The 144,179-nt window shown below is 36.7% G+C and overlaps 1 protein-coding gene across 1 annotated transcript; it reads left to right on the forward strand.

Moving 5' to 3' along the window:
- Positions 1-44,459: 44,459 nt before the first annotated feature.
- On the forward strand, positions 44,460-97,930 carry LOC149837374 (leucine aminopeptidase 1-like). The gene is made up of 10 exons (XM_090005999.1): positions 44,460-44,756; positions 45,318-45,738; positions 46,211-46,405; positions 46,542-46,767; positions 82,157-82,283; positions 82,395-82,490; positions 89,780-89,857; positions 92,718-92,778; positions 97,372-97,559; positions 97,672-97,930. The coding sequence occupies exons 1-10, from the start codon at positions 44,556-44,558 to the stop codon at positions 97,798-97,800; spliced, it is 1,722 nt and encodes a 573-aa protein (XP_089862125.1). The 5' UTR covers positions 44,460-44,555; the 3' UTR covers positions 97,801-97,930.
- The last annotated feature ends 46,249 nt before the right edge of the window (positions 97,931-144,179 follow it).

Genomic DNA, 144,179 nt, shown 5'->3' on the forward strand with positions numbered 1-144,179 from the left:
CAAATAGGGTTAAAACCGGATCTAGATTGAATTTTTAGATTTTTTTTTGCAAAAATATTGAATTTGGGTTTGAAATTCAAAGATAATTTTGAAATTAGGATAAAAATTTGGATTTTGATTTTGAATTTTAGATTCCCAAATTGATTTTGAATAAAAATTGGATTTTGTTTTTGAATTTGAAATCCCCAATTTGATTTTGAATTTTAGATTCCCAAATTGATTTTAAATAAAAATTGAATTTTGAATTTGAAATCTCCAAATTGATTTTGAATAAAAATTAGATTTTGATTTTAAATTTGAAATCCCCAAATTGATTTTGAATAAAAATTAGATTTTGAAATTGGATTTGAGATCTCCAAATTGATTTTGAATAAAAATTGGATTTGACATCTCTAAATTGATTTTGAATAAAAAATGGATTTTGAAATTGGATCTGGATCTATTTTGATATTATCAAAATCCAAATTAAATTGTGAACTGAATCCAGGGTATTTTTAATAGATTTTTGCAAAATGATGGATTTGAATTTGAAATTCTAGAATTGATTTTGAAATTAGAATAAAAATTGAATTTTAAAAAAAGATCTGGATCAGAGGTTTTGAAAAAGATTGGATTTGGATCTCGATTTAAAGAAAATTTGGTTTGAAATGGGAATCGAAGCCTGAATATTGATTTCAGAAGAATTTGAAAATGAAAACCCCCAAGTTCACAATGAAATTTGGGATTTTGGATTTGGATTTTGGATCCATCTTAGAGAATGAAATTGCGTCTTGGATCAGAATCAGAATCAGAATCCAAGAAGTGAAATTGGATCTTAGGTGTTAGATGAATTTGAGTTCAGAAATTGATTCAATCAACCTTCTAAATGGATTAGAAGGTGGAGATCCAAAATGGTTAATTGGATCCTGGGTATCTGATAAGATATTCTAGGTTCAAAGAATAAATTGGACTCTGGATATGGATGTCTGAATGAATCAGATGAAAAATCCAGGTTCAAGATGAAATTTAGACATCAGATCCAACATTGGATCTGATATCCAAATTGAAATAGATTGGATCTCGGATATTGATAAGATATTGGATGAAGGAATTGATCCGAGTCCAAATTTGAGACTTGTCCCAGTTCAAAATTTGTTAGAAACGATGTTCTGAAGAAAATTATATTTTTTAGTTTTTGCCCTGCAGGGGCAGAAACACGGTACTAGATTGGTTTGAACTAATTTGAACTTGACTGAGTTAGAATGAACTGGATTTGAAGTCACTTATACTCAAATGAACTAAATCCAGAGTTAGAACACTAGCTCAATCAGCTGGGATTAGATCAATCTGGACTGAATTTGAGCTTGAATAAGCTGAAATGAATTAAAACAAAGGTCCGAGCATGTAAAAAGTGACTTTAAACTGGAATTGGACCATTCAAACTCTTGATACACTCATGTTAGACTCCTGGGGATAGGATCTACCATATTTGGCTTACTCAGGGACAGTCTGGCTAAAATTCGAGCTAAAATGAACTCATTTCTCCTAAGATAAGTTAAATTTAGCCAGGATGGGCTGACACTGTTCATCGTGAGTTAGAGAAGCTAGAAATGGCTGGCATTCTAACTCTTTTGAACTTAGCATGAGCTTAGTTAAGTCTGACAGATGAAGGGTTAAGGGTGACTCAGGGGAAAATGCTAATTTTATTGATAAAATAGGATAAACTGACCTTTAGACTGGGGTAAACTTAGGGGTGAGACTCGACACTGCCCTGCAGGGGTTTGGCATCTGCAAAAAGAAATGTCTGAAATGGACTTGAAAATTTTAGGGTGTTTACAGATGCCCCTTTTTGCTGCTAGGTCAGTTGAAAGACGAGCTTAGTGGCAAAGAAAAACACACCAAATTTTTAAAAATAAAAATGCCCCAGTTTAGAAAAAAACTGACTAGGTATGAAAGAATTGATTGTGAAAATGATCCTCACAAAGTGAGCTTGTAGAAGGTGAGAAAATGAAATTCCCTAAAGCTTAGAAAAGGAAGATTGATAGAAGAAAGGTCTCTCGATTTAGACAAAATAAGCTTTTGAAATGGCTTTTTGTAGAAAATTCAGGTTTAGCACTTAACCTGGATGAGACAAAAATACCTCACGGAATGAGGCTCAGGTTTAACCCTTACCTGAACGGAGACAAAAAATACCTTATGAATTGCGTCTCAGGTTTGGCCCTTGCCTGAATGGGGAGAAAAATATCTCATGAGGTGAGGCTTAGGTATGATCCTTAACCTTAATGGATATGAAAAATACCTCACGAGGTGAGGTTCAGGTACAATCTTTAACCTGAACGGATATGAAAAATACCTCATGAGGTGAGGCTCAGGTACAATCCTTAACCTGAATGGATATGAAAAATACCTCGTGAGACGAGGCTCAGGGACAATCCTTAACTTGAATGGATATGAAAAATACCGTGTGAGACGAGGTGCAGGGATAATCCTTAACTTAAATGGATATGAAAAATAACATGTGAGATGAGGTGCAAAGATAATCCTTAACTTGAAAGGATGTGAAAAATACAGAATCTTTGAATGAAGAAACCATGATGAGACTTCTGGACTTCGCACAAAAAATCTAAAAGGGGTTGCAAAAAGGCAAGAAAATGAGGGTTCCTAAAGCTTTGAAAAGGAGTTGATTGAGGCATCTCATGACTGAGACTGAATAGCTTTTAAAAATAACTTTTTTGGGAGAAAAAATAGGCTCAACCTTTGACCTGAAAAAATGAACTGTCTATGGCGGGACAGTGGAGACAATAGGGAAAATGTGCAAATTCGAGAGCCCAGGCGCTCAGATCAAACAGAATGGAAGGACCTTGAAAACTCTCGTTATCAAGTCCTAACGAGGGATAAAACAATGTCAGAATATACCAAAATAGTCATCAAGTTCTTGCTTTATGTCGAGATGACCAGAAAATATTGCCAATAAGATAGAAATTGCAGTTGATTCAAAATGATTGGAATGTGCACATCTTGTGCGAAAACATATTCTCTCTTCTACCTAGAGTATTACCTCCAACTGGGATAACTTCGTAGGATCAAAAATCAAATTCAAATTTGTTGTTGTTGGGTTTCTTCAAGGAAAAGCTATCCATTTCCTTGATATGAAAAGAAAGGAAACTTGTTCTTAGTGTCATAAAAGTAATTCATGAAAGGATATTGATAAAAGAATTTCACATAAATAAAGAAAATTCTTGACAGTTTTGACAGTTTGATATTTGGGGTTTACCCATGATGACCTGTTTGCATTCTTTTAAGACATAAGGATTGAGCTTTTATGGGGTTTGGCTAGAATTTTATCACATCAGTCTTCAACTTGGCTATATTCTGATTTTTCCTGGAAGGACATGTCTTATACTTCTTCAACTTGGAGATGATTTGAGTCTTCTTTGATCCTAGAAATTATATTGATAATATTGTCTCTTTGGTTGGAATATCTTGATAATAATGGTGATCAAATATATTTTAGGGATTGAGGGTAGGTTCATCGCATCAGCCTTCAACTTGACAATGATTTGAACTTTTTCTTGAAGGATACGTCACATGCTCCTTCAACTTGGAGATGATCCGAGTCTCCTTTGTCCCCGGGGGTCTAACTCGTCCATCAGTCTTCAACTTGACGATAGTTGAGAGATCCCTCTTATAGATAGTTAATGACAACTTGAATGATTGAAGAGATATTGAGATTGAGTGGATTCTTTTTATCACCCAGGATATTTTTGTACCTTATTACCAAAAGAATGGTCTTTAAAAATGTGTCATAGTTGTGACCAATATCAGTTCACTTATGACTTTTCAACATCATTGAATTTTCCTTTGCCAGTCATTCCGAGGATTCTTCTTCATCCTTTTGGTTGACCAACAGAAAAAGCTTGAATTTTGAATCTTTCTTTGCAAAAGTCTTTGTCCTTTTGGAAAGAATACTGAAGGTAATTCGAGGTAAATTTTTTATGCAATAGGAGTTTGAGATCAACAACTATTTTTTTATGACAAATTGGCAAAATATTTTTGAAATCCTTGGTGAAAGGAATTGCTTGACATCGAATTGACACATCCATGACTAAATCCTTCTCTCTTTTTCCCCAAAAGAGCAGCTTCAGGCTTGACCCTTGACCTGAATGGGTAAATACTCCTCTCTTCCCTAAAGAGGATGTGTTTGCAAAATGGAACTTTTGAAGAGAAATTAAGTTTTCGTTAAAACTCCCTAATTTTATGCTTCTCTTATGGAAAGGTGGACGGTGGAACAAGCCCATCACACTCTCCCAATAAAAAGGTTCCTCTGTGACGGGAAGGCCAAAATGAGAAATTAGGGGCCACAAAAGAAAACTAGCTTCCATCGAAACTCTCCCTGGAAAAAGGGTTCCTTGTGTAAAAATTGATTTTGTTTTGCAAACAGCCCACAAAGAAACGAGTCCCTTCAAACTCTCCCTAGAAAAAGGGTCCTTGCGAACAAAAATGAATACATGCAAAAGGAACGAGCTCCCTCAAACTCTCCTTAAAAAAAGGGTTGTTCGCAATAGAAAATTGATTTAGTTTTTGAAATGTTTGGCCAATTAAAAACAAGTTTGATATGATGGTTGAACCTCGAAACACTTGATTGGAGAAAATTGCAACCTGAAGATTGGAAAATGATTGAGATTGATTAAATTGCAATCTGAATGTTGAAAATGATTGAAATTAAAAAAATTGCCACCCGAAGGTTGGAAAATGATTGAAATTGATAAAATTGCAACTTGAAGGTTGAAAAATGATTGAGATTGATAACATTGCAACCCAAAGGTTAAAAAAATTATTAAAGTTGATAAAATTGCAACACGAAGGTTGAAAAAATGATTAAAACTGATAAAATTGCAACTTGAAGGTTGGAAAATGATTGAAATTGATAAAATTGCAACTCGAAGGTTGGAAAATGATTTGAAATTGATAAAATTGCAACTCGAAGGTTAGAAAATGATTGAGATTGATAAAATTGCAAACCAAAGGTTAAAACAATGATTAAAAATGATAAAATTGCAACCCAAAGGTTGAAAAATGATTGAAATTGATAAAATTGCAACCCGAAGGTTGGAAAATGATTGAAATTAATAAAATTAAAATCGCTTAAAGGATGGATTCTGAAGAAATCTCAACTCAGAAGTTGAATTTTTGAAAGGAGGTCCAAGTCAGAACTCGATTTTGAGAGAAAATTTGAGTCAGAACTCATTTTTGAAAGAAAGTCTGAGTTAGAACTCATTTTTTAAAGAAGTTCGAGTCAGAACTCAGTTTTCGAAAGAAAGTTCGAGTCGAAACTCATTTTGGGAAGACAGTTTCAGTCAAAACTCGGTTTTGAAAGAAAGTTCGAGTCAGAACTCATTTTTTAAAAAAAGTCTGAGTCAGAACTCAGTTTTGAAAGAAAATCTGAGTTAGAACTCGTTTTTGGAAGAAAGTTCGAGTTAGGACTTGGTTTTGAAAGAAAGTTTGAGTCGAAACTCAGTTTTGAAAGAAAGTCTGAGTTGGAACTCAGTTTTGAAAGAAAGTCTGAGTCGGAACTCATCTTTGAAGGAAAATTGGATCAACTTGAAAGAAGGTCTGAGTCGAAACTCGGATCTTCCAAGGAAAATTAGATTAACTTGAAAGAAAGTCTGAGTCGGAGCTCGGATCTTCAAAGGAGAATTTGATTGACTTGAAAGAAGGTCTGAGTCGGAACTCAGATCTTCAAAGGAGAATTTGATTAACTTGAAAGAAGGTCCGAGTCGGAACTCAAATCTTCAAAGGAGAATTAGATTAACTTGAAAGAAGGTGATGATGCATAAATTACACATAATATTAATATATTTTCACTGCATAAATGCATCATTTACATGTTTAGGGTCCACACTTAGATGCATATTGATGTTTTGAAGCTATGGTTCGAATTTCATCAAAATCGAACTTAAAATGAAGAAGTTATGGCATTTACAGTGCAGTGGATCATATTTGAGATCCAAATCACTCATCTGGACCTTGGATCTGGACCAAAATGAAGCAAAATTCACACCAGCCTAGTCATTCGTTTTTCTAAAAGGTTTTCTAAAAATCCCCTATCAAAAGAGGCGCCCAAAGAATTATTTTATTTTAATACCTTTTCTAGAAATAACCAAAAACAAGGGCCAGCGTTTAAATAGGAGAAGATGACCAGCCATATGGGGTCTTTGCTTAGGTTTTCATGCCCTAGGGGCACGACTCTTGCTCCAACCACCTTCTTCCCAGCCGTCCCTCACATCCATCCTCTTCCTCATCCATGAAGTTGCAGAAAATTGCCACCTTCAATGGAGATGTCACCCCTTTTTCTGTCATTCTATCATTTCCATACCATGTCTTTCTTCTCACCATGCTGAAACTAATCATCGAGGTTGCATTTTTTGTAGGTTGCAGCTCCAGGTGGAGTGACCAGTCGTGGTAGGCGTGTCGTCTGCCTCTCCATAGCAAGCCATCCCTACCCCCGATGGCTCTCTTCTCCATTAAAGCACGCCACCTTCGGGCATATCCATCCAGTCGTATTCCTGCAAAAGGGCATCAAAGAGATGTTAGACAGCATCACCGAGGTCCTTCATGGCGTGAAACCATGACAAAGTCCACTCTTTTCACCCCTCCACTCGTCGGATCACCCTTGAGGTTGATAAGTTAGACACAGATTTACAAGTGTATTTCAAATATGAAGTGCAACTGCACATGTGGTGAAAAGTTAGATTTACCCCTAGCGATCTGAAGAAGACTTAGATACCTGTTCTAGTTTATTTTCATGTTTTTAGATTATTATTTAAATAAGAATTGTAATATTGACATAGTTGTAAAACTTTGTGATATTAATAAATTGTTATTTTAGATTTAATTCAGAATGTATCCCGTTCCCTGTGGATTCGACCCGTACTCGCCACTTCTGTGGAAAGTCGGTTTTTATTATCTTTGGTTGATGATTTTTTTATTGTTTTTATTGAAAAATATCTTTTAAAATTACCACTCCAAAAGTCAAACCAGAAGGTTCGAGTCGGAACTCAGATCTTCAAAGGAGAATTTGATTAACTTTAAAGGAAGGTCTTAGTCGGAACTCAGATCTTTAAAGGAGAATTAGATTAACTTTGAAAGAAGGTCTGAGTCGGAACTCAGAACTTCAAAGGAGAATTAGATTAACTTCAAAAAAGATCCAAGTCAAAACTCGGATCTTCAAAGGAGAATTAGATTAACTTTGAAAGAAGGTTTGAGTCAAAACTCGAATCTTCAAAGGAGAATTAGATTAACTTTGAAAGAAGGTCTCAGTCAAAACTCGGATCTTCAAAAGAGAATTAGATTAACTTGAAAGAAGGTATGGGTCGAAACTCAGATCTTCAACGGAGAATTTAATTAACTTGAAAGAAGGTCTGAGTCAGAACTTGGATCTTCAAAGGAGAATTAGATTAACTTGAAAGAAGGTCCAAGTTGAAACTCAGATCTTCAAAGGAGAATTTGATTAACTTGAAAGAAAGTCTGAGTCAGAACTCATATCTTCAAAGGTGAATTAGATTAACTTGAAAGAAGGTCCGAGTCGGAACTCGGATCTTCAAAGAAGAATTAGATTAACTTGAAAAAAGGTCTGAGTCGAAACTCGGATCTTCAAAGGAGAATTATTCCAACTCGAAAGCTGGATAACTTGGAAAAAAAATGACCAGCGCGAGGACTGGGTTTAGAAAATGATTCGATTAAAAATTTTGAACATGACCAGTATGAGCACCATATTTTGAAAAAAGATTCAATCTGAGCTCGAATCTTGAGAAAGATCGATAAAAATTGCAAACTGAATATGAAGATTGCCAATTTTCTGAAGGTTATATGATTATTAAGATAGAAATTCTTGACCCAAGATAAATTTGAATAGAGTTGCATTGTTCAGGATTATCCCTTATCTTGAATGAGAAATTGATGAAAATTGATGGAGATTAATAAAAATTGATAAAGATTAATGAAAATTTGATAAAGATTGATGAAGATAGAACTTGTTTGATCTTACCTGCATATAGAATTTTTGAAGTAAAATGAAAATGTTTGGTTTGAAAAAACCAAAGATTGATTTTGAAAGAGACCGGTAAAATATAAATTTTTTGACAGAAAGGATCAACCCAAGGGCTGGTTTTGAGAAGATGATCAACACGAGGGTCAATTTTGAAAGTGATCACGAGAGTTGATTTGAAAAAAAATGATCAACACGAGAGTTGATTTTTAAAAATGATCAATAAAAGGGTTGATTTTAAAAAATGATCAACACGAAAGGTTGATTTTGAAAAATGATCAACACGAGGGTTGATTTTGAAAAATGATCAACACGACGGTTTATTTTAAAAAATGATCAGCACGAGGGTTGATTTGAAATGACCGATTTGAAACTGGTTTTTATAAAAGAAGATCAACATGAGGGTTGATTTGAAATGACCGGTTCGAAACCAGTTTTTGTAAAAGAAGATCAACACGAGCTAGAAGAAGATCAACACGAGGGTTGATTTGAAATGACCAGTTCGAAACCAGTTTTTGTAAAAGAAGATCAACACCAGGGTTGATTTGAAATGACTGGTTTGAAACCAATTTTTGTAAAAGAAGATCAACACGAGGATTGATTCGAAATGACTAGTTTGAAACCAGTTTTGAAAAAAGGAAGATCAACACGAGGGTTGATTTTAAATGACTGGTTCGAAACCAGTTCTGGAAAAAGAGACTCAACTTGTGGATTGATCTTGAAATAGTTTGGTAAAAGAATATTTTTTGACAAAAATACTCAACTCATGATTTTGAAAAAGATTGTTACTTTGAAAAGCTCTCGGCGATCATGATAGAGATTTTGCAAAAAAAATCAAAAATTCACGATTTTGGATAAACCCCTATAGGTAATCCTATCGCTCTCACGAATGATATCAGGATTGTTCCTTATCCTGAAGTGGAAAATAATAGAAAATTGATAAAAAAAATAATAGAAATTAATAAAAATTGATGATGAAAAGATTTTGTTTGGTCCCGTCTGTATGCAAGACGTTTGAAGTAAAAATAGAATTTTGAAATAAAAGATGCCCCAGCATAGCAAGGGAAAGAAATATTGGATATCAAAGATGTAAAGAAACTTAATGCTTTATTACTAAAATATTAACAAGTAACTGAGGACTGAAATGACATCCTAAAGAGAGAGAAAAAAGGAACTGGGACTACATTGTCCCTTCAAAATGCCAAAAACAAAATGAAAGAAATGAGAGAGCATTGGCATCATCATCCTCTTGAGTGGCCAGGGAAGGTATCAGCAAGATAGCTGGTTAACTCTCCTTCTCATCTTTTATAAGAAGTTTTCTGTTGATGCAGTCCTACACGAAATTCTTAAAGACAAAACAACGTTCAGTATCGTGCCCCATTGCTCGATGGAACTTGCAAAATTGATCTTTTCATTTTCCCATAGTGACAGAAGGATATGCGGCCTTTGAAAGTCTGACCATGTCCTTTGCCAGCATGTACTCGAGGACACACTCGAGTGTTTGATCCAGTGGAGTAAGTTTGTGATCATGACTCCAACCATTGTGCTCTATCTTTTGTTGAGTGCTTGGTTTCTATTGAGGCTTGGTCAGGACAGTTGATTGGTCTTCTTTTTTATCTTCAATAAGGAGATTCTTATCGATGTAGTCTTGAACGATATTTTTGAAGATGAAGCAGTGTTTGGTGTCATGTCGTGTTGCTCGATGGAATTTGCAAAATTGCTCTTTGAATCTTCTCATGATCATAGAAGGATTGATGATTTTTGGGAGCTTAACCATCCCTTTGATCAGCATATATTCGAGAATTTCCTCGCACGGCTGGTCTAGGGGAGTGAACTCGTGGTTATGACCCCAATTGTCATGCTTTATCTTTTCCTTTTGTTGAGATTTCTGGCGAGGTTTTGACTGTGATGGCTTGTAATCCTGTTCGAAGGTATTTCCCCTTTTGCCTTCATTGTTGTTTCTATCGAGCTTGGAACTTCTCGTGCCGCGGTGTTTGTTGTCGCTAGTGGCGTTCCTATAGAAGGTGACAAGTGTCTTTTCCATGGAAGGCATCTTGAATTTTGCGCATTTTGTGAAACCATTGTAGAAATCCTCACTTGTGTGCACCTTCTTTCCCTTATCTTGAGCTTGGAGGTCTTTGACTAAGCAACCTATTTCCCTTAACTATAATTGGATGTGATTGACATCTAGCTGATCCTTGGGCTTATTGACAGATCCAGGTGCTAGGATCTGCTTCTTGAATACTTGGTGAGTTGGCAAGAATGCTTCTTGTTCTTTATCAGAGATTTCATTTATAGAATATGTCTCTTCCAAAATATCTTCATATTGAGCCTTTTCCTTGGCAATTCTGTCACGCTTCTTTGTAGGTTTGCCCTTGGATTTCTCCTTGGAAGGCCTTTTTCTGAACTTGCTTCGGCTTGCTTTGATTGTATCTTGATCATCATTATTTTGAACAACTGATATATGGAAGGATCAATGTCATCCGTGTTTGTTTGATCCTGTCCTTTGGCAGATCACGGAGAATCCATCTTTTGCTTGCTACTGCTGCTCTAACTGACACGCTAAGATGATGCAATTTTCTAGCCAGATCTTGTCTAAACTACGTGACAATGCCAAAGCTCTCTCTGTAGAATAAAGGAATGGTTTAGATTTTGAAAATTTTCTAAAAGAAAGAGAGTTAATGAAAAAGATAATGAAAGAGACATTTGGGAATCAAGTTGACAATCTCCTACTGCAATGATCAGAAGATTTACTGGAAAATGTGAGGAAAATAAGGTGAATAGATAGCATGCTTGAAAATATAGGGATCAAAATCCAAGAAAAAAAGGAAAGAGGAAAATACACGATTTTTTGAGAAAAACAATAGGCATGATCAAAATAAGGTTGGAAAATCGAGATCCAAAAGAAGGAAAGAAAAGAAAATCAGTTGGAGTTTTGGAAAATGAAGGAGATTTTAGAAAGGATTTGCAGGGTTTTTGAGAAAACTTATATGAAGAAGTGAAGACATTGGAAACATACAACCGGGTTTTGAAAATAGGGGAGAAATTTTGAAAGAAATACCCAGGGTTTTGAGAAAAAAATTTATTCTAAAAAGGATAAGGAAATATAATAAGTATGCAAGCATCACAAAATCAAAGTTGTACAAACAAGGATGCACAAACAGCTCTCCCTAAAAGCTAACTCTAAATGCATAAATTTTGAAATGACTCTAGGACCTTGGTCCTAACTCTAAGGTTTAGATCATCTGAATCCAATCAAGATATGTCGATATACCCGAACTGAAGCTCGAAGTATGTGGCATAAGAATATCTCTGGTTCTAAGGTAATGATTTTCCAACATCTTTGAGTGCCTATCGATATACTTTGGACTAGATCCCTTAGTACGTGGCAGTGGGTTATTAACCCAAATAAGTGGTCCAGTGTAAACACCCCAAATTTTCACTCTCATTCACAAACACCTACCTCTCGCCACTAGGACCCGCTCTCTAAATCCTTCAGGAAACCAGTTGGTCGACATCTGAGCCAGGACTATTTAGAACCCAAATTTTGCTTCAAATTCGAATATTTTGAATTTCAATCTCCTTTTTTACTCAATTTCAATCATCAAGTTTTACCTTCAGACGAGAATTCTCAATTTTTTGTCTCTGCCAGGGGTCCGGGACTTCAAATCCCTCATCCAGGGTTTGCATTTTGCAGATCATCGCATGTCATTTCTCATCATTTTATGGCATTTCATGGCATTAGATCTCATTTTTGAGATTCAACACATCTGTTTTTCAAAATATTTAATCTAGATTCAATTTTAAAACTTTTCTTTCAAAAAATCAATTCCAAATACCTAGGTTTTTAAATCGATATTTTGCCATTTGTTAACCCCAAGGATCTTGTTTTATTCAGAAAAACAATCTGGATTTGTTTTAAAATCAATTTTTAACTGATTTCAATCCTCAAATGATACCCAGCTAGGCGGTGTCCCTTCTGGATTCCTTCATTTATCACATTTATCATATTTCTCAAAATTTTAGAATCCTAGTTGGATCAGGACTTTGTCTTTTCATCTCTTTAAACCTTTTTAAAACTCTATTTTAATTTTAAACCAGATGTAGTCATATCCCTTGCCCATTCTTTTTATTTTGTCCAAAATTTTAGAGTCTCAGTCGAATTAGGACTCTTTCTCAGAGTCCTAATCGAATAAGGACTCCATCCCGATTTCATCCTTTATTCATGTTTTCACTTGTTTTCAAAAACATTCTCATCTGGCTTTCAAAAAGACAAATTTTAGAGTCTCAGTTGGATTAGGACTCTTTTTCAGAGTTTTAGTCAGAGTAGGACTTTATTCTATACCTTTATTTTTACATGTTTTAACAAAAATCTTTTAAAATCTTTCAAAGGAAGTCTAAATCTCAGAGTTCCAGTCAAATTAGGATTCTTCCACAGAGTCCTAGTCGGATCAGGACTCTGAATCCGACTCCAATTTCTATCTTATTTTCACCTATTTTCTAAAACCCTTTCATTTGTTTTCTAAGAAAACCCTAAATTTTAAGAGTTCTAGTTGAATTAGGACTTTGTCCCAGAGTCCTAGTTGGATCAGGACTCTAATTCTTATTTCAGTTTTCATCTTGTTTTCACCCATTTTCGTGAAAAGCTCTCAAAATCTTCTTATCTGTTTTCGGAAAAATCAAACTTTCTAGAGTTTCAGTCGAATTAGGATTCTATCTTAACTCTCATTTTCACTTGTTTTTAAAACCTTTTCACCTATTTTTTGAAAAAAAACCAATTTTGTAGAATTTTAGTCAATTTAGGACTATTTCAAGAGTTTTAGTTGAACTAGGACTCTGACTCCAACTTAATTTTCAGCTCATTTTATCAAATTCTGAGAAAACCTTTTAAAATTTCTTTATTTATCTTTCAAAAATGCCAGATTTTTAGAATTTCACTCGAATCAGGACTCTATTCAAAGAGTTCTAGTTGGATCAGGACTCTAAACCTAACTTCAATTTTGAAAAAAAAATTCAAAAACTTCTTCATTTATCTTTTTAGAAACCAAATTTTATAGTTCCGGAATTTTATCCCAGAGTCCCAGTTGATTTAGGATTCTATGCTAGAGTTCAAGTTGGATTAGGACTCTCACTTTGGTCTCGTATTTTGTTCATTTTTGCCAATTTCTGAAAAGATCTTTCAAAACCTCTTTATTTTCTTTCAAAAACCCCAAAAATGAAGAGTTTCAAATTTTTAGGAATCTGTCTCAGAGTTCTAATCGGGTCAGGACTCTATTTTAAAACCTTTGATTCTCATCTAGTGATCAACTCTGTTTCAAAACTCTTTTTAGTCTTTATTTTTACTTTTTCAAAACCCTGATGTGGGGCCCACACAGTTGGTGCCACTTTTGGAAGAGTCCCAATCCATTTAAGACTCTATTTGGTTTAGAACCTCAATTTTATTTTCAAACTTTCCTTCAAAAACTTCCCTTTTTAAAATCCTTCATTTCAAAAAAACTGATTTCCAAATCAGTCCTCAACTTTCTTCAAGCGGGACCCACTCTGTAGGGATGCAAAACCCTAATTTTCAATCTCATATCATTTCATATCATTCATATCTCAAAAATATAAAAAAAAAATACTTAACTTAGATATTCTTTTGAAGTTTCTGAGAAAAATTTGTTTTTAACCCTTTATTTTCAAATTTTTCAAAATTGTTTTCTGAAAAATCAAGTGGGGCCCACACTGGGTGACGTCACATTTGAAAGTTTTGGTTAGTTTAGGATTAGTCAGTATCCTAGCTAGGTTATAAGAGTCAAAAGTGACGCTTAGGTAACGCCACATTTGGAATTTCTTTTTATTAATTAAGTTAATCAAGTCAAATAGGGTTAGATAGAGTCCTACCTAGGCTAGAATTCTCTAAAAAATTGTCCCTCTTGTTGGTTAGTTCTAGATAGGGTTAAAAAGTTAAAGTTAGGTATTAATTAGGCCCTAATTCTAGGGTTATGAAAAACCTATAAAAGGGGGCACAAAAGGAGGTGGTTTTTCATCTTTATTTCTCCCTCTCCAAATTTGTGGCTCCCTCTCTCCTTAGGCTCCTCCTCTCCTTCCACCATTGTTGCAGCCCCAAGGTAAGGTTTTATTTAAATTATTTTAGTATTTTTCATTTTTATTACTTTATTTCATTAAAATAACCATTGTCGCCTCTTTTAGCATGCTTTTCTTTTTCTTTTATTTCAAAAAAAAACATGTGAGGACCTCAAGATGATGTTAAGCTGATGTTTTATGTCACCTTACATGTTTTGATCCATTAACAATGTTTATTTTTTTATTTATTATGCTAAATGCCCAAAAAAGACCGAGATTCGCTCGTTCAATGAGTCGAATCCATCTTTTAATGGCTAAATCAAGTGTTCTACCATGTGCCTCTCTGAATTTTTATTATTTTATCATGTTAATGCTTATTTCATGTTTTCAAATGTCAAATCATGATTTGTTGTGTTATTTGCATATTTTCTTCATTATTTTTTATATTTAGATTAGGGTTTTTAGTGTTTTATCGATAATCCATGTATTTCAGTCTCGGGTACACAAAAATCATGTTATTTCATGATTAAGTTTTTATCAAAAAAAATATAATTTTTTTATAGTTGGTTCATGGGTTTTTCATTGACTTCCTATAAAAAAATCAGATTATTTTGGGTTCTGTAACTTTGTCAAAAAATAGAAAATTGAACCATGATTTTTAAACCATGAAATCGCTATTGGGATTCAGGAACAACTTGCAGAGGCGATATCTCCCTCGTCATAAATCTGATTGATAATCCATAAGTTGGAATGGTTTCATCTTGATGTCTAGTATTTACTGTAAATGTTTCGTATTTTTCTGCATCTTTTTACTATTTTTCTGATGTCAGAAAATAGAATCAATTTTTCAGAGCTTGATATATCTTGTTTAAACCCTAGATTGACTTGTGTCGATCGTATCTCCCTAACTGTAGATCCGATAGATAATCCATAAAAAGGAAAATCTTTCTGTGTGTATCTTCTATTCACTACTAAAATTTTATAATTTTTTAATATGATTTGTTATATTTTTCTGTACCCAAAACCGGATGTACTTATTTTAACTCGTTATATATTCAGCAGAATTGAGCCTATATTGTCGAAACAATATCTCCCTAACCGAAGATGATTTTTCTGATCTGTAAAAAGAAAACCTCTATTTTTATGCATAGTATCTCTTTGTAAATTTTTATAAATTTCTATGGTGATTTGTCTCTGATTAAGGTCTGACACTGTGATAGGTACGTGCTCGCGGGCAAAATCGCATATTTTTAGGGTTTTATGCAATTTTCATATTAAAATAATGTCAAAAACATATTTTTTCAATTGCAGTTTAATTTTGGGGCTATCAGAACTATTCATGTCAATTTTTGCTAATTTTTTAATTCATTTGATATGTTATTTGATTAAATAATAAAAACAGGGTGCTCGCGGAGTCCCGATTCTAGTAAAACACTGTTAAAAGTTACTCTTTTTAGAATATTTCGAATTTTATGCATGATTTTCATATTTTTAATGTTTTATCATGTTTATAGTCATGTTAGGGTACTTCATACCCGATTTGGCTTTTATTTGAATCCATTTAATCCCTAAATCTAAAGTTTTACCAAAATATTTTTTGAAAACCCTGATTTTAAGGCCATAGTCTTGTTTTCAGGGATATTTTTGTCATTTTTCTTCAAATTCTAAATTTTAAAGTTATTTATTTTTATTATTTTTTCAACTTTACATCATATTTTATTATGTTTATCTCAGAAAAACATGAAAAAAGGCTTATATTCGAATAAATCCAGTAATTTTCAGATATTATTGGATAAATCCAGAAAAGTCGTCATATCTTCACTAATAAGTTTTCTAGTTTTGCAGAGATATTCAAGATTTTATTTTCTTTTATTTTCCTTTATTTAAATTCAATTAGTGATGTAAATTAATTATAATTTTGGAATAAAAATTTACTTTTCCTACTTAGATTAGGGTTTGCATGTACATATAGTTTAATTTTTTTAATAAATGTTAATTGTGTGATGGATGTTGATTCATGCATATTCAAATTCACCATGGTTTACACGAATGACATGTGCACTAGCTTTTAGGGAGTTGATAAACTCGATTGAGTTCGTATTTATGGCCATAGTCAGAATATGAACAAAATCCAGATTTATCATCTTCTTTTAAGCCACAATCAACCTACACTCTTAGGCTATCTTTAAAATCATTGCATATTTCAAACTTTTTCTAAATATTTTCTCCTTTTAGAATCAAATGATATATATTTAATACGTATTCGTGGCCATAGTCAGGAATATGTAAAGAATTTATTTCATCTAAGTTCTATAAGGCACAAAAATCTTTCTTTTTCAAAGATTTTTCTCAAATTCTTTAGAAAATATTTTTGAAAATTACATTCATTCATCTAGGTTAGATTACATCATGAACAACTTTCATAGGGCCACACGCCCATCCTTTTGATGTATTTTCCAATTTCATCTCATAAAATCAATTTCCTCAAAAATCATTTGAATTTTCTCCAAAATTTGATTTTCTCAAAAAGCTCTCCTTTTCTTCATAAATCAATTTTTCTTTCTTCAAATCACTTTTCAAATCTTGATTCACGATTTTCAAAGCTTCTACTTTTCCAAATATTTTAAAGTATTTCATGCATACATCATGCTTTTCAATCAAAATTTCTCTAAGTCATAGCACATGCCTGATTCTTTGTGCATTTAGGACTAGAACATTGATTTAGACAAGTTGAGCAAAGCAAAGCATATGATTGATCCTTGGTTTAATTACCCCTGGTAAAGGTGCCAGGAACAGTTGAACCCCGTACCGACAAGCGAGTCCCATTCTTCAAAATTATCCTGCATTTTAAAACGGAGGTGAGTTATTTTCAAAACTTCTTCAAATGTTAGTTTGACTTGCAAAAGTAAAATTTTACAATGATAACACCCACTTGTGAGGCTTTTTCCCGAACTACGGTTTGTGAAAAAAGCCCAACAACATGAAGTGTAAAATCCCAAAATTTTGGGTATTTTCAACAAAATAAATACGAGAGAAAGAATGATTTCAAATATGAAATAACAGAATATTGTAAGGGTTGTAGGTTGGATATTGCAAAAAAATCAAAGTAGCTTTCAAAAAGATGTTCACTAAGATGCTATATACGCTTAAAAGAGATAAACGGCAAACAAAGAGCAACAAGTAATGGAATAGCAATGTGGTGGAGCGCAATGCCAAATGAGGAGACAACCCAAGTTCGAAACTCCATAGCACAAGAAGAAGACATGTGGAAAAATGTCAATTTTTTTTTAAAATTTCGCCCAACTGTTAATAAAGGTTAAATACAATAACATTGCAAGAATATGTAACAAAATAAAAGATATGCACTGGTGGGGTTTGTTGCCTCTTAGGGAGGAGGACTCATGTTTAAATTCCCCTGTGCGCCGGATTCTTTTTGCCAAGAAAAAAAATTTAATTCATTTTGGTTCAAAAAAATTTTGTAACTCCTCATTTAAAGATGGCTTGAATAGGAAAGCACGATTTCGAGACAAAGGAGACTGGGCGATTTTCCCAAAGGGGAAACCCAACCAAGGCCATTGAAGGAGGGGAAACGTTTTTTTTTTTGGGAAGGCCTCCATTCGTATGAAATTCAAAATGAACGGGGGGTGGGGGGGGTTACAAGGAGCCTTGAATGGGGATGACGGTTTCAAGAAAAGAAAAAAATGGAAAGGTGAGGGAGGTTTACAAAAATCGTTTTTTTTTTATCCACCTTCCTCCCTCTTTCACGTTTTCTCTATTCCAGTCATTGCCACCATTGTTTCTCTCTCTGCTTCTGGTTGACTTCTGGGAAGAACTAGTAGGGGGTGGTACAGAGCAGAGGGAAGCACTCTCCAGTTTGGGTTTCGTATATTCAACGAGGTAGGGGTGTTGTTTCTTTATACATGTGCATAATGTCATGTATGTATTAGATTGTCGCAGTAGGTATCAAAAGATTGTTATGCAACAGACATTTCCTGTTTCCACCATATCACATGTAATAGTATGCTCTCCTTCCTGTTAAACCAAAAATTATATAGGCATACTTTATAGAACCGACAATATGGCCTTCGTTACCGTATGTGCGTACAAGCATGGAAACATTATAGGGTTTCCATCTCGTTCGCTCATATATATATGATGGCCGATCGATCAGTCAAGTAGATCACTCGATACATGGATATACAAAACGTCATAAACAAAATGTATGTGTAGTAGGCATACACTTCCTGGTGGATACATCCGAAGCATACAGTTTGTATACTTGTTAAACGCATAACTATAGAACAACCGGTTATTCAGACCCTATTAGACTGTTTTCTCTACTTGTGAAGGTAGTAAGAATTTTATAAGCATTGGAGACGGTAATCCGATCATGAATCGAGATCATTTTTGTTATACATTCGGTAACTATGTGGGTATCTTTTTTGTAAATTGTTCATGTCGGTAAAAGTCAGAGGTTTAAGCAGGAGAAGGTTGATCTACCACGATGTAGTCTCCTGCATAGCTGCACACAACAGCCTGCACCCACTATGATGACACATTCTGTATAACCGCACCTAATATCCTGAAAACCCCTTAAAACCAGTGGAGTGATTAAACCCAGAATATTATTAAGTGATAAGACCCTAAACGGGTCGACTAGGCATACTCATTCTAACGGTAAAGGGGATGCTCACAACAACAAAAACAAAAAAATTATAGGGGTATCGTTGAACCAGTAACACCTAAGGACTAGATGAGTAAGCAAGATAGAACTGAAAACCCAAGTATACAGAATATTATGAGTCCCACTAAGTTATCAAACCAACGTATAATTGGTTGCGCAACTATGTTTCCCAAACTTGCGGCCAGATCAAGTAACCTTCAGCCTGCAGTGGCTATTCTGATGAATCATCTGGTTGGGGTGACAGTCGATGTGCACTTGTTCCTTGGCCGCTGATGTGTTTCAGCAGTGGGCCAATGGACTCACACGTGCATCAGAGCTCTTGCGCCCTGTTCAGCCAAAACCGGTTATGGGTCATAGGACTGGCAGCCAAGGTACGTCATACCTGGCAACGAACTACTGTTGCATCTGATCCACCGACCTTGGGACAGAGTCTAGCGAGGGTGGTCTGATGCGCATATTAGTGAATGGCGCAGTTGTCTTGTTGTAGCATGTCCTGCCAGCGGTGGCACAAAGCTGACCCTGCAAACCCTTGATAAATGGGGGATGTGTGTCTTAGGTCGGTATAAGTTAAGGGACCTGTTCTCGTCGCGAAATTTTCCCCCCGTCTTCCCTTCCTTGCGGAAGAGAAAACGAGAGAAACGCTTTCGCGCTTCAAACTTGACCGGATTTTGGAAATTGTTTTGAAATACTCTCCTCCGTTTTGAAAATTGCGGGAAAATTCATGGGATGGGGCTCGACCTGTCGGTACGAGGTTCAACCGTTCCTGCCGCCTTTAACAGGGGTAATCGAACCAAGGACCAAAATTGTGCTTGACTTAGTTAAATCATCAAAATCATGTTCTATCCTAAATGCACAGAGAATTTAGGCATGTGCTATGAGATTTGGAAAATGCAACTTGGGAAAACATGATGTATGCTTGGAAAATATTTGAAGTTGAAAAGATTTCTCAGGAAAAGAGTAAATTTCTCAGGAAACTCAGATGAAAAGATTTGAAATCTTGAGAAAGTTTATAAAGACTTGGAAAAATTATGAATGGTTGAAAATCCTGGGAAAATGGAAGTGATTCTTGAGAAAAGATGAACCTTTTGAAAAGGGAAACACTTCTTAGGAAAACTTGGACTTTGAGAGTTTTCTTAGGAAAATGATGGAAGATTTATAGGAAAGCTCATTGGAGAAGGAAATTCAAAACTTGTGGAATCGAAATCCTGGGAATTTTACCTTTTTAAATACTTGGAAATCGATTTTGGATCTTGAAGAAAGATTGGAAAACTCTTTTGAATATCTTAAGAAAATATCCTTTTCTTGGGAAAACTGTGGAAAACTTGTCTTGGAAAAACCGATTTTGAAAAATCCTTAGAATTTCTTGAGAAATCGATTTCTTGAGAATGAAGTTTTCTTGAGAAAATCTTGAGAAAATCAATGATTTCATGATGCAAATGACATGAGTGAATGAATGCACTTTGAGAAGATTTTCTGAGGAATTGGTTGGAAAATGTGCATTAAGTCAAGATAAATCCTTCACATATTCTGACTGTGGCCATGAATATGTTCAGAACTTAGTTGATTTGATGCACATGATTTTGAAAACTTTGGAAATATGATGTGCATTTTAAGATAGCCTAAGAGTGTAGGCTCAATGTGACTAGTAGAAAGATGATGGATCTGGGTCTCGTCCATATTCCGACTAGGGCCGTAAATATGGATCCCACCGAGTCCATCAACTCCCTAAGAGTTGGTGCACGTGCCATTCGTTAACATCCATAGTGCTTTTGAAATAAAATGCATGAATCATAGAAACAGGATATTGCATAAAATCAAACTATATGATATGCATCCTAGTCTAAGCAGGAAATTAAATCTCTTATTCCAAAATTTACATTATTACATCATTAAATAAAGGAAATAAAAGAAATTTGCAGACTTCAGCTCCTTCTTTTGAATGTCCCTGCCAAACTTGAAATAAGGTTAGCTCAAATATGTGGGTTTTTCCAAAATTTTCCAATAATATTATGAAATTATTGGATTTAATTGGATATAAACCCTATGATCATGCTTCCTTGATATTTTGAAATGATGAAAATGTAGGAAATTCAGTAGAAAACAGTTTGAAATTCGGAATTGGGGTCAAAATGACCAAAATACCCCTAAAATTAAAGTTACACCTTTTAAAATCAGGGTTTTTTTTTGAAAGAAAACTTGGTAAAATTGGGATTTTGAAATTCAAATTGAATCAAATGATGATGAAATTCAGTAAGAGACATGATGACATGCTGCTAAACACATTATGACTGTAAAATCAGAATTTGGTGTATTGCAATTTATCCAAAATAACGAATTTCGCTTGTTTTTCGCTTGGATCTGGGTCCTGCGGAACCCTGTTTTGGTATTATGGATGATCCGAACCTCAAATGGATTCCAAATTGCACCAAATTCGGTATGAAGCATCTAAACACTTTGATAAACATCCTAGAATGCTAAAAATCATGAAATGATATGATTTAAATGCCAAAATTCAAAGAAAGTCCTAAAATGGTGGATTTTGCCTATGGATCCGAACCAAATGCAATGCCTAATATGATAATGCAAGATTTACACCATGGAAACTTCTGATATTTTGCAGACTGCTAAAAGACCCGAAATGGAACATTTTTGGTTTTTACAGCCTCGGGATTTGAGCCATGGTGAGTTCAGAAATAGGGATTTAATTCTGATGGAGGTAAAAATCACCCTAATCTGATAAAAAAATGCTAAAAAAATATAAAATGACCATGGAAATTTATGAAATTAATCAGAGTTATGAACGACACCAACATGAACAACTTTCATGTTTATGACTTCGGCATTTGATCAACGGAGACACAGATAGAAATATAACTATTTCTGCCTAAACTAACAGAACAGACAAATGTAGCAAAACAGGGGGCTGACAAGAAAAATCCGAAGCAGGGGTCAACACTGTTCTAAAAATTACAGGCTTTCAGATTCAAACAGAGGACATCTCGGACACCACTTTCAATTTTTACAATTTCGGATTTGGAACTACACACAAAGAGAAACCATAGCCCTAAGTCGATCCAAGATCTCAGAGGCCCAAATTAGGCTCTGACACGTGTCCCTGACTCTCGGATTTTTGTCAGTCATAAAAAAAATCAAAAAAATCTGAAAAAATCATATTAAAAACTAGACATTCTCCTGAGTTCAGGGCATTTTTCGGATCGAAAATCGGATCTCCCAGGAGGGAGAACTCGATTTTACAAGTCGGCAAATGGTTTTCAAAACGCATCTCGGGTTACAAAACCCGACTTACCATTTTGGATGTTTACCGCAGTAAACAAATTCAAATGGCTCCGAATTTTTGGCAAAATTTCAGAGACACCTAAGGGCGCATTCCGTGATTTTTTTGGGATTTTTAATAAAAAATAAATGCATGAAATGACGTGTGGACTGACTGACAAAAACAGAGACTTACTGAAAATGAGCAGAATTGAAAAAAAGGCTAAATTAATCCTAATTAATTCATGAAATATGCTAAATGAGTGAAATAAAATGCAAATTAAACCTAGCTAACTACATGCATGTTAAAATCATCAAGGAAGCATAACAAGACATTTTTATATATGTCGTTTTATGAGAATAGCTCAATCCATCCCTCGGATGAGCTCTTTCTTCAAACGACTCCCTATTCGGATTATAGCATCACATCACGGGGAAAAGAAGTGCACCTTGTTTCGTTACGCAGCGTAGGTGCTCTTGAAAGGGGCAGCTACCACGAGCTTCCTTTGTTCTTCACTCCGGGCTTCGGATGGTCCACCAAAATCGAGCTCCGTTGGAATTAGACTGGCCACAGCACGAGCTCTACTCCACCTTCTTCAATGCGCCAAAGGGGGCACGATTTCCAAGGTTCAAAATCAGATGTTAGGAAGGCTAGGTCGGATTTTCCAAGTTCACAAGAGCTAAAAAAAATGATCTCCCCTTTAGGCTGGGCGTGAACCCTTGTTTTTATAACTTTTCTGAAAATTTTTGAAATTCAAACAGGTTCAATCTGAGCCCTCCATGTGGCGCCATCTCAGGGGGTGCCATCTGGGGGTTTTGAAATTCGAATTTGCCTTTTGCAGGGAGCCCTCAGATGGCGCCACCTCAAAAGGCTATTTTGATTTTTTTGAGAAAATAAAAATGGAAATTTTTGTGGGTGAGACACCTCAGCAGGGGGAATTTGGAATTTTTCAAAAGTTTGCTTGATTCTCTCTGCAGGGAACTCCCAGAAGACGCCACCTCAGAGGGTGCTCTCTTGGAGTTTAAATTTCAAATTCACTTTTTGTAGGGAGTCTTCAGGTGGCGCCACCTCATGGTGGGCTACCTTTATTAAAAATAAAATAAAAAATAAAAATGGAGCCAAGTGGAGTCCTGGAATGGTGCCACCTCAAAAGGTGTTTGACACATGTCAGAAGGTCAGAGCAGTGGGCTCAGAAGGCGCCACCTCAGAGGAATTTGAATTTTGCTTTTTCTGGTGAAAGGAGATCTGGACATGTGGAGGACAGGTGTCAGCTGTCTGGAGAGGCTTTCTCAAATGGCGCCACCTCAGAGGAGAATTTGAAATTCAAATGGAGGTTGGCCCTGGAGGAATGGAGGATGGACATGTGGCGCCACCTCAGGGTGGCTCCTACAATGCCATGTGGCAAGAGGGAGGAAAAGGAGGGAAAGGACATGTGGCGCCCTCACAGGCCATCTGGAAAAATCAGAGCTCCGGATTTTCGCCACCTAATGCCTTGTTTGAATTTTAAATGGTTTGCTTTTTTTCTGAAGAAGGCCAGGAGTGACATGTGTCTCCTACTTTTCTGAAAGAGGTAGGGAGAAGACATGTGTCCTCTACTTTTTCTGAAAGAAGCAGAGAATGACACGTGGCACTTGCTTTTTCTGAGGAAATGAGAGCTTGCCATGTGTCCTCTGTAGGAGACACTCCAGATGGCGCCACCTCAGAGGAGACAAGCCTACCTTTTTTGTAGGAATTTAGGAGTGACACATGTTTCCTACTTTTCTGAAAAAAATAGGGGGAGGACATGTGTCAGGCTACTTTTCTAGAAGGAAGGAGGGGTTGACACGTGTCCCCTGCAGGAGACACACTTCAAGTGGCGCCACCTCAGAGGAGACAACTCCACTTTTTCTAGACAGGACAACCTATGACACTTGGCATCTTCTGGTAGTCTTTGAAATGACACATGGCGCAGGATGGATAGGGTGACACATGGCAGATAAAGGGGATGACATGTGGCGGCTTCTGAAGGTAGCCCCACACTGACACTTGGCATGGAAATGAGAGGAGAGAGAAATGACAAGTGGCACCAATCCAGGAGACAAGGCTCCTATATTTTTGGGTTTTTCAAAATTCAAATTTTCAAAAGGAAAGCTTGTGTGACACCACCTCAGTGTGGGTCCCACATTGCTTCTTTATTGAAATAAGGATAAAACCACAACTTCTTTTTGGAATTTTCATAAAATCTTGACTGATGGGCAAAACAGGAATTTTGGAAAGAGTTTGGCCCTTGTAGGGCGATTTTGTAAAAGAAAGATATTTGAAATTGTCAAAAAGGGCAAAATCTGAGGTGAAGTGACTGAAATCCATATTGAAAACTATCCAGATGGTTTTCCTGAGGAAATATTTTGAAATTCAGAGTCCTGGGGGTAAAATGGGAAAAATTGATAATTTTGAAGACCCAGGGTTTTGAAATCAATTTTGAAAAGAGTTGAAATTCTAATCTGGATTGAAAATTTTGAAATCAAGAGTTCTCGACCTCGAAATGACATGCCGTGCAGTGCAGTGATTTGAAATGCTCATGCAATGATATGCAATGTCATGTCTTATGAAATGCAATCTTGAACCAAGACTTGAGGATTCCTGTCTTCTGTCAGGAGTAAGATTTTGACTATCTGAGACAAAATAGAGAAATTTTGAGAGTTGCAAATGAAATTTAGACTTTTGCAAGGTTCGGGCTCAGAAAATGACCATTTTGCCCTCCAGCGATTTCAGAGGCTGGATGATGATGCTCGGTGGACTGTCGGGGAGGTGAGTGAAAATTTGGGGTGTTTACAGGACCTAAGGTAACCGTGTAACAATTGTGTGGTCTTTGAATCCGATTGGTGAAGAAATGCCATATCCTTACCGATATGTCAGTGGACTGGTACATCCTTCGAATGACCATTTTAAGGTACCCACGATGCGTGTGATATGTGTTATCATCGAGAACAAGGGTTCTAGGATCAATATCATGAAACTAATGAAAATAAAACTTTAACTTAAACAGATTTGGGTATACCGGATATTGGTATATGTTACCATTTCTGTTGGGATTCTGGGTATACCTGGAAAGATATATGTTACTGGAAGTTTCCAGGGTTCTGGTTACACCCCTAAGTCGGTGTATGTTACCGGACCCAGTTTCTACCTTGGAGAGGGTAGATGGTACAATCTCCATGGGACGTTTTAGTTTTATGAGAGTGAGGCATCTCATTGGGTCCCCAGTCCATGGAGTAGAGGTCAGGACTATCAATGTGTCCTAGGTGGTAGGTCCATGTCTTCTGCAGAAGTATTAGGGTGCATCCAAATTCTTAGTTGCCAATGTGGGGTTCTCTCTCGATCGTGAACCGCCCCCTTTGGGAATCCGTATGGCTAGTCACACAGGTAATAAATTGAAAGGCAATAATACACCCCCATGTGGTCTCAGACTGCTACGATGTTGAATGTCTGTGTGTACCCATAGGGTAAGTAACAAGTGAAATCTAAAGAAAAATTTGACCTGGTTTGTTGAAAACAATTATTTACTTAATTACAAGGTCACATGCCCGATTGCTCCCCTCTGTCATCATCTATTGTGTAATTTCTTGTTTAATCAAATCATACCATCACACCTACACATGTACACATGATATTAAACACTTGTATATGGAAATTGTACTCTACTCAGGCAAGGTTTTTGTCTGATTCCTATATGATTTATCTTTTTTAGGTGAGAACTACATGGAAGCGTCAGAGTGAAGGCAATGTTTTAGTCGATGGAGTCATAATACTACTTTCTGTTTACATCCTGAGAACTAATTGGGTTATAGTCCCAATATGAGAGGATTATGTATTAAACTCTGTCATTTGGAATAATATTCAAGTTTCTATACCCTGCCACTTGTTTAACTAGAAATAGGATTATGCTTGTTAAAAAAATATTTTGTACAATTGCAAGTTAAATAATTGGGGGTATTACAATTTTGGTATCAGAGCAGAACAAAAAATGTAGTATTCATGACTGCCTCGATGACCTGTCATTACTCTGTAAGTATAAAAACGCGTGCGTCAAGTGTAAATGTAGATAGATTAATCTTACTTATTATGGTTAGTATATTTTTTATGATCGAAAATTACATAGTATGATTATAATTTTTTATAATTTTGTCTATGCTCTATTAGATGGAGTGGGATAACATGTGTAATGATATTCTTGAATCGTTGAACAATTTGGCGAGAGTGGTCGGCCAACAGGCCACGACCATGCAGTAGATGGGCACCAACTTACAACAGGTGGCCCAAGACAAGATGAACAATGGCAGAGGCATGTCCTATAAAAAGTTTATGGACATGGATCCACCTTTCTTCATGGGGAACACCGACCCTGAAGCAGCAAAGAATTGACTATAAGAAATAGAATGCATTTTTTGAGTGCTCGAGGTTTCTGCCGAACGCCAGGTTGATTTTGGCACATATTGCCTTAAGGAACATGCGAAGAAGTGGTGGGAAACCACCCATATAGTGAAATTCCAGAATGGGCTAGTGACGTGGGCACAGTTTATGGAAGTATTCAACAACACCTACTTCCCTAAACATGAGAGGACAAAGAAAATACAAGAATTCCTCAACTTGCAACAAGGGGAGAAATCGTTGGCAGAATACATTACAAAATTCCACAACCTAGAGCAGTATTGTCCTAATGTGTACACCAGTGATGAAGATAGAGCAATAAAGTTTGCCCGAGGATTGAAGGTGGCACTCAGGAACCGTTTGTACACATGAGGGCAAAAAACCCTTGATGAGGCCATCCAGGTTGCCACTCTGCTGGAAGATGATTGGAAAGAGGGGCATAAATTCCAAAAGAATCGCTCTGGAGTGCAAAAGCCATAATTCAAGAAAAGATTTGAAGGGAAGAGGTTCAACCCGCAAGCAAAAAAGCAGAGGCATATGGGAGACAACAAGCCAGGCCAAACTTCAAACCAACGATGCCAAAAGTGTAATCGCTTCCACCCTGGACAACCATGTCCCTGGGAGACCGACGTCTGCCTTTATTGCGTCAAACTGGGGTACTATATAAGGGAATGTTGCAAGAAGCAAGCAAACAATGCAAAACATGCCAATGGGGGTCAACAACAACAACAGCAGCAAACACCGCCACAACAACAGCCAAATCAAAAGAAGATAGTCAGGGGAGTATATGCGATCTCAGTGGAGCAACTTCAGAAGGTTGATCGGAGATCCGATTGACGATATATAAAAAATGAAATCTTTATATGTATGTCGGATATTCACTGCTAAAATTTCAGAATTGTTTAATGTAATTTACTATTTTTTCCTGTACCCAAAACCGAAAGTACCTATTTTTACATATTTTATATTCGTTAAATTCAAGCGTATATTGCCGGAATGATATCTCCCTAATCGGAGATGATTTTTCTGATCTGTAAAAAGGGAAATCCATGTTTTTTGTCTAGTATCTCTTTGTAAAATTTTATAAATTTCTGTGGTGATTTGATTCCTGATTCGAGTCTGACACTGTGACAGGTATGTGCTTGCAAGTAAAAAATGCATATTTTAGAGTTATTGTGCAATTTTTATATTAAAATCATGTCAAAAAATAATTTCTTTTTATTTTATCTCAATTTTAGGGTTATGATAACTATCCATGCCAATTTTGATTAATTTTGAATTCATTTGATAGGCTATTTGATGAAAATATGAAAACAGGATGCCCGCGGAATCCCGTTTCGAGCAAAACATTGGCAAAATCATAATTTTTGTGAATTTCTGATTTTTTTTATAAAATTTTATGTTTTTTACGGTTTTTTATGTTTATAATCATGTTAGAACACTTCATATTCAATTTGGTTTCGATTTGAGTCTTTTTTTAGCCCTAAATCCAAAAATTTTACCAAAATATTTTCTGAAAATCCTAATTTCAAGGCCATAGTCTTGTTTTCAGGGGTATTTTTTTTATTTTCCTCCAAAAACCAAATTTCAAAGTTATTTATTTTTATTATTTCTTTAATTTTACATCATATTTTATTATGTTTATCTCAGAAAATCATAGAAAAAGGCTTATATCTGGATAAATCTAGTAATTTTGAGATATTACTGGATAAATTCAGAAAAGCCAACATATCTTCACTAACAAGTTTTCTAGTTTTGCAGAAACATTCAAGTTTGCATTTCTTTTATTTTTCGTTCTTTTAAATTCAATTAGGGATGTGAATTAATTATAAATTTGGAATAAAAATTTACTTTTCCTGCTTAGAATAGGATTGCATATGCATATAGTATAATTTTTTTAATAAATGTTAATTGTGTGTTGGATGATGATTCATGCATATTCAAACATACATTGGTCTACATGAATGGCACGTGCACTAGCTTCTAGGGAGTTTATAAACTCGATTGAGTTCGTATATATGGCCATAGTCAGAATACGAACAAAGTCCAGATTTATCATCTTCTTTTAAGTCACAATCAGCCTACACTCTTAGGCTATCTTCAAAAACCATTGCATATTTTAATCTTTTATAAATGTTTTTCTCTTTTTAGAATCAAATGAGATATATTCAATCCATATTTGTGGCTATAGTCAGGGATATGAGGCGAATTTACTTCATTAAAGTTCTATAAGGCACATAAACTTTATTTTTCAAACAATTTTCTCAAAAGTTCTTCAAAAAATGTTTTTTTCAAGATTGCATTCATTCATCTAGGTTTATATTGCATCATGAAAGTATTTCACAGGGCCACACGCCCCTTCTTTTGATGTATTTCTCAATTTCATCTCAGAAAAATTGATTTCCCTTAAATTTCCCCTGATTTTCCTCAAAATTGATTTTCTCAAAAACCCTTGGTTTTTCAAGGGATTTTTAAATGTTTTTCAAAGTTCAAAATCGAATTTTCAAGTTATATTCCCAATTCTAAAGTTCAAGTTCATAGAAAACAAACTTTTTCTCAGAATTATTCAAGTTTTCCTCAGAAATCGATTTTTACAAAGCATCAAAGATATCTTCATAAATCGGTTTTTCTTTTCTTCGAAAATACTTTTCCAACTATGATTCACAATTTTCAAAGGGTCATCTTTTCCAAGAATTTTCCAAGTATTTCAAATTTCTGAAGCATTTCAATCAAAAATTTCTCTAAGTCATAGCATATGCCTGATTCTTTGTGCATTTAGGAATAGAACATCGATTTAGACAAGTTGAGCAGAGCAAAGCACTAGATTGGTCCTTGGTTTAATTACCCCCGTAAAGGTACCAAGAACGGTTGAACCTCGTACCGACAAGCGAGTCCCATTCTTCGAAATTATTTTGCATTTTAAAACAAAGGCGAGTTATTTTCAAAATCTTTTTCAAAGGTCAGTTTGACTTGCAAAAGTAAAATTTTGCAATGATAACAACCACCTTGTCGAACTCCCTCAACTCAATGGGGTTGATGTGCTTTGAGTACCATTTGTCAATTATACCTCCAAACTGCACGAAAAACATCGAAAGAGAGTGGGATTATCTCTTCAAAACTTGGTGCATTCGACAAAGAACATTGCAAGATGGGCTTTGGGATTGCCAGTCTCATTAAACTTGATAAATTTATGGGAAAGGTCTTTGAGACTATCATCCCCTTCCAAACCAACGTAAAAGTCCTCACTCATGAAGGCCTTCTTGCCCTTATCATGAACCTGCAGATCTTTGACAATCTTGTCCATTTTATTCAGTTGTGCCTGAACTGGGTCATCAACAGACTGGTCTTTTAGCTTGTTGGCCAACCCTTGCCCCTGAGTCAACTTCTGAAATGCCTATTGAGCCTCACACTCTTCATCGATGCCATTCACTGATTCAGATTCATCAGAGGTGTCCTCATACTGAACATGTTTCTTCAAGATTTTCAAATGCTTTTTCACAGTACGGACCTTGACCTTCTTCTTAGCAGGAACCTTACCTGAACTGACCTTTGCCTACTCAGTCATCATCTTATTCATCATCTTTTGGAACAACAAGTACATATGAGGATCAATGTCATTATTGGCTTGTTGACTCTAGTCCCTGACAGATCATGGAGAGGCCATTTCTTGTTCGGACAAGGAAGAGTAGCTGATATGCTAGACGGGTGCGATTTTTTTGCCGAACTTTGTCTGAACCATATGGAATCACAAATGCTTTTTGTAGGATAAAATGGGTGATTATATTCTGAAGAACGATTTTAGATAAAACAAATAGAGGAAAATATTTGATGAGGATCAGGTTGACAATTTGAAGGATATCCCATTACTAGGGATTGGGTCATCGTGGGAATTGTGACAATTGCGTTGCTATTTTTGTAAATGAAATAAATAACTAAAATATGCCTTGTTACCTAGGCGAGGTTGTCAAATCATGATAAATTGAGAATTATTGAAAGAAAATGATTTTATTAATAATAAACTTGACAAAAAGGGGGGCGGACAAATGATCTGCCACCACTCACGATAATCAGAAGATACTCGAGGACCAGGAAAAATAGTAAGGACAACAAAAGAATCCTAACTATATTTAGCAGAATAGTATGTTTTGGGCCATTGAGCAGACTTTAGATCATACTCTGGCACAATGCCTGACAATAATCGAGCCTCAATACTTTTTTGCCTCTGTGAGAACTGACTGACACATCGCTATGGCTGGTAATAGACAAAGAAGAAGGGTCCAAGCAACTTGAATCTATTGCCATATGCATATGCATATCGAGGAGGTGACTCCTGACGGTCGAAGTAGTCTCACATGATTTTTATGGAGGTTATCGATCAAGAATATATACTGAGAAGTATGTAGTGGCTTCTTGTTGTTATATTTGAATGAGCTGACTTGAGTTGGCACATGTCGGAAAAACCAAAACTATAATGTGTAGATACACCCTTCTACTAAGATCGAATCTTTGAGCGTTAAGTGGGTCAATCCACGGTACAAGAAAGCAAGTGCAACCATGGCAATCGAGAGATAGTTGGTCTGGCGACTTCCCCATCTTCGCAAAAGTTATACTATTTTGATGTCAACGTAGTTTTGTCCATCCTGGAAGAAGGCTAGTCCTACTGTGCATAGAATCATGACATGCTGGATCCTTTCTCGCGTTGCTTGGGATAAGGAGTCAACTTCTTCAAAAGTTTCATACTGTCGATATAGCTCAAACAAGTCAACACACTGAGTTTCATATACTTCTACCAGTGGCCAGGATCTGCGTTCAGTCATCCAGGCTAAAGCATCTCAAGGGTCAAGTCCCTTGATGTTGATCAAAAATTGCTTCTCTAATGGATCTTCTAGCTGACCAGCTGACTCTGGTAGACCCATAATCTCTGAAAATTCATCCAGTAGTAGAGTCATTTCTCTCCATGGGAACCAGAATGTGCAAGTGTGTGGATTCCATCATTCTGCTAATGCTTGAATCAAATTTCCGTTGTTGATTTGCTCTCCCACTGATGATGTCGGCTCTAATCCGTAATCGCTTTGTGTTGGTTCATTTTCAAAATCTAGTGCTTGTACTGGTTCGTTTTCTAAAACACGGTGCTTGTGCTGGTTCATTTTCAAAAACTAGTTCTTATTTGGTTCATTTTCTAAAACCCAGTGCTCGTGCTAGTTCACTTTCAAAATTCGGTGCTCGTACTGGTTCATTTTCTAAAACCCAGTGCTCGTGCTGGTTTATTTTTAAAACCTAGTGCTCGTACCAGTTCATTTTCTAAAACCCAGTACTCGTATTGGTTCATTTTCTAAAACCCGGTGCTTGTTCTGGTTCATTTTCAAAAACCAGTTCTTACAATGGTTCATTTTCAAAATTCAGTGCTCGTACTGGTTCATTTTCAAAATTCAGTTTTTACACTGGTTCATTTTCAAAATCCTGTGCTCGTACTAGTTCATTTTCAAAATCCAGTGCTCGTACTGGTTCATTTTTAAAATCCAATTTTCACACTGGTTCATTTCCAAAAAAAAAACAATGCTTATACTGATACATTTCCAAAATCCAGTGCTCATACTGGTATATTTTCAAAATCCAGTGCTTGTACTGGTTCATTTTCAAAATTCAGTGCTCGTACTGGTTCATTTTCAAAATCCAGTTTTTACACTGGTTCATTTTCAAAATTCAGTACTCGTACTGGTATATTTTCAAAAATCTAGTCCTCGTACTGATACATTTTTAAAAATCCAGTGCTCGTACTGGTATATTTTTAAAAAAATCTAGTGCTCGTACTGGTATATTTTCAAAGAAATCCAGTGCTCGTGCTGAAACATTTTTAAAATCCAATGTTTATATGGATATATTTCCAAAAATCCAGTGCTCGTACTGGTACATTTTTAAAAATCCAGTGCTCATACAGATACATTTCTAAAATCCAGTGATCGTGCTGGTATATTTTCAAAAATTCAATGTTTATATTATCCATTTTTAGAATCCGGTGTTAGCACTGGTATATTTTCAAAATTCGTTGCTCGTACTGGTACTCTTTCCAAAATCTAACCCTTGTGTTGGGGTCTCGCTTATTGGTTGTGTTAGTTGATCTCTCAGGTTCAGTCTTCGTGCCGACTATTCATCAAAATTCAAGCTCTATATCAATTTTGACCTCTAGGTCATTCAAATTTTCAATTTCGACCTTCGGGTCACCCAATTCTCAATTTCGACCTTCGGGTCACCCAATTTCCAATTTTGACCTTTGGGTCATTCAATCTTTCAATTTCAACCTTTGGGTCATTCAATTTCTGAATTAGACCTTTGAGTCATTCAATTTCCAATTTTGACCTTTAGGTCATTCAATCTCCAATTTCGACCTTCGAGTCACTCAAATTTTTAATATCGACCTTTGGGTCAGCCAATTTTGACCTTTGGGTCAGTCGATTTCGACCTTCAGGTCAACCAATTTCGACCTTCGGGTCATCCAATTTCAACCTTTGGGTTATCATTTTTCCCTTTCAGGTTAATGGATAAACCTGAACTTGCCCATTCGGGATAAGGGGATAATCCTGAAAGCAGGCCACATACAGTTAACTATGATAGTCTATTGAAATTCAAAATTTGCATCAAGAATTTTTACTTTCCAAATTCAGCTTGCAAGTTGAATCATTTGCAAAACACAGTCCTCGCACGAGTCACTACTCAAAATTTTCAATCAAAGATTAAGTTCATTTGCAAAACCCAGTCCTCGCACTGGTTATTTCTAAAAAATCTTAGACCAAGCCTAGTTCTTAAGGTCAGTCCTCGTATTGATCTCTTTTCTTCAAAATTGTTGTTCTTAGGTTGAACCCCATTAAACCAATGTTGTTCCTAGTGAACCGATGTTGTTCTTAGGCTGAATCTCTATTGAACTGATGTTGTTCTTAGTGAACCGATGTTCTTAATTGAACCAATGTTGTTCTTAGGTTGAACCCCTATTGAACCAATGTTGTTCCTAGTGAACCGATGTTGTTCTTAATTGAACCAATGTTGTTCTTAGGCTGAATTCCTATTGAACTGATGTTCTTTCCAGTGAACCGATGTTGTTCTTAGGCTGAATCCCTATTGAACCGATGTTGTTCTCAGTGAACCAATGTTGTTCTTAATTGAACCGATGTTGTTCTTAGGTTGAATCCCTATTGAACCAATGTTGTTCTCAGTGAATCGATGTTGTTCTTAATTGAACAAATGTTGTTCTTAGGTTGAACCCCTATTGAACCAATATTGTTCTCAGTAAATCGATGTTTTTAATTGAACCAATGTTATTCTTAGGTTGAATCCCTATTGAACCGATGTTGTTCCTAGTGAACCGATGATGTTCTTAATTGAACCAATGTTGTTCTTAGGTTGAACCAATGTTGTTCCAAGTAAACCTATGTTGTTCTTAAACAAACCTATGATTGTTCTTAAGTGAACCTATGTTGTTCTTAAGTAAACCAATGATGTTCTTAGTTGAACTGATTCGAGTTCCGACTCGAATTTTCCAATTCTCCTTCGAAGATCCAAGTTTTGACTCAGACTTTCTTTTCAAAACTCAACTTTCGAGTTAATCTTTTATCAAATACTGAGTCTTTTCAGGGCTCAATTTAGCCACAGATATGTCAATTGGACCTCAAGAAATTTTTTTCATCAAGGATTTCAAGAACATTTTGTCAATTTATCATCAAATACTTGTTGATTTCAAAATCTTTATTGCACAAATCTTTACCTCAGATTACCTTCAGCATTTCTTTCAAAAGAGCAAAGCTTTTGCGAAGAGAAATTCAAAATTCAAAAATCTTTCCCTTGGTCAACCTAAAAGGATGAAAAATAAATCCTCGATATGACCAACAAAGAAAATTCAATGTTATCACAAAGCCATAAGTGATTGATATTCATCGTAACTATGACACATTTTTAAAGACCATTCTTATGGTAATAAGGCAGTGGAAATATTCTGGGTGATAAAAAAAAATTCACTCAATTTCAACATCTCTTCAATAAATATCAAGCCGCAATTATATATCTACAAAAGGGATCTCTCAAATATCATCAAGTTGAAGACGATGGATGAGTTACATCCCCCGAAGCAAAGAAGATTCAAAACATCTCCAAGTTGAAGGAGTATGTGACGTGTCCTTCCAGAGAAAATTCAAATCATCATCAAGTTGAAGGTTGATACGATAAACCTCCCGTCAATCTCTAAAAGATATTTGATCAATGCTATCATCAAAAGAGATTTCAATTGAAAGAGACTATTTTATCAATATAATCCTTGGGACCAATGAAGACTCGGATCATCTCCAAGATGAAGGTTTTGTGACAAGTTCTTCTTGAGAAAATCATAGCATCTTCAAGTTGAAGGCAGATGCGATGAAATTCTGACAAAACCCCAAGAGAGCTCAAATTCTGTCTAAAAAAGAGTGCAAAAAGATCATCATGGAAAAAATCTAGGATATCAAACTCCCAAATCTGCCAATAATCTTCTTTAATTTTGTGAAATTCTATTATCAATATTTTTTCACCAATTGCTTTCATAATATTAATCTTTTTTTTTTTGTTCATATCAAGGAAATTGACAACCTCATTGGAAGAAATCCAATTGCAAGCAATTTGAATTCGATTCTTGATTTTATAGAGTTAGCTCAATTGGAGGTAATACTTCAGGTAGAAAAGAGGAAATGTTTTTGCACCACTATGTATCATTTTCAATTACTTTGAATCAACAACAATTTTCAACATTTTGACAATATTTTCTAGCTATCCTGGCGTGAAGTGAGAGTTTTAGGTTTATTTTTGACACATCCTGGCGTCATTTGTCATTCCTCTTTAGGACTTGATAACGGAAGTTTTCAAGATTCTTTCCCTTTTTTTATATAATCTATGCACCTGAGCTCTCACATTCGCACACTTCCCTGTGTTCCCCACTGTCCTGTCATAGACAGTTTAATTTCAGTTTGAGGTTGAGCCACCAATCATTTTCTCGCAAAAGGTCATCAATTTCAAAAGTTATTTAGTCTCAGCAATGAGACGCCTAAGATCAATCCATTTTCAAGCTTTAGAGACCCTCATTTTTATCCTTTTGTAAAATCCCTATCGGATTCATTGTGCGAAATCTGAAGGTCCCATCATGGTCTCTTCTTTCGAAGACTCCATTATCTTCTTCCTTTCAGGATAAGGGTTAAACCTGAATCATTCTTCGCAAAAGGTCATTTTTCAAAAGTTATTCAGTCTCAGTCATGGGATGCTCAAATTACTCCATTTTCAAAAGCTTTTAGGGAAAACCATTTTCATTGCCTTCTTTGCGGCTTCATTTCTACACAAGGTATTTTTTGTCACATCCAGGTTAAGGGCAAAACCTAAACTTCACTTATATAGAGTAAATTTGTCTTCGTCATTCTCCATTTCATATCTACCATTCTCATCAGGGCTAATCTTCTCGTAACCAGTCATATCTTTCTAATTGGGGCATTTTTTTATATAGCCCAAATTTGGTGTACTTTTCTTTGCCACTAAGCTCGACCCTAAATTGTCTTAGTAGCAAAGCGGGGCATCTATAAATACCCCAATTTTTTTTTATCAATTCTCAGACATTCTCTTCTGGCAGATGCCAACCCTGGTAGGTCAGTATAGAAGTTCAACCTCAAGTTTGACTTAATTTAAGTATAATTTTACCCCCCTTTCACTAGGAAAATTACCATCTTACTCCTAGGTTATCCTAGATCCCTGTCAGTCAGAGTCAACTGAGCTCGTTCTTAAGCTCAGAACAGTTAGAATGTCAGTCATTTATAGCTCACCTGAGCTCATGATGAGAAGATCATGTTCATTTCTGATCATTCCTGCCAAAATGGGTTCATTTTCTGAGAAATTAGCTCATTTCTAACTCGAGTCCAAGCCAATTGTCTCTGAGTTAGTCATTCCTAGTCAATCTTATTCCTCTAAGTTTAGCTTGAGCTCACCAAGAGTTCAAGTGCTCCGGTTTCAGATCAAATTCATTTTTCATTGTCTAAGAATTCATTTTAGCCCATTTTAGCTCATTTTAGCTGAAATTGAGCTAAGTCCAGTCAGTTGAGCTAGTGTTTGAGCTTTAATTTTAGTTTATCTTAGTATTACTGATCTTTATTTCAGCTCAAACACAGTTTTTATTCGTAACTCACTTCACTCCAGTAATCATTTCTCACCATTTCTAAGAAAATGACACCATTTCTCGATCATTCAGTCTAGGAGTTTAGTTGAGCCAGTGTCTTGTCAATTCATTTGAGTTCTAAAACCCTAGAACTCAGTTCAAACCAGACAAAACTCCAATTTTCAGTGTCACTCTTGGCCCTGTAAGGACAAAAAACTATTTCTCGAACCATTTTGTTCAATTTTACCAAATTTATCACTTTTTAAACTAGTATAACTGTCAATCAGGGTCCAACACCTAAAATTCTTCATCTAGGGTTTGCATTTCACATGACATTTCATATCATTTCTCAGCATTTTTCATTATTTCATATCATTCCATTACATTTCATCTCATTTTCAAGATCCAAAATTCCAGTTTTGAATTTTCCAATCCAGATTCAAATTTTAAAAGCTTTGTCAAAGTTTAATTTCAAACCCTCGGTTTTCAAAATTTATATTTTTACCCCCAATACTCTAAATTTCAAAATATTTTTTTGAGAAAACAATCTGGATTCCTTTCAAACTTTATTTTTAAATTTTCAAACCGAATCTGCTCTGCGAAGGGGATGAAACTTCAAATCTTGAATTTTAATTCAAAATTACAAAAATCTTTCATTTAATCCAAAATTCTTTTGAAAATTTTATAAAATCATTCTACCCCTTTGGTTTTTAAATAAATTTGGGAAACCGTGTGGATCCATGCCAAGGTGGCGCCACACATGTCTTTTTATTCATTTCAAAATGATGTGTGGCCCACCCCAATGTGGCGCCACCCTTTGAAAATTTCAAAAAAAAAATAGTTTAGGAAATCTTTTCTTTCCCTATTTTTTTCCTTTCTTTTTCCATTTTCTTTTTTTTTTATTTTTTTATTTTTAGTCTAGAGGAGGGAGTGGACCCCACAAGAGGGTCGACCCCCTCTCTCTCCTTCCTTTCCTTTCTTTCCCCTCTTTTTCTTCTTTCCTTTCTTCTCTTTTCCCTTCCTTTTCTCTTTCTCCTTTCTTTCTTTCTTCCCTTTCTTTTTTTCCTCTTTTCTTTCCTTCTTCTTGCCGGAGTTATAATTCTCCGACTGTAGGTCGAATCCTAAATCTGTAAAAGGCAAAAATCATCATCTAACTGTCTACTATCACCTTGTAAAATTTGGTGAATTTTTATGGTAAGTTGGTACCCAAAATTGGGTTGTCATTAGGATAAGAATAGCCATGTAGGCAAAATCATGCATTTTTTAGGGGTTTTTTTATTAATTTCCATATTGAATAATGCCAAAAAATTTGATTTTCATATTTTATTCCATTCTTAGAATCAATGTAGTTGTTCATGACAAATTTGGAGTAAATTTGAGTTTAATTGCCATGTGTGTTAGTCAAATTATCAAAAGAAAGGTTTAATTCACGCAAAATTCAGGCAAAATTCAATATTTTGGTGATATTTTTGCATTTTTAGGGTTTTAGCATACATATAATCATATCATCTTATGTTTAATCTATTTCTCATTTTCATTCATTTGAATTTCAAAATTCTCATTTTTACAAAAATTATTTCTAAAAAACCTGATTTCAAGGCCATAGTCTTGTTATCAAGGGCATTTTGGCCATTTTCATTTCAATTTCGATTTTTTAAAACTTTATTTTCATATTTTCATGCATTGATATCATTTATTTTTCATGTTTATATCAGGAAGGTATGAATTGGGTTTGTATATTGATAAAATCCGATAATTTCTCGGTATTGTCGAATAAATCCAAAAAAAACTACATATTTGTGCTAACTCATTTTCTAGTTTTGTAGAGATATTCAGAAGGAAGATTTTATTTATTTTTCTTTTATTTCATTGATGTTATATCAAATGTAATATTGAAATAAGAGTTTACATTTCTGCACAAAATAGGCTGCATTGCATATAGTTTGCTTTCGTAAATTCTGATATCTGATGAATGACAATTCATGCATTTTCCAAATTCACTATGGTTGACACGAATGACACGTGCACAAGCTTTTAGGTATTTGATAAGCTCAATGAAATTCGTATTTATGGCCATAGTCAGAATACGAACAAGACCTAGATTTGTCATCTTCGTATAAGTCACATTTAGCCTATACTCTTAGGCTAACTTTAGAATCACTGCATTTCTCAATTGATTTTCTCAAATTCCTCAGAAAATATTCTTTGAAGTTACATTCATTCATTCACATTGGCTAATTTGCATCATGAAAGTATTTCAAAGGGCCAAATTCTCTGTTATTGATTTATTTAAATAAGAAATCTATTTTCTCATAAGAATGTTCAAATCATTTTAAAAATCGATTTTCTCAAAGTTTTCAATAAATTTTCCATTCAAAAGGTAATCTTCAATATGATCCATGATTTTCAAAGAATATCATTTTAAAGTATATTTTCCAAGCAATAGAAGCAAACATCATATATTTCCAAATATGCATTTTTCAAAAACTTCATACCACATGTCTGATTCTCTATGCATTTAGGAAATAAAGCATAATTTAGATATTTGAGCCTAGCTAAGCACACATTGATCCTTGGTTCAATTACCCCTGGTAAAGGCACCAACAACGGTTGAACTTCGTACCAACATGCGAGTTCCATTCTATGAAATTTTCCCGCAAATTTAAAAAACAGAGGTGAGTAATCTTCAAAAATAATTTTCAAAACTTTGATCGAGTTTGACTCGTAGAATCATTTTTCTCTCGTACAGAGAGGGGAAAAATTTGCAATGATAACAGTAGAATAAACTTGAATGGACCCGAAGGGTTCTTTTATATGACTTAACATTTTAAAAATTAGGCGCAATTGCACAAATACTCATTTAGAGTAAATACTAGGGTCATATGTACCCAACTCATCCAGTATTGCTCTATAAAAATGAGCACTAGCCTATGAAGCCTGAACTTATTTAAGTTTGTGTGTAGACATGACTCATCTAGTAAATGGGTGTCTTATTGCACCTTTTATGTTTAGAAAACTCGCACAATAAAATCTTTTAAAATCAATATGCTACACCATAATTATTCCTTTTATCAAAATTCAAAAATCGTCCAAGCCTTGACTATTGCTTAGCTACAATACCTTATAAATTTTTGGATAATTTTAGTTCAAACTCATAAAATTCAAAATCTTGTCATTGAAAACAGATATTTATTCATGCAGATGTTAAAATATGCATATGATCATAATTAAAATTTTAAATAATCATGCATGCATTAGAAACATGTCTAATACAAAAATTATAAGATTTTGATAGAATAAATTTTCTTTATTTATGATAGAACAAGATAAAACACTCATGCTTTGATTTATTCTGGTAAAATTTATTATATTAGATTATATTTTTCTATTAAATTTTGGGTAGTATCTGCTCTATAAAATTAAAGGGAGTTCTTTTTAAGGAATTACTAAAAAAATCTACAAATTATTTTAAAATGATCTTAAAAATTTTATGGAAATTTTCACAAAGTTTTCTTTGTAATAACTAAAATATTCGAAAAAGGGTTCGAACTTGAATTTAAGTTGTAAAAATTTAAACATGACTTTGCATCGTAAATATTTTTATAAAGTTTTTTAAAAAAAAATCACTCGAATATCTAAAAAGGATTTTGAAATTTTTTGAAAGAGTCTCCTTTATAAAAAACATTTTTTTCAAAAATATTTATAAAATTTTTGACATAATTCCTACTAAATTAATTTGAAATTTCTAAAATATTAGAAAAGTTTTTGTCAGAATTATTGGCATACTAATGTTATTTTTCAAAAATCTTTTAAAAAGATTTTGCCTGAACTTTTGCTATCATAGTTCTATTTTTCGGAAAAAAGTTAATTTTTTTTTGTCAGAACTACTGCTATGGTAGTTTTGAGTACTTAAAAATATTAAAAAAAAAAAAACGAAACTCCCCTACGTAGAGGCAGGACTGGATTAAATTTTGGCAAAATTGCCAAAATTTAAATCCATAGAGAGAAGTCCTAGGCTTTAAGAGGAGAGTAAGAGGTCCTATAATTATAAATTTTGAATCTAAAAGTAGGATTCGAGTACTAACCTGATTTAGAAATTTTAAGAAGTGCTTCTACGATCTTAATTTGATATTTCTGCTAAATTTAGCAGAACTCTTGCAAACAACACTTTAGAGGTTGATTCTAACTTGTCGGGGCTTCTATGAAGAAACATATCTTGCTTGGGAAGAGAGGGAAGAGGCTAGAAGGGGTTTGCCATTTTTTTTGTTGGTTTAGACGGAGGATTGGGTTTAAATTATAGAGAGCTTAAAGCTAGAGAGAGAAATAAGAGAGAGAGAGAGCTTAGAGAGAGAAAGGCTTGGATTGAAATGGGAAGAGAGAGAGTGGTGAGGGGGTATTTACAAGGAAGATAGGAGGTACCCCCCCCCCCTGTGGGCCCCACTTTGGTGACAAATGTCACTTTTTAGATAAAAAATTAATTTATTCAGACACTTGTAAAAGAAGAGCCAAGCTTGGTGTCACCTCCTCACTATGAGGTGACACGTCTCCCATGGTTTTGAAAAAACATGGTTGTCCATGGTTTTGGGCATGTGGTTTTTCCAAAATCATAGATTTCTAATTAAAATAATAAAAAATATTAATATTATACTATATTTTAATCTCTAATTTTTATATCTAGTCTGTCCCTGACCAGATTCCAACTTTCTGAAATGTCATATGAGAATTTAGAAGTTGCTCTATTACCTTTCTGCAGTTCAAAAAATTGTTCGGCCTGCCATTGGTGGTGGCAGATTATTGTTTTGCCCCTAACAAATTTATTAATTCATTGAAAAAATTTTTAAAATGAAAAATTACCTTTTTACCCTTATATAGTTGGGGATTTTACTGAAGGATGCCACTGGATTGGCAAATTACTATTTTGCCTATGACAACTTAATTAATTATAAAAATATCCCTAGATTTCGAATTTTGAGCAATTCTCTACTTGATTTTATCAAGATTTCAAATATAAGTTTAAGTCTTCATTTCAATCAATAATTACCTCAAAAATCTAGGTTTTTAGATTATAACTTATATCTAGAATAAATCATAATAAAAAGCTTGAATCTTTTCCATAATTTATTAATTATTGATATTTTCATGTATTACATTATGGATCTATCTAAAATCTAAATATGAGTTCAGGTCATTGTTTGGATCCAATAACCATCCAAATCAGGATTTTTAAACTTCAAATAGCATCTAAACTGGTTCATAATTCATAAAAACTTAGTTTTCAAAATTTATTAAAAGTTAAAACTTTTCAGATGTATCAACGTGTATTAAAAATGAAAGTCTATAATTAAAAATTGAAATACAAGAGATTCAACCATGAACATGTATTAAAAATAAAACTCTACCATTAAAATTTGAAATACAAGAGATTGTACCATGAACATGTATTAAAAATAGAACTTTACCATTAAAATTTAAAATACAAAAGATTGAACCATGAACATGTCTTAAAAATAGAATTCTACCATTAACATTCGAAATACAAGAGATTGAATCATTCAAAATTACAAATATTTTACAAAATTATTAAAAGTATGTACATGGGTCTTTTTCATGCATATTAATATTGATACCTATATATATTACCATATAAATATATGTACATGTGTGGATAAAAGTTAAAATATGAACAAAACTCGTTATTAGAAAATCACTTACATTTTTAAAGTTCCAAAACCTTTAAGAGCACAAAGAAAAGAGAAAAACTTCTTTTTCAAAAACATGTAGAGTGAAGTCCCTTGATGGTACCTCACACTACACACTAGAGAAGAGATTGAAGCTTCACAAAAGCATTAAGGCAAAACATTGAAGGGTGAGAAAGTGCAAGGAGAGAGAGAGAGAGAGAGAGAGAGAGAGAGAGAGACTTAAAAAATGAGAAGAGAATGATCCTTCTTCACCTTTTTTGCCCCCATATTTGTACGGTTAGTCTAACGTTTGAGGTAGATGTGTGGCTAAGATTAAAAGTGTGAGATGAAGGGTTGAGATAAAGTTAAACCCTCATCTCAAAATGCCCTTTTCAAGTAAAAAATCACTTTTATAAGTTTCACAAAAATAAAAAAGTATTTTATGTTCTAGGAAAAGGCTTTATCTACTTAGGGAGGAACCTTGGGATCCATACCTAAACTCTTGGAATGTGCTTTCCTAAGGAACACCCCTCCCCATGTGTACATGGTATACGGGAGGGCTCCACATGGGAGGTCGACCCCCACTTGGGTGCTTTCCAAGGTTTCCTTGAAAACCAACTAGACGTGGTTGGTCTAGTTCCAAACCACCCCCACCTTGGGTTTGGTGTTGGATCCAATATGATCCAAGTCCAACCTAATTTCAATTATTTTTAATTATGCATTATTATTTATTTATTGTTATATATATATATATATATAATGGATCTCTATGCCTTTCCTCATCAAATCCTCAATTGAACCTAGATTCAATTGGTCCGAATCCAACCCACTAAGGATTAAAATAATCGATACTTAAATTATCATTGTAGATATATTTTTTATTTGATTAAATTGTATATCTAACTATGTTCTAACATAGTGATTAGCCATCTTAACCAATTTAACTTGACCATACAAATAGTAATTTGATTTATCCAATAATTAAATCAATTATTCATAATTTATTTGTTAAATGACCCATGATTGTCAATTGTAAAGAAAACAAGAAAGGAAAATAGAAGTTAAATCCCTAATCACTCACATAGGTCAATCAAAACAAAAATCAAAATTTTCTCATTAATAAAGAAATTTCAATTACAATTCAAAAAAATTTGTGGGTCTTACAAAGAAGAAGAAACTCAAAAAGAAGAGAATCAGAAAGGAGAAGAGAGAAAGAGGGGGGGAGGGGAGAGAAAAGGGAAGAAAGAGAGAAAGAGAGAGGACAAGAGAAAGAGGGGGGGAGGGGAGAGAAAAGGGAAGAAAGAGAGAAAGAGAGAAAGAGAGAGGACAGAGCGACAAGGGTGGGTCTGCGAGAAGTGGTGGGAGGAGGCAGCTGAGTGAGGCTCAAAAGAGAGAGAGAGAGAGAGAGAGAGAGAGAGAGAGAGAGAGAGAGAGAAGGTCATAGGGGTGGTGCTATGAGAAGGGGCAGGACGGTCGTGCGGGGCTTGAGAAGGGAAGAGAGACAGAGAGAGGGAAAGAGAGTGTGAGTGAGTGAGAAAGAGACAAGACAAGGGTGGAGCTTAAGAAGGGAAGAGAGACAGAGCGAGAAAGGGGCGAGATGGGGTTGGGGCTCAAAAAGGGGCTGGTCTAGGCAGGGCTCGAGAAGAGACAAGTCAGGGAAGGGTAAGTCCAAAATATTCATAAAATTGAGCTTTATCGAGCTCAGTAGGCCGATCAAGCTTAGCTCGCTTGCTCAGTCCAAGCCTCAAAGTTAGTAAAAGCTCGACTCAATTACGGCACGAGCCCCACTTGAAAGAGGCTAGCCTCAACCGGCCTGGTTCATTGTGCATCCCTAGTACCCACTACCTAGACATCTTTTCAGTAATAACCATGAGTACCAAGGAAACTGTGCCACGTTGAAAAAAGTGTCATTTTATTTCTTCCAAAATCTCCCAATCTTTGCCGTAAAGTAAAGTGTTAACTGGGGCGTGCTTGTGTGGCAGGAGCAGTTAGTGCACGTCACCTTGTGCCGGGACGTTGCAAGTTCGATATAGTTGTATAACTAGTAGGTACGCCTAAACCAAGCTTTATTAAAAAAGGTTTTGGCGACATGAGAAGGTAGACTTGACACTGAAGTTCTCTTCGGAGTAACCTTCTCATTGCTAGATGATAGAGCACACGATACCAAGGTAAACTATAAAGATTAAAGGCGCCGCATGAATTTAGAAAGAGGCGGCATTTGAAAAGCAGTTTTTTAATAAAAAGAAAAGATAGGGAGTGAGGCCCAAATGGCTGTCCTCTGGGCCTCCCTGCTTCCTAAATTAGCCTGTTCCCCTATTTATGCGCATTCTTCGTCGTCTCTTGCGCACCTCGTCTCATCTGCACGATTCTCTTTGCCGAGGCGCGCGCATCTTGTTCACATGGCCGCTTCTGCTCTCTCCAAAGCCAACCTCGGCCTCACTGAACCCACCAAACAGCCTCCCCCTGTGGTAGTTTTTCTGCCATCTTTTTTATTTTTTCCTTGTTGGCACCATATTTTCGTACGGATTTTGGTGCAGCTTTTTTTGGTGGAAGGTTTTTGTGGGTGTTCGTTTTTCTTGCCTAGAATTGGTTTTGGAATGTACATTATCTGGATTCTGTAACTGTTTGTGCTGTTGAAACGGAGGAGCGGCTGTTCTTGTGGGTCTCTATGCGCGCATGTCAAGTGTTTGATGAAATTCCTGAGACGATTTTTTATTTGTTTTAGTTCTTATAAGGGGGACTACTGGTTGCTAGCTGGTATTTATGAGTTTTATTGTCGTTGTTTTGCCTTTATTTTTTTGGAATTTTACTTTGTATGATGGGTGGTTATGTGTTTTAGTTGCTGTATATTGAAACTGCTTCTGGATATGAGAATGCTCGTTATTCAAAATGGTTGATCGTTTGATCTTTCTCCTATTCTAGTTTTAATTCTTGGGTTTGTATTCTAGGGCATTTGGATCTTTCTGATATGTTGGGAGAAATGTCTATCTGATATTTTCAAAGTTTGATCCCATCGTTCTCCTATACAGATTGCATTTTCTGCAAAGGAGACTGATTTTGCGGAATGGAAAGGTGACATACTAGCAGTAGGTGTAACCGAGAAGGACATGTCAAAGGATGATAAAGGGATATTCGAGAATGCAACATTAAGAATTATTGATAGTAAACTCGGTGGTCTGTTGGGGGAAGCATCTAAAGAGGAGGACTTCACTGGCAAAGTTGGGCAAACGACAGTTCTTAGGCTTCCTGGCTTACCTTTCCGAAGACTCAGCTTAATTGGGCTCGGCCAAGGCACTTCCTCTTCAGCTGTCTCTGCTTACAGAGGTTTTGGGGAGGCTGTTGCAACAGCTGCAAAGGCTGCTCAGGCAACTGATGTTGCTGTTGTTCTAGCATCTTATGACAATCTTTCTGAAGATGCTAAGCTCAATGCAGTATCTTCCATAGCATCAGGTGCCTTAGCAGCTTTGTCGTTTACTGGTTTTCTGTTTCCTTCTTGTTCCTGATATCACATGGACAGGCAAACATGTACTCATGCTTGCACTCATCCAAAACAGCCCACTGCTAAGGCTACTTTACTGACCGTGATTCCTGCTCAGTTTAGTCTTTCCTGCAGCAGTAAAAACTGCAATGTGTTAGTGATTTTGATGGTTACTGTTGTGTCCTTTTCCAAATCAGTTAAATAACACTCATATGCATGTGCATTAACCTATCTCTTCTTTCTGTTTGTTAGCAATCTCTTTGCAGCTAAAACCTCACCTGTGAGTCCTTATTCATTTTTTCGCTTCAATGCAACCTTTTTCCTGCCAAATATTTGGTTCAAACTTCTTTACTTTTCTTATGTTGTTTGTCTTTTATTCGTTTTGCAAATTTGGGAATCCATTTCATTTTCTAATTTAGTCCTTTATCTGTCTGGCTTATGTAGGAACTGTGCTTGGTGTCTATGAGGACAACAGGTTTAAGTCAGAATCAAAAAAGCCATCACTTAAATCAGTGGATATAATTGGCTTTGGAGCTGGTTCTGCGATACAACACAAGCTCAAGTACACAGTGGATGTTTGTTCTGGTGTAATTTTGGGTAGAGAGCTTGTGAATTCCCCAGCCAATGTGCTCACACCGAGTATGGGATTGATGCCTTTTTTAGATTTGACATGTTCTAGCTTTGCATTATATGTTTTTTGATTGGGAATGCTAAATTTGGGTCTTGAATTGGTCTGGCTATTTTTGTGGAAGTAATGTTGCTATTATCCTAATAGGCGCACTGGCAGATGAGGCTGCAAAGATAGCTTCCACATTTAGTGATGTGTTGACAGCAACAATATTAGATGCTGACCAGTGCAGAGAACTAAAAATGGGTTCTTATTTGGGTGTTGCTGCTGCATCTGCAAATCCCCCTCGTTTTATTCACCTGTGCTACAAACCTCCCAACGACTTTGTGAAGGTGAAGCTAGCAATTGTTGGCAAGGGTTTAACATTTGATAGGTATGAGTAGCTTCTGAAGGTCAGTTATGTTTGTGCCGTAATGATTTACATGTTATTTCTCTACATTTTGATATATCCATTGTGTTCTAGTAAAGTTTTAAATCTTCTAGTCTCCTGCTTGAAGTTGCACCATCTGTCAGCAACTTAAGACTATATGCACATTTATATATTTTGCTGATCTGCTCAGCATCGAATTCATGCTATTGTTGGGCTTCTATTTGAACCTGGTCGATAATAATCTGAGGCAGTTGTGATCCTAGTTTTTGCCACTTCTGCCTCTCCTTGTCTTCTTTGGAGCTGAATTTACAAGCCATCTAAGTCACAGGGATTCGGCCAACCGGGTGCCGCACCCGCGTCGACGCGACGTGGGTGCGCGTGCGGGTGCGGCACCCTGTGCGGTCAACCGGACCCTGGGTGCAGTCAACGCACACAGGGTCATTTTTGTCCATTTTTTGGACAAAAAAAAAGAAATGGCTGCATGATGGAGTATTTGTTTGCTTCTTGTAACTTGTGTTTGGTTGGTAAATTCTAGCCGATACATGTTCCTCGTCATTATGGAAAAAATAAGGACGTTACCACTAATGGTTACTTAAAGGGGTTTTATGAAAAATGAAAGAAGAATTAATTCTACATGATTTTTAGTTACTTTTATCTTGGGAAGAAACTTCTTAGAGGCTAGCAAAGGAACGGACTGCTCAGTTCCCATTAATTTCTTGATTCCACGGGACTCCAATTTCTAGGATAAATTCATGATGAGAAATGCTATGGCTATATACCTTGGAGGTGGCCACCACCAATGAAATTTATGGCCTGTTTGGAATCTCGGTGCTGGGATTGGCGTTTATGCATTTGGGATGAGAAGTGAAGCCCTTTCTCTTTTGTATTTAGGCTAAATCATGAATTTAGCAGCTGCCACTTCTTCAAATACATAAATTTAATAAACGCCCATCCCAGCTACAAATTCTAAACAGGGTCTTATGGTAGTCTGGTAGAATCACTGTAAAGTTCAAAGGTGGTACTCCTCAGATGGGCAAAGGGGACCTCAAGGACCTCAAGGGTTTTACCAACTGGAGGCCAACCAATGTACAGTCGGTGAGGGGAGGAGGGCTTGTACTATCTAACAAAAAAAAGTTCCAAGGTGGTTAATTACTCTCTCTCTCTCTCTAAGTAATCAATAAATGCATTGGAAAAGTTAATTCCTTTGACCGGTAAAATATCATGTCCATTTATGTTTTACGCCGCTGCAGTGTAGGGATGAAAGTGGGATTGGGTAGACCTGACCCAACCCGAATTGACCTAGCTCGACTTGGTCATGCCCAAGATGAACATTCATTAGTGTTAATGTTGTTAACTATTAAAACTTATATATATATATATATATATATATATATATATATATATATATATATATATATATATATATATATATATATATATATATATATATTATATTTGCCGCACCTCCGCACCCAAGTTTTTTGAAAGTGCCGCACCCCCGCACCCGCACCCATGTGACATAGCAAGCCATCACTTTGCTGCTGTGGTCCATATCTAGTTTGGACATTATGGTTTCATGCTTGAGCTCTAGCTATTTAGTTTTGAAAACAGCCAATGCTGCAAGTGTTAGGTTAAAAACACTTGCAGCTGGATTGTGTATGGAAGTTGTAATAAGAGCTTGTAAGTTGTCAATTTTACCTGGAAGCACACTAAAGTACCAATGACTGGAAGCACTATATATTTCCGGATGAGGATCATGATGTACCTGCAACTTTTAGAATATGAATTCAGGAATGTTAGTGTTTGCTACTCTTGAGTCAACTTCTGTCTTAAACATCATATTTCATAGCCATAGAAGCCAATTGTATTCAAGCATTCTTTTCTATCTTCTATTGGGCCTCCACAGTTTTAGACTTTTTCTGTGTATATCTTGATAGAAAACACAATTTCAAGTCTAGCATGAGGGATGAGTAGGTAGCAATAAGTCTCCATTAGTACACCTGCTTGTAAAATTGAGACTTCTTATTGGTTTTAACCTTACTGTTAATATTTCCGGTGTTGCTTCCTTTGACTAGGAGTGAATTACAAAGTCTTCTTCCTTGTCAGTTTCACAATCAAATCAGCAAAAACATTTTCTCATTTTTGTGTGAGGGTGATTTATTGTATTCTTGTCACATTCTTTCCGTCAAAAACTGCCAGTGTTTCCTTTCAGGTTCCAAGTTCCAATCACTAAAGTTTTTTGAAAGTTTTAAGGCTTCTTTTGTGCTAAGACAGGCTTTCCGATTGTAGTGCCAGTTAACTGCTAGATTGTCCACTGTGGTAGTATTATCACTTAGGGCTATGGGGCTGAACTTCCTGCACCTCCACTCTTGCCTTTCTTATGGTAAGAGCGCTGCTTTGCTACCAGAACTGCACTTCTTTCTGCGAGTGAAGGGTTCTTTCCAATGTGGTTGAGCTTTCTAAAGTCCATTTCCTTGTGGTCCTTATCTTTTCCCTTTTGCGGTGAAAGGGATCTTATTTGCTGACAGCTATTCTATACCATATCATAATCAACAAATTTTCATTCTTTTGTTCAGTTCAAGGAAGCTTTCTTGAAATGGCTGCTTCTTGTAAGTGTAGTATCATATTCGTGCCTTGTCCGATCTACAAATTATTGGCTTTGGGACCATTTTATTTTTTCTTGTTTGCATTTTGTATGGCATCACTCTTTGAACTGTCTATGCCAAGCATGGGAAACTTCTTAACTTGTATGGTATAGTAGTTCCAAGGTTGTAAGTATCGTATTGTAACTTGTATTGGTCGGACCCAAAATAAGATACATATCGTATCATAAAAAATCATAAATTTTGAAAACAAATTTCAAAATTTCTAAAAAATCAGGAAAATAGCAAAAATTCTAAAAAATCATAACACACGAAACAATGATGAAGTGCACAAAATGCAACTATAAAATCACATATAAAGCATTTATGTCTCTATGAGTTGCATTAGACATCATCAAACATAAACTATATCACAAAAACAAAGCAAACTATTAAATATCTTGCAATTAAGAACATGCCACAAGACTCATACTTTCATATTACATAAAAAAATATTATGACAATATTTGCAATCAATTTTCAATCAGTTTCCACTCATTACTTGAGTGACCCATTGCCATGCCGGATCATTTGATGCCATCTTTGTTGGAAGAGTGTGGAGCCCAATTTCTACCCTGATATAAATCTTTAATTTTCGTGGATTCAACTTTGCGATAAGTTATGGATCCATGTATATGGGTTTTTATGATTAAAACCAAGAGTAATGGATCTCTAGAAAGATATAAAGCTAGGCTAGTGCCCAAGGGATATTCCTAGAAATACGTAATTTACTATGAGGAAACCTTTGCATCGGTAGCTAGGATGACTAGTGTTAGGACCCTTATAGCCGTGACATCTATCTAAAAATGGTCCATATACCAATTTGATGTTAAAAATGCATCTCTCAAGGTGAATTAAACGAGGAGGTTTATATGGACCCTCCAACATTATTTGGTATTGAAAAAGGTAAAACTCTTAGACTTAAAAATGCCTTGTATAGCCTTAAACAAGCTATTAAAACCCGATACGATAGATTTGATAATGTAATGAGTCATTTGGGTTTTCATTCTTGCTATAGTGTCATTTCTCTTTTTTGTCAAAAGTACATGTTCTAAAGTTGTTATTCTTCTACTTTACGTAGATGACATGATTATAACAGGAAGTGATAAACGGTGAGTTACTGATATTAAAAATGTTTTAAAAGAGAATTTTGATATATCTGATTTAGGTTTCCTAAGATATTTCTTAGGTATTGAAGTTGCTTACTCTCTTAGAGGGTATATTCTTTCTCGTTAGGCATTTCAGATGATAAGAAAGTAGAGACATGATCATTGCAAAATTAAGGCTTGAAGATGTGACTCTTTTCGAAGATCCAACACCTTGTCAGAATCTAATCGGGTCACTCACCTACTTATCTATCACCAGACTCAACCCAACCCATGCTATTTATTTTACCAGTCTATTTGAGCATGCTCCAACCATAATACATATGAGTGTTGTGTTATGATTTGTCAGATATATAAAGAATACCATAACTAAAGGGTTTTTCTTATCCTCATCTTTTTCTTTGAACTTGCTTATACTGATGATGCGTGGAGAGGAAATCCCAATGATAGAATCCAAACTATTGATTTATGTGTTTTTTAGGCGATTCATTAATTGCTTGGAGTTGAAAACAACAACAAAAGGTATTACTATCATCAACAAAAGTTGAATATAGAGCTATAACAACAACTATGGAGCTAGTATGGTTACGAAATCTTCTCAAAGATATGGGAGTTGACATATCCTAACCTTTGAAGATGTCTTGCAACATTAAAAACGCAATTTACATTGCTAGCAACCACACCTTCCATGAGCGTACTTAACATATTGAGATGGACTGTCACTATGTTCATGATGAATTCTTGAGAGAAACTATTGAATTGCCATATGTCACATCAAAATATCAACTTGCATATTTTTTTACCAAAGATCTGGCCACATCTCACTTCTTGTTTCTTCTCAACCATAAGTTTGAGGGGTGGGTGGGTGGGTGTTAAAATAGATTATATATATGATTATATACATATAATCACATATATAGTTGTTACTTATATTCCTCTTAAGGGTATTTTAGTCTTTTCACAATAAAATCATTTTTTACCTTTTCTTTTTTTCTTATTTTTACTTTTTTATTTTCTTTATTTTTCAAGTCATTTATGTAATAAAGCATAGGCTCTATGGTTAAAAGAACATAGTCATTGGGACTCCCCAACGTCTCTATTGGGCCTTCCAAATAGAGTCCATGTCACCCTCTCTCTTGTATAAATAGGGCTGAACCCCTCACATATATTTTAATGCTTTCTTAAGTATATTTACTCGATAAACCTTATATTTTTTAACTTTTGTTGTTGTTCTAAGACTCTTTGAAGTCATTGTATGCATTTTTGTGCTTTCGGGCCTTTGTATTGTCCATTCTTGGACTTGTGTATGTGCTTTTGCACTTTGTTTATATAATTTCACATATCTCATTACAATTACTTTATTTGTTGTCCACTTTGCACAATCCTAGATTGTGCATAGTGCAAAATCCTGTACTGCGAAAACCCCCTAAATGTGTATCCTGCATCGCGTCTTGGAGGCTCGCCTTGGAGAGAGAGAGAGAGAGAGAGAGAGAGAGAGAGACGTCTCAACTATAAGAGTCGGTCTTTGGAATACTCGTACACACCAAGTGTATGATGCGGAAGCGATAAAATCTAAATAGGGAAATAAATTTTGAAACAAATATTTGTGTTATTTTTCGAAAATAAACACAACCAAGACTAACTATGCTAACTCACCTAAGACTATGACACTAGACACAGTTATACGATTACTTATATATATAGTCTTAGTTGGGTTTAGACTAGTTAGTTTTATTTTTGAAAAAAAATATTTGTTTTAGGTCTAGTTGCTTCCGCATCGTACACGTGGCGTGTACGCATATTTGCGAGACTGACCCCGTAGTTCGGTCGTGTTGTCATCAGAGAGAGAGAGAGAGAGAGAGAGCACTTGACTGTTGAAGGCACGACAGATGATGGTTGCCGGTGGTCGTCGGTCATTGCCCTAGGGTTCGAGTTGCAGAAGGGGTGAGAGAGAACTTGAGAGGTGAGAAAGAACGAGAAGAGTCAGAAGACCCTTCTAAAAAAAATGATAAGAGCCAAAGCGATGAACCAGTTCGTATCGAAACAAATCGATTCAAAATCTGAGACGACTCAGTGAATCAATATCGATTCGCCGAGCCTCATCTCAATCCTGAATCAGGCGAGTCAGCCAAGTTAGGCGATTCCTAGCCGATCCACGCCCGAACTTGGCTTAAACCGGTTTGGGCTAGATCAATGGCCCAACTCCTGGGCGATCCGACCTGACTTGGATGAATCCCGAGTCGGATCGCCGGGTTTGCCAACTATGCTCCAAACTTCTCTCTCTAGCCGTTTCTCCCTCTAACGTCTTTCTCATTTCCCTCTACTCTCTCATCTCTCATGACTTCTCTAGTCCTCCGTGGTTATCAGCATACCAGGCTCCTAAGGGTTAAACGTTTAGCCCTTCTCTGAAGCCCGAGCTCCCCATCGTCCAAGACCGTGCGTTTTTCCTATCTCAACGAGCCGAGTGGCGTCTCCGCATTGCAGATCGTGTGTCCGAGTTCCACAACGTGGGGAACTCCATCCCAACTTGCTACAAACCTCCAAGGTATCCCTACTAAACTTAACCTTATAATAACTTTCGTTGCTTTCCTATACCCCGAGACCCAAAATTGCATCTTGCTGAGTACTCGAACACCCGAATTCCCTAAATCGATAGCCCCTTATCGTCAGTAGCCTTTCTCTGTGTCTAGATCATATCCCAAACCCTCACACACGTCCCTAGGTGACCCTAGAACACCTGGACCAGGTCCTCAATTCTAGACCCAAACCACACTTATTTGATTTAGACGTTTAACCTCGTTTTCACTATTTTGCCTAATTCGCAACCACAAGAAACCTTAGACCTCTTCCTCACCGTGTCCAGCAGGGTTCTGCACACCCGACACGTGTACCACGGGTCTAATGATCCAAGAATTTAGGGTTCGATCCTCTTAAGTCCGTCAGGCTCAAATTGCAATTTTCATCCGTCCGAAATTCAAACCTACCTTTCGGGCCTTCTTCCGAACCACCAACTTTAAAATTTTATGGTCTAATAGAGTGGTATCAGAGCAAACTTGTCTAGACGGAGCCTCCACTCTCCAACATTGATAAGATAAAAGAAATCCACAAGTATACAAAATAAGCTCGGGTGATTGTTGAAAAGATGCAAGCCAAACCTTTTCGACAATGACAAGCAAGCATGGAGCAAGGCAACCGCTTGGAGCGTATAGAACGGTCGATTGTAGACCTCGTAGGTTGTATCCATGCCCTTTCACTCAACATACTAGGGCAACCAGGGCCCCAAGGCTTTGTCTTTGCTGGTGGCCACATGGAAGGATCGAACGACTCGATTCTTTGGGAGCCATCACATAATTTCGTGCGGGGCATGGGTAAGAAACCTCATTTCGAAGTACCTTCTTTTGCTGAAGAGAATGTGTGTGAGTGAGTTTTCAAACTCAAGCACTTTTTCACATGTCACAATGTGCCCCCCAAGGCACATGTTGTTGAAGCGATCACCTGCCTTGAAGGCGACTTCCTTGGATGGTACAAATGGTTGGACCTCGTACACGGGAAACCCTCTTGGGAGGAGTTTGTCGAGCGTATTATGGAGATGTTTGGGAACATGGTAATGATGAATCACCATGGGGAGCTCAAAAACCTCAAGCAATGGGACAAATTGGACGAGTACCAAGCATAATTTGAGATCTATGCACGCTTTTGCCCCAAGTCGATGATGAGACCTTACTCTGGTCTTACATTGGTGGCCTGCGTGAGGACCTTCGTGTAGAGGTCCTAGCTGCAACAGTGAGAAGTCCGAAGGAAACTTATAAGGTAGTTAAGCTCCATGAAGAAAAGCAACGCCGACTCTAAACAATGCGGTAGCCGAATCGGCCAACCGATCCATGTGATCGCTCTCCGAATAGACCGTCTGAATCAGAGCTAGCCAAGGGGGTCATGTCACCCTAAAATGCAGCAGATCACAAGCGTGAAGCGTGAAGAATGCCTTAAGAAAGACTTATGCTTCAACTACAGTGAGAAGTAGTTTGAGGGCCATACATGCAAGCGCTACCACATCTTCTAAGTGGTAGAATCAAAATCCAAAGAAGATAATTTGCTGGATGAAGAGGGGACTTGCTACAACGTATCTTACCTTGCTCTCTCAGGAGCAAAGTTTGTGATAGACCGATACGTTCTACACATCCATGGTGTGGACGTTGTCTTAGGTATGCAGTGACTATAGATGTTGGGTGAGGTAGGCTGGAACTTCTCTACAATGAACATGTCATTTCGTAGGGACGAAAAAGAGGTTGTACTCACTGCTATCAGGACCCAATGGGCCTATTTGTTATCAGGACCCCGAGTTGTCCCAACATCTCTGGCCATGTGTTTTGGCTATCCCGGCGAGACAAGTGGTGTCTTTGCATTGCAGATCATGTGTGTTACTTCGGAAGATGGTGCAGATTTGAGCTCCACGATCCACTCGCCTTTCCCTGCAAGAATTGATGGCTGTGCAGGCACAGGTGGGATCCAAGAGAGTGATGTGGTAACTGACATGACATTGCTAATGGATGACAAACCAAAGATCCAGAGTCCTAGTCAAGAACAAGAAGAGCAAAATACATGTCAAGCCCGAAGGCAAGCCAATTAAAGAGTGATGTTCACCTAGGGGGCCTGACATGCTGGAGAGTCCTTGGGGATGTCCTCCCTTCTAGAAGTTAATTAAGTCTTTGTTAATTGCTTTTAAGAGTCCTTAATTGATTTGGTTAATTAATTAGCATCTTAATTGTTAGGAGTTTTAATTAAGTAGTAGTCGTAGTTGGTGAAATCTTTTTAATTAAGGAGTCTAATTTTAGAGATTAGTAGGGACTCTATCCCCGACCTTCACTCTATAAATAGAAGTCTGGGGTTCCCTTTTTATGCATTGGATAATGAATTGAGTTTGTTAGAATCTCTCTCCTTTTAGTCGTCCCCGTCTCTCTGGACATTTCTCTCTCTATAACGTCTTTCTCTCTCTTCTCTCTTTCTTATTTCTCGCTCTACTTTCTCTCCTTTCTCATGACATTTGGACCTCCCTGTACCCTACAATATCTCATTCAAACTAGGGTTGGACGTCCTACCCCTTCATTAGATTTCGAGTTTCCCCCAACGCCTGGACCTAGCGTTTTGTTCTTCGAGCGAGCCGAGTGACGTTTTTGCATTACAGATCGTGTGTTCGAGTTCTAGAATGTGTGAGACCTTATACCAGATTTCTATAGACCTCTCAAGTACTTATACCAACCATCTTTAGCCTTAGTCTAGCTTTCGTTAACTTCTTAGGTTCCAAAACCCAAAACTGCATCCTGTCGGATGCCTAAAACACTTGAAATTACTAAATCGATAGCCTTTGATCAATAACAACGTTCTCCTGTGTTTATGTCATATCCTAAACTTTCACACACTTTCCTAGGTGTTCCTAGAAGCCCTGTACCAGAACCTTCTAGATCTGGATCGAAACTGCACCCAAAATGCTTATTGGTTCCAAACTGCACCTAACTGATTTAGCCATTTGCCCTGTTTTTCATTGTTTAGCACTACTCGAGCCCACCCAAGCCTCTAAACCTAACATAGGCCTACCTGGAACGCAACAAGTGGTATTAGAGTGGACGATCCTCTCCCATCAGAGCGAAGATCCATTTGCCAACCATGGATCGTGAGACTTGTGATCAAATTTTAATGGGACTAAAAGAATTGCAGTGTGGACTTGCGTCTTTGCGGAAGGGGATGCGTTCACAGTATGACCACTGCATACTACTCTGGGAAGCTTTCAAGAACGAGAGTGAGTACGTGCTCAGATCACATACAGAAAAAGAGCAGACACCCTGCCCATGCACAACCCTTGGAAGCACGATACAATCGCAGGCCACCTGCGACAGTGGCCTTTGGAGGCTCTAACCCTTGTACGACAAATCTATGGAGTTGAATATCCCACTAGCCGAATTGCCACAGGTGATGATTCCTCCACCAATGTGGCCACCATTAATGCCACAACGACTCAACTAACCTGCGATAATCACGGTGATAGCAGTATGCCACAACGACTCAACCAACATGCGACAATCACGGTGATAGCAGTGTTGTGCACAATTGCCCATGTGCACAACATTAAATCAGAGCCCTTATTTTGTAGAAAACATCAGAGCGCGCAACACCCTTGTGTGCAACAACAAACCAACAACTCCAACTCGCACTGATTGACACACTCTCAAGGGTGAACGACACTCAAACTGAGTCAACCCTGTTTCGACCCGACCAACAACCGAACATAGTTGACTGTGTGAAGAAATTGGCAGCCGTTCGTGATGTGAGAGCACAAACTCAAGGCATGCTCGTTGGGCACATGCTTGGGGCGTGTCCTACTGGGAACACCAACCCTTCCCTTCTGCAATTCACACATTGGGCAGTGTTTATGGAACAACGAATGGTTAACCGCAGAATTGTCCCAGTGCATTGGGATAGATCAAAACCTCGTGTTTGATCGGGGTGGAGCGGCCAATCAGTTGAGCCATGATCTCTCCCACTTTGGGGGTAGAGCGGTGCAGAGCGTGGTATGTTACGGCCCGAATTTCGGAAGATAGTTTTGATTAAAGTAGTTGCTTTTAAGAGTCCTTAATTGATTTGGTTAATTAATTAGATTCTTAATTGTTAGGAGTTTTGATTAAAGTAGTTGTCCTAGTTGGTGAAGTCTTTATAATTAAGGAGTCTAATGTAAATAGAGATTAGTGGAGACTTTATCTCAGACCTTCTCTTTATAAATAGATGTTTGGGGTTCCCTTTTTATGTATTGAACAATGAATCGAGTTTTTCAGAATCTCTCCCTTTAGCCATCCCCCTCTCTGGACGATTCTTTCCCTCTCTAACATCTTTCTCTCTTTTCCCTTTCTCGTTTCTAATGTAGACACTACCCGACTAAGAGAAATCGGTCTTGCAAATGTGCGTAAATGCCACGTGTTCGATGCGAAAGCGACTCAACCTAAATGAGAAAATAAATTTTGAAACAAATATTTTTATTGTTTTTCGAAAATGAAACAAAGACTAACTATGCTAACTCACCTAAGACTATGACAGGGGACATGGGTATACGAGTACTTATATATATATATGATTTGAGAAAAAAATGGGACATATATATATATATATATATATATATATATATATATATATATAGTTGACACACTACAAATGAGACTTCAATGACCGCTCAATGACAGACCTAGGTACGCTAGTTATCAGTTTGCATCAGTTCAGATCAGGAAAACAACATGGATCACAACCAAATATACAGAGGAAAATTCAGGTTGGTAATTTAACAGAATCACAACAATGCGGTTTCTAATTTCAAAATAAAAAGAAAATGATTTTTCTTTAGCGGGTACTGTTAGTCCAGAACTCAGCCCTGCACAGGCTATGGCGAGTTGGACGGTTGCAGGACTGTTTCAGCGTGGTAGTCCCAGCTGAAACCGGGGCATGTATGACACCCAAACTAATAGAGAAATTGCATTAGCAGTGGTGCTGCTGATCGCTATTCGCTGGTGCGTAACAATGCCAAAATGTACGATACAACTGTGAGTCAAGTAACCATTGGGACTTGAATATACAAACAAATTTGAGAGGTTTGACAGTCCACTTAATTCCAGATTGACGTTCTATAACAGTCTTGAACCGATTTGCAGGAACTAGACAAATACACACCTTATCAACGAAGTATTTCAGTCACACATCAAGTCACAACTTGAGATTACACAAAACCAGAATTTCGCATAGAAGATTGAATAATAACAGTGCATAAAATTCAGGGTTTTAATCTCGAATAATACACACAATTTCAGGAAATTCAATCCCACCAAAATATAATATACTTTATGAATAGTGAGTCCCAAATAACGTTCCCAAACTGAATACAAGCGACAGGTTGAACAGTTAATTTTAACAATGATTCCTGAGCTAAAAATGACTATTCAACTTGACCAATAACAGAGAAAATGCTAAGAAAAATTCATGTATTTCAGATGTGATGAAAGCATGCAGTAGACGATGAAATATCAGGTTCACATTCATCCACTACATAGACTACAAAAAAAATGCAAGAGGCAAAAGGCCATTTGGTTGATAAAGTGTACCTTGACCAAACCAAAGCCTCAAGTCACCCCACCACGAGTGATGCACCTCAGCTAGAACCTCACGCACAGCTCGATCGGAGGTGGCTTGAGCACGTCAGCCATAAGTTGTTGTACACACAGGTTCGAGTGTGGCCTGGTTCACGCTAGTCACAATGGACACGCTCACGCCCTGCCTCAATCCTGATAGCAGCAAAGTACGACAATGGGAGGGACGTCGTTCACGTCCAGTCCAGACTTTTAAATAGATGATGTCTCGCACGGTTCCCTCAAGTGTTGACGTCTCCAAGAATAACTCCGAAAACCCAATCACATTTTGCAACCAAACCGTCAAGTGCCTTTCTCCTCCAAGTTCACAAAAATCTCTCTAAAACTCACGTTCACTCACAAGATTCAAGTCTTCACCACGTTCACATTTTTTTTTGTCAACCCACAAGTTCTTCATAACACAAAACCAGCCAAAGCTCACCTTTTTATCATCCTCTTAATCTCCATTTCTTCTCAGATTTTTTTTTTCAGATTAGTCAAAAAGCCCCGTTCACATTTTTTCTGATTCTTTTGTAGGAGCCTTGGAAGTGAGGTCAGCTCCTAGTGATCAAAATAGAGGTGGCTTAGGGACTTGGGAATGCTATTAAGTCCACCTCTTCATGGCCCAATGAAGTCGCACATGGGGAAGATGCTCACTTGGGGAAGGAATCACCTCCCACTAAGCCAATGAGGTACCACCTCTTCTTGGATCAATGAAGGGCCACCTTTTACTGCACCAATGGGGTGCTTTCTTTTTGGATGGATTGGATCTCTACATTAAGACCCCAAATGGATCTTGACCCGGATCCATTGTTGAAATAAAATTCAAAATTCTAGTTGTATTACCCCTTACACTCTTTAGTGCCACAAAATAAATCTTATAGGGCACCAGAACTATTTGGATCCGTAAAATTCGGCTCCTACTAAAAAATAAAATAAAAGTTACACCTTAAATTCAAATACAATTTATTTATTTTTAACTAAATAGCAAAAAATATTTTCTGAGATGTGAGCAAAATTCTCAGAAAATACAAAAGTGAAATGATGAAATTGCCCTTAAACCTTTTTTGGATCCAAACGGATTGTTTTGGTTTGGGGGGTCATGGGGATGCCTTTCGGGTTGGGGTCCCGTTCCTTACGTACACCCAGATTGGTCCAGATGTGTTGCATAAGTCTCTCTACTTTCTCTCCTTTCTCATGACATCTGGTCCTCCCTGGACCTTACAACATCTCATTCACACCAGGGCTGGACATCCAGCCCTTCATCAGAGCCTGCGTTTCCCCCAATGTCTCGACCATGCGTTTTGCTCTTCTGGCGAGTCGAGGGGCATCTCCACATTGAAAATCGTGCGTTCGAGTTCTAAAACATGTGGGACCTCGTACTAGATAGCTATAGACCTCCTATGTACTTATACCAACCTTCCTTAGCCTTAGTCTAGCTTTCGTTAACTCCCTAGGTTCCGAAACCCAAAATCACATCCTGCCAATTACTTAAAACACCTGAAATCACTAAATCGATAACCTCTGATCACCAACAACCTTCTCTTGTGTTTATGTCATATCCCAGACCTTCACACGTTCCTAGGTGTCCCTAGAACACCTAGACTAGAACCTTCCAGATCTGGACCAAAATTGCACCCAAAACACTTACTGGGTTCAAACCGCACCTACTCAATTTAGTCGTTTGGGCTGTTTTTCACTGTTTGACACTATCCGAACCCACCTAAGCCCCCAAACCTAACCTAAGCTCACCTGAAATGCAACAGGAGTTTCAGAACGTGGGGAACTCCATCCTAGCCTGCTATAGACCTCCAAGGTACCCCTACTACACTTCCTTAACCTTAGAATACCTTTCGTTGCTTTCCTTTCCTAGACCTTGAGACCCAAAACCATATCTTGTCGGGTACCCGAAACAATCGAATTCCTTAAACTGATAACCCCTGACCGTCAACAACTTTCCCTCATATCTCAAACCCTCACACACATTCCTAGGTGACCTTAGAACCTATGGACTAGGTCTTCTCAGTTCTGGACCGAAATTGCACTCAAAACGCTTACCGGGTCCAAACCACACTTACCTGATTTAGCCGTTTAACCATGTTTTCACTGTTTTGCCTAGCCTAATCCACAACTACGAGAAATCTTAGACCTCTTTCTCACCGTGTTTAGCAAGGTTTTTCACCCTCGACACCTGCACCACATGTCCCGCAATCCAAGAATCTCAGGTTTGATCCTCTTGAGTCTGTCGGGCTCAAATTGCAATTCCCATCCGTCGAAAATCTAGACCTACCTTTCAGGCCTTCTTTTGAATCATCAACTTCAGAATTTCTAGAGGGTCTAACAAATTTTTAACCTTTCCTTTTGCAATTCTCTATGTTGAGAATAGGTGGTTTTAAGTTTAAGCCTTATTAAATTAGAGGTTATTTGAAATTTTATTTAATAATGGACTTAGATGTAATTTCTTCTTTTTTGGCTTCTCTCTATTTAATATAGAGAGTAGCTGCCCTAATGAAATACAAAGTTTACTTTCTGTGCAACCGTCTTTCTCTCTCTTCTCTCTCTCTCTCTTCTCTCTCTCTCTTCCTCTACCCAAGGTTCGGTGCTTCTCACCCATCCTTCAACATGGTATCAGAGCAGTCGATCGTGGGAGCGTGATTGACCGTGAACAATCTACGATTGATCTATATTCAAATCAGGTCAGTTTTCTTTTAAGATGTGTCATCAGATCTAAGGGAGCATCGTGGGAGTGTGGATTCAGATCTGGCAGCCGTAACCCTTGAGCCATGCTGCGATTTTTGGGTTTCGCAGCTTATAACAGATTGTATGTGCTGCTGCCGTGATTTTGTATCGTGTCCCTTGAAGAAATGATCTTCCTTCTTCATCTGTCGTGATTTCAACATCTACTGTGATTTATGCAGGGTCGTGAATTTTTTTTTCATGCTGTCGTGAGTTATAACATCTGCCTATATGATTTCAGCAGCAACTGTCATGATTTACAGTTGTCGTAAGTTCAGCTTTTGTCGTGATTTCAGCACCTGTCGTGATTACCTGCTGGGTCGTGATTTTTTTGTGATTTTTTTAAAAAGCTAAGTTAGGCAGACCCTCACCAGTTTTTATTCAACGTACCACTGAGTTTTGAACCTGCTATGTATCACCACAAGGAGACTGCATTGACAACTCCTACCAACCATGCTGTCGTAATTTTTTTTGTGAAAGAAACATGTTAGTTTCGGCTGTGCTCATGTCGTGGAAGCAGCAAGCGTGGGGAGAAAGAATCAGATCTGACTGATTTCACATCCAACACGAAAGCAGCATGTTAATATATTTTTTTGGAATCAGCAGGCGTGATTCCCTGCGGTGTTGAAACATATTCAGTTTGTGGGATCCTTGTCTTTTGACGTGGGATTCTGAGTTGTGTAATGCTACTGGTTGTCGTAGTGGCGGATGTCTGATGGTAACACACGCTAAGTCGTGTTGGATGTGTGATCTTGATTTGCAACCTATAGCCATCCTTGGGTGAGGTGGTAGGTTTTGGTCAAGTTTCTTTAAAATTATATTTGAAGTTTGGATCTGAACAGTCGAAGGTTGTGTTTCTCAGATTTCATTGGTGAAGTCAAAACTTGATATAGTCGGGCTCGTAGTTGATTGTGGGTATGCGCGTGTGGTTGCTCCTGCATTGTGTGAATCAAGCCCATTAGTTTATATTATGGCTCAAGTGGTTAAATCAGATGCAGATTCCTCCAATGATTACGTAACTCTTAGCAGGGCTGAATATGACGAGCTCCTTGCTTTACGATCATCCAATTCGAAGTCTTCTGTTGCGGAGGTTGTGTGCTCGGCAGGTGATGGCCTATCTGGTCACGGTGGTAGGTGGATCATTGATTCTGGAGCCTCTGGTCACTTGTGCGAAAATTCGAGCAATTCTTTGAGTTTAAAACCTATGACAGGTCAAAAAAGGGTACGTCTTGTTGATGGTAGCTCTTCCCCAATTGTAGGGCAGGGAAACATGTCTATTACCCCTACTCTTCAATTGTCGCATGTTCTTTATGCTCCTTCGTTTCCACAGAATTTATTATCCGTCAGTCGAATGACAAAAGAGTTGAATTGTAGAGTGATTTTTGATCCTATGGGATGCACCTTTCAGGACTTGCTGACGGGGAGAAGGATTGGTGGCGGCTATGAGGAAGGTGGTCTGTATTACCTGCACCAACCAGAGATTTTGGCCTATTCTGCTGTTACATTATCCTGAAGTCCTCTATTGTAGCATCATCGTTTGGGTCACCTTCCAGTGACAAAACTTCGTCGTGTCATTTCTCATGTACCTCCCTCAGTTTCTTTTCAGTGTGAAACATGTCAATTGGGAAAACATTGTCGAAGCTTTTTTCCCTCCAGTCAGAGTCCATCAAGTCAAAGATTGTTTGATCTTCTTCATGTAGATGTGTGGGGTCCGAGTAGGATTCCGAATAGGTCTCAGTGTCGTTATTATCTAGTTATTGTTGATGACTTCTCGAGACTATCGTGGGTGTTCCTGTTAAAAGATCGGTCTCAAGGTCCTGTCATTCTTAAATCTTTAATTGCAGGGATAAAAACTCAATTTGACATATGTGTTAAAATTGTTCGCACTGATAATGCTCTTGAGTTCAAATCCAAAGACCTACTTCAATTCTACTCTGTTAATGAGATTCAACCTCAATTTACATGTCCCCATACCTCCCAGCAAAATGGGGTGGCTGAGAGGAAACATAGACAAATCCTTAATGTTGCTCGGTGCCTTATGATTCAATCCAATATGCCTGCTACATACTGGGGCGATGCGGTTTTGACAGTCGGGTTTCTTATAAATCGCATGCCGTCAAGTTCTGTAGAAGACCAGATCCAATTCAAATTCTCCATCTAGAGGCTCCTCTCTTTCCTATCCCCCCTAAAGTTTTTGGATGTGTGTGTTTTGTGCATAAGTTGGGTCCTGATCGAGATAAACTTGCTGCGCAGTCTATTAAATGTGTTTTCCTTGGGTATCCTAAGAACCAAAAAATATATCGTTGCTATGACCCTATATCTCATAAAGAGTATGTCAGTGCGGACGTTACCTTCTTTGAGTCTATTCCTTATTTTTCGAGTACTACTCCAAGGTTATAGGAGAGTCAGGGTGATGACCTTCCTCTGCCAATTTCTCCTTTTCCTTTAGAGTCGTTCACTCCAAAGCCTGTGGCTCCATCCTCTGGAGAGTGTCGATACAGAAACCCTCCTATAGTGTATACTCATAGGTTACCACCTACCTCCATGCCCCCATTATCTCCTTCTCCTGAGGCAAGTATCTCTGAGCATACTGAAGTTTCTGCTCTTGATGAGGATCTTCCTATTGCTTTGCGGAAAGGTAAAAGACAGTGCACCCTTCATCCCATTTCTCAGTTTGTTTCTGAAGTTAATCTTGGGGCTTCTATGAAGAATTTTATCTTGGCTTTGTCTGCCTCCTCTGTTCCGCTTCATCACAGTCAGGCTCTATTTGACCCCAAATGGATGCAGGCTATACAGGATGAGATGGATGCCTTATGTTCTAGGGGCACTTGGGACTTGGTTGATCCTCCTACTGATGCAGATATTGTTGGCTGCAAATGGGTATATACCATTAAATATAACTCGGATGGGTCAATTGAACGGTACAAAGCCCGGTTTGTTGCAAAAGGATATACTCAGACTTATGGTGTTGACTTTTTTGAAATTTTCTCCCCAGTTGCTCGTCTTGGCACTATTCGTCTTGTTCTTTCTGTTGCTGTGCACCATGGATGGCCCTTGTTTCAGTTGAATGTCAAGAATGCCTTTTTGTATGTCTACATGCAACAACCCCCAGGCTTCGAGGTTCAGGGGGAGTGTAAGAAGGTGTGCAAGTTGAAGAAGGCTATTTATGGTCTGAAGCAGAGTCCAAGGGCATGGTTTCATAAATTATTTGAGGTAATGTCGAGTTTTGGCTTTGTCAGGTCAACTTCAGATCACTCCTTGTTTATCAAGAAAACCAATGCTGAAATTGTTGTTATGGTGGTATATGTCGATGACATCATATTAACAAGGAGCAGTGCTCAAGATATTTCTGCCACAAAAGATCATCTTCAGAAACACTTTGTTACTAAAGATCTTGGTCACCTTCGATATTTTCTGGGTATCGAAGCTGCAAGAAACAAAGAGGGCTTAGTGTTGTCTCAAAGAAAGTATGTGTTGGACTTATTAAAAGAGACTGAAATGCTAGGAGCTAAGCCAACTAATATTTCAATGGATCCCAAAACTCACATGTTCGATGAGAAGTCTGAGTATGTGGACAGTGCCAGCTTTAGATCCTTGGTGGGTAAGTTGCTATATGTGACTGTTACTAGACCTGACATTTCATTAGTTGTGAGTAAAATCAGTCGGTTCATGGACAAACCTACAAAAGTTCACTGTGATGCAGCTATGATGGTTCTTCGGTACTTAAAGGCATCTCCTGGTAAAGGTATGTTGTTTAAACGAAATCCATCTTTGGACGTTGTTGCTTACACTGACGTTGATTATGCAGGATCGGTTGAAGATAGGAAGTCAACATCTGGATTCTGTGTGTTTGTGGGAGGAAATCTTGTTACCTGGAGGAGTAAGAAACAAACCGTTGTAGCCAGGTCGAGTGCTGAATCTGAATACCGAGCAATGGCCCAGACTGCAGCTGAGATTATGTGGGTAAAATCAGTCTTGACCGAGCTTCAGGAGAAAGTATCCCTACCTATGTTGATGATGTGTGACAATAGGGCTGCTACATATATTGCCAACAACTCAGTGTTTCATGAAAGGACTAAACATATTGAAGTTGACTGTCACTATGTACGTGACTTGATTCAGGCTGGTTATATTTGCACAAATCATGTATCTTCCGAAGTCTGTCTTCCGAAGATCAAGTTGCTGATGTCTTTACCAAGGCCCTTGCGAGGCCTAGTTTCTTCCATTGTTGTGACAAGCTGAGCATGATCGATATCTATGCTCCAGCTTGAGGGGGAGTGTTGAGAATAGGTGGTTTTAAGTTTAAGCCTTATTAAATTAGAGGTTATTTGAAATTTTATTTAATAATGGACTTAGATGTAATTTCTTCTTTTTGGCTTCTCTCTATTTAACATAGAGAGTAGCTGCCCTAATGAAATACGAAGTTTACTTTCTGTGCAGCCGTCTCTCTCTCTCTCTTCCTCTACCCAAGGTTCGGTGCTTCTCATCTATCCTTCAACACTCTACATATTGTAACATCTCTCTCTCTCTCTCTAACTCAAAAAAGAGATGAGACAGCTGCCTCGAGTGAGTCCGTATCTCAGTTGACTTGACCGAGACAATGTCTTTACTCGGCCAAGTTTAGTTTTAATCGAGTCAGTTAAGTTTTTTAACTGAGTCAGTTAAGTTTTTTAACCGGATTAAGTGCCAATACCATACATCTTGGCCGAGTCATGATATGACGTGAATACCAATGAGAAAAACTTAGGAAGAAAATAGTTCAAAACATATTTGGAAAAAATTAAAGATCATAATAAATGTACGACAAATCTGAATATGTTCATTATGGTCTATGCTATGGTTATATCTATATGTCGACCTACCTAGATAAGTATATATCATCCATCCTTCCCTCTACCTATAATTGTATGTGTGTTATGTGTTGTTGATGTAGAGCAGGACTGGGTCCAACTTACACCAAATGACCCAGGCAAGGGACCGGGTCTGCACATGGGGATTGATGATCGAATCTAGGTGGTGGATTCGATCTAGATGGTGGTACCAAGGCGCCAGAATGGAGCACTCCTGACGAGCACGAGGAACGCAGGTCCAGACGACCCAAATCTAGCAGCAAACGAATGTTGCCTCGGGTCCGGGACCGGACCGGAGACCCGGATCCAGCAGGGCTTTAAAAAACCCCTCTAGGGTTGCATGCGCAAGGCAGAGATCATTGAAAAATTGCAGCAGCCTTTTATTTTTTTATTAAGCAGTTTTCCTTCTCTTTGTTTCCTCTGTCAGTATTTTTTATTGATTTAGATTCTTGTATTGTCGTTATTCATTTTCAACTCCCTTCATTAAGGTTCAGTTCTTTGTTCAACTGAAAGTTCTTGGAATAAAAACTATACAACATCGTTTTTGTGGTTGTCGTTTGCTATTTCTGTGCCTTGCACGACGTGGGAGCCGAGTTCTTCCATTCAGCATCCAAGTGCCGCAACAGTCGACGCCCCCTGCATCAAATGGTATCAGAGCCTGGGTATCCTCCATCGCCGACAGCATGCCACCAAATGTGAGGAACGATCCGGTAACCGGAATGGAGCGGGAGGACACCGGTAGGGAAGAACAAATGGTGCAGCTGATGGCAATGATGACCAATGTTCAAGAGGGTATGCCGCGAGTAAGTAAAGACGTCGCCGACCTGTCGAAGCGAATGGACGTGGTCGAGGCACAGTTGGGAGTGCTTGAGTCCAAGGTGGACGCGCACACGGTGCAACTGAATCTGTTAGGCGCACATGCGATCCATCCTGTTGATGCTACTCCCATCGACCCAGCCCCGGTGACGCTCCAACAAACATCGCGACGTGAAGCCGTTGAAGAAACCCTACACAGGGATGCAGGATGCGGCAGCCCTCCCCATCGGGTACACCCCCTCCAACTTGAGTCTGCAGCAACAGTGGGTCGCCCGTGTCCGGGTACCCTCCAACTGAACCGCCAAGGTGCGCAGCGGGTCCTTGCGACTGCGTCGCAGGCCGGGCCTGAGTTGCAGGACCACAACATTGCGTTGGGTCCTGTCCCAGGCCTGGGCTCATGGTCACGCACCCCAGGCCGGGTCGGACCTGCAGGGTCTCGGCTCATGGTCACGCACCCTGGGTATTGCACCCCACGCTGGGTCGGACCTGCAGGGTCGGACCTGCAGGGTCGGACAGGTCTGGACCCGAGAGGGTCCAAACCCGAGTTCGCGAGAATAGGGCCCAGGCCCGGATCTCGAGGACCATCCTTTGGGTCCCCGGGAGCAGGTCCGAGTCCTGAACCTACCCATCCCACCTACCCAGTTGGGTTTGGTTCACGGTTCCTCCCGAACCAAATCCAACCCTTTAGTTTTGACCCACAAAATGGATCCAGTGCCGACCCAAACCCATATCGGACCTGGACGGAGCCCCAGTTTGAATTTGAGCCAGGTCCAAACCAGACCCATAATCATATGGATCGTAGATTGAGTTCAAACCGACCTTCTTATCCCTACAACTCGATCCCCGATCCAACCTATCCAAATCTGGGTCCGACGAATAGTTTAGGATTTGACCCGATCCAGATCCAGACGAATAGTTCATGGTGGGTTGAGATGCAAAGGTCGAGAGAGCGGCATTGACTAGAGTGTGTGCAGTCGTGGGAAGAGATGTAGAAATTGATGCAGTCCAAATTCGTGCCGTCAGATCATGCCGAGAGGGCCTACAAAGAATACCTAGCCCTGCGTTAAGGCACCAACACTGTGGCAGAGTACACCGCTGAGTTCCATCGTCTTTCCCTACGAGTGCAGATCGAGGAGATAGCTCGCCAGCAGGTCACGAGGTATATTTTTGGTCTCCGTCCTGCTATTTCTGACGACTTCAGCTGTATCACAGTCGAGTCATTAGATCAGGCAAGCAGTTATGCCATGAATGTGGAGGAGAAATTGAAAAGGAGGCAGGAACATAGGACACCCCGTAGTGATCAGTCAGTCAACTCAAGTCGAGTTTCCCAACCAGGGGAGCGAGCTCTCCTAGGAAAGAAGATTCAAAGTCCACCCCAGGAGTCGACCCTAGCAAACCCGATCAGTTTGGACTCACATACTGAAAGTGCAGTAGGATCGAGGCAACGAGCACTAGAGGAGGGGTGAATAGTGCTTTTAAAAATTGTCTGCGGAATATTGATGGATTTTGCAATTTGAAAAGCAAACACACAAAGAACACAATAATTTATCCTGGTTCGGTCTTTCCCGACCTACATCCAGTCCCCAAGCAAAACCCGCTTGAGATTTCCACTATCAACCTTGTGTAACTACAATATCATACAGACCAAATCCGGTCCCACTTCCAGTAACACACCTACTGAAAGCAAACAACTCCTTTAAACCAAGGAGTCCTTTCTTTTACAGAAAAAAGAAATAAGTAACAACTTACAAAACAACCTACGAGCCCTTCTTATGAATGCAAATGAGATGCAATTGGCTTTTGAGGTTGTTGAAATGCTCTACTCACGAATTCACTATCTCTCAAAGGAATTGCAGTGCTTTTGAGTGTAAAATGCACTCATATTTATAGTTGAAAGTTTTCATACGTTGAGGGTATGAAAGGGTGTCAAAACAATCCATTTTGAACGATCAAAACGTTTGAAAAATGAAAAGACATGTCTTTTTAAAGTTTTAGGAAAAACGACAAAATTAGTCGACTGGAACAGTAGTTAGTCGACTAATAATTAGTTATTAGTAGACTGACAGTTATCGTCGGTCGACTGATCTGTTAATCGAACCGTTTGAAAATCTGAACTTTTGAAACTTAGTCGACTAGAGAAAAGTTAGTCGACTGATAATATTATCAGTAGACTGAAAAACCTTTCAGTCGACTGCTGCTAGAATTTTCTGAAAAACATAAGTTCTGTCCGATCGACTGATAAAAGCATTAGTCGACTGCTGCTAAATTTCCAGAAAACACATGTTCTGTCCAGTCGACTGATAAAGTCATTAGTCGACTGCTGCTAAATTTTCAGAAAACAGACATTCTGTCCGGTCGACTAATAAAACCTTCGGTCGACTAATTTGATAAAAATGACTTTTTAGAAAATATGGCGCGAAAGGGTTAGTCGACTGATGAGTCTATTGGTCGACTAATAAACACGAAAATTTAAGAAAAGAGTTTTCTAAAAAGATTTTCATGAAGGGTTCTTTTAGAAAAGTTTTTCCAAAGACTTTTTAGGTAAAATGCAATCGAAATATGCACTCTAAGTAAGGCTCTTACAAGAATCTAAGACTTTAAATGAATTTTACATTTGCACACAAATCTTCAAAGATTCTTCATCGAATTCTTCAATGCTTGTCATCTTTCTTAATTGCCTTAGCTGAAATGCAGTTGATTCACTTGTTTATCATCAAAACCTAGTACTTGAAGTATCATGTACGACTTCAGTGGCGTAACAATCTCCCCATTTTTTATGATGACAAACTTAATCAAAGATGAAACATTTAGATGCATAGATGGAGATTTTACTCCCCCTATCAATATGCTGTAAAACATTAAAAGTTACTACATTCAAAGCACATATATCAAATATTGATTGGTTTGCATTTCCATTATTACTTTATACATTTTTAAAAGCTTTTTTAAGAATGCAATTTTCAATGCTTTCTCGTGATGTAATTTCCATGTCATAATGCAATATTCAATTTTTATCTTTTTCTCTTAATTTCGCTTTTTTTTCTCATGCAAGGTCTATCTTTTACTTCTGCAATTTCCATCATGTGTCTACCAAGAGACACCAAGTTCTATCTTTTTCTCTCCCTTTGTCATAATAAAAAAGAGTAAGGGCATAAATAGTATAAGCAAAATGTAAATTCAAGTTCAAAATATTACAACCCTTAAAGTATCAAAGTTCAGTAAAGACAAAAAACAAAGATCAGAAAAGTGAGTTAAGCAAGTCCTTGATTGCAGTAATATTTTTCTGAATCGAAGAAAGTTGTTGAGTCACATCTTCACGAAAAGTGCGTTGATGCAGCTCCAAAGCTTCCAGTCGCTGCAAAACTTCATCATTGTCTTGACTTGTAGAAAATTTCTTTCGTTTTGCTTGAGATGAAGGTGTCGCAGAAGATGGTGAGAGTTCAGAAATTGATGGTTCAGTAGGGTCAGATGGTTCAGTTTGATCAACATTTAAAGGAGACAGATATTTGATTTTCATTCGTTTAAAAATAGTTTGATCAAAGAACTCCTTTTGCTCAATATATTATTCATTTGTTAAGGGAACTTTGAAATGTCTGAAAATACGAGTTAGAAGACATCCATAAGGAAGAAATGGTTTTTGTTTCCACAAATTAGTAAAATATACATTGGCCCAATTTAAAGAAATAATTTCAAATAATACATAAAGAACTGTAGAAAGATCTGTAGAATAATAATCAAAAGAACCAGTTTTAGGTAGAACATTGTGGGCAAGGATTCGTCCAGCAATGCGTGCATGAGTTTGAAGATTAGTATTTTTGAAAGGAGGGCAATGAGGTGCACCAGGAAGAAGAATTTGTTCAAAAATTCTTTCATCATTAAGTTCAATAGTATTGAAAAAAGTGTCTGAAGGTGGAATTTCTAGGATTTGTCCAAGTAGTTTAGAATCAAACTCAATTTCAACATCACGAACAAGAGAGAAAATAACTCCAGTTTTATGATCAATTTGTAAATTTGTATAAAACAAGTGGATCAGAAAAGGATAATGAAGGGTGTCTGCGCAGGCATAAAAAAATGTGAAATTCCTGGAAATAATTCTCTGATTTTGTAACGAGAAAACATGTGAAAGAGGACATTTCAGCCTCGCAAAATAGGAAGTGCAGAAACTGATCCAAAAGTATCTTATAAAAGAGGATTTCAGAGTAGTCTGAGAGAAAATCCATGTCTTGCTAGAGGTGTAGGATGAGGAAAACCTTTTGCGGATGTAGTCTTCTGACGAGGCATGGTTGAAACAGATTCACCTAAAAATTCACAGTTGCAGAGAGTGATTGATCAACACAGTTGTTGAGAGGAACAGTTGAAGATGGTGTTGATGTCGGCTTACAAATGACGTCCGGCGGGAGGAAGATATCCGTCGTCGTTCAACAGAAATAGAGGAGGATACAGTGGCTACCGGCGAGTGAGAAGGCTGCCACAAGGGGATTCCAAGAAATGAAGATGCACTGAGCACGACAAGAGGATTCCGACGAGAACTGAAGATGCGCCAGTCACTGCAAGAGGATTCCGGCGACACCTTGTCACGGCCAGAAGATTCCGGCGAGGAGAGGTTCGAACGACACTCTAAGGGTTTTTCGGAAGAGAGAGAGAGAGAGAGTTTTGTTTTTCAAAGGGTTTCGTTTTTAAGAAAAACGAAAAAGTGCGAAAAAAATGAAACGATGCGCTTTTAAAAAAATCGGGTGTAAAAAAAAATCCAAGGGGTATCGAGTCCCTTCAGTTGAAATTAAAATAAAATTTTAGTCGACTAAAATTTTATCGGTCGACTAATAAGCGGCGACTCATTCTAAAATTTTTTAAAGCATCAGTCGACTAGAAATTTATCGGTCGACTAATATGGTGCGATTTTGAGATTTTGTTAAAAAAAATCAGCATTTTATAAATCAAAAAACGAGCAAATGCCTAGTTCTCTCCTAATTCTCATAAAATCTTTATTTTTAAGTGGTTTAGTGAAGATATCGACATGTTCATTAGTGGAAATAAAATTTAACGAAATGTCTTCTTTTAACACATGATCTCTTAAGAAATGATATCTAACTTCAATATGCTTAGTTCTTGAGTGCTGAACAGGATTTTTCGAAAGATTTATAGCACTAGTGTTATCACAATAAATAGTTGTTGTGGAGTAATTCAAACCAAAATCTTTTAAGGTCTGTTTCATCCATAGTACTTGTGAATACGCTAAACTAGCCGCTATATATTCTGCTTCAGTTGTTGAGAGTGACACTGAATTTTGCTTTTTACTAAACCAAGAGACTAAGCAATTTCCTAAGAAATGACAAGTTCCGCTAGTACTCTTGCGATCAGATTTACTTCTTGCGAAATTTGCATCACTATATGAAACTAAATCAAAGGAAGATGATTTTGGGTAAAACAAACCGAAATCTGAAGTATCTTTCAAATAACGAAGAATTTGTTTTACTGCAGTTAAATGGGATTCCTTTGGATTAGCTTGAAATCTTGCACACATACAAACACTAAACATTATATCAGGTCGACTAGCAGTTAAGTATAATAGAGATCCGATCATACCTTTTTAGAGCTTAGTATCTACATTTTTACCATTTTCATCTTTATCAAGAGAAGTAGTTGTACTCATAGGATTCCTTCTTGATTTCGATGAGTCCATCCCAAATCTCTTGAGAAGTTCTTTTGTATACTTAGCCTGATTGATGAAGATTCCTTCTTCAGTTTGCTTTATTTGAAGTCCAAGGAAGTAGTTTAATTCGCCCATCAAGCTCATTTCAAACTCTTCTTGCATAGCTTTAGCAAATTCTTTATAAAGAGAATCATTAGTAGAACCAAATATTATGTCATCAATATAAATTTGCACAATAAGAATATCTGAATTAAGATTTTTAATAAATAAAGTGGAGTCTACCCGCCCAATGGAAAAACCAGATTGTTCTAGAAAATTTCGTAGTCTTTCATACCACTCTCTTGGTGCTTGTTTAAGTCCGTACAAAGCCCTTTTCAATTTGTAGACTTTTTCTGGATATTTCTCATTTTTAAAGCCTGAAGGTTGCTCTACATAAACTTCTTCATTGATGTGTCCATTTAAGAATGCACTCTTAACATCAATTTGATATAACTTGAAGTTCATGTAACTAGCAAAAACAAGCATCATTCGAATTGACTCCAATCGAGCCACTAGTGCATATGTTTCATCAAAATTTATGCCTTCTTCTTGATTATAGCCTTGTGCTACTAGTCTTGCTTTGTTTCGAATGACTTCGCCATTTTCGTCCAGCTTATTTCGGAAGACCCATTTGTTTCAATTACTGGATGATTCTTTGGTCTATCAACTAGATCCCAAACATTATTCCTAGTAAATTTGTTAAGTTCTTCAGACATGGCCAAAAGCCAAAACTCATCATCACAAGCCTCATTGATATTCTTTGGTTCTATTTTAGATATGAAAGCAATATTTGCAATATATTGCAATTGCCTTCTAGTTTGGACACCACTCTTTATATCTCCAATAACTTGTTCATGTGGATAATTGGGAACTTCTTTCCAAACCGGTTGAAGAAGATCATTTTCTTGAGAAGTGCTCTCTAACAAAGGTTCTTCTTGAAATAAAACATCTTCTCCTTCGCTTGGAGGAATAACCTGCTCACAATTCTCATCAAATGCAACATGTAAAGATTCTTCAATGCAAGATGTTCTTTTATTAAAAATACGATAAGCTTTACTTCTAGAAGAATATCCAAGAAATATTGATTCATCTGATTTTGAATCAAACTTATCAAGATTATCTTTGGTATTTAACAAGAAGCATTTACTACCAAAAATTTTAAAATATGAGATATTTGGTATACGATCATAATACAATTCAAAACATGTTTTATGTAAAATTGGTCGAATAAGAACACAGTTTAAAACATAACATGTTGTATTTATTGCTTCAGCCCAAAAGTATTTTGGTAAATTTTTATCTTGAAGCATGGTTCTAGCATATTCTTGCAAAGTTCTATTCTTTCTTTCAACAACTCCATTTTGTGGAGCCGCTCTAGGAAAAGCAAAGTTGTGAGATATACCATGTAAATCACAATACTTTAGAAAAGATTCATTTTCGAATTCACCACCATGATCACTACGAATTTTAATAATATATGTAGATTTTTCATTTGTAATTCTTCTATAAAGTTTGGGAAATTCAGAAAAAGCATTATTTTTGCTTTTTAGAAAAATCACCTATGTAAATCGAGAATAATCATCTACTATAACAAAAGCATACTTGCTACCATTCAAACTTTGAATTCTAGATGGTCCAAATAGATCTAAATGTAAAAGTTCAAGAGGACGTTTTGTTGAAACTATATCTTTTGCTTTAAAAGAACTCTTGATTTGTTTACCCATTTGGCAAGCATCACATAAGTGATCCTTCTTATATGGTATTCTAGGTAGGCCTCTAACAAGATTATTCTTGGATAACTTGGAAATAATTTTAAAGTTAACATGTCCAAGTCTTTTGTGCCATAACCATTGAATTTCATTTGAAACAATAAGACATTTTTCATTAAAAGTGGGTAACTCATCTAGATAAAGTTCATACACATTGTTCTTTCTTTTACCTTTAAAAATGATCTTTTTAGATTGAAAATCAGAAATTAAGCATAAATCATGTTCAAAAGAAACATGAAAACCTTTATCACATAATTGACTAATAGATAATAAATTATGCATTAAACCATCTACTAAAAGAACATTTTCTATCAAGGGAAATTTTGGATTACCAATGTTACCAATACCGATTACTTTTTCCATGTTATTGTCACCAAAGGTGACAGTTCCTCCATCCTTACTTTGGAGGGTGGAAAATAACTCCGGCCTTCCAGTCATATGTTTGGAACAACTGCTGTCCAATATCCATTTGCTCCTTATTTTGTGTACCTACAACAAAATTAGAAGACAAAGCATTTGACCCCTTTCTATTTTTGGGTTCATGAGAGTTAGTCTTAGGAACCCATATCCATTTGGATTTTGGTTTCCTTTGATAATAAATATTCTTTTTATAAAAAGATTTAGCATTTCTAGAATAATCATGTCTAGGCTTATAAGCATTATAAGTTCCATGATTAGATGCATTTCTATTATAACTAGAAAATTTAGATCTTTGAACAAATGGTTGAGAATATTGTCTTTGATTCTTCACCACATAGTTTGGTCTATTTTGAGTATCAAATAAGCTATATCCCAATCCGGTTTTATTAACCGGGCATGTTTGAGAACCAAGAAGTCTTTCTAGATTCTCTTGACCATTTGTGAATTTGGTCACTATAAATAGAAGATCATTTGATTTTTCTTTTAGACTATTTATTTCTTTTTGTAAGAGATTGATTTTAATTTCAATTTCTTTTATCTCAAAAGCTTGGCAAGAGTTTTCCTTCTTGAGATCTTCTATCTCTTGAAGTAACACTTTGTTTTGAGAGTCAAGAGGTGAATTTTCAGTTTTTAACTCTTTGTTTTTAGAACTTAGACTCTTAAATTTAGCATATAAGTCATTAAATGCTTCTAATAAATCATCATATTCAAATTGACTTACCGAATCTTCTTGTGCTACAAAGCACATGTTGGCGACTTCTTCTTTTGATTCTTCATCGGAAGAGGAGTCACTATCATCCCAACATGCTTGAAATGTTTTTTTCTTCTTGAATTGGTCATTGAGCTTGATTTTGAGAAGATGACAATCTTTCTTGATATGTCATGCCTTTTTGCAGTTAAAGCACTTGACTTCATTTGGATTGGAAGAATCCGCTTTCTTTACCTTTCTTTGAAATCTTCCCTTTTTGATGAATCTTCTGAATTGCCTTGTAATGAGAGCAATATCTTCATCTTCTTCTAAATTTTCAGAATCAGAAGTAACCTTAAAAGCAAGAGATTTCTTCTTGGGTTCTTCTTGTCTGTCTTGAAGTTGGACTTCATATGCCATTAAGTTACCAACCAAATCTTCAAGAGTGAGTGTTTAAATCATTTGCTTCCTCAATAGCTGTGGTTTTTCTCTCCCATTCAAGAGTTAAACACCTTAGGATCTTTCTGACTAAATCCACTTGTGAATATTCTTTTCCAAGGGATTTCAGAGTGTTAGTAATATCGGTCATTCTTGTTACCATGTCCGATATAGATTCATTTTGCTTCATTTTAAACAATTCAAATTTATGAACTAAAGAAGCGATTTTAAATTCCTTTATCTTTGACGTACCTTCGTGATTCACGAGAAGAGTATGCCAGATTTCATTTGCTATAGAGCATTGGGAGATGCGATTGAACTCTATCTTGTCAACGACACAATACACTGCATTCATCGCCTTGACATTAAGTGAAGCAATCTTCTTTTCTTCATCGGTCTATTGATTGAAATCAGTTGATGACATTTAGTACTTTTCTGAAACGACTCTCCAAATTTCGAGATCCATGGATTGTAAGAATATTGTCATTCTCACTTTCCAGTATCCATAGTTTGTTCCGTCGAAGAGAGGAGGACGAACAAAGGAACATCATTCTTTGTGCTGAGATGTTGTAATTGTCATGCTATGATGATGGTCAAATCAAAAGAATAGCAAACCTGCTCTGATACCAAATGAAAGTGCAGTTGGATCGAGGCAACGAGCACTAGAGGGGGGGTGAATAGTGCTTTTAAAAATTGTCTGCGGAATATTGATGGATTTTGCAATTTGAAAAGCAAACACACAAAGAACACAATAATTTATCCTGTTTCGGTCTTTCCCGACCTACATCCAGTCCCCAAGCGCTTGAGATTTCCACTATCAACCTTGTGTAACTACAATATCATACAGACCAAATCGAACCGTTTGAAAATCTGAACTTTTGAAACTTAGTCGACTAGAGAAAAGTTAGTCGACTGATAATATTATCAGTAGACTGAAAAACCTTTTAGTCGACTGCTGCTAGAATTTTCTGAAAAACATAAGTTCTGTCCGATCGACTGATAAAAGCATTAGTCGACTGCTGTTAAATTTCCAGAAAACACATGTTCTGTCCAGTCGACTGATAAAGTCATTATTCGACTGCTGCTAAATTTTCAGAAAACAGACATTCTGTCCGGTCGACTAATAAAACTTTCGGTCGACTAATTTGATAAAAATGACTTTTTAGAAAATATGGCGCGAAAGGGTTAGTCGACTGGTGAGTCTATTGGTCGACTATAAACATGAAAATTTAAGAAAAGAGTTTTCTAAAAAGATTTTCATGAAGGGTTCTTTTAGAAAAGTTTTTCTAAAGACTTTTTAGGTAAAATGCAATCGAAATATGTACTCTAAGTAAGGCTCTTACAAGAATCTAAGACTTTAAATGAATTTTACATTTGCACACAAGTCTTCAAAGATTCTTCATCGAATTCTTCAATGCTTGTCATCTTTCTTCATTGCCTTAGCTGAAATGCAGTTGATTCACTTGTTCATCATCAAAACCTAGTACTTGAAGTATCATGTACTGCTTCAGTGGCGTAACGCATACCACACCAGATCCAAAGGTAAGCTCAATGAGTCTACCATTCGTTGTTTTAGGTGCCAAGAGTTAGGTCATGTTGCGTCTAAGTGTCCCACCGTGAGTAAGAACACCCATTTCGTAGAGGGCATTGTCGAGTCCGCATCCAATAGTGAGAGCGAGGGTGAGTCACTTGATGAGGGAAATGACGAGATGAAAGTCGTAGAGTTCGATGGCAGCCTTGAAAACTTGTTAACCATTCGTCATGTTTTGACCATATCCTGAGAGTCGACCCTGACAAAATGGTTGCGGAATAATATTTTTAGAACCCGGTGCAACTGTGAAGGGGCGCGCATGTGATATTATCATTGATACTGGGACATGCGAGTATATGGTGTCCGAGAGTGTTGTGTCCACTTTGAACTTAAAAACAGAAAAATTGTCCCAACCCTATGAAATGGCATGGTTCAAGAAAGGGAACGAGGTACCCATCACCCTGCGTTGCCTAGTTCGATTCTCCATGAGGGAGCATTACCACGATGAAGTATGGTGTGATGTGGCCCCTATGAGTGCGTGCCACATCCTTTTGGGGCGTCCCTGGCAGTTTGACCGTAAGACCATTCATGATGGCCGTGGGAACACGTATACATTTGTCTTTCAGGGCCATAAGATAGTTCTTCTTCCCACCAAAGAGACCGGGTTTCCTCGGCTTGGGGGCCTATTTGACCGGTCTTACCTCCTTGAGCTGCCGGAAGATTGGCACCATTCTCCTATATCTACTATGTCTGATCTAATTGCTTACTGTGGAGACAACAAGTCATCAGAGCCGACTTTTTCCCAACCAGGGGAGAATGATGCAGAGCAAGACTGGGTCCAGCTTACACCAAATGACCCAGGCAAGGGACTGGGTCTGCACATGAGGATTGCCGATTGGATCCAGGTGGTAGATCCGTTCCAGATGGTGGTACCAAGGCGCCAGAATGGAGCACTTCTGACGAACACGAGGAACGCAGGCCCAAACGACCCAGATCCAGCAGCAAACGAATGTTGCCTCAGGTTCGGGACCGGACCGAGACCCAGATTCAGCAGGGCTTTTAAAAACCCCTCTAGGGTTGCGTGCACAAGGCAGAGAACATTGAAAAATCGCAGCAGCCTTTTATTTTTTTATTGAGCAGTTTTCCTTCTCTTTGTTTCCTCTGTCAGTAATTTTTTATTGATTTAGATTCTTGTATTGTCGTTATTCATTTTCAACCCCCTTCATTAAGGTTCAGTTCTTTGTTCAACTGAAAGTTCTTGGAATAAAAACTATACAACAACATTTCTGTGGTTGTCGTTTGCTATTTCTGTGCCTTGCACGACGTGGGAGCCGAGTTCTTTCATTCAGCATCCAAGTGCCGCAACAATCGACGTCCCCCTGCATCAATTGTGCTTGTGCATCTCAAAATGGACGAGCCTATATGCCCATCAACGAGCCTTTACTCGGTTAGTTGGACCATCCAAAGGATGGACAAGGCTGAACTGTGATATGAGCCTCCAATTCCAACATTGCCTCAACCCAGATAAGCTGGCCAGCGGTGTCCAGAGGGCTGCCCACCTATGTGCAAGGGTCAACCATGGGTCAGGCCAGGCTAGGCTAGTCTGTTCAAGGCCCTTGACAAGGTTCGTTGACATATTGGCATACCACGTTCTAATTGACCGGACCATGGCCCATTAATAAGCTTGCCATGTGCATACCATGGTTGCCAGTTGAGGAAGCGGGAAGCGAGGCACTTTCAAAATTTTAGGAAGCGGGAAGCGTGGGACGACTTAGGAGAATCTCGGAAGCGACCTAGGAAGCGAACCGGAAGCGACCTAGGAAGCGAGGGAGAAGCGAAAAAAGAGAAAAAAAACAAAAATATAAATATAAAAAAATAAAAAAATAAAAAAATGGAGGAAGCGAATGGGAAGTGCGCTTCCCATTAAAGGGAAACGTGCTTCCCATAAAAGGAAGCACATTTCCAAAAAAAAAAAAGTGCGCTTCCCAGCGCGTTTCACACTTTCGAAACACGCTTCGGGGAAGCATTCTTCCCCAGTTACCTAGGCGTTTCCGGTAACTCTGGTGCATACCATAGTCACAGATATTATCGACATTTCAAAATATCATGATATTATGGCTGTAAATTCTGTAAACGATAATTTAGGTAAAATGTCACGATATTTTCAAAATATCACCAATTTGATAATGTCGCGATACTATCACAAAAATATTGCAATATTCTCATGATATTATCAATTAATTTTACTGTTTTTATTTATTTTTTACATTTTCAATATGTTTTTCTTCTTTCTTTTACATTTTTACTTATTTCTTTAATTATTTATGTATTTTTTATGTAAACATATATTTTCTTATTTTTGTTATGTTTTATATTTTTTAAGCCCTGAGATTTATCACCAAACCTATAACATCTCGAGAAATAGCCTCCTTGAGATATAGTTGATACCGATATTTGTTAGTATGGTGCATACTGGGCAGATGCTGAGAATACGAGCTCAGGTCTGACATGCATTGGTTGGGCTATGGGCAGCCAGCTCCAATGCCATGCTCGCCAATACACATCACATAGACGAATAACACATGTATGTGGTATAAATGTATAATTATAACATAGAAACTACAATATAACGTTATATTAATATAGTACATTACATTTTATCTGCATTAGTCTATATAATAACTAGAACGTGGACTGATGGTATGACATATACATTGCAACACAGACACTTCACTTAGCATGTGTATCTCATGTTGACACGACATGACATTTGAACACACCAGGACACTTCATGGACACAATCAAACCAGTTTCAGACACGTGTTATTAACTTTATTTCTTTCTTTCTCTGACCTTGATTACTTATTTTGTATTCGCTTCTATGTCATAGGAGCACATCTTGTGATCTCACTTGCTCTTGTTGACACACCTAGAGACTGGTACAGGTACTAGGTTTAGCATGAGTATGTGCTGGGTCCGGGTCGGGTCAGGTCCTATTAGGATCCAAACCTGAAAACCAAGTTCTATTTTTATTTTTAAAGCTTATCTTTTGACTTTTGGTATGAGAGAGAAGAAAAAGGAGGAGAAAGAAGGAGAGAGATTTGGGGGGGGGGCTACATGAGCCTTCTCTTCCTCCAAATGTGCAGAGAGAGAGAGAGAGAGAGAGAGAGAGAGAGAGAGAGAGAGAGAGAGAGAGAGATGTTCCCATACCCGCGCCCATGTGACATATTCACTTGTTTTTTCTTCTTTTAGAATTTGTTGTCAATTGCATTTCATTTCAATTTTAACTTAGTTTCATTATTTGATGTTTTTAATTATAATGATTTAGAATTGCTGTCCAAAGATCAATCAAACAGAGATTCAGCAACTAAAAGAAAGATTGATTCTTTGGGATCCTTCCTCTCTTCAAACAGAACGAACAGAGATAGATCGATTCCCGAGATACCCTTCTGGATGTTCCTCAATGTACCGGCTATTCATGAAACATATAGATGAGTAATCATTTATGTTCGAAAAAAGTTGAAGAATTTCTTGGGAATCATTTGGCATTGTGTCCCAGTATCCATGTGACATGGATGTATGCATAGTGCTATGCTAAAAATACATATGCATAGTTGGGCAGATACAATCATAATATATTAGTATACTAGTGTATAGCTGTAAATCTTCATAAGGTATATTGCTATTATATAATATATATTTATCAAATGATTAAATAAGAAAGAAAAGTTCAGCAAGCTTTTGTGAAGAAAGGACGTGGATGGAGAAAACCGAAAAAGGTTTGGCTTTGTTCTTCCTTTAATGATTTTCAGAGTAAGGCCTTATCGATATAGTAGTGGTGAACATGACATGCGAAGACTGTAGAATGCTGTCTTAGTTCTAAAGGTGACCCTACTTCAAACATTACTGTCTTTCCCTAGGGAACAGCTTGAATCTTTTGTAAGCGTGCTAGTGCGTTTATGTTGTTATCATGCAATATATATTGAGTGATTAAAAAAGAAAGAAAAGTTCAGCAAGATTTTGTGAAGAAAGGATATGTATGCAGAAAACTAAAAAAAGTTGCCTTTCTGCCTTTTCTGATTTTTCAAAGAGGTTTGACCCTGATTGGAGTTGTATTAAGTCAGATGTAAAAATATGCCAACCTAAAGTCTATTATGTGAAAAATTTTAAATTATTCACAAAAGGAAAAAGGCAGCTGCCAGTTCTATGAGTGGGCTTACCTGTCAATATCTGATAATTTTTAGTGCTTGACCGGCAACGACTCTGCCTTTTGCTGCATAGCTCCAGAAATATTTTAAATGTCCATGGATTATCTTACAGTTGAAAACTTATGCTTTCATTCTTTCGATGAATCATTCTTGCCTAGTTGTACGTGTAGTACATGTCTAGTGACTGACTATCTTTCATGCAAGATCTTTTCACTTTTTCCAAACAAATAATTTCAATTGTTCTTTGCTGTATAGATAATCTTTTGCTTAATTTTGATGGATTTTAATATTTTGCATTTTCTTGTCTTGTTTTTATATATATTTGCTTCCATGATCTTAGTGGTGGCTACAATATCAAGACGGGGCCTGGCTGTAGTATTGAGCTCATGAAATTTGATATGGGAGGTTCTGCAGCAGCTTTAGGTGCAGCAAAAGCCATTGGTCAGATTAAACCACCAGGAGTAGAGGCAAGTTTTAGTTGGTTACAAAGAAGCATGGCACTTTGTATTTAGTTTTATGAAATCAGGCTTTTTTGACAACTTGAAATTTTAACATTTTTGTTGCCTTCTTCTCTGTAGGTGCATTTTATTGTTGCTGCTTGTGAGAATATGATAAGTGGTACGGGCATGAGACCTGGAGATATTGTTACAGCATCTAATGGTAAAACAATAGAGGTAAAACTCTTTATTCTTTTGCTAAGATTAAGAACAAGTTGAAGGTTTAGTATTTAATAATACATCCAGATAGTCTTGACTTCAAGATATACAGGGCATGTTTACTTTGTTCACATGTGAGGAAGTTGAAGCTGTGATTGTTGGTCACAGGGTCAACCATGTGACCAACTTTCACAAGATTCAAGGCAAAAACAGTCACAGCTGGCAATCCCAATCACAACTTGTACTTCATGTTCCACTAATCATGAGAAAGTATTGTGATTGTGATTTATAATCACAGGATCCAAGAATCACAGGGCATTGCAAACGTGCCCATAAAGAAAATTCAATGTCATTTCTTGCCTGGCCCTTTTTTTATAGCATTTTCTGTGTGAAATCCACCAGCATCCTGGCTACTGATAACAAAATCTTGTTCTCTTTTGCTGTTTTTACATTTTGTCCAGAGCTTGTTCTTGATTATGTAGTATAGTAACTTTATTCGACTTCATTTTAATGTTCTCGGAATTTCCAACTATAAATAGTGGATGCACCTATCGAATGAGAAACCCATTTCATATCACATGGGAAACCTACTTTATGTGGGAAACTTGTTTCCCTTATTTGGGAAACATGTTTTCGTACATTTCTTGCCAGCTTCTCTTAAATAAGACTTTTTTTATGAAAAGTTGAGATATATGTGTTATTCAAAATCTTAATTACTTATTTTGATTGTAATCAGTGTAATAATATATTTTACAAAAAATATTAATTCTTATTATAAATCATAATATTAGTGCAAAAGCTAAGTTTATGTAAACTTATAATATTCTTTATGCATATTGCTGACATTTACACTTTTGCTCCATGTACACACACACAATATATATATATATATATATATATATATATATATATATATATATATATATATATATATATATATAGTAATGCCCACCTTCTCGTTCTGTCCCCTCAAAAATCATCATTTTGGCAGTTTTTCTCACATCTAAAACCATAGATGTGATCTATAGATTTTGTTTAGTGGGAACCGGCTTTTGGATCAACGAAATCTGACCTGTATACAGGTTTTTCTGGTGATCCAAAATCAATGGCTATGAAGGTACCAGTTTTCCCCGGCTCATAAAAACATGTTTTTTTGTCGAAGAAACATGATCCAAGAGTCGATTCCCACTCAATCGAGCATGCTAAACACATCTAATGGTTCAGATCTATCATAAAACACTTCAAAACTATGGGGCAGAACGAGGCAGAACGAGAAATGGGACCTAATATGTTCAGTTCTCATATATATATAATGTTTCCTGTTTCACATGAACTTTAGAAAGTCTTATTTCCCGTTTTCGTTTCCCAGCACGTTTCTCATTTCTGTTTCCCTTCCTGTTAACCTTGCGTAGGATCCTCAAATTGTTTAACAGTTTTCATTTGTCACTGATGTTTCAGAATTAACATATTAACTTTTGAATTTTCTTTTGCTTTTGGAATGTGAAATTCCAGAACTTAGGCTTTGACATTAGACATGCTTGCAATTACTCTATTGTACTGTATTAAACCTGTTGTTCTCTTTGTTAAAACATATGTAATAATACCATAATACCCGATAGGGGTATTATGGTCATTTCACAAAGTACCCCATAGGGGTACTTATTTTGTTTCTCGTATTTCACTATTTTTTATTTTTATTTTTATTTTTATTTTTGTATTTTTTGGATACCGAAAAGGGGCCCCACAATGGAGTCGTTGGGGCCCCCAACGGTCACATATGTGACCGTTGGGGGCTCCCAACGACTCTATTGGGAGCCCCTTTGGTCTCCTCTTCTTATAAATAGGGGGAACCCCCCATGTATGTTGTATTGCTCTTGAGAGCTCCTCTTCAATAATAGTGATATTATTTTTCATGTGTGTAGCCTTTTTATAAGGCCCTTTGTATATCCCTTAGTGGATTTTCTCTCTTGTGCTTGTTGCATTTGTCCGTGTGGGACATAGTGAATGCTTTAGCATTCTTGGTTTCTTCCGCTTATTTCATTACATGGTATCAGAGCCAATTGATCTTCTAAAGGTAAAATCTTGTCTTTCTCTACTTCCTTTCTTTCTCACATCTTCCTTGTGTAGCAATGGAAGTCAAGATCGATCTATCATTCAAACTCAATGGAAAAAATTACATGATGTGGGCATCCGCAATGGAGAATAATCTCAAAGGCAAGAAGCTTTGGGGTTATGTAATAGGAACCGTTCCGGAACCCCAACTTAAGCTCACAAAGATGGAAGGAGATCAAGAGAAAGCACTTGAAGGCGATGCTCGTCTCAAGGCCATTGAAGATTATAATCATCAAATGGAAGATTGGGAGAGCAACCATGCAAAAATCCTTGCATGGTTTATGAATAATGTCGAACTTAAGGTATGTGCAAATATTGCAAAATTCCGCCGGGCAAATGAAGCTTGGTTTTTTATGAAGGGTATGTTTACCCAAAAGGATCTTGCAAGAGCTTATTTCTTGCAAGAAAAAGTAAGAACCACAAAACAAGGCGACATGAGCATACAAGATTACTATAGTGCTCTAAATCCTTTGTGGGATGAATTGGCTCTTTTAGAGCCTAAATGGGTATCTATGGAGGATGTGGTTCTAAGACAAAAACAAATGGAACAAGATAGATTGTTCCAATTTTTATTTGGGCTTCGTCCCGAATTTGAACAAGTGAGATCCTCACTTCTCCATAGATCCACGTTTCCTCCCTTAGAAGAAGCTATTGCCGAGATTACTCAAGAAGAGACTAGGCATAGCATGGGTAAAAGCATAGAGGAAGTTCTTGCCGTATCTAAACCCGGCAATCATGTTAAAACATACAAACCACCTCATTTTGGTAAGCAAGGGAGTGGTGGAAGAAAAATGATTATATGTCACCATTGTTATGAGCCGGGACATATTAAACCCGTTTGCCCAAAGCTAAATGGGGCATTCAAGCCAAAGGTGGCTTCCGTTGAAGAATCCACCACCAAAGAAGATGACGGCAAGAACGGGGATCTCAAAGACACTCTTGGACAAATCTCCTTGGCTCTTCAACAAATCTTAAAGGTCACTTCTTCCACCTCCGGTGCCGCCATTGCCTCATCATCACCTCCCGGTACGTACTCTTGGATTTTAGATTCCGGAGCTTCTTTTCACATGACCCCTCATGAAAATGCATTAACCAATGTGCACACCAATTCAAAAATGTCTTGTGTCTCTACGGCCGATGGAACTTTTCTCAAAATAAATGGTGTTGGAACTCTTGATTCTAAAAATGTTCAAAATTTCCTTGTTCCAAAAGTTAGAATAGTTCCAAAATTAAATCTTAACCTCTTTTCCGTTTCTCAAATAGCCGACCATGGATGTGAAATATCTTTCTCATCCCAAGGGTGCTTTGTGCAGGATCTCCGGTCCGGGAAGCGGATTGGGCAAGGCCATAGGAAGGGAGACCTTTATTTTATGGATAATTTAATGCTTCCAAATACCTCATTTTGTACTTATGTCCAAGACAAAAATATTGAAACTTGGCATAAAAGGCTTGGACATCCAAGTTACTCTAAAATGTATCTTTTTCCTTTTGGACACAAGTTTTGTAAAGAAAAAGATATCAATTGCAAAGATTGCATTTTTGGCAAAATGAAGTCTACTCCTTTTCCTATTAGATCCTTTGTGACAACAAGACCTTTTGAATTGGTGCATTCCGATGTTTGGGGGCCATCTCCGGTTCTATCTAAAGGTGGTTATTCATATTATGTTACTTTTATTGATGATTATACTAGATATGTATGGATTTATTTTCTTAACTTTAAATCGGAAGTTTTTAACTTCTTTAAAGAATTCCATGCAAAAATTCAAAATCAATTTCAAAGTCAAATATCCATTCTTAGATCCGATTCGGGTGGAGAATACTTATCAAATGATTTTCAAGCATATCTAAAACAACATGGCATTTGTCATCAAAAATCTTGCCCAAGAACTCCTCAACAAAACGGTCTAGCGGAAAGAAAACATAGGCATATTTTGGAAACTACTAGATCCTTACTCATTTCTAAAAATATTCCTAAAAATTTTTGGGCCGAAGCCGTGTTAACCTCCACCTATTTAATCAATAGGATGCCATCTTCAAAATTGAATAATATCTCTCCTTATGAAAAACTTTTTAATATGACACCCGACTACAATCGTCTTCGGATTTTTGGGTGTAAATGCTTTGTTCTTTTACATAAAAGAGATAAATTGTCACCTAAAGCAATAGAATGTGTATTTTTAGGATATGGTGAAAATCAAAAAGGCTATAGATGCTTTGATCATAAAAACAATAAGTTATTTGTCTCCAAAGATGTAACCTTTTTAGAAGATGAAAATGGATTTGACATATTGGAAAAATCAAATGAAATTGATTATATGTTTATCAATGATCTTTTAGAAGATTCAAATGATGACTCTTTGAGTCATCCGGAAATTTTAGAAAATACTCATGATTCTCATGATGATGATGTATCACCAACTAATGGTGACAATCTCCAAGTATACACTTGGCGTGAGGAAGCCCAACCTATTAGTGCTTTAGAAAAATTCTTGCGGCTTAATGAACCCCTAGAAGAAACCTCCCTTAGGCGTTCTTCTAGAGAATCAATCCCACCTAATAGGTTTGTCTCATATGAAACTCTTTCACCTAAATATAGAGCTTGTCTAATAGCCTTGCATTCTTACTATGAACCCTCCCATTATAATCAAGCAAAAAGTATACCTCATTGGGTTGAAGCAATGAAAGTTGAACTAGATGCTTTAAATAAAGCTAAAACTTGGGAAATAGTTCACCTTCCTCCAAATAAGAAAGCTATAGGATGTCGATGGGTCTACAAAGTCAAAACAAAAAGTGATGGTTCCCTAGAGCGCTATAAAGCTAGATTAGTTGCTAAGGGATACTCACAAGAATATGGCATCGATTATGAGGAGACTTTTGCTCCCGTGGCTCGCATGACAAGCGTTAGAACTTTAATTGCGGTAGCATCATCTAAGAAATGGCCTATATTCCAATTAGATGTTAAAAATGCCTTTCTTAATGGTCAGTTGAATGAAGAAGTATATATGGATCCTCCGCCGGGAATCAATGTTAACCAAGGTCAAACCCTTCGGTTATTAAAAGCCTTATATGGTCTTAAACAAGCCCCTAAGGCTTGGTATGATAGATTTAGTGCTATCATGTTACAATTGGGATTTCGCTCATGTTATACTGACACTGCTCTTTTTGTTAAAAATGCAGGTAATAGTATCATCATCCTTCTGCTTTATGTTGATGATATGATCATCACTGGCAATGATGAAAGCGGTATTCTTAAAGTTAAAAATATGTTAAAACATAATTTTGATATGTCTGATCTGGGTTTTCTCAGGTACTTTCTTGGCATAGAAGTTACATACTCTCCTCGAGGGTATATACTGTCACAGATGAAGCTTGCTGCAGACATATGCTCCAAATCTGGGATTTCAGATGATAAAAAGGTGGAGACTCCCGAGGTTATCAATGCTAAACTACGACTGGAGGATGGAGTTCTGCTGGACGATCCTACGCCCTACAGGCAACTCATAGTCTCCCTCACCTATCTGACTATCACCAGGCCCGATATTGCTCATGCTGTGCACTCTGCAAGCCAATTTCAGCATGCTCCTACATCTGTGCATATGAGTGCTGTGCTCCGGATCATTCGATATATTAAAAATACTTTGACTAAAGGGCTATTCCTATCCTCAATCTCTTCCTTAGATTTACTAGCTTATACTGATGCTGACTGGGGAGGAAACCCAAATGATCGAATCTCAACTACTGGCTTTTGTGTATTCCTAGGAGATTCGCTAATTGCTTGGAGGTGCAAGAAACAACAGAAAGTCTCATTGTCTTCTACTGAAGCAGAATACAGGGCTATGACAACCACTACAATGGAGCTGGTGTGGCTTCGAAGTCTTCTTCAAGATATGGGAGTCGAAATTACCGGGGCTTCGAAGCTTTGTTGCGACAACAAAAGTGCTATCTACATTGCCAGCAACCACACTTTCCATGAGAGGACGAAACATATTGAAATGGATTGTCATTATGTACGTGATGAATATCTTCGTGGGACAGTAACACTGCCATATGTCACTTCAGAATATCAACTTGCTGATTTCTTCACCAAAGCCCTGCCTGCTCCTCGCTTCTTGTTCCTCCTTGGCAAACTTTCGGTCATTCCCCCGTAAAGTTTGAGGGGGGGTGTTAAAACATATGTAATAATACCATAATACCCGATAGGGGTATTATGGTCATTTCACAAAGTACCCCATAGGGGTACTTATTTTGTTTCTCGTATTTCACTATTTTTTATTTTTATTTTTATTTTTGTATTTTTTGGATACCGAAAAGGGGCCCCACAATGGAGTCGTTGGGGCCCCCAACGGTCACATATGTGACCGTTGGGGGCTCCCAACGACTCTATTGGGAGCCCCTTTGGTCTCCTCTTCTTATAAATAGGGGGAACCCCCCATGTATGTTGTATTGCTCTTGAGAGCTCCTCTTCAATAATAGTGATATTATTTTTCATGTGTGTAGCCTTTTTATAAGGCCCTTTGTATATCCCTTAGTGGATTTTCTCTCTTGTGCTTGTTGCATTTGTCCGTGTGGGACATAGTGAATGCTTTAGCATTCTTGGTTTCTTCCGCTTATTTCATTACACTCTTAGAGGAGAGAACAATAGGGACACTACTAGCCGTTAGGCATATGATAACGGCTAGCTTAACAGCTAGTTCCGAATAAAATATAAAAAAATACATTTTCAATATATATATATATATATATATATATATATATATATATATATATATAACCTACTTTCACCACCACTATTACCTTCTATACCATGCCACCACCACCACTGCATCCCTATCATCATTTGTACTTTGCTTTACAACCAAATAATATTTTTGTTTTAAACAAAAGAAAGAATAGCTTATAAACTTTATTTCTATTTATTGTTATAAAGGATAAATAAAAGTGAAATCCAAACAGACCCATTGTATTTATTCTGTTCATGCGCTTATCACAAACTTGTATATTTAGAGCCACAAAGTCACCTTATGATCATTCTTGCAATACATTCAGTAAGCCATTCCATTTGGTTTTAGGTTTGGCCTCAAAGATGCCATATAAATGTCGATCATTGTCATAATCAAAATCGTGTTTGTGATCATTATCATTTTTTTCTTTTCCTTTTTTTTATAACATACATGTTTTCTTTTTACTGTGTTAAGGTCAATAACACTGATGCAGAAGGTCGACTTACATTGGCGGATGCTTTGGTATATGCTTGCAACCAAGGAGCACAGAAGGTATCCACAACTATAATGATGCATGCGTAGAGTTTCAGTCTGTTGCTTTGGTTTCTTTCATCTTTATCTGCAGAGTTGCTATCTATAATGCTAAATGTATTTACCAACTTTGAGTTACCAGTTCATACATTATTGTTAAAAAAGTGTCAGGAGTTCATGTAATTTCTGAATGACATACAACATATTCATAGGATTTTATATGTAGGGAAATAATTACGGAAGAAGATAATGCTGTGATGGACACCCAATTCTCTGTATCTTTCATTTTATTTTTGTAGACCACTAGGTTTTGTTATGGGATTCCCTATTAAAATAGCCATAAGTAATAGACAGGTTATATCATATGTAACACAGACTCTTCTAACAGGGCACCACACCCGCAACGACACTTGGACACAGCTTCTTTTGTGTCAGGTAAAATCAACCACACTGAGGTCCATTTTTGTCCAAAAGTAGATTCAGTCGACCCTAACCAAGTTCAGTTTTATTTATGTTATATATATAAATACATAAATGCACACACATACATGTTATGTTAACTTAAAACTGTTATATATATACCCTCCCTGCACCCCACACCCAAGTTTTTTAAAGTGCCAGATCTCTGCATCCACACTCGTATCCACACCTGCACCCACACTTGCACCTATGTGACATAGGTTATATCACAGTCGCCGGCAGCTTCTATCTATCCATGAATCTGATCCTTCAGGTGGGGGTTGGACATTGGGCTGGCATATCCCTGCGCCATTAAGGACCAATAAGGGCCCGACAAGCCCAACTCAGGTCCAGGCCTGAGCCCAGCTGGACTCAGTTACAATAGGGCTTGGGCCGGGCCCTTTAGGCCTGACTCAGTTAGCCAGTCCAGGCCTGTTGAGCGTGTTTTTCATATTGTCCGGGCCTGTTTTGGGCCTGATTACATTATTGGTCCGAGTCTGGCCCACCTTTTATTGGGGCCAAGCTGCAAAACACAGCACCAGACTGGCCCAACACAGGCCAGGTACTCCAGCCCAATGTACATCCGTACCTTCAGTGCATGATGGTTTTTGTTTTACTCCCACATGCTCTTAGCTGCTAGTATTTGACATGTGACTACTACTCTATCTTTCACCTTTTTAATGTTGCTAAGCATGTTTTATCCGAGCCTTTCTTTTAATAATGTCCTTCTGTATGTCCTTGACCCATGATCTGTGCTTGCATGACCATCCTCCATTCAGGAGTAGCCTTGTGAGACCTTTAAGGATTATGTTTTACTATTTTTGACACATATCTGCATTGGGTAGATTTGGATTATATGATTATAAAGGACATGAGTGTTACTGGCTTTCTGCCTTAGCAAGCTGCTTAAACCCTTTCAGTTTGCCTCTTCGGCCAATCATTTACAAGCTTTGTTTGAGGTATTGTTTTCATTTATCAATGCCTTCTTTTTCCCTAATCTTTCTCCTCAACCTAGCACCTATTGCCTTTTATTAGAGTGGGCTGTACCCCCCTCTGAATGGCAATTGACTGTTCCATTAAAATATAGTCTTTTTTTTGCAAGAACAAGTTGGAAGTTTGTCTTCAAGGGAAGCCATTAGTTAAATTGGAATTATGATGATTTCTTCAATGCTAAAAGGAAATTCTGGTGACTTGACACTCTATTCTTGGAGCATCTCTGTCAATTAGATGTGAATACATCTTTTAAGATTGATTGATGAAGGCATCTACACGTTCCACCTGTGGTAAAATGACCAAATCAGGGCCTATGGGACCACGAGTTTCTTCATGCATAGGCACGAGATAGTTGAGGGTGTCCACTTTTTAGAGTTTAAGGGGCACTATTCTTCAGCATTTGATGAAGGAAAGTTGAACAAAATATATATTTGATGAACAAATCCATAACATGATAATTTATGATAAAGTGCTTTCATTCTAAAAGCTTGTTTCCTAACATGAAACCATCAAATGGCACAATCTAACATTTAGTAATTGACAGATAATAAGTTAACTAATAATAAATAGAGAATATGGAGTTAAAACTAATAAAAATAAGGAAAATTGAGGCCCTAAAAATGAACTGTTATAATCAAATTATCTTAAAAAAGTAAAAATAAGATGGTTCATTTGTTTTCTTCCTCTTTAAAAGATCAAGGAAAGAAAGAAAAATCTCTATGAGAAGATGCAAGGCCATATTTATCATTCGAGCCATCTTCTAATTTTGCTATATGTTGGTGAAGGATTTAAGATGGGTTTTTGTGCACATTGTGGGTGTTCAGGACATTTATGTTACACGCAATCTGGTTTTACTATGTCTCCAAGGGTTAGGGCAAAAAAGTCTCTTAGTTTAGTTCTTAACTATGTTGTTACATGATTCATGTATAAATTACACCAATAACCTTGATGTTCCCTTGTTCTCCTCCACTTGGCAAGATAATTTTTTTGATCATTTTGCTATAAATCAACCATCTTTTCCTTGAAAGAAAACCTTGATATACTATGTGAATGGTTGCTGATGGATTTCATATTAATGAAGTACTCTTTATTCCATTTCTCTATTAAAATATCTCCATGGATGCTTCTGCTTCTAGATATTGCAAATAAAGCCACTTTGTGAGGTTCCTACCATTGTGTGACAAGTTTCCTGCTTGTCAATATTATGTTATGTCTCTTTGCATGTTAGCAAGTGCTTCTCTTATTTCATGCTTGTTACAATATTCATACTTACACTGCAGCATGCTATGCTTTATTTTTTTTATATATTTTAGCGTGAATAAATATTTACAGCACTTTGTTCAATGGAATCTGAATTCACGTTGAAGCCATGTTTAATGTCTTTGTCTATTATTCATTTGGTACCGTATCTTTTTGCTTTCTATTGTAGGTGGTTGATTTGGCAACCCTAACTGGAGCTTGTATTATTGCGCTTGGGTCAAATGTTGCAGGTGCTTGGTTATCTTTTCTCTTCTCTAATATTTCAAAAAGTAATTGAATTGCTTACTTGCACTTGTCATTTATGTGATTTGTGTGCTGCACAACTAGTATGTTCAATGGATTTATGAAAAAAGTCACTTTTTGTTATCATTAGCATTTGAACAATGAACTGTTCACCTCAATATTTACTCTGTATTATATACACAATACTCTGTGTGTGTGTGTGTGTGTGTCTGTAAACTTGTGCCTTGGGAATCATGCCTACTGTAGAAGACAATAAGAGAAAAAGGAGAGATGGGGTTAGGAGGCAAAAGGTGTCCAGCAAAAGTTCTCTAGGCTGGACGACCTGTATATATTTATCCTTTATATGATAAATGGCACAATTACCCTTAATGTGTTACAACCTACGTCACACGGAGTCGGCTAGGGGGTCGACGCACCTGCGTCGACACGCCCTGACATGGGTGCAGCTTCGGACACGGTCAACCAAGTGTCGGACTCGGTCAACGCACCGGGGTCGAGTTCGTCCACATTTTGGACTCTGTCAACTTTGACTGAGTCTATTTTTGTCCATTTTAGGGCAAAAAAACTAAAAAAATGATATATATATATATATATATATAGCCGAGTCTTATTATTGTTATATATATATAGCCGTGTCCCCTAATGGGCACAACTTTGACCGAGTCTTATTATTGTTATATATATATATATATTTAAAAATATATATATACATATATATAGCCGAGTCCCCATGTCCAAAATTTTTGAAATTGCTCCGCACCCGCACCCGCACCCATGTGACATAGGTTACAACATGTACAAACATATAAAAAACAATGGACCCAATGACAATGATCCGAGATTCATGACCCATATCAATTCGTTAACATCTTATGGGATAGGACACATTAGGTCAGTTTTGCAACAGTGAAAAGCTAAGTGTTGTAAAAGCTAGAATGGAAAGCATATTGAACATACAGTAATATCACAAGAAATCACGAATACCTGTATTGCAAATATGTCAAATGGACAAAAACAACAAAAGAAAATGGGGAAAGAGTTTTTTAGAAAATAATCGATATATTCTAATTTGATGATCTTAATAGAACTAGTAAGTGGTATTGAGAAAACATGTCATGTTTTTTATCCTTACACTATAAGAATTATCAAAAGAAAAGTGTACAAATTAAGATTATGACTGTAGATTATATCCCTATGATATTTCTAAAGAAGAAAGATTAAGAACATGAGAAGTTCAGTGCTTTATTATGATGAATCATGTTGATAACATTTGAACATTTGCTTCTTAAAAGCTACAAAATCCTATAGGTAGGTAGAGAGGGGCAAGAGGGTATGTGATAGAAGAAAGGATTCAACAGCCTTAACTTTAAAGATAAACTGGCGTATGTTTGACCATACCTTGCCACAAGTAGAGGCAAACTTACTTCCGTCGCTCAGTTCATTTGAACTGAAAAGAACTTATACACAGAATGCCAGGTCATGTGCCATTGTTTGCTGTGTAAAGTAGAGAACCCAGTAATTATGGGTTTGTATTCATGTCAATGCAAATAATGCTAGGGTTGTATTCCTCAAACACATGCATACACATCTGTGCAGGCAGAGTAACTTTGTTCATTTAGAGTAGACTGCTGGAATCCATATTTTTACCTTGCCCATATTATTTTTGCAGAATTGTCATTACTGCTTAGGCTAGCTAGATCTAGTTTCCTTGATTTGCAGCTTTGCATGCGACATGACTTTGTATTGTTCACTCTTCTATATAAAATCATTATTGATGTTTGTGATGGATGAGTTTTTCATGATGCCAGCTGATGTTAAAGTATTAAACCTTTTTTGGTCGTCCTGCATAGATCGAATGAAATCTCTAGCAATTTCACCATATTATGTATTTTTTTTGAATCAGCATCCTAAAGACATCATTATGTGGTTCTGATGCTCATTTTTGTCACTTACGGGGTTGGTTTTATTTTTAAATGTGTTTTAAATTTTAATTTTATTTTTCACTGGATGTAGTTGCACTCATCTTTGTGCCATCAAATCAGTTCATGGCACTAGTTTAGATCATAGTCACAAATATCTCTGATATTCTCAAAATACTGCATACATTTTTCATGATATTGGAGGCAATATTTTCTGTTGTTTGAGAACATCTTCATTTTCATATACAGGATTACTGCAAACAATGAGAAAATCTCAGGAAAATATTTATAAAATATCATGATATATTATTTTAATTCATCCAACTTAAAACAAAAGATCTTTATTGTTTCCTAATTTTTCTGTATTTCACTTTTCCACTTATTCTAATGATATTTTCAGAAAACACATAAAAAAAAATCAACCTTTCTATTTTTCATTTCTGATGTTTCATTGGATCTCCCCCAAATTTTTAGTCATATACTAATATATTTTTCACAGTTTCCTAGAAATTAAGCATTCCAATATTGGTTTTTAGATATGTCCATGGTTATAGCCATAGGTACCCAAGTTTCATACTCTGGTGCAATGTTGTCAGTGTCAATACTTTTTAGAAAAATGATACGCGATACGAGTGTGTATCATATCCGTATTGTACTGCATGAGCATGTATCGTACGATACAAGGCATATCGTACAATACAGTGTCAATGCACTTTAAAAAGGCCCGAAAAGTAATTTCGCGTTTTTGGGTTTTAAAGACCTCTTGAGGCCGACTCCTTCATTTGTGTAGAGGCCATTAAAGAGGTATCCACACACCATAGGAGTCATTAGAGCGATTTGGGGGCCGATCTGTGCACAAGGGAGAGACTCTTCTGATTTCTTCACTATTTTTCGAAGGAAGTGGGTTAAGGTAAAAAAAACCATATTTTTTGCTTCTTATTGAGTTTTTTTGGGGGAAGATGGCATCGAATGATCTCATATAGCAATGAGACACTTGATTAAAAAAACCCTATAAATGCTTCATATGTGATTTTATGGTTGCATTTTGTGCATTTCATCATAATGCTTCATATGTGATTTTGTGATTGCATTTTGTGCTTTTCATCATTGTTTCATGTGTTATGATTTTTTAGAAATTTGCTATTTTTTTAATTGTCGGTGCACTTTAGAAAGGTTCGAAAAGTAATTTCATGTTTTTGGGTTTTAAAACACCCCTTGAGGACCGACTCCTTCATTTGTGTAAAAGCCATTAAATAGGTATCCACACACTCTAGGAGTCGTGAGAGCGATTTCCATGCGCAAAGGAGAGGGCTAAGGAGAGGGCTTTTGCGATTTCATTAAGAGTGCATTTCCACCATTTTTTTCACTCAAGGAAGTGGGTTAAGGTAAAAAAAACCCTATTTTTTGCTTATTGATTTTTTTTTTGCGGAAGATGACATCAAATGATCTTGCATGGCAACGGGACGCTCGATTAAAAAAACCCTATAAATGCTTCATATGTGATTTAATGAATTGCATTTTGTGCATTTCATCATAATGCTTCATATGTGATTTTGTGGTTGCATTTTGTGCATTTCATCATAATGCTTCGTATTTGATTTTGTGCATTTCATCATTGTTTCATGTGTTATGCTTTTTTAGAAATTTTGCTATTTTTTTCTGATTTTTTTAGATTTTTTTTAAAGTTTTTTTTCAAAATGTATGCTTTTTTTATGATACGATACATATCTTATTTTGGGCCCAACTGATTCGGTTTACGATATGATACTTACAACCTTGCTCTGGTGTGTTACTCTCAAACTGCCACCTACCAAGATACTGAGTTGCTTTTCATTTTAGGTTGTATTACTCTGACAAACTGGTGTCTTGGGCAATTGGTAACCCATTACTTGGGCACTTGGTACCCTATTACATCTAGGTGAATGTGAGACAATGATATGTTAAATTGACTCGTTTTAGTTAGCTTGAACCCATTATGCCTGATATCATTAATAAATAGGATATTTATTATCCACCTGTATCTGGCTAGACTCTATTAACTTGGGTCCATACGAGTTTTTCAAACTCATCATTCAGATGATTAAAAAATTTAATTAAATTGTAAGGACCAACGTGGAGGGTTCATACTGCTCTCTCAGTTCCTTCAAGCATAGAGTGATTACATCTAATTTTTTTATCATATCCAAGTACTGCATTTGTTTTTATGACAACCTGCCAAATTGTCTGGTTCAAGTCATGTTTCCTTTCAACGTTCATCAAACTGACCTTGACTTCTTAATCAACTTTGAACTAGTAAGATATATCCACATGATTAAATCGATGAAGAGTTGCAAAATTTAGTTTCTAGCATCGGTCTTCTGTTGTAAGCTATCCAATAGGATCCAGGATAACTTGTGGAAGATCAAACTTCTCTTTTTAGATCCTCTGTCTTGTTAACAGTTTTATCTTTTTCATTCTTGTTATAATGGAGCTTGGAGTAACTTCAATTTCCTTTTGTAACTTTTTTTGTTTCTCTGATTCTGGTTTCCTCACCATTATTTTTGTGTTCCATTTGCTTTTGAGTTAAGTTGTTTTACCCCCTAAACATGACAGAAAGGCTTGTCAATGACTGGATTAGTGTTGTATGTGTTTTTAATGCTGAAGAACCTTTGGGTTATGCAGGTGTCTTTACACCCAGTGATGATCTTGCCACAGAGATTTTTTCATCTTCAGAGGTGACTGGTGAGAAATTTTGGAGACTACCACTAGAGGAAAGCTACTGGGAATCTATGAAATCAGGAGTAGCTGATATGGTTAACACTGGGGGCCGCCAAGGTGGTGCTATAACTGCTGCGTTGTTCTTGAAACAGGTCTCCCTATTCCCCGCTACAAATGCTGCTAGTACATGATTTTAAACTAGTCTCTCCTAAATACTTGTATATGAATATTTCTAATGTTCATACTTATGTTTGTTTTCAACAGTTTGTTGATGAGAAGGTCCAATGGCTGCATATAGACATGGCTGGCCCTGTATGGAATGAGAAGAAACGCGGTGCTACTGGATTTGGTGTTTCAACTTTAGTGGAATGGGTGCTGAAAAACTCATCTTAGTGGTTCTGGGCAGCCAATGTACTTGGTTTAGAGTGGCTTCTCTTAGAATAAATTGGAGTTATGGTTCATCTTTGTTCTCGACCTAGTTTACTTGATCCTTGAATAAAGATGTTGAGTACTTTGGTTTTTACACTAGCTTTCCGTTTGAGTTGTCCTAATAAATTAATAGTCAACTCACACTTAAAACGAACTTAAACAGGGAGGAGTTAGGTTTCCCAGTTGGCGAATCTGAAAAAATAGACCAAAGCCCGAATTTCACACAAACACAACCTGAAATCTTGTAGATTGATTTCTGTTGGTAATCTTGACAAGACTACATGCTTTGAATCTGAGGATCAATGGCAGTTTGTGCAACGTCTACGTATGCAAGCGAGCACAATAATTGCATGTTCAGGCATGCAATTATGTGAACATATAGATTCTATGTCAACTTTGTGTAGCTTCATCATGAGCAAGTTTCCCTAGTTTCCATTTGTTTTTGTACGTGTGCGCCTTCACAGATCTAGAAATCACGTTGGTCACACAGTTGACACTTTTTTCACCATGATTTTGATGCAGGAGTGCAAGTCATGAACGAGTGCTTAGCATCAGAGAGATCGTATCAATGTCGATGCACATATCATGCTCTTGCTTGAGTTTGCGTGTTATTTAAGTGTCCTATGCAATGCTTTAGAGTAACGTGACTATTTCTTTTGATTTGTGACATGGGAAAGAGGTGCTGGCTTGCGAGGCCTGCTGCACTGGATGCCTTGCGGAGCTATGGTTGTCATTCCAAGCTGGTGCTACGGTGCTGATCCATTGCAAAGCTGTAGGTTATTTTGGGAAAGGAAGGTGCTTGTTGGTATAATGTGCCAATCATAGAAACCATGTTTTTGGTATGCCAGTGGTTAATTGCATTTCACCTTGATGGATTTACTCCATGTAGGGATGTAAACTGTCCAGATTCAGGTCAGTTCTCGACTTTACCAAGTCTGACTTAATCAGGTTTGGCCTAATCGGGTTCAGAGTTGGAATTGGATTCGGATGGAAAAAACAAAAACCAAACTTGGATCGGACTAGCTTAAAACCCGGTATTTACACTTAATCGGGTCAGGTTTTTAGTTTGATTTGGGTTTGGGTTTGAATGCAAACCTTAATACCAAACCCAGATCTGATTATTAATTGGATCCAGATTTGGCTAGCAAACCTACTTAATGGACTCCGCTTTGGGTCGGGTATTGGGTTGCACCCGAACTGTTTACATCCCTAACTCCATGTGGATTTTAGTGCCCTCAATTCGTTGTGGCATTCAGCGTACATCTCCAGCTCCTACACCACAATAACATAGAAATTGCTGGTTCCAGCCTCACGTTTAACCCCCTCCCTCCCGCAACAAAAAATTATAATAATAATTTAAAAATATATATCATGATTTTATGGCAACAATTTCATAGGTTGACAGCAAAAAATGCAATATTTTCAATAGTATAACTTACGTTGAAAATATCACATTTTTGTTGCTGTATTAACACGATTAAAACAATTTTGTGGTACTTATGTATTGTTTATATTTCTATTTATAGTTATTATATATTTTGTATAATTTATGCATTTTTTTTATATGCTAAATGACTTGTTCAGAAAGTAGGCCCCAACTTGAGGGCATTTTTGATCTTTCAAACCGTTGAATTTGTTTTTTAGCTAAGACAAGAATTCATAGTCGAGGATGCTAGCTTTCAAATACTACCAACCATTTATCAAATGGATTTATAAATATCTAGATAAAGCTATTTTTTTGCAACTTGTCAGGACCAAATTCACATTGGTTTGGGTTTTGACCCAAACTGGATCCAGACCCATTTAGGTTCAAGCCAGTCATACTGATTGGCACATACCTCTTGGGATTAGACCCAGTCCTAGGTCCATTTGGATCTGCACCAACTGTGCTGACAGACATGGACACAAGTCCGAGCCAGTCAATACAACTGGTGTAGACCCAGAAGACTAGACCTAAGCTTGAATATGGATCTGATCCGATTGGTCCATATCTATATAGATTTATACCAGGGTACCAACGGGCATTGTGTAACGTCCTAAAAATTTTAACTAAAAAATACATAAATTTTTTATTTTTATTTTTATTTTTATAAATATGAGGTCTCATCTATGACATTACCATAACTGAATTAGGTTTTAAAGAGTCAGCCTACACAAGCATTAACATTTAATAGCTCTCTAGAACCGAATCCGAGAAAAGACATCCAAGTGATAAAACCCTTTATTTCAAAATCACATATAATTTAAATTTCACAACAGAAACATTAATTTGAAAACAGTTAAACATTTTAGGCGAGTTACATGTATTTAAAACAGCGTTAACAAGCCATCAACTAATTTAAGTAATTCATTCAATAATTAAATAGTTCATATCAATGGTTCAATTAAATAAAAAATAAATTAGAGTAAATATAATCCATGAGATCTAAATAAAATAAACAAATGCTTCACATGGCACCCCCGCAACATCCCACAACCACTCATCTTATTAATTATTTGTGCATTATAAAAATAGGGTGTCAAGACTCTCAACCGAGTCTCAATAGGATACACATTAACATAGTATGCATACACAGGATTAAGCATATATCATAAACAACACACAACACATAACAACAAACATTCAATTGAATCTCTACAACCATTAAATTCAGAAACACGTCATTAAACAACATATCATCACAAATATGCTTTCAACAGAAATAATAAAAAAAGACATACTGCATAAAAGTAAAGTGATCCTAATCATCTAATTAATTGTTTAACTTTCTTAATCCCTGCAGGTACGCAAGCAAAATCATCGTTTCAATTGAGACCATTCAGGTGTTTATTATAATATGTATTTTACTATAACCTGAATAACTAACTGAATGAAAACCCAAAAAGGGCGATCCATAATCGAGAGAGATTTTCATTAAGGTATTGTAAACACCCCAAATTTTCCTCATTCATTCTCGGACACTCTCCTTTGGAGATGCCAACCCTGGTAGGTTAGTATAGGAGTCCAACCCCAAGTTTGTCTCACAAAATTACCATTTTACCCCCTTTTACCAGAAAAATTACCATTTTACTCTTAGGTCATCCTAGATCCCTGTCAATCACAGTCGATCGAGCTCATTCTTAAGCCAAGAACAGTAAGAATGTCAGTCATTTCTAGTTCACCTGAGCTCACGATGAGCAGATTAGGTTCATTTCTTATCATTCCTGCTAAAATGGGTTCATTTCCTCAGAAATGAGCGCATTTCTAGTTCAAATCTAAACCAATTGTTTCTGAGTTAGTCATTCCAAGTCAATCCTATTTCTTTGAGTCTAGCTTGAGCTCACCAGAAGTTCAAGTGCTCCAGTTTTAGTTCAAATCTATTTCTCAGTGTCTAGGAGCCCATTTAGCTGAAATTGAGCTGGGTCAGTCAGTTGAGCTAGTGTTTGAGCTTCAATTTTAGTTCATCTCAGTATTACTGATCTTTGTTCCAGCTCAAACTCAGTTCTCGTTCGTAACTCACTTCACTCCAGTGATCATTTCTCACCATTTCTTTAAAAATCTCACCATTTCTCGACCATTCGGTCTAGGAGTTTAGTCGAGCTAGTGTCTTATCAGTTCATTTGAGTTCTGAAACCCTAGAACCCAGTTCATTCCAATCCATTTTAGTTTAAACCAATTAAAACCCTAATTTTCAGTGTCACTCTTGGCCCGACAGGGACAAAAACCATTTCTTGAACCATTTTGCATGTTTTTATCAAATTTATCACTTTTTAAACCGGTACAATTGTCAATCGGGGTCCAATATCCAAATTTCTTCATTCAGGGTTCGTATTTCGCATGACATTCCATACCATTTCTCATCATTTCTTATCATTTTCCATCATTTCATTACATCTCATCTCATTTTTGAGATCCAGAACTCCAGTTTTGAAAATTCCAATCTACATTCAAATTTTAAAGTTTTCCAAAGTTTAATTTTAAACCCTATGTTTTTCAAATTAACATTTTTACCCCCAGGACTCTAAATTTAGAAATATTTTCCTGAGAAAACAATCTGGATTCCTTTCAAACTTGATTTTCAAATTTTCAAACTAGATCTGCTCTGCAAAGGGGTATAGAATTTCAAACTTTGAATTACAATTGAAAATTGCCTAAAATATCCAAAAATTCTTTGAGAAATTTTATAAAATCATTTTTACCCCTTTGGTTCTTCAAATAATGTTTTATTATTCTTTTGAAAAATAAATGGGGCCCACTCCAAGGTGGCGCCACCATTGATTTTATTTACATTTCCTTTTAAGGAATAATAATAAAAAAATGTTTCTTTTTCTTCTCTTTCTATTTTCTTTTTATTCTTTATTTCATTTTATTTAGAGAAGGGAGTAGACCCTCTCTCCCTCTCCATCTTCCTTTTCTTCCTCTCCATTTTCTTTCTTTTTTCCCCTCTTTTTCTTTCCTTTCTCCCTTTTTCTTTTCTTCCTTTCTTTCTTTCTTCCTTCCTCTTTTCCTTCTTCCCTCCTTGCCGCCAACCCTTTCTCCCTTTTTTTCCCTTCCTCTTCCCTCTCTTTCTTTCATTTCTTCTTCCTCCTCTTCTTCTTTCCCTTCCTTCCTTTCTTTCCTTCTTTCTTTTCCTCCCTTTCTTCCTCTCTTCTTATTTGCCTTCTCTTCTTTCTATTCTCCTAACACCATAGGGCTGAGACCTTCCCCATTCATTCACACTCCCTCTCTCCTTTTTGCTAACACATCACATGGCTATTGCTTCCCCCCTCACATTCATGCCTAGGACTCTCTACCTCTTGTCTCCAACTCTCTTTTTCTCTCTCTCACCTTCACATATTCTCCAGCCCCTCCATTATCACAACCCTTTGCAGCAAGGATTCCATCTTCAAGATCTCCAGCCGACCACCTTTGTTGCAACCAACCTTCAGCAGCCCTCCTTGAGCTCTCCTTCAACAGGTGCAACAGACCTTCAGCCGACAGCAGCTTGACTTCAACACCATCTCCAACTCTGCATCAACACCTCCAACCTCCAACAACCCTCCTCAACCTTGGCTTCAACCTCCACTTCCAACAGTTGATGATAGCCCTCCTTCAGCCATTGCAGCTACCCCCCCCCCCTTCACAGTAGCAACCAACTCTTTCCCCAGCAACCATCTCCAGCGTCATCCTCACCTTCACCTTCAACCTTCATAACCCAGCCAACACCATCTCCTCCAACCGGCAACCACCACTTGGTAGCAGCCCTCTAGCCACCAGTGTAAACTTCTCCATTGCCGCATCACTCCTTCGACCATTGCAAGTAACTCCCAAGGTAAAGCTCCTACTATTTGTTAAATCTATAGGTTAGTTTTCTGGTTGGATCATGGTATAAGGCTCCATTGAAGAAGGGATCCATCCAACAGATGGATCAGATCCCTCCCTTCTACAGCCATAAAAAAAATGATTTGCATCTCCTTGATATTTTTCTTTTCTTATTATCATTTTAAGATTGATTTCGCATTTTCTAGGCATGACATTTTAGATTATTTTACTGTTTTAGATATGTTTCACTGATTTCATCAATATATGTCTAGTTAGTTTATAGGTTTCCATATAGGTGTATGGTACAATCATCATTTTATGTAAACATTTTTGTCAATAAATTCTGAGAATTTTATGATAAGTGCCATTATGTGTTCCTAATTTCTTGCCAAAAACCCAGATTGATTTGAAATTTGCAGCTCCCTTTTTAAAAATCGAATATCAATCCAGGTTTTCAAACCTGTGAAAATGCTGGATCCCTTAGTAGAAGACTTGTTAATCCGAGTTCTCCCTCATGGGAGATCCAATTTGCAATCTGTAAAATACAGTGGACTCATGAATAGATCTAGTATTTTACTGGATTTTAGGGATTTTTTATGATAAGGGTTACTATCTCTCAAAATTTGGGTTTTATAGTCCATTATATTATGCTTGTTACAGGTTTGTCAGGGTCTAGATCGACTTAAATCGATCATGGCACTACGACCTGTAAGTCAGATGTTCTGTCTGTCAAAATAGGAATTGATCATCATGATGTCCTCTGTCATTTTCCATAATTTCAGAATTTTAGGATTTAGATTTCTGTTTTTTCTAGATTTTACAAGTTTACCTGCTGATTTCTAGTTTTTACAATTTCGTCAGAATTAGGGGTTTGATAATCCAATGTGTCCTCTGTAACCGTAAGTCCAATGCCAAAACTGTAAAAAGAGAAGTTGTTCCTATGTTTGTCTGGAACATCCTCCTAAAATTTTAAAGCGTTTGGTCACTGTTTACTATTTTTCCTTTAATTTTTATGAAAGTCTGCTAGTTTGCCTGCAATCTCAAGGTCGCCGAATTCTGACCTAGATTGTCGGAGTTGTAGCTCTCTGGCCATAGGTCGAATCTCAAGTTTGTAAAAGAAAAAAATCCTCCTCTAGTTGTCTTCTATCACCATACAGAATCTTAGAAATTTTTATGGTAAGATTAGTCTTAAAATTTGTTGTCATTAGGGCATGTAGGCAAAATCATCCATTTTTAGTGTTTTTTATTGAATTTCCATATTAAAAAAATATCAAAAAAATGAATTTTCATATGCCATTCCATTCCTAGGATTAACATAGGTGTCCATGACAAATTCTATTTGATTTTGAGTTAAATTGCCATGTGTGTTAGTTAAACTGTCAAATTCAGGCAAAATTCAGTGTTTTTGTGATATTTTTGCAATTTCAAAGTTTTAGCATGCTTATAATCATATCATATCATCTTATATTTGATTTCAATCTCATTTGCATTCATTTCAATTTCAAAAATATCATTTTTACAAAAATCCTTTCTAAAAACCCTGATTTCAAGGCCATAATATTGTTATTAGGGGCATTTTAGTCATTTTTACCTCAATTTCAAATTTCTAAACTTTCATTTTTCATATTTTCATGCATACAATCATGTCATATCATATTGTGTTTAATTTTGACTTCATTTGCATTCATTTGAATTTTAAAATTTTCATTTTTACAAAAATTCTTTCTGAAAACCCCGATTTCAAGGACATAATCTTGTTATCAGGGGCATTTTGGTCATTTTACCTGAATTTCAAATTTCTAAACTCTATTTTCTAATTTTCTATCATCTTCACCATTTATTTCTCATGTTTATATCAGGGAGGTATGAATCAGAGTTTATATCTGGATAAAATTTGATAATTTCTTGATATTTTCGGATAAATCCAGATAAACCTACATATTTGTGCTAACTTGTTTTCTAGTTTTGCAGAAATATTCAAGTGGAAGACTTTATTCTTTTATTTCTTTTTCTTATTCAATTCAATGTAAATATCATATGTAATATTGGAATAAGAGTTACATTTTCTGCATAGAATAAGATGCATTGCATATAGTTTGCTTTCATAAATTCTGATATCTGATGTATGGAAATTCATTGCATTTTTCCAAATCCACTATGGTTGACACAAATGACACATGCACAAGCTTTTAGAGAGTTGACAAACTCGGTGGAATTCGTATGTATGGCCATAGTCAGAATATGAACGAGACCCAGATTTGTCATCTTCGTATTAGCCACATTCAACTTACACTCTTAGGCTAACTTCAAAAATTCACTGCATTTCTCAAAAAGATTTCCTCAAAATCCTCAGAAAATATTCTTTGAAGTTATATTCATTCATTCAATTTACATCATGAAAACATTTCAAAGAACCATATGCTTTTTAATGATTCATTTTAATGAAAAATCGATTTTCTTAGAAAAGGTGTTCAAATTATTTCAGAAATCGATTTTCTCAAAATTTTAATTATCCTGAGAATCAATTTTTCAGTTAGAAAGAGCTTTCCAATGTAATTCATGATTTTCAAGGAATTCATTTTCCAAGCATTTTCTAAATATCAAAAGCAAACATCATCTTTTCAAAATGTGCATTTTTCAAAGATTTCATAGCACATGTCTGATTCTTTGTGCATTTAGGAAATAGAACATGATTTGGACATTTGAGCCTAGCTGAGCACACTTTTGATCCTTGGTTCAAATACCTCTGGTAAAGGCGCCATGAACAGTTGAACCTCGTACCGACAGGTGAGTCCCATTCTACGGAATTTTCCCCCAAATTTCAAAAACGGAGGCGAGTTATTTTCAAAAAACCAGTTTTCAAAACTTTGGTCGAGTTTGACTCGCAGAATCGTTTCTCTCTCTCGCAGAGGGAGGGAAAATTTTTGCGATGATAACAGGTTTGACAACTGTGATGGGACGTGTCTTCGCCTGATCAATCATGTGCCTTGGCTTAGTTCAATTATCAAGATCGTGTTCTATGGAATGTCAGCTTTTACTTTCTAATATCACGTGAACCTAGGAGCCTAGACTCGAACCCGGCTGACATGGATTGCATGTAGACTAGGCATGGTTTGGTAGGACCAATTGAGGAGAAATTATTCATGCTTACATAGACTTAGGTCTCATACAACCCTCCTCAATCTAGGATTTGTGTGTAAATAATGTTTGCTTCTTCAAAGTGTTCAAAAAATCTATCTTTTTAGGTTTTAGAGCCCTCTGTTTGCTTGCATGTGCTCATACTTCAAAAACCACCCCACCTATTTCTACCTGGTCTTCACGTTGCTGGGCTTTCTTCCAGAACCATAGTTCAGGATAAAGCCTCACAACTGTGCCACTTATTTGGGCTGACACCCCCCTGTCACGTACCAAGGGCCATAGTCCAAAGTATATCGGCAGACGCTCAAGGATGTTAGGAAAATACAAGCCTAGAACCGGAGATAAATTTTTATGCCACGTACTTCAGGTTTTGACTCGAGTATATCGGCATAGCATGATTGGACACAAATGATTTGAGCCTAGAGTCAGGATTAGGGTCCTACAACTATTTCAAAATTGATTCATTTGGAGTCAGCTTCTTAGAGAGTGTTGTATGTGCATTATTGTTTGTGCAGGATGTGATTGATTATTTTATAATCATTTTCCCTTTTATTTTCTCATATTTCCCATAATTTTTTCCAAACATACTGGACGATTTTTTAAAATACCTTATTTTTCATCTTTTTATGAAATATTTCTTTTCTCAAAACCCTGGACGATTTCCCCAAATTATCTATCATTTTCTCAAAACTCCAGGTGATTTTCCATTCTTTCGTTCCTCTGGATCTCGAATTTTCAGCTTTATTTTTATCCTGCCTGCAATTTTTCAAATTTCTGTATTTTTCTAAATCTCATTTTTCCCTGTTTTCTAATCCGATGGCATCCAGTCAACTTGACTCAGTCTTTCTCGAGAACCACATCTCCTACGAGGTGCGACAAAGTCTTTCCGAGCATCAAACTTTCAGCACCAGAACTTGCATTCCTCGGTAATATTACTCCTGGCTCAAAATGTTCTCTCATATGTTTTCGGATGATCTGAGCGATTGCGGGTTAGAATTGGCATCAGCAGTGGGAAAGCAGACAATCAACGACAATCTGATCCATGCACTGACAAAGTGGTGGAATCCTTGCACTTGTACTTTCTGGTTCCCGTAGGGAGAGATGACTTTATTGATAGATGAATTTTCAGAAATCATGGGATTACCTGAACCAGCCGGTCAGCTTGGAGATCCATTGGAGCAACAGTTCTTGATCAATGTCAAGGGTCTGGATCCCCGAGGCACCTTAGCTCACATGACAGGACGTAAGTCTTGGCCACTGATCAAGGTAGATGGAAATGAATATGTGGATTTGCTCGAGATCTATCAACAATATGGGACATTTATAGAAATCAGCTCATTATCCAGAACAACTCGAGAAAGAATTCAACATGCAATGGTTTTATGCACTGTAGGACTAGCCTTCTTTCCAGATGGACAGAATTATGTGGATATCAGGATAGTTCAACTTCTGCAAAGGTGGGGAAGTCAACAGACCAATCACCTCTCAATAGCCATGGCCGCACTCACTTTCTTGTACCAAGGGTTGACTCGCTTCACACTCGGAGAATCAATTCTAGTCGAAGGGTGCACCTACGCACTGCAATCCTGATTCCCCCAGCATGTGCTGACCAGAGCCAACTCATTCAAGAACAATGGCAAAAAACTTCTTCCAGTTGCGCGATACTGATTCTTGATCGACAACCTCCAAGAGAAAGAGGTTGTTACGACAATGAAGCCGTACATGATACTTTAAGTACAAGGTTTTGATGATGAACAAGTGAATCAACTGCATTTCAGCTAAGGCGATGAAGAAATATGACAATCATTGAAGAATTCGATGAAGAATCTTTGAAGATTAGTGTGCAAATGTTAAATTCATTAAAAGTCTTAAATTCTTGTAAGAGTCTTACTCAGAGTGCATATTTCAGTTGCATTTCACCTAAAAAGTCTTTAGAAAATCTTTTCTAAAAGAACCCTTCATGAAAATCTTTTTAGAAAACTCTTTATTTAATTTTTCATGTTTATTAGTCGACCAATAGACTCACCAGTCGACTAATCCTTTCGTGCCAAATTTTCTAAACAAAATGTCATTTTTGTCAAATTAGTCGACCGAAGGTTTTATCAGTCGACCAGACAAAATGTCTGTTTTTTGAAAATTTAGCAGCAGTCGACTAATGATTTTATCAGTCGACCGAATAGAACATGCATTTTCCGAAAAATTTAGAAGCAGTCGACTGAAAGATTTTTCAGTCTACTGATGATATTATCAGTCGACTAACTTTTTCTCTAGTCGACTAAGTTTCAAAACTTCAGATTTTCAAACGGCTTGATAAACACATTAGTCAATCTACGATAATTGTCAGTCTACTAATAACTAATTATCAGTCGACTAACTACTATTTTAGTCGACTAATTTTGCCGTTTTTCCTGAAACTTTTAAAAGGCGTGTCTTTTCATTTTTCAAACATTTTGATCATTCAAAATAGACTGTTTTGACACCTTTTCATACCCTCAATGTATGAAATCTTTCAACTATAAATATGAGTGCATTTTACACTAAAAAAGCATAGCAATCCAATCGATTTACATTGAATTACTCTTTGCTTTTCACTGATATTCATTTTCTCACTCACTTAATATTTTTCACTTCAGTTTTTCACTCAAATTCCTTTGAGAGATAGTGAATTCGTGAGTTGAGTATTCCAACAACCTCAAAAGCCAATTGCATCTTCTTTGCATTCATAAGAAGGGCTCATAGGTTGTTTTGTAAGTTGTTACTTATTTTTATTTTCTGTAAAAGGAAAGACTCCTTGGTTTAAAGGAGTTGTTTGCTTTCAGTAGGTGTGTTACTGAAAGTGAGACCGGATTTGGTCTGTATGATCTTGTAGTTACACAAGGTTGATAGTGAAAATCTCAAACTGGTTTTGCTTGGGGACTGGATGTAGGCCGGGAAAGACCGAACAAGGATAAATTCTTGTATTCCTTTGTGTGATTGCTTTGCGAATTGCAAAATCCGTCAAAATTCTGCAGACGATATTTAAAAGCACTATTCACCCCCCCTCTAGTGCTCGTTGCCTCGATCCTACTGCGCTTTCATTTGGTATCAGAGCAGGTTTGCTATTATTTTGATTTGACCATCATCTAGCATGACAACAACATCTCAGCACAAAGAAGGTTGCTCCTCTGTTCGTCCTTCTCTCTTCGATGGAACAAACTATGGATACTGGAAAGTGAGAATGACAATATTCTTACAATCCATGGATCTCAAAATTTGAAGAGTTGTTTCAGAAAAGTACCAAATGCCATCAACTGATTTCAGTCAATGGACCGATAAAGAAAAGAAGACTGCCTCACTTAATGCCAAGGCTATGAATGCATTGTATTGTGCCGTTGACAAGGTAGAGTTCAATCACATCTCTCAATGCTCTACAACAAATGAAATCTGACATACTCTTCTTGTGACTCACGAAGGTACGTCAAAGGTAAAGGAATCTAAAATCGCTTCTTTAGTTCATAAATTTGAATTGTTTAAAATGAAGCAAAATGAATCTATATCGGACATGGTAACAAGAATGACCGATATCACTAACACTCTAAAATCCCTTGGAAAAGAATATTCACAAGTGGATTTAGTCAGAAAAATCTTAAGGTGTTTAACTCCTGAATGAGAGAGAAAAACCACAGCTATTGAGGAAGCAAATGATTTAAACACTCTCACTCTTGAAGATTTGGTTAGTAACTTAATGGCATATGAAGTTCAACTTCAAGACAGACAAGAAAAAGAACCCAAGAAGAAATCTTTTGCTTTTAAGGCTACTTTTGACTCTGAAAATTCAGAAGAAGATGAAGATATTGCCCTCATCACAAGGCAATTCAAAAGATTCATCAAAAAAGGAAAATTTCAAAGAAAGGTAAAGAAAGCAGATTCTTCCAATCCTAATGAAGTCAAGTGCTTTAACTGCAAAAAGGCAGGACACATCAAGAAAGATTGTCCTCTTCTCAAAATCAAGCTCAAGGACCAATTCAAGAAGAAAAAGGCATTTCAAGCATGTTGGGATGATAGTGATTCCTCTTCCGATGAAGAAACAAATGAAGAAGTCGTCAACATGTGCTTTGTAGCACAAGAAGACTCGGTAAGTCAATTTGAGTATGATGATTTATTAGAAGCATTTAATAATTTATATGCTAAATTTAAGAGTCTAAGTTCTAAAAACAAAGAGTTAAAAACTGAAAATTCAACTCTTGACTCTCAAAACAAAGTGTTACTTCAAGAGATAGAAGATCTCAAGAAGGAAAACTCTTTTCAAGCATTTGAGATAAAAGAAATTGGAATTAGAACCAATCTCTTACAAAAAAAAATAACGAGTCTAAAAGAAAAATCAAATGATCTTCTTTCTATAGTGACCAAATTCACAAATGGTCAAGAGAATCTAGAAAGACTTCTTGGTTCTCAAAGATGCTCGGTTAATAAAACTAGATTGGGATATAGCTTCTTTGATACTCAAAATAGATCAAACTGTGTGGTGAAGAATCAAAGACAATATTCTCAACCATTTGTTCAAAGATCTAAATTTTATAGTTATAATAGAAATGCATCTAATCATGGCACTTATAATGCTTATAAGCCTAGACATGATTACTTTAGAAATGTTAAATCTTTTTATAGAAAGAATATTTATTATCAAAGGAAACCAAAATCCAAATAGATATGGGTTCCTAAGACTAACTCTCATGGACCCGAAAATAGAAAGGGGTCAAATGCTTTGTCTTATAATTTTGTTGTAGGTATACAAAATAAGGAGCAAATGGATATTGGACAACAGTTGTTCCAAACATATGACTGGAAGGCTGGAGTTATTTTTCACCCTCCAAAGTAAGGATGGAGGAACCGTCACCTTTGGTGACAATAACAAGGGAAAAGTAATCGGTATTGGTAACATTGGTAATCCAAAATTTCCCTTGATAGAAAATGTTCTTTTAGTAGATGGTTTAATGCATAATTTATTATCCATTAGTCAATTATGTGATAAAGGTTTTCTTGTTTCTTTTGAACATGATTTATGTTTAATTTCTGATTTTCAATCTAAAAAGATCATTTTTAAAGGTAAAAGAAAGAACAATGTATATGAACTTTATCTAGATGAGTTACCCACTTTTAATGAAAAATGTCTTATTGTTTCAAATGAAATTCAATGGTTATGGCACAAGAGACTTGAACATGTTAACTTTAAAATTATTTTCAAGTTATCCAAGAATAATCTTGTTAGAGGCCTACCTAGAATACCATATAAGAAGGATCACTTATGTGATGCTTGCCAAATGGGTAAACAAATCAAGAGTTCTTTTAAAGCAAAAGATATAGTTTCAACAAAACGTCCTCTTGAACTTTTACATTTAGATCTATTTGGACCATCTAGAATTCAAAGTTTGAATGGTAGCAAGTATGCTTTTGTTATAATAGATGATTATTCTCGATTTACATAGGTGATTTTTCTAAAAAGCAAAAATGATGCTTTTTCTGAATTTTCCAAACTTTGTAGAAGAATTACAAATGAAAAATCTACATATATTATTAAAATTCGTAGTGATCATGGTGGTGAATTCGAAAATGAATCTTTTCTAAAGTATTGTGATTTACATGGTATATCTCACAACTTTGCTTTTCCTAGAGCGGCTCCACAAAATGAAGTTGTTGAAAGAAAGAATAAAACTTTGCAAGAATGTGCTAGAACCATGCTTCAAGATAAAAATTTACCAAAACACTTTTGGGCTGAAGTAATAAATACAACATGTTATGTTTTAAACCGTGTTCTTATTCGACCAATTTTACATAAAACATGTTTTGAATTGTATTATGATCGTATACCAAAGATCTCATATTTCAAAAAATTTGGTAGTAAATGCTTCTTGTTAAATACCAAAGATAATCTTGATAAGTTTGATTCAAAATCAGATGAATCAATATTTCTTGGATATTCTTCTAGAAGTAAAGCTTATCATATTTTTAATAAAAGAACATCTTGCATTGAAGAATCTTTACATGTTGCATTTAATGAGAATTGTGAGCAGGTTATTCCTCCAAGCGAAGGAGAAGAAGTTTTATTTCATGAAGAACCTTTGTTAGAGAGCACTTCTCAAGAAAATGTTCCTCTTCAACCGGTTTGGAAAGAAGTTCCCAATCATCCACATGAACAAGTTATTGGAGAAATAAAGAGTGGTGTCCAAACTAGAGGGCATTTAGAAAAATATATTGCAAATATTGCTTTCATATCTAAAATAAAACCAAAGAATATCAATGAGGCTTGTGATGATGAGTTTTGGCTTTTGGCCATGTCTGAAGAACTTAACCAATTTAATAGGAATGATGTTTGGGATCGAGTTGATAGACCAAAGGATCATCCAGTAATTGGAACAAGATTGGTCTTCCGAAATAAGCTGGACGAAAATGGTGAAGTCATTCGAAACAAAGCAAGGCTAGTAGCACAAGGCTATAATCAAGAAGAAGGCGTAGATTTTGATGAAACCTATGCACCAATGGCTCGATTGGAGTCAATTCAAATGATGCTTGCTTTTGCTAGTTACATGAATTTTAACTTATATCAAATTGATGTTAAGAGTGCATTCTTAAATGGACACATCAATGAAGAAGTTTATGTAGAGCAACCTCCAAGCTTTGAAAATGAGAAATATCTAGAAAAAGTCTAATATTAATAAGAGCTTTGTACAAACTTAAACAAGCACCAAGAATATGGTATGAAAGACTACGAAATTTTCTAGAACAATCTGGTTTTTTCATTGGTCGGGTAGAGTCCACTTTATTTATTAAAAATATTAATTCAGATATTCTTATTGTGCAAATTTATGTTGATGACATAATATTTGGTTCTACTAATGATTCTCTTTGTAAAGAATTTGCTAAAGCTATGCAGGAAGAGTTTGAAATGAGCTTGATGGGCGAATTAAACTACTTCCTTGGACTTCAAATAAAGCAAACTAAAGAAGGAATCTTCATCAACCAGGCTAAATATACAAAAGAACTTCTCAAGAGGTTTGGGATGGACTCATCGAAATCAAGAAGAAATCCTATGAGTACAACTACTTCTCTTGATAAAGATGAAAATGGTAAAAATGTAGATACTAAGCTCTATAGAGGTATGATCAGATCTCTATTATACTTAACTGCTAGTTGACCTGATATAATGTTTAGTGTTTGTATGTGTGCGAGATTTCAAGCTAATCCAAAGGAATCTCATTTAACTGCAGTAAAACAAATTCTTCGTTACTTGAAAAAAACTTCAGATTTTGGTTTGTTTTACCCAAAATCATCTTCCTTTGATTTAGTTTCATATAGTGATGCAAATTTTGCAGGAAGTAAATTTGATTGCAAAAGTACTAGCGGAACTTGTCATTTCTTAGGAAATTCCTTAGTCTCTTGGTTTAGTAAAAAGCAAAATTTAGTGTCACTCTCAACAACTGAAGCAGAATATATAGCAGCTAGTTTAGCGTGTTCACAAGTACTATGGATGAAACAGACCTTAAAAGATTTTGGTTTGAATTATTCCATAACAACTATTTATTGTGATAACACTAGTGCTATAAATCTTTCAAAAAATCCTGTTCAGCACTCAAGGACTAAGCATATTGAAGTTAGACATCATTTCTTAAGAGATCACGTGTTAAAAGGAGATATTTCGTTAAATTCTATATTCACTAATGAACAACATGCCGATATCTTCACTAAACCACTTAAAAATGAAGATTTTATGAGAATTAGGAGAGAACTAGGCATTTGCTCATTTTTAGATTTATAAAATGCTGATTTTTTGAACAAATCTCAAAATCGCACTTTATTAGTCGACTGATGAAATTCTAGTCGACTGATGCTTTAAAATTTTTTACTGAATGAGTCACACCTTATTAGTCGACCGATAAAATTTTAGTCGACTAATTTTTTTTTTTAAATTTCAACTGAAGGGACCTGATACCCCTTGGATTTTTTTAAAATCATTTTTACCCGTTTCTTTTTAACGCACCGCTTCATTTTACGCCCATTCATTTTTGAGGGTTTTTTTTAACAAAACTCTCTCTCTCTCTCTTCCGAAAATCCCTCGGAGTGCCGTTCGAACCCCTCCTCGCCGGAATCCTCTGGCCGTGACTGATGCATCTTTAGTTTTTTTTTTGTCAGAATCCTCTTGCCGTGACTAGTGCATCTTTAGTCCTCGCCGGAATCCCCTTGTGGCAGCCTCCTCTCACCTGCCGTCATCCACCGCAGACTCCTCATCAACGAAACCCTCCTGTTGCAACTAAAGAGTTTCTACTGCAACGCCTAATGACGTCGATGGCAGTGTTAAAAAGCCAAACAACATCTATTGTGTCTCAGCCTGTTCTTCTCTGAGACTCATCGTTTTTCTGTAGCAGCCAACTCCTCTACAACGTCTCCACAACGTCTCTACTTGTTGATCAATCACTCTCACCAGACGACATTTGGAAGCCGACATCAACTGTGATTCTTCTTTGACAGGTGAATCTGTTTTGTTCTTAACAACCATGCCTCGTCAGAAGACTGCATTTGCACAAGGTTCTCCTTCAACTACACCACAAGCCCGTCATGGATTTTCTCTCAGATTACTCCGAAATCCTCTTTTATATGATATTTTTGGATCGATTTCTGCACTTCCTATTTTACCTGGACGAAATGTTTTGTTTCATCTGTTTTCTCGTTACAAAATCAGATAATTATTTTCAGGTATTTCACACCTTTTTGATGCCGGTGCAAACCCCCTTCATTATCCTTTTCTGATCCACTTGTTTTACACAAATTTACAAATTGATCATGAAACTGGAATTCTTTCCTCTCTTGTTTGCGATGTTGAAATTGAGTTTGATTCTAAACTGCTTGGACAAATCCTAGATATTCCACCTTCAGACACTCTTTTCAATACTATTGAACTTAATGCTGAAAGAATTTTTGAACAAATTCTTCTTCCCGGTGCACCTCATTGTCCTCCTTTCAAAAATATCAATCTTCAAACTCGTGCATGCATTGCTGGACGAATTCTTGCCCATAATGTTCTACCTAAAGCTGGTTCTTTTGATTATTATTCCACAGATCTTTCTACGACTCTTTATGTCTTATTTGGAAATATTTCTGTAAATTGGGTCAACGTGTATTTTACTAATTTGTGGAAACAAAAACCTTTTCTTCCGTATGGATGTCTTCTTACTCGTATTTTCAGATATTTCAAAGTTCCCTTAACCAATGAAAAATATATTGAACAAAAGGAGTACTTTGATCAAACTGAACCATCTGAGCCATCAATCTCTGAACCCTCACCATCTTCTGTGACACCTTCATCTCAAGCAAAATGAAAGAAATTCTCTACTAGTCAAGACAATGATAAAGTTTTGCAGTGAATAGAAGCTTTGGAGCTGCATCAACACACTTTTCGTGAAGATGTGACTCAACAACTTTCTTCGATTCAGAAAGATATTGTTGAACTCAAGAAGATGCTCAACCAACTCTTCTGATCTTTGATTAATGTCCTCACTAAACTTTGATACTTTATGGGTTGTAATATTTTGAACTTGAATTTGTATTTTGCTTATACTATTTCTGCCCTTACTCTTTTTTTATTATGACAAAGGGGGAGAAAAAGATAGAACTTGGTGTCTCTTGGTAGACACATGATGAAAATTGTAAGAGAAATAGATAGAACTTGCATGGAAAATTAAGAGAAAAAGATAGAAATTGCATATTGCATTATGACATGGAAATTACATCATGTGAAAGCATTGAAAATTGCATTTATGAAAAAGTTTTAAAAATGAATGAAGTAATGATGGAAATGCAAACCAATCAATATGTGATATATGTGCTTTGAATTTACTAACTTTTAATGTTTTGCAGCATATTGATAGGGGGAGTAAAATCTCCATCTATGCATCTAAATGCTCCATCTTTGATTAGTTTGTCATCATCAAAGAGGGGGAGATTGTTACGACAATGAAGCCGTACATGATACTTCAAGTACAAGGTTTTGATGATGAACAAGTGAATCAACTACATTTCAACTAAGGCGATGAATAAATATGACAATCATTGAAGAATTCAATGAAGAATCTTTGAAGACTAGTGTGCAAATGTTAAATTCATTAAAAGTCTTAGATTCTTGTAAGAGCCTTAGAGTGCATATTTCGGTTGCATTTTACCTAAAAAGTCTTTAGAAAAACTTTTCTAAAAGAATTCTTCATGAAAATCTTTTTAGAAAACTCTTTATTTAATTTTTCGTGTTTATTAGTCGACCAATAGACTCACCAGTCAACTAATCCTTTTGCGCCAAATTTTCTAAACAAAATGTCATTTTTGTCAAATTAGTCAACCGAAGGTTTTATCAGTCGACCAGACAGAATGTCTGTTTTCTGGAAATTTAGCAGCAGTCGACTAATGATTTTATCAGTCAACCGGACATAACATGTATTTTCCGAAAAATTTAAAAGCAGTCGACTGAAAGATTTTTCAGTCTACTGATGATATTATCAGTCGACTAACTTTTTCTCTAGTTGACTAAGTTTCAAAACTTCAGATTTTCAAACGGCTTGATAAACACATTAGTCGACCGACGATAACTGTCAGTCTACTAATAGCTAATTATCAGTCGACTAACTACTGTTTCGGTCAACTAATTTTGCTATTTTTTCTGAAACTTTTAAAAGGCGTGTCTTTTCATTTTTCAAACGTTTTGATCGTTCAAAATGGATTGTTTTGACACCTTTTCATACCCTCAACATATGAAATCTTTCAACTATAAATATGAATGCATTTTACACTAAAAAAACATAGCAATCCAATCGATTTATATTGAATTACTCTTTGCTTTTCACTCATATTCATTTTCTCACTCACTTGATATTTTTCACTTCAGTTTTTTACTCAAATTCCTTTGAGAGATAGTGAATTCGTGAGTTGAGTATTCCAACAACCTCAAAAGCCAATTGCATCTTATTTGCATTCATAAGAAGAGCTCATAGGTTGTTTTGTAAGTTGTTACTTATTTTTATTTTCTGTAAAAGGAAGGGCTCCTTGGTTTAAAGGAGTTGTTTGCTTTCAGTAGGTGTGTTACTGAAAGTGAGACCGAATTTGGTCTGTATGATCTTGTAGTTACACAAGGTTGATAGTGGAAATCTTAAGTTGGTTTTGCTTGGGGACTGGATGTAGGTCGAGAAAGACCAAACCAGGATAAATTCTTGTGTTCCTTTGTGTGATTGCTTTGCGAATTACAAAATCCGTCAAAATTTCGTAGACGATATTTAAAAGCACTATTCACCCCCCTTCTCTAGTGCTTGTTGCCTCGATCCTACTGCACTTTTAGAGGTCGTATGAGACTACTTTGATCGTCGGATATCTCCTCCCAGATACACTTATGCATATGGGAAGCGGTTCAAGCTACTTGGCCCATTCTTCTGTGTTTACTACCATCCAGAGTGATGTGTCAGGCACTTTTCTCAGAGACAAAAGCACGTAGAAGCTCGACTATTATCAGCGATCATGCCAGAATTTGATCTAGCATCAGCGCAATGGTTCAGAGCATACCATTCTGCCAGATATGCCTGAGATTTTTTTATTACTCTTACTCTTTTCTCGGGTCCTAGAGTGTCCATAAACTATCATGAGTGGTGGCAAATTGTTTGTCTGCCCCCTCTTTGTCATGTTTATTATAATCATGTTTTTCTTCAATGAATTCCTTCAATTTTTATTCTAGCATGGTTTGACGACCTCACCTAGGTAACAAGGCACATTTTCAGTTGTTTGTTCTCTTTGCAAAGAATAGCAGCACAATTATCGTGGCTCCAACAACAACTCAATCCCTAGTAATGGGATATCTTCTCAATTGTCAACCAAATCCCCATCAAATGTCGTCTTCTCATTCAAAATTATCCTCAGAACCTAATCCTCAATTTGCCCTTCAGAGAGCGTTCATGATACTTAATGGTTCAGACGAGGTCAGGAAAGAAAACTACACCAGTCGAGTGCATCGTATATTCAATGGCCTCAGAAGAAGAGATGGATTCCCCTTGGTCAGCTAGGAGCCAAAGGCAGCAAGCCAAAGACGACTTCGATTCTCAGATTTATGCCCTACTCCAAAAAATGATGAAAAAGATAATGAGTGAATAGGCAAGAGCCAGTTTAGAGAAGATTTCTAGCAAGAAGAAGGTCAAGGGCTAGACAGTCAAGAAGCCGGTAGAAATATCCAAGAAGCGCACTCAACATGAGGATACTTCCGATGAGGCTAAATCAGCGAAAGACACTGATGAAGAGTATGAAGCCCAACATATGTTTCAAAGATCGCTTCATGGACAAGAGACAGCCTATAAATTGAAGAATCAAGTAGTGGACGATCCAGTCCAAGTACAGTTGAAGGAAATAACCAAGATGATTAAAGATTTGCAAGCCCGAGACAAGAGCAAGAAGGTCTTCACAAGCGAAGACTTCTATGATGACATCACCCTCGTCAGGAATAATCAAGATTCAAAGAAGAAGACAAATTTCACCTTCTTCGCCATTGTCGACCGCATTGACCAAAAAAATAGCAAGGGCAACCATACAAGTCAAAAAGAAAAGTCTTCAAAGCAGAATGAAAAATCGGGTCAAAAGAAAGAAAAGATAAAGCGGGATGGTTGGGGTAACGATCGCCACTTTACTCATCTTGAGCGGCCTCTCGATGAAATTCTTGAATATATGTTGACCAAGGAATTGGTAAAGCTTCCAAGAGCTACAGGTCCTCCCATGATCATGGGAAGATTCATGAACTAGTTCTGCAAATTCCACAGGGTAGTAGGACACGATACCGACCACTGTTTTGTCTTCAAGAACATCGTCCAAGACTATATAGACAAGAATTTCTGCGTTGAGGATGAAAAAGAAGACCAACCGACCATTCTAACCAAGCCTTTCCAATCCATCTCCCAGCAGAAAGCAAGCACTTGAGAGAAGATAAAGTGCGACAGTTGGGGTTATGATTGCAAATTCACTCATTTATATAAGCCGCTTGAGAAAGTTCTTGAATATCTGCTAAAAAAAGACATGATCAAGCTTCCAAGGGTTGTCAATCCTCCAGTTACCCTAGAGAAATGGAAAGTTTGTTTCTGCAAGTTCCATCGAGCAATGGGGCATGATACTGAAAGTTGCTTCGTCTTGAAAAACATCATTCAAGACTGCATCGATAAAAAGCTTCTTGTGGTAGATGAAAAAGAAGATACCAGTCAGTCGTCCTGACCAAGCTTTTCCTCAATCATTCAAGAAATTGACAACACCAGTGCTTTCCCAATTTCTCGTGTTGCTTTTGTCATTCTAAATGAATGATGTGATCCCGTTTATCTTTCCTTGATTTGTCATTTTTCTTTCAATGCATCAATAAAATCATCAATTTTCCTTATAAGCTTGATGTCACCTTTTATTCTCCTTCTCTTGCAATATATCTCTCATGAGGAATGACCTCTCTCAGAGTGCCTCCCGAATCAATCAAGAAGCACATCGTTTTCCTGTTATCTTCAAAGAGCTTTCGTCAAATATCAATTACTCCTCCTTTCGTCCAACATCTTATTCCCTAGTTACACTGGGCATTTTTTTTTTGAAAAATTGTTTTTACTTCAAAATGTCCTGTATGTAGGAAAGATCAAACAAAATTTTTCATCATTTATTTACACTCATTTTCATCAAATTCATTACCCATTCAGGATAAGGGATAATCCTGAGACCCCGACAAGTCATCCAAGTCGTCACGAGGGTGAAGATTGAAAATCTTCCATCACAATCAACAAGCACTTGTCAAAACATCAAATTTTTTACCTTCGAGTTAAGTCTTTTATCAAAACCATTTTCGCCAATCTTGCTAAAATTAACCTTCAGATTAGGCTTTCTCCTGAATCCAATTTTACTGGTCGAACTCTCTAAACCCTATCTCCACAAGTCAATGTCTTTAAACCAAGTCTACACTGGTCTAATTTTCCTTTGAAGATTCAAGTTCCAGCTCAATTTTCCCTTTTTCTTTTGGGATTCGAGTTTTGACTCAAATTTCCTTTCTAGTTGATCTAATTTTCCTTCGAAGATTCGAGTTTCGACTCGAATTTTCCATTTGCCTTTGGGATTCGAGTTCTAACTCGAATTTTCTTTCCAATTGATTTAATTTTCCTTTGGGATTCGAGTTTCGACTTGAATTTCCTTTCTAATTGGTTTAATTTTCCTTTGAAGATCTGAGTTCCGACTCAGACTTCCTTTTAAAAATCCAACGCTCGAGTTGGACTAAGTTTTTTTTCTTTTGAAGATTCGAGTTCCGACTCAGGTTTTCCTTCCAATTATTTTTCCTTTGAAATTTTGAGTTCCGACTCAGACTTCCTTTTAAAAATCCAACGCTTGAGTTGGACTAATTTTTCCTTTGAAGATTTGAGTTCCGACTTGGGTTTTCCTTTCAATTATCTTTTCTTTAAAGTTCCAAGTTTTGACTCGGACTTCCTTTTAAAAATCCAACGCTCGAGTTGGACTAAGTTTTTTTCCTTTGAAGATCCAAGTTTCAAGTCGGGTTTTCCTTCCAATTATTTTTTCTTTGAAGTTCCGAGTTTCGACTCGGACTTCATTTTAAAAAATCCAACGCTCGAGTTGGACTAATTTTTTTCCTTTGAAGATTCAAGTTCTGACTCAGGTTTTCCATTCAATTCTTTTTCCTTTGAAGTTTCGAGTTTCGACTCGGTCTTCCTTTTAAAAAAATCCAACGCTCGAGTTGGACTAATTTTTTTCCTTTAAAGATTCGAGTTTCGACTCAAGTTTTTATTTTAATTATTTTGCCTTTGAAGTTCTGAATTCTGACTCAGACTTCCTTTTGAAAAATCCAATGCTCGAGTTGGACTAATTTTTTTCCTTTAAAGATTTGAGTTTCAGCTCGGGTTTTCCTTTCAATTATTTTTCCTTTGAAGTTTTGAGTTCCGACTTGGACTTCCTTTTAAAAAATTCAACGCTCGAGTTGGACTAATTTTTTTTCCTTTAAAGATTCGAGTTCCGACTCAGGTTTTCCTTTCAATTATTTTTCCTTTGAAGTTCAGAGTTCTGACTCAGACTTCCTTTTAAAAATCCAATGCTTGAGTTGGACTAAGTTTTTTTTCCTTTGGGGTTCAAGTTCTGACTCGAATTTTCCATCCTTCAAATTCTAATTGGTTTAATTTTCCTTCAAGATTCGAGTTCGGACTCGAATTTTCTTTCCAAACCCAGCTTTGTGTTGATTTATTTTCAAAATCCAATTTTTACACTGGTTCATTTCCAAAATCCAGTGTTCGTAGTGGTACATCTTCAAAATTGAATGTTTTGATACATTTTCAAAATTCGGTGCTCCTACTAGTACTCTTTCAAAATGTAGCACTCATGTTAGTGCTTTGCTCTTTGGTCGCATTAGTCGATCTCTTAGGTTTAGTCTTTGTCCTGACTTTTCATCAAAATTCAAGCTCTATTCCCAATCTCGACCTTCGGGTCATTCAATTCCCAATTACGACCTTCGGGTCACCCAATTTCCAATTTCGGCCTCTGGGTCACTCAATTCTCAATTTCGACCTTTGGGTCACCCAATTCTCAATTTCGGCCTCTGGGTTATTCAAATTTCCAATTTTGACCTTTGGGTTACCTAATTCCCTATTTCGACCTTTGGGTCATTCATTACCAATTTCGACCTTCGGGTCACCTAATTTCCAATTTTGACCTTCGGGTCATTTAATTTCCAATTTTGACCTTCGGGTCATTTAATTTCCAATTTTGACCTTCTGGTCACCCAATTTCCAATTTCGACCTTTGATTCACCCAATTCTCAATTTCGACCTTCTGGTCACCCAATATCAATCTCAATCATTCTCTCTTGCGAGGGACCCTTGTACAAGGAGAGTTTGAGGGAGCTCGTTCTTTTCACATGCTATCTTTTTTGTTCACTTAGCCCCTTTTTAGGGAAAGTTTGAAGGGACTCGTGTCTTTGTGAACCATTTGCAAAACAATCTTTCAATTTCACATAAGGAACCCTTATTTCAGGGAGAGCTTCGACAAATGCTTGCTTTCCTTGTGGCCCCCCAATTTCTCTACTAGGCCATTTAGTCATGGAAGACCCTCTTTTCAGGGAGAGTTTGATGGACTCGTTCCTCCATAACCAATTTACCGACCTCACCATTATCGACCCCCTTTTCATAAGAAAAGCCTAATGTTAGGAAGTTTTGACAAAAGCTTAATTTCTCTTCGAAAGTTCGTTTTGCAAACACTTCCTTTTCAGGGAAGAGAGGAGTAATTTTTCATTTCCCATTCAGGTAAGGGCTAAGCCTGAGTCTTCTCCTTTGGAGAAAGAAGAAGAGAATTTTTGTCATGGATGCGTTAAGTTACACTTCAAGTGCTTGCCTTCACACAGGATTTCAAGAAGATTTTGCCAATTTGTCATTAAATATTTGTTGATTCCAAAACCTTTATTGCACAAAAGAATTACCTTAGAATACCTTCAACATTCATTCTGAAAGAACAAAGCTTTGCGAAGAGAGATTCAAATATATAAATTCTTTCACTTGGTCAACCAAAAGGATGAAGAATAAATCCTCGATATAGCCAGCAAAGAAAATTCAATGTTGTCGCAAAGTTATAAGTGATTGATATTGATCGCAGCCAATGGCACATTTTAAAGACCATTCTTATGGTAATAAGGCAGTGAAAATATCCTGAGCGATAAAGAAAAATTCACTTAATCTCAATATCTCTTCAATAAATATCAAAGCTGCAATTACATATCTGCAAAAGGGATCTCTCAAATATCATCAAGTTGAAGATGGTAGATGAGTCAGATCCCCGGGGGCAAAGAAAATTTAAAACATCTCTAAGTTGAAGGAGTATGTGACGTATCCTTTCAGGGAAAGTTCAAATCATCGTCAAGTTGAAGACTGATGCAATGAATCTCCCGCCAATCCCTAAAAGATATTTGATCAATGCTATCATCGAAAGAGATTTCAATCGAAAGAGATTTCAATCGAAAGAGATTTCAATCAAAGAGACAATATCATCAATATAATCCTTGGGACCAATGAAGACTCGGATCATATCCAAGTTGAAGGAGTTTGTGATGTGCCCTTTTAGGGAAAATCAGAGCATCACCAAGACGAAGGTTGATGCGATGAAACTCTTGCCAAACCCCAAGAGAACTCAAATTTTGTCTAAAAAAGAGTGCAAAAAGATCATCATGAGAAAGCCCTAGGATATCAAACTGCCAAATCTGCCAAGAATCTTATTTAATTTTGTGAAATTCTATTATCAATATTCTTTTACCAATTGCTTTCATAATGTCAATCTTTTCTTTTCTGTTCATATCAAGAAAATTGATAGCTTCCTTGGAAGAAAGCCAATTGTAAGCAATTTAAATTTGAATCTTGATTCTATGGAGTTAAGCCCAATTGGAGGTAATACTTCAAGTAGAAAAGAGGAAATATTTTCACACTAATGTGCATCATTTTCAACTATTTTGGATCAATAATAAATTTTTAACATTTTGACAATATTTTCTAGCTATCCTGGCGTGAAGAGAGAGCTTGATATCCGCTTTGACACATCTTGGCATCATTTGTCATCCCTTATCAGGACTTGATAAAGGGAGTTTTCAAGATTTATTCCCTTCTTTTTGTATAATGTGAGCGCCTGGGCTCTCAGATTCACACACTTCCCTGTGTTCCCCACTGTCCTACCATAGACAGTTCCATTTCGGTTTGAGGTTGAGCCACCAATCATTTTCTCGCAAAAGGTCATCAATTTCAAAAGTTATTCAGTCTCAGCAATGAGACGCCCAAAATCAATCCCTTTTCAAGCTTTAGGGACCCCCATTTTCATCCTTTTGCAAAACCCTTATCGAATTTATTGTGCAAAATCTGAAGGTTCCATCATGGTTTCTTCAGTCGAGGATTCCATCATTTTCATTTCCCGGTCAGGTTAAGGGTTTAAACCTAAGCCTCATTCTGATGAGGTATTTCATTTCCCGATCAGGTTAAGGGTTAAACCTGAACCATTCTTCGCAAAAAGGCCATTTTTTAAAAGTTATTCAGTCTCAACCATGGGACGCTCAAAATCACTCCATTTTTCAAAGCTTTTAAAGAAAACCATTTTCATTGTCTTCTTTGCGACCCCTCGCTTCTAAATGAGGTATTTTTCATCCCATCCAGGTTAAGGGCAAAACCTGAACTTCACTTCTATAAATTGAATCTTTCTTCTTCATTCTCCATTTCATACCTACCATTTTTATCAAGGATAATTTCTTCATACCCAGTCAGATCCTTCTAACTGGGGCATTTATATATATATATACCCCAAATTTGGTGTGTTTTTCTTTGCCACTAAGCTCGGTCCTAAACTGGCTTAGTAGCAAAGAGGGGCATCTGTAAACACCCCAAATTTTTCTCATACATTCTCGGACACTTCCCTTTGTAGATGCCAACCCTGGTAGGTTAGTATAGGAGTCCAACCCCAAGTTTGTCTCAGAAAATTACCATTTTACTAGAAAAATACTATTTTACCCCTAGGTCATCTTAGATCCCTGTCAGTCAGAGTCGATCGAGCTCATTCTTAAGCCCAGAATAGTTAGAATGTTAGTCATTTCTAGCTCACATGAGCTCACGATGAGCAGATCATGTTCATTTATGATTATTCCTGCCAAAATGGGTTCATTTCCTCAGAAATAAGTTCATTTCTAGTTCAAATTCAAATCAATTGTCTCTGAGTCAGTCATTCCAAGTCAATCCTATTCCTTTGAGTCTAGCTTGAGCTCACCAGGAGTTCAAGTGCCCCAGTTTCAGTTCAAATCCATTTCCTAGTGTCTACGAGCCCATTTTAACTCATTTAGCTAAAATTGAGCTGAGTACAGTCAGTTGAGCTAGTATTTGAGCTTCAATTTTAGTTCATCTCAGTATTATTGATCTTTGTTCCAGCTCAAACCCAGTTCTCGTTCATAACTCACTTTACTCCAGTGATCATTTCTCACAATTTCTTTGAAAATCTCACCATTTCTCGACCATTTAGTCTAGGAGTTTAGTCAAGCCAGTGTCTTGTTAGTTCATTTGAGTTCTGAAACCCTAGAACCCAGTTCATTCCAATCTATTTTAGTTCAAACTAGTTAAAACCCCAATTTTCAGTGTCACTCTTGGCTCAACAGAGACAAAAACCATTTCTTAAACCATTTGGCATGTTTTTATCAAATTTACCACTTTTTAAACTGGTACAATTGTCAATCAGGGTCCAATATCCAAATTTCTTCATTCAGGGTTCGCATTTTGCATGACATTTTATATCATTTCTTATCATTTTCCTTCATTTCATATCATTTCATTACATCTCATCTCATTTTCGAGATCCAGAACTCCACTTTTGAAAATTTCAATCCAGATTGGAATTTTAAAGTTTTCCAAAGTTCAATTTCAAACCCTGGGTTTTTCAAATTAACATTTTTACCCCCAGGACTCTAAATTTAGAAATACTTTTCTGAGAAAACAATCTGGATTCCTTTCAAATTTGATTTTCAAATTTTCAAACTAGATCAGCTCTGTAAAGGGGTATAGAATTTCAAACTTTGAATTACAATTCAAAATTGCCAAAAATATCCAAAAATTCTCTGAGAAATTTTATAAAATCATTTTTACCCCTTTGGTTTTTCAAATAATGTTTTATTATTCTTTTGAAAAAGAAATGGGGCCCACTCCAAGGTGGCACCACCATTGATTTTATTTACATTTTCTTTTAAGGAATAATAATAAAAAAATGTTGCTTTTTCTTCTCTTTCTATTTTCTTTTTATTCTTTATTTCATTTTATTTATAGAAGGGAGTAGACCCCACATGAGGGTCGACCCTCTCTCCTTCTCCGTCTTTCGTTTCTTCCTCTCCATTTTCATTTTTTTCCCCTCTTTTTCTTTCCTTTCTCCCTTTTTCTTCTCTTCCTTTTTTTTCTTTTCTTCTTTTCTTTTCTTTCCCTTTTCCTTCGTCTTTCTTCCCTTTCTTTCTTTCTTTCTTCCTTCCTCTTTTCCTTCTTCCCTCCTTGCCGCCTGCCCCCTCTCTCTTTTCTTCCCTTCCTCTTCCCTCTCTTTCTTTCCTTTCTTCTTCCTCCTCCTCTTTCCTTCTTCTTCTTTCCCTTCCTTCCTTTCTTTCCTTCTTTCTTTCCCTCCCTTTCTTCCTCTCTTCTTATTTGCCTTCTCTTCTTTCTATTCTCCTAACACCATACAACTGAGACCTTCCCCATTCATTCACACTCCCTCTCTCCTTTTTGCTAACACATCACATGACTATTGCTTCCCCCCTCACATTCATGCCTAGGACTCTCTACCTCTTGTCTCCAACTCTCTCTTTTTCTCTCTCACCTTCACATATTCTCCATCCCCTCCATTATCACAACCCTTTGCAGCAAGGCTTCCATCTTCAAGATCTCCAGCCGACCACCTTTGTTGTAACCAACCTTCAACAACCCTCCTTGAGCTCTCCTTTAGCAGGTGCAACAGACCTTCAACCGGCAACACCTTGGCTTCAACACCATCTCCAACTCTGCGTCAACACCTCCAACCTCCAGCATCCCTTCTCAACCTTGGCTTCAACCTCCACTTCCAGCAGTTGGTGATAGCCCTCCTTCATCCATTGCAGCTTGTGATCATTACAACATTTTTTCTCTTGTGTTCCCTCTTTTTCTTCTCTTTCGACTTTCTAGCCTCTATTCCCTTTTGAAGAGGAATAAAAGATAGAAAAGAAGAGAAAAGAAAAGAAAGAAGAGAGAGGAACTCTTTTGCAAAGTTCTCACTTGACCTTAATTTTGAAAATATTTTAAAATTACTCACCTCTGTATTTTGAAAGTTTGTGGAAAAATGGAGAGATGGGATTTGCTCGTCGGTATGTGGTTCGACCGTTCTTGATGCCTTTACCAGAGGTAATTGAACCAAGGAACAAACTTATGCCTTTTGCTTTGCCTAAATATTGTCTAAGGATTTATTCTAAGTCTAAAATGCATAAAGAATCATGTTTGTGCAAATACAGAGATGTATGCTTTTGAGAAGGATAATTTAGAAATTTTTAGATTTATCCAAGTGATTTTTGAAATAAATTTGAAGATATAGTGAAGAAAGGATTTTTGAAAGTTCAAGATTGACTTAGAAAAGTTAGATTTTGAATCTAACTTTAAGAATTGAAAGAGATCTGGAAGAAGAGATTTGAAATTCCAAGCTTTGGAATAACCAAAGGTTTGAAAATAAATCTTTAAATTTGAAGAAATGAAGAAAAAAAGAGTTTTGGAATTTGAGATAGAATTTTTGAAGTCAAGAATGAAATTTTAAAGTTTAAGATGAATTTTAGATTTGGATCGATTTTGAAAAGAGATCTTTGATCTTGAGTTTTGAATTCAGAACCTGAAATAGGAATCTGAATTTGGAAATGGAATTTAGACTTGGAAATGGTTTTGGAAATAGAAAATAGAAAATTGAAATCCAGATGAGGTTCGAAAATGGAATTGAATTTGAAATTGGAAATCAAATTGGAAAATAGAATTGGATTTGAAAATCTGAATCCAAGATGGAATTGGATTTGAAATCTGGAATCCTAGATGGAATTGGATCCGAAATCTGGAATCCAAGATGGAATTGGATTTTGCAATCTGAAATTCAAGATAAAATTGGGTTTTAAAAACCTAAATCCAAGGTGGAATTAGATTTGAAAATCTGGGATCCAAGATAGAATTGGATTTGAGAAATCCTGATTAAATTTGAAAGTGGACTTGAATTTAGGGAAAAATCAAATTTTGAGATTCAGAATCAATCTCAAAACCTTGATTTTGGATGAATTGAATTGAGAATCAAGACTCAATCTTTAGATAAAACTTTGGAGATTTAAAAAAACTTGATTTTAAACTTGAATCTTGAAATCAGGAGATGAATCTGAAAATTCCAAAGTTAGGATCGAACTTTGAAATTTGGTCTGGAATATTGAATTGAATATTGAAATTGAATCGTGTAAATAAATTTGCAATTTCAAAGTTGATTTGAACTTTGAAATTTGATTTAAATTAGAAATTGAATTTTGAATTTAGAGATGAATTTGAAATTTCAAAGTTAAATGAAACTTTGAAATTGAAATTTTGAATTTTGAAAAATAAGATAGAATGGATTCGAATAAGAATTGAAGATTGAGTTGAGAAATGAAGAAAATATTTGAAGAATTATCTCAAAAATCACTTGGATTTTGAAGAAAAAAACTTGGAATACTTTAAAAAAAGTGATGTAATTCTATCCTAAATGATAAATAAATTAAAGAATTTTAAAAATTGGATATTGAAAAACATATTTCATTCTTTAAATGAATTGAAATAAGATTGAAGATATAATACATTTCTAACTATTGTCATAAAATGTATTATAAGATAATCTATATTTAAATTCAGATGAAGAATAAAACACATTTTGGTGCCTTTATAGAGTTTGAAATGAAATTAACTCTCAATATATATTGACTATGGTCATTGATATACATTTTGAGTTAATTTCAAGTTAAACTCTGATAGAAGAAGAAAATATCTAGAAAAATATGATGAGTTTTTAGAAGAGATCCAGTGTGGATCCAATGTTATTCCATAAGAGATAAGAATCCTAAGCATTGCCCACATTTTGACTATGGCCATCAATGCGAGTAATTTGCTTAGGATTAATTACCTCTCATTAGAATGGTGCATGTGTCATTCATGTTCCCATTCATGAATTTTTGAAATAAAAGAGAGAATTGATATGAAACAAGCATTTCTAGAAAATATGCATGCTCATACATTCTAATCTAGGACTGGAAATGTAAATATTCTCATTAATACCTAGCTATTACAAACTTTGAATTGAGATTGAAATTTAAAATTCCTAAACTGAGAAGGAAAAATGACATTTTCTACCTAGTTCTTGCAAAATCCAAGTTAGTACAAGATAGAAGATATAAAATGTGGAATATAATGGACGAATAGAGTATCAAGAACCTATATACATCTATATAAGCAATATATACATGAATGATATATATAGATGCAGAACATATGCTCATGTTTCAATGAAAAACAAAATGCCTATGTTGATACCTATTTGCTAGATGGAAATTGCATGTGATATAATGCATATGCCAAGACCTATTCATGTATTTATATAGCTAATGCAAATATGAGCATATGATTTGTAGCAATGATGATAATGAATAAAGGTAGATGCTTAAGTATAAAGTAAAAGAGGATTTTGCAAGTATGCAGCAAATGAGGTACATATATACATGATGATGTTAACGAGATATATTGCATATTGAATGTGGAGCTAGATACAACAACAATGCAGCGGGGTGAGAGTTTGTAAAGGTAAAGTATATGCATGCAGGAGGGTGTTGTGAGTGAAGCATAGGGATGCTTGTGAAGTGGAAATAGTGGGTATGATGCTATCATGCAGTGCCATGAAGATGTATGGTTGTGTTTTTGCAAACGATATTTTTAGAAGATAATTTTCAATAAAAACACTTGGAAAATTGTCAACCAAAAGTAATAAACCGACTTTCCACAGAAGTGGCAAGTACGGGTCGAATCCACAGGGAACGGGAAACATCCAAATTACTTCTAAAAATTTCAATTTATTAATACACACATCTAAGTCAACAATTATAATTCTAATAACACTACAAACTAAAAACCAAAATTAACTAGAAAAGCAATTTAAAGTCTTCTTCTGCTCTCCAAGGGCAATTTTGTTCTTTCACTCAATTGTCACTTTTTCATGCTGGACAAGATTAACCTTGTAATCTTTAGTAGCTTTTCAACCTCTAGGGCGATCCGACGACTGTGGGGATGGAAAGAGCGGATTCAACTATTGAAAACATGCCTCATCATCTTCGTTGATGCTGGAATATCACCATGAAGCTCTCCTTTGCACTTGTACCACGTTTGAAGTCCACCGAGGATGGAAAATCAGTCGATTCTCGATCGGGTGGCATAGAAGATCGGATGAAGGTAGAGCCGATCCTTCTTGTTGGAGTGTCTCGCACTTCCACTCAAGAAAAAGTGTCTTCAACCTCTGCTACACCTGCAAAACACAACAAACACCGTGAATATCCAACATGGAGGAAAAGAAATGAAAAGATATGAAAAAAGATACGAAGAAATGCTTGAATCTCAAGCAAAATCCCAGTCTTCAATGGAGGTGGCGCAGAATGAGAGGGGAGAAAGGGGGATGGAGCAAGAATCAGTTGAGGGGGTGTGAATTCCAAGGCAAAAACGTCTAGGGCTTGCTGAAAAATTGATTTTATAATTTTGGCACTTTTCAAAAAAAGGTTTAAAATGAAAAATATTGCCCTGCGCCACTTTTAGAGGGGGTTTTCTGAAAACCTTTGCTAAATGGATATGGGTTCACGTGTGGGTTGGATTTAGGCTTTTAAAACATTGATCCAAGGTCCAAAACAGCCTATTTGGGTCGGATATGGATTCAATCCACCTTGAAATCCATGTCCGAACACTAAAATAGCCATAACTTTCTCAATTTAACTCTGATTTTTCTGAAATTTGAACCACAATCCCTTGATATCAAAATACATTTAATCATGGGTTTTAAACCTTAAAATCACCATAAAATGCATGAATAAATAAATAACATGATGTGCATTTCATGCATCATCAAATACCCCCATTCATGAATGTTTGTTAGACCCTTAACAAACAACTAACTATGTTACGCAACTGAAACAAAACATGATAGACAAATATGCATAGAAACTAGCTCACTTTCGTAGGAATCACAATTGCATTTAGCACATGCAACAAGCCCTTTAAACCCCTGGGTTACCCCAGTGGACGAGTAAGGTCTCATGAGGGTTTGCCGAGATGCTACCCACAAACATCAATGATATGCATGAATGATTTTTCAAAAATATTAGGTAATTAAGAAATCAGTTTGAGCGAATATTTCATGTAATGAACACTCTCAAAACAAATTCAGAAATCTCATGCCACCACAGTAAAAATCTTTTTCCTTCACTTTTCTAAAATTGTAATTATCTATGATTTTTCTCAGAAAGTCAAGTATTATCATGTTATCACTCATTTATCCTCACATGTATATTTTCTGCACAGTACTTCACAAATATTCCTAAGTAATGAATTTTTTCTCATTTAGCTCATTCTTTTTCTTTTGATTTTCAATTTTTCACCATTTTTCAATTCTCTCTCTTGAGCATTCTTCTCACTTTGAGCACTATTTCAAATATCCAGTTTTATGACCCGTGTAGCGAGCTTTGGGTCAGTGACTCCCAGGCCAGACGAGCTTAGGGCACCAGATACAGAGTATCCCTCGGACTTAATTGCTCGAGTCACTAGACCTTCTATTTGAATGAGTTACGTATAGTCTTTTTCTTATCATGTGCAATGTCGCTATCTCTTAGGCTTTCTATGCAGTTCATGTAACAAGCTTTTGAATCGGTGGCTCCCAAACGAGATGGCTTTAGGGCACCAGGTGTAAAACACCCCACAGACTCTACTTACTCGAACTACAAAGGCCACAGATATCGACTAGACAAGAAGATGATCTCCTTCGTTATCCTTTTCGTGAAGAGACTCAAACACTTCAACTTGTGTCTGAGTTCCACTACTAGGACTCACGAAGACATCAACAACTAAACATAGCTCTTTTCTTTTAAGCTCATTTTTCAAAACATCTTTCCATTGCTTATTTTTTCCACAAAACATACTGTGCATACTTATACTAAAATCATTCAAAACTTTCTAACATTCAAATACTATATTTTCTTTGAATTTTCTCATAAATAACTACTCTATTTGAATCAGATCAGAATTTTTTTTTACACGGGGCTTAAAAATTTCTAAATTGTTAGATTATGCAAAAAACAATCTTATATGCTACAAACTTGTTCTCAAAAGCCTACTTTTATGAGTTTTTAGCTACCATACATAAAAAAAATGTGCATCTAAACCACCCCCCCATGCTTGAATGACACTGTCCCTACTGGCGTACAAAATATGTAAACATGCAAAGCAAATGCACACTAAAGAGCAATAAAATAAATACGGGAGAAATGATAGATACAACCTGATATGTGTCGGGCTTCTGAAGTTGATAATTGACTTGACTTTGCAGCATCCTACGCATATCTGAATGCATAATTTTCTGCTAATCTGATCAATGTCTGCTCTGAAAGCTCTGCCCTGTACTTGATAACTGATCCTTACACATTAGATAAAACTTGCATGAATCAAAACAAATGTTAGTGCATATGAAGTAACATAACTAGACAAAAGCAAATGTTGAACTGAAAAACAAAACTACTCTACTATGTACATATGATACATCCCTCTGGTCAAATCCTTATGCCTTCGTGAGATCCAATACCTCACACTCACCATTCTGTAAGGAATCTGAAATGTAGGGCTTCAGTCTTTGCCCATTCACCTTGAATGTACCTTGGGTCTGTGGATCAAATAATGTAATTGCCCCGTGTAGAAACACTTCTTTCACAATGTAAGGTCCCTCCCATCTCGATCTTAATTTGCCTGGGAATAAATGCAAACAAGAATTGTATAACCAAACTCTCTGCTCCGGCTCAAACACTTTTCTGACAATGTGCTTATCAAGAAATGATTTAGTGCGAGCTTTGTATAACTTGGCATTCTCATATGCATCATTTCTGAGTTCTTCTAACTCGGTAGGCTGTAATGCTCTCGCTTTGCCAGCCTGGGTGAGGTCAAAATTTTAATTTTTTTATAGCCCAATATGGCCTATGTTCTAGCTCGACAAGGAGGTGGCATGCTTTTCCGAAAACAAGGCAATACGGGGACATGCCAATGGGAGTCTTAAATGCAGTCCTATATGCCCAAAGTGCATCATCTAAGCGTTGAGATCAATCCTTGCGGTCCAGACGAACTGTCTTTTTTAAAATCCGCTTTATTTCCCTATTCAAAACCTCGACCTGTCCACTGGTCTGCGGATGATAAGGAGTGATGAATCTATGATTGACAAAATACCTTCTCAGAAGAGAAGCTATCTGTACATTCCTGAAATGCTTGCCACCATCACTTATCATCGCACGTGGCACACCAAAACGACTGAAAATATTGTGCTTAATGAACTTAAGCACCACTCTATGATCATTTGTTTTGGTCACCACAGCCTCAACCCATTTGGACACATAATCTACCGCCACTAAAATATACAAATTACCGAATGATGGTGGAAATGGGCCCATAAAATCTATGTCCCAAACATCGAAAATCTCAACAATCAAAATCGGGAGCAAGGGCGTTATGTCCCTCTTGGACATGTTCCCAATCTGCTAACAACGAAGACATTTTCTACAGAACTCATGTGCATCTCTGTGGAGTGTGGGCCAAAAAAATTCAGACTACAAAACCTTTGCAGCTGTCTTTCTACTGCTAAAATGCCCTCCACAGGCTAATGAATGACAAAAACTCAGGATGGACTCATACTCCTCCGGCACGCATCTCCTAATGATCTAATCTGCACAATATTTGAACAGCTCTGGTTCATCCCAATAATAATGTCTCACCTGAGATAAAAATCGCTCTCGCTCATTCTTGTTCCAATGCTCAGGGATATGCCTCGATACCAGATAGTTCACTATATCTGTAAACCAGAGTAACTGTGATGTTCTGACTGTCATGATCTGCTCATCGAGGAAAGAATCACTGATCAGTCTCTGATCCCGCGTGATCTCCACAATCAGTCTAGAAAGATGGTCTGCTACTACATTCTCACTTCCTTTCTTATCTCGAATCTCGAGATCAAACTCCTATAGTAACAAAACCCAGCGAATGAGTCTCATTTTGGTGTCTTTCTTGCTCAGAATATATTTCAATGCAGCATGATTAGAATAGACAACCACCTTGGAACCGAGAAGATAGGACCTAAACTTGTCCAATGTGAATACTACTGCAAGTAGCTCCTTCTCTATCGTGGTGTAATTCATCTGAGCATTGGACATAGTTCTACTTGCGTAGTATATCACATAGGGCTTCTTGTCAATTCGTTGTCCTAAAATGGCTCCCATAGCATAGTCAGAAGCATCACACATAATCTCAAATGGAAGTGTCTAATTCGGAGGTCTCAAAATCGGCACAGTAATCAAGGCCTCTTTGAGTATCTCAAAGGCCTTCATGCAATCATCACTGAAATCAAAGGGTTGATCCTTCTCCAATAAAGTACAAAGCGTCGAGAGATTTTGCTGAAATCTTTAATGAACCGCCTATAAAATCCGGCATGCCCTAAAAATGACTGAATCTGCCTCACAGTGGTAGGTGGAGTCAATCGAGAAATGGACTCCACCTTCGCTCTATCAACCTCAATCCCTCTCTTGGACACAATGTGTCCCAACACAATCCCCTCCTGGACCATAAAGTGACTCTTTTCCAAACTCAGAACCAGGTTTGTCTCTGCACACCTACTCAGTACTCGAGTAAGTTTCTGGAGGCAATCCTCAAATGAAGAGCCATAAACAGAAAAATCGTCCATAAAAACTTCCATGACATCATCTACCATGTCAGAGAAGATAGCTAACATGCACCTTTGAAAGGTTGTCGGGGCATTGCAGAGCCCGAACAACATACGTCTAAATGCGAATGTGCCATAAGAACAGGTAAATGTAGTCTTCTCTTGATCGTCAGAATAGACAGCTACTTGATTATACCCTGAATATCCATCTAAGAAACAATAGTAGCTTTATCCTGCGAGTCTCTCCAAAATTTCATCAATGAATGGCAACGGGAAGTGATCCTTCCATGTTGCTACATTCAACTTTCTATAATCAATGCAGACTTGCCACGCTGTGTTGGTCCTCATCGGAATTCTTTCCCCCTTCTCATTCTCCACAACAGTGAGTCCAGATTTCTTCGGCACAACCTGGATCAGACTGACCCACTGGCTATCAAAAATGGGGTAAATAATCCCGGCATCCAACCACTTCACTACCTCATTCTTCACAACTTCTTTTATATTGGGATTTAATCTTCTCTGCATGTCTCGCATGTTATCGTCGCAAAATCTTTTTTGTCTTTCCTTCCTTTGCAAGAGAGAAAGAGGAAATGGTTTCGCGATTCAAACTTGACCGGATTTTGGAAATTTGTTTTGAAATACTCGGCTCCATTTTGAAAATTGTGGGAAAATCCATGGGATGGGGCTCGATCTGTCGGTACGAGGTTCGACTGTTCCTGCTGCCTTTAATAGGGGTAATCGAACCAAGGACCAAAATTGTGCTTGACTTAGTGAAATTATTGAAATTGTGTTCTATGCTAAATGCACAGAGAATTCAGGCATGTGCTATGAGATTTGGTAAAATATAAGTTGGAAAACAATGATGTATGCTTAGAAAACATTTGGATTTGAAAAAGCATTTCACAGGAAAAAGATGGAAATCAATCTCTCAAGAAACTCAGACAAAGAAGATTTGAAATCTCGAGAAAGTTTATAAAGATTTGAAAATTTTTGAAGAAATAAAAGTCTCGAGAAAATGGTAAGACCTCTTGCGAAAAGATGAACATTTGAAAAGGGAAACATTTCTAAGGAAAACTCGGACTTTGAGAATTTTCTTAGGAAAATGATGGAAAATTTATAGGAAAACTCATTGGAGAAAGAAATTCAAAACTTGGGAAATTGAAATCCTGGGAATCTTAGCCTTGAAACCCTTGAAAATTGGTTTTGATTCTTGAGAAAGATTGGGATACTCCTTTTGAAAATCTTAAGAAAATAGCATTTTCCAGGGAAAATCAAGGGAAAACTTTGATTTCGGAAATCCAACTTCGGAAATTTTAGAAGTTTCTTGAGAAACTGATTTTCATGGAAAACTGTGGAAAAACTTGCCTTGGGAAAACTGATTTTGAAAATTTATCAAAATTTCTTGAGAAATCAATTTGAGAATGAAATTTTCTCAAGAAAACCATGAGAAAACCAATGATTTCATGATGCAAATGATATAAGTGAATGAATGCCCTTTGAGAAGATGTTCTGAGAGATTTTATTGGAAAATGTGTATCAAGCCAAAGTAAATCCTTCATATATTCTGACTGTGGCCATGAATATGTTCAGAGTTTATTTGAGTTAATTCACAATATTTTGAAAATTTGGAAATATGATGTGCATTTTTAAGATAGCCTCAGAGTGTAGGCTCAATGTGACTGGTAGAGAGATGATGGATATGGGTCTCGTCCATATTCCGACAAGGGCTGTAAATATGGATTCCACCGAGTTCATCAACTCCATAAGAGTTGGTGCACGTGCCATTCATGTACATTCATGGTGATTTTGCAAATAAGATGCATGAATCACATAGTCAGGAGAATACAAAAATCAAACTACATGATATGCATCCTAATCTAGGCAGTAAAAGTAAATGTTATTCCAAATTTGATTATTATATCTCTGACATAAAGTAAAATAAATGAATAATAATAATAAAAAATGCAGGGTTAAAAGAATCAGCATCCTCCAGATTTTCCTGCAAAAATGGGTTAATGCCAGAAATAACAATGCAAAATAGGTAAGGAAATTATGAACATCATATTTATATTAAACTACATGTGATTGAACCTGGGCTAATGACAAATTGTATGATCCAATGTTATGCCCATACTAAACAAGGGAATTTCAGGACCACGCCTAATGAGGGTATTTATGCTAAGGAGAAACTTGTAGGTTATGAAAGATGGGAAACGAATGCCATGGTGTAACCTATATAAATGATAAAAGGATCATGCAATTACGAAGGAAAACATATACATAGACATGCCTATTTATATATAAACTGTTCACATTAACAGGCTGAAAATAATGTATGTGACCAGAGACGTTTGAGACTGATATTTAGCCCTCATATTTTTAATTCACCCCGGCACCCTGCATTGTGAACATATCCTAGAAGCAACTTCCGAACTATGCAAAGCCAGAGACAGGCAGAAGACAGAGGAAAAGAACCAATACTTTAGGCAGACATAGCCATCCATACTCACTCTACACCAACAGGTTGACACCACTATCGGCAGAGGATAAGCCTCAATCATGCCTTTGAATAAACAGTGAGATGGGCATCAGATGTATCATCGCCCATTAGTTCAAGTTCAACCACTTTCAGCACTAATGAACTTTAGGAATACAGTACCAGGGAAATCAGGTGTGCCGTCACTTAACAACACAAGATCAGTCATTTTAACACTAGTAAGTTCTAAGAACCCAAACCATCATGCAGATTTTGAACACCTTGAATCATCCCAGCGAATCCATAAACAACTTTTTAATGACATCCAGTCAATGTATATAACAATCTAATAATTTACAGCAACTAAAAAAAAAACATGACTCTGCGGCTACCCTTAAGTGACTTCAGTAAACATGCTGGGCTGCACAGAGACAGTTATTTGACAAACTGATGGGTTGCGTGAAGGGGCTTCAATAGGCATATAAAGATTTAAACAGACTTGAAAAGAAGATAGCATGCAACACTATGGATTAACAGAAGCAAAGACACTGTGAGTGCTGGATATGCAAAGGCGATACGAAGGTAATATTGTTATCATGTAATGCCAAGTGAAAAAGGCAAGAACGATGCATACGGTGAAGATGATGGGTGGGGAGCTATTAAGATACCCAGTGATGTTACTAAGAATGTGCCATCAAGACATTTAATGACATTCTGTAAAATAGAATGGGAAGCTGTAGGAACATTTGATGATCTATAAAATGAACAACAAAGTGCAAGCTGTAACAAAAAAAAAATGTGAGAATGACATAGGCTACAGAGTATTCAGCAACAAAATGATGTTTGCAGAAATCTGCAGTGAAATACACAAAATGATAATTGTAGACCCACAATCCTCAAATTAGAAGGACATCAAAGCAAAATTCGATGCAGGAAACTAACTGTAACTGAGGTGAACTTAGTTAATCCTAAGAACAAAACGTGATTAGAGAGACAAATCAAAGGTAGTAAAAAAAAAAAAGACTGTACAGAAAATTAGAGACATATGGTATGATGAAGAAAAGATATAGCCTGATAAAGGCCCAAATTGTTATTGCAACCAATACGGACCGATACAGCTATGAGCCTGCCGGTCATGTACACTGTGCTAAAAAAAAATTTAGAAAGAGAGATGAAACAAAAGAGCGATCCAGAGAGAATAAAGAGAGAGAGTCTTTACCTGGGTTTGGTGGGGGTTTGAGAAGAACTGGAATCGTGGGTCCTTCTTCTGCTGGAGGTAATGTAGATAGGTTCAAAAGGGGGGCTCCAGCCGATAGAGGGGAGAAGAAGCTGTCGATTCTGCTCGTGCTGGAAGGAAGGAAGGGATGAGGACTGGGGAAGAATCGGAAAAACTGGTGGGATTCGAGGGATTGAGAGAAGAAGTGGGGGTCGGTTTCCTGCTAGCCGAGAGGGGGTTTTAGAGATGGGCCTTCAGAGAAATCATAGATCGACCTCCTGCTAGCCGAGAGGAGAAGAGGCGAAAAAGGGGAGATGGCCGATGGAGTTCAAAAGAAAATCCTCTCCTCCCAGAGAAATCGCAGACTGGCCTCCAAGGGAAAGTGGGAGATAGCCCTAAAAAAAAATCACCGACCCCTTGTATTGGCCTCGGATAGCCTTTTAATAACCGGCCTCCCCTTTTTTTCTTTTTCAAATCCGAGAGTTTTCTCTTTTTCAACCGATTTCGATAACCTTTCAAAACAAAATTTTGATTTTTTTTAAATGTTTGCCATTTTGGGAGGGGGGGCGGCTCCCTTTCTCCAGCAAATTTTTTTGAAAAGTTAGGTAAAGATAAAAAAAAAAATTGGGTTGAAAAGTAATAGTAATAAATAAAAAACAAAACAAAAACGATAAAACAAATTTTGTTTTTTTTTCCTTTTTCCTTTTTTTTTTAAGGTGGTGCCACCTCAACTAAAAAAATTATTTCTCTTGGCAAAGAGTCTTAGTGGGGTGCCACCTACGTGGGCCCACTAATTATTTTATTAAAAATTAAATCAAATAAAAATGTTTTATAAATCGGTGTCACTTTCGGATGGACACTGTTTTGAAAACAAGAGAAATATTTAAAAATTTGAGTGTGACACCACCTCGAAGCGGGTCCCACGTCACTTATTTGAAATAAAAGCCAAATGAGATATTTTTGGAATTTTCATAATAGTGGGCAAGTTTTGAAAAACACGAAGCAAAATTTGGCTTGATTTCAAAACTTGGAAGAAAATGGATCTTCAGATCAAAATTTTCGAAAGAAGTAGAGAAATTCTGAGCCTTTTTGTAAAAGTTTGAAATAAGATCTTATGAATTTTGAAATTGTGTCCCCCTCTTTCCAACTGGCAAAATTTTGAAATGTCAAAACCATCCAGATTGTTTTCTTGAGAAAAATTTTCGTAATTCGGGGTCCTGGGGGTAAAATGGGAAGAATTGATAATTTTGAGAACCCAGGGTTTTAAAATCAATTTTGAAAAGTTTAGAAATCAAATCTGGATTGACAATTTTGAAAATCAGGAGTTTCGGATCTCAAAATGACATGCTGTGCAGTGAAATGATATGAAATGCTCATGCAATGCTATGCAAAAGACATGTCCTACAAAGTTGCCACTCTGAATTTGAATTTGAAAATTCTGACTTTTGGTGAAGCATGAGATTTTGAAAATTTGCAGTTTGAAGATGTCTCTGAGTTTAAATAGAGAAGTTTTGAGACTCGAGAATGGAATTTAGGACTTTTTGCAAGGTTCAATCTTGAAAAATGACCATTTTGCCCTTCATTGGTTTCGGAGAACCGAAATGTGATCATTGGTGTAGATGTCAGGAAGGTGAGTGAAAATTTGGGGTGTTTATAGATGCCCCTTTTGCTACTAAGCTGGATTGTGGCCGAGCTTAGTGGCAAAGAAAAACACACCAAAAATGGGCTATATAAAATGCCCCAGTTAGAAGGATCCGACTAGGTATAGAGATATTAGCCCGGTGAAGATGGTAGATATGAAATGGAGAATGAAATGGAAGAATTTTCTCTATGAGAACGAAGTTCAGGTTTTTTCCCTTAACCTGGATGAGACAAAAATACCTCGCATGGAACGAAGCTCAAGTTTTAACCCTTGACCTGATTGGGGATTGAAAATATCTCATAGAAATGAGACTCAGGTTTGTACCCTTAACCTGATCGGGTAGAAAATGGAATACCTCTTTGAATGAGGCTCAGGTTTGTACCCTTATCCTGATTGGGCGAAAAATAGAATACCTCTTTGAATGAGGCTCAGGTTTGTACCCTTATCCTGATCGGGCGACAAAATAGAATACCTCTTTGAATGAGTCTCAGGTTTGTACCCTTATCCTGATTGGGCGTAAAATGGAATATTGGAAGGTGAATAAGTCAACTTTTTCTTGAAGAGGAACGAGGCGATGAAAATGGAATTGTAAGAGGCAATTTTGGAAGATGATCAAGACGATCCGGTGAATTTTTCATCAGTGTGAAATATGAATAAGGTAAGGAGTAAGACGACTCTTTCGACAACGCGAAAGATGGATATGGCAACCTTTTGACGAGAATAAGGTAACTCTTTCGACAACGCGAAAGACAGACAAGGCAAACTCTTTCAGAGAAGAGTAAGGCAACTCTTTTGACAACGCAAAAGATGAATAAGGCAATTTTTCCAACAAAGAATAAGGCAACTCTTTCGGCAACGCGAAAGATGAACGCAGACGATTCTTTCGACAACGCGAAAGATGATAAAAGGTAATCCGAAGGAACAAGGCGATTCTATCGACAATGCAAAAGATGACAAAGGTAATCCAAAGGAACAAGGTGATTCTTTCGACAACGCGAAAGATGACAAAGGCAATCCAAAGGAACAAGACAATTCTTTCGACAACGCAAAAGATGACAAAGGCAATCTAAAGGAGCAAGGCGATTCTTTCGACAACGCGAAAGATGACAAAGGTAATCCAAAGGAACAAGGCGATTCTTTCGACAATGCGAAAGATGAACGCATGTGATCCAAAGGAACAAGGCGATTATTTCGATAACGCGAAAGATGTCAAAGGTAATCCTTTCGGAGAGAAGGCTAATCTTTCAACAACATGAAAGATGATAAAGGCTATCCTTTCGGAGATAAGGCTAATCTTTCAACAATGTGAAAGACGACAAAGGAAAATCTCTCGAAGGGGTCAAGATGCATCAATATGGACATCAAGCTCTCACTTAATGTCAGGATAGCTAGAAAATATTGCCAAAATGTTGAAAATTTATTGTTGATTCAAGGTAATTGAAAATAATGCTCATGAAAATATTGCTCCTTTTTCTACCTGAAGTATTACCTCCAAACAGGATTTGACTTCATAGAATCAAGATTTGGAATCCAAATCGCTTGCGATTGATTTTCTTCAAGGAAGCTATCAATTTCCTTGATATGAACAGGAAAGAAAGAATCTTAATATTATGAAAGCAATTGATGAAGGAATATTGATAATAGAATTTCACAAATTTAAAGAAGATCCTTGATAAATGTGGCAGTTTGATATCCTGGGAGCTTCTCTCATGATATTCTTTCTGGGCTCTTTTGGTTTTTGGTTGCATTCTCTTTCATTTTGGAGATGTTTAGACTTTTTCTCTCTTTCTTTTTCCTCTCTTGTTCTCTTTTGGGAAGGGTACGTCACAAACTCCGTCAACTTGGAGATGTTTCGATCCTTCTTTGCCTCAGGGGTCATGTTGATGATATTGGCTCATTGCTTGGAGATCTTTGAGTAATAGCTGAAATTAAATATCTTTTAGGGATTGTCGGGAGGTTCATCGCATCTGCCTTCATCTCGACAGTGCTTTGGACTTTCCATGGAAGGATCCGTCACAAACTTCGTCATCTTGGAGATGTTTCAAATCTTCTTTGCCCCGAGGGTCTACTCGCTTAATTCGCCTTCATCTTGACGATAATTGAGAGATCCCTTTTGCGGATATTTAATTGCAGCTTAGGTGATTTTGAGGAGACAGGGCTCGGGTGAATTCTCTCTTTTCCCAGCGCTCAGGATATTTCCACTGCCTCATTTTACAAGAATAGTCTTTAAAAATGTGTCATTGACTGCGATCAATATCAATCATCTATGGCTTTGCAAAACATTAAATCTTCTTTGCTGGCCATATCGAAGATTTATTCTTCATCCTTTTGGTTGGCCAATAGAAAGAATTTGGATTTTGAATCCTTCTTCACAAAAGTTTTGCCTTTTTGGAAGTAATACTGAAGGTAAACTGAGGTAAAAATTTGTGCAATAAAATTCTGAAATCAACAAATAATTTGATTGACAAAGTGTTCTTGAAATCCTTAGTAAAAGATATCGCTTGACATCCGAGTTGACACATTCCTGACGATGGTACTCAATTTCGAAGGTAAATCCAATACGAAGTTGGAATTTTTAAGGTAAGTCCTAGCATAACGCTGGATTTTGAAGGTAAGCCTAACTCAAAAGTTGGTTTTGAAATACCATCCGAATCAGGACTCAGGTTTTACAAGGAAAGCTGGAAGATTCGAGTCGAAACTCGAGCCTTCAAAATAAAGCTAGGAAGTTTGGTTTCTAAGGAGAGAAAGTTCGGGTCGAAACCCAAATCTTCAAAGGAAAAACTAGGCCAATTCAGATTTTTGAGTCAAAACTCAAATATTCAGAGGAAAGTTGGAAAGTTCAAGTCGGGGCTCGAATCTCAAAGGAAAACTGGGATGTTCAGATTTTGAAGGAAAGAAAACTTGAGTTAAAACTCAAATCTTCAAAGGAAAGCTGGAAAGTTCGAGTCAGAGCTCGAATCTTAAAGGAAAATCTTTAATCAGAAGATTGAATTTTTGAAAATCGATAGTGCGAGAGCTGGGATTGAAAGTTTTGAGAATGGCCAATTCGAGGACTAGATTATTTGACTTGCAATGAAAAAGACAATCATATTTAGATGTATGTGGTCTGATTTTCAGGATTAACCCCTTATCCTGAACGGGGATATGAATAGAAATTGGAAAATCATGGAAAATGATTCAAGTTTATCCCTTAACCTGAAGGGGAAGAAAATGGATGTAGAATTAATGCAAAATGAAATGCAAATGCACATGAAATGTAAATGAATGCAAAATTAATGCAAGTGGGTGCATATACATGCAAAATGAGAGATTGGTTTATCCTGCCTGCATACAGGATGTTTTGAGGTAAAAATAGATTTTTCAAAAAAATGCCCCAGTGTAATTAGGGAGGAAAATTTCGAATACAGAGAAGGATAATCGAAGAATAAGGTGACATGCTTCTTGATTGAGAGACATCCTCAAGATTGTTCCTTACAAGAGACATATTTGTGAAAAGGAAAGAGACGCAAATAAAATGGTGCAAAACTATTGGCAAATTTAATAATTTTATTGATGCTTAAAAATCGAGGAAAGGAAACAAAATTATATTATCCCTTTGAAATAATAAAAAGCAAAATGAGAAGTGAGAAAGTGTTTGCACATAAGATCTTTAAAGTAAAAGGAGAATGTTATTTTGAAAGTGAGAAATCATTTTGAGAAGAAAATCAACTGCGAGGTTGATTTTGAGGAATGGTCAGCGTGAGAGCTGATCTTTGAAAGGGGAATCAACACGAGGGTTGATTTTGAAGAGAGATCATCATGAGGGTTGATTTTGAAAACGAATTGGTTTAACAATAATTTTGGAAAAGAAAATCAACACAAAGGTTGATTTTAAAGATAATGGTTCGAAACCAATTTAAGAAAAGAAGATCACCGCGATGGTTGATTTTTGAAAAAGATTGAACCGAAATATTAAACTTTTGGGTGATCATAACGAAGATGTTTGTAGAAAATTTTCAAAAATTTCACGATTTTTGAAAAACCCTCATAGGTAATTTCATTTCTCTCATGAATGATGTTGGGATTG

This window comes from Nuphar pumila, chromosome 5 (assembly GCF_984573655.1).
Source record: "Nuphar pumila chromosome 5, dmNupPumi1.hap1.1, whole genome shotgun sequence".
Lineage (NCBI taxonomy): Eukaryota > Viridiplantae > Streptophyta > Magnoliopsida > Nymphaeales > Nymphaeaceae > Nuphar > Nuphar pumila.

Excerpts from the sequence above, each read along its gene's own strand:
- LOC149837374 (XM_090005999.1), top strand. The coding sequence starts at position 44,556 with ATGGCTGTCCTCTGGGCCTCCCTGCTTCCTAAATTAGCCTGTTCCCCT. Across the intron at positions 45,739-46,210 it reads AGTATCTTCCATAGCATCAG|GAACTGTGCTTGGTGTCTAT; the intron begins GTGCCTTAGCAG and ends TGGCTTATGTAG. Across the intron at positions 82,491-89,779 it reads CTAATGGTAAAACAATAGAG|GTCAATAACACTGATGCAGA; the intron begins GTAAAACTCTTT and ends TACTGTGTTAAG.